The sequence below is a fragment of the Lacerta agilis genome, chromosome 8 (genome assembly GCF_009819535.1).
Source record: "Lacerta agilis isolate rLacAgi1 chromosome 8, rLacAgi1.pri, whole genome shotgun sequence".
Taxonomy (NCBI): domain Eukaryota; kingdom Metazoa; phylum Chordata; class Lepidosauria; order Squamata; family Lacertidae; genus Lacerta; species Lacerta agilis.
The window spans coordinates 55,735,088-55,856,983 of NC_046319.1; the positions used below are offsets into that span (position 1 = coordinate 55,735,088).

Sequence of the window (121,896 nt, forward strand, 5' to 3'; positions counted from 1 at the left end):
AAAAGGGCTGTACCACATAATATATCATTATGTGATAATATTAGGGTTGCCTTATGTCCGGATTTTTCTGGACATAGCAGCTCAACAACTTTTGTGTTCGGATTTTTACTTTTTGAAATATGGCAATCCTATGATAGCTCAACAATTGCTCATAGGCAGGCACCCCAATTCGAAGCACCCAGGGACAAATTCCTTGCTGTCTCTGCAAAAGTCACAGTCCTTTATATATTTCCTGACCAGAAAGAGGCAAGCTGAGACAAGAGGCTTGTACAGAGGAACAACAGGCAGCCATCTCAGAGGGTGGGGTGTATTTACCGTTTTGCAGTGCAAAAATACATTGGTGTGTGTGTGTGTGTGTGTGTGAGAGAGAGAGAGAGAGAGAGAGAGAGAGAGAGAGAGAGAGAAATGTGGTTCCAATATACATTTGGGTGTGTGTTTGGGGGATGGGGGTTGAAGGAGGCAGACGTTTGGTTTTTGTTGCTCAGCTGTGAGCAAAATCCACTTTGCACATGCTTAGAGGTTCTTTCATCAATAATAATGATGAACTAAAGATGCTGTTGGAGGGAGACAGAGTTGGATATCTGAATATGGCAGGGGGGGGGGGAGACCCTGCTCTTGCTGGCACATTCTGGTCTTTCTCCCTGCTCCTTGCATTCCTGGAGGGATGGGGAGAATTCATTTAGTTCACATTTAATGCAATTATCCCTCATTTGTGCTTCCCAAGCCAAAACACAAAGCAAAACACCACTGCCCTTCAAAATGCACACCCCTCAAACAAACAGAAAAAGTGCCAACAGCCACAGAGTCCCTATTTGTTGCTTTAATGGGGCTGTTTTATCACACATTTTTATAATGACCAGTTTAATATTAATATCTTAATGGGTATGCTCTATTGTTTTAAATATGCTGTGTTTTTAATTCTTCTGTATCTTAACAACGTTGTGCAATCAGTATTTATGTATTGTTAAACTGCTTAGAAACCATCTGGGCATTAACTGGCCTAGGAATCAATCAATGATAATTATAAGTACTGTGCAAAAGTTGTGTACAAAAATATGTAAGCGGGAAGGAATGCATGCAAAGCATGTCCACATTTTTGTGCAGAATTTTAAAAATGAAAATTGCGTTCAGATGTAGATATTGGGCAACCTGAACCTAAGCTTGGTAAAATGGCAAGCCAAGAAGAACCAAAATTGACAGATCAGTCCATTGTTACATTTCAGGCAGCGAGGCTCCAGCCTGCCCCAAAGCCACAGCCTTTCCCCAGAGCTGGGATTCCCCCCCCTCTAAGGACAGCCTGCTGGTTGCTGTGGCTCCAGGGTTAGCAGAAAGCACAGCCCACCCCTGACCATTATTTTTCAGCTCTAGCTCCCTTTTGCACCTTCAGCTTCCTGTGTTTCAGGGCTGGGTTACAGGCCTTGGGATGGGAGAGGAATTCCATTCACTGTGAATTTATGGGCAACCCTGTCTAATTCACATTCTCCGAAACATTGCAACCTTTCAAAATTCATGTTGTTTTTTTTTAATTTTGCAATGTGGTTCTCCAGCCAATTAATGTGTATGGAATTGCACGTGCAAGTGCGCATTAAAATGCATGTGAAAATAACATACCAAAAATGCATTATATAAGTGAAATTTCATTTGCAAAAATGTGTATATAAGGCCAAACTACATAGAAGGGCATGTATATTAGGCGAAATTGGCAGCAAAATGCTGCCAAATTTTCATTTAAAAAGACAATTTGCATACTGGTATGAAAATGTGGAGAACTGAACTGGAAAATTGCTAAGCAGAAGAAACCAAAATTGTCAGATTTGAACAACCCTAGACTTGCAACTTTGAAAATTGATTCCAGGGTTAAGACTCTTCCCCCAGTTAAACTCTTCTTCTTTTTCTTCTTCTTTTAAGGGCAAATGTCATAGGATGAACCCTGCTGGACCACTCTTACTGTCTGTGATATCGTGTCTCCTGTGGCTGTCCCGGGGCTTTGACCCAGCTCCCAGCGCCTGCTCTGCCTTGGCCTCCGGGGTTCTCTACGGCTCCTTCTCACTGAAGGACCTCTTCCCCACCGTTTCCACTGGCTGCTCGTGGACCCTGGAGAACCCCGACCCCACCAAGTACTCCTTGTACCTCAGGTTCAACCGGGAGGAGCAGGTCTGCACCCACTACTCGCCCATGGTGCTGCCACTGGACCATTACCTCTCCAACGACACCTGCAGCCAGCCAGAAGTGACAGCCTCACCCCGGGAGGAAGAGGAGGAAGACGGAGGGGAGGTCAGGTTGGAGCTGTGCCAGGGAGGGGGCCCCTTCACCTTTTTCCACTTTGACAAGAACTTTGTGCAACTGTGCCTGGCGGAGGAGCCTGAAGCGGCCACCCGGCTCCTGCCCCCCGAGGCTGTGGAGTTCCGCTTCGTGGAAGTCCTCCTGATCAACAACAACAATTCCAGCCAGTTCACCTGCAGCATCTTGTGCCGTTGGCTCGAAGAGTGCCTTCGCCTGGGCGCCAGCCAATCCTGTGGCCTCTCACAAACCGGCTGCACCTGCCAGACCCCCCAGACCCTCCCGGCTCCTCCCCAATCCAACCAGACGCTCTCCAATGCTCTGACACCACCTGCGACAAGCACCAGCCGCAGCAGTGATTGCTGCGTGACCGAATTGCATTCTGGGAATGCGAATGATGTATACTCTCCGGAGATTAAATACGGTGAGTGTGGATGCATGGTACGGGGTTCAGGCATTGTGGAAACGGGTCCTGTGGTAAACGTCACAGAAAGGGTCACTTGTGGAAGTCTCTGCCCTTTTGTATGTTCAGATGCTTCAAATAATTTTGAATCGCTCACTGGTTCTACTAATGACTGGTGTCAGGGATGAGCTGAAATGGGATTGGGACATATTTTGCAAAATAATTTACCCCTTGCAAAGGGTTTGGTGATAATGCTATTTCTTTAAAAACATTTCCTTAAAAATTATTTGAGCAAGATATAACAATATTTGACCAGTCAACCATGCAAGTCTTTTTTTAATTATTATTATACCATGCCATGTGATGCATTATGTGGACAATGAAGTATAGAGAGTATGGAAGGGCTGGTAGGCATGCACAGCACATTTTGTTAGGTTGCACATCCAGGGAATATTTTTTAAATTTTATTTCAAGAAAGGACAAGACAAAAAATGGTAAAGGTAAAAAGGCAAAAGGCTAACAAAACAACCACAACACAAGCAGTCAAAAAGCCAAAACAAGAGATTTTTCTTCCAGAGAAAAAGACCAGTGCCAAGCTGACCAGAGGCAGGGCAGATCTGGAGGGCCAGGCGCAGGGTAGTATCTCCTCTTCCTCCTTGCTTGTGCACCACAAAAGCAGCTCCGCATCCCCACTGATCTCTCTCCACAAAAGGTGATGAGTGGACCTCAGATGAAGACAGCCATGAGACAGATGCAGGCAGAAGAAAAACACTGGAATGGATCTGCAGCTTTTGCCTGTGTCCATCTCTGGAAGTGATGGTGGGGTGATTGGCTCCAGAAGCAGCAGCCTCTCCTCTTCCCTTACTGCTGTTGCCACTGGAGCCAATCACCCCACCACCTCTTCCAGAAATGGACACAGGCAGAAGCTGCAGATCCACTCCAGCCTTTTTATTCTGCCCGCATCTCTCTGGCTGCTTCCCTCCCCCTCCTGCCTTTTGCCTACCTCTCTCACTAGCCACCTCTTCCCTGGTCTGTACCCTCTTCTCCTTGCCACAATCCACAGGTTTTTTTGTTTTTGTTTTTAAAAAGGATGTGCCAGTGCACACCCAGCAAACCCTAAACATTTGACCTGTTCCTTGTGCAAAGATCCTGTATTTCTGTGCTGTGTGAATGGGAGAAGGGCAAGCAGGGAGCTCCTGTGCCAAAGAAGCAAATACTGCTTGAATCCCTCTTCTGAAGGAGCTGAAGGGTGTTTTCTTGACACCTCCATGAGGGTTGGAGGCTGGATCTGTAGGTACCTCTGGCCCCACGCACCACTAGCATGTGCCCCCCCCCCAGGATGTTTCTCACAATGGTGTGTGGCCCTCAGGCTGAAGAAACTTCCCCACCCCTGCTTCAGTGCCATTAGTTAACCATGTCCTGTGTCAGAAAGAAGTATCTCATTTGTGTGTGTTACGGATGTGTTTTGTGGCCCTGAATTAATATGTTATGGGAGAAGGAGGGCAACACCTCTCACTAGCGCTCATATCTTCCGAGCTGGAAGGTGCCGCTTCTTAAGCGGGTTTTTTGCCCCAGCTGAGCCGCTCCTGCTTCCCCCCCCGACCTTCCACTCCCTGAGCTGGCGAGGAGGCAGAAGTGTGTGAGGAGGCCCTGTTGTCACTCTGCCTTGGCAGAGACATAGAAAACAATTTACAGGGAAAATGACCCCTTTTCCCGTGGCAAATTACCCTTGACTATGATGGCCCAGGTGCCTGTTATTCCAAGCCGGAATATAAAGGAGCTGCAATTCAGCCCGAGCAGACTATTAACCAGGCTGAATGAGGCCATTTGCTTGTTAGATGGTAGCGCAAGCTGAAAGTGGAATGAAACCTTTTCTCTCTGGTCCAGCGGACGACCGCCTGTGAAGTGAATCCTTTGGGAAAAGGTTGTTCCTCCAGCTCCACTCCCCACCCCGCCTGATCTGGAGCCCTCTCTTTGCGCACTGGCCTAAGTGTGCCAGCCCCCTTAAGGTGGGGGTCTCTCAAGTGACTTCCCTTCATTTCTGGGAGGGAAATTGATCTTTGCAGATTCTAACACAAACCAATATGATCCTTATCTCCCGGACTAAACTGACAATCAGAACTTAGCTGCCCACTGGTTTTTACCTCTTCCTATATGCTTCAACACAGTCCCTGACTCATAAAACACACCAAAATACATATTGAAATGTCTGTTTTGAGAGAGATGGGGGCATTATTTGTTTTAAACTGCTTCTAATTACTGTATTTTTAAATTGTTGTGACATGCCCTGGGACCTTTTAGTGAAGAATCCCATGAAGAGATAACTGACAGTCATTTCTGCCTCGAAGAAAGTGGCTCCTCCTCCTCTTCTTCATTGACATGCCTTCCTTTACATGGTGGTGTATCTAGTACAGAGCGCCATCCCCAGGGAAGCTTGCCGGACCCCATAAGCACCTACCTTTTATCCATACTCTTTGATTGCGTAAACTGGTGGCTGCCTGTGACTTGTTGCAGCTGCGTGGCTGTGGTTTTGCCACTTCCCTTAGTTTTCAACACGCTTTTGACTGATAGTTCTTAGCTGATTTGAATTTTCGTGGGGGGAAAAAAACAATTATTATTTGAGGCCTTCATGTTGTGCTGTTGAGTGTTCAAAGCACATCACATCACATGAACCCGGGGATGTTTACAACAGAGTTGGGCTGAATGTGGCCTATGTAGGAGTCCCCTCCCCTCTGACCTGACCTCACTCACCTGACCTGCCACCAAATTCATTCCAGTTACTCGCACTCTCCTCTGCCTCCTGAAAAGCTGTTTGGTAGGCTGCAGTGAACACAAGTAACATGTTTCTGTGGTGGGGGAGACATACTTTGCTCATCTCAGCCGCTGAACCCCAAAGCTCAACTTGGAGTTCTGCCTTCTCTGCTGAGCTGCTGGGGCCGAGTGTCAGCAAGGAGAAATCTTCTGGGTGGGTGGGGTGGAGTGTGGGGAGAGTAATCTCCCATCCTTGTGCTGCGGCAAGCATGTGGATAAATTTGCAATCGCCAGAGCCGCTATTGCTTTCGAAGGGCAGTAGCTTGAACTCTCCGTTACCTTCCTCAAATTATGTTTGACATTCAATTAAAACCCCGAGGCACCTGGACGTAAAACGTTAGTGTAGCTGGAAAGTCGCGGGGGTAATGTGTTTTTTTATTCATTATTTTATTTGCAGAGTCATCAGACACTGGGCCAGAGGGAATTGGACTTGTCCTCGACTGCAGTTATGGGGCGGTGGCGGTGGCAGGGGGTGGGGAAGAGAGGTGGCTGAAAAAGAGCCAGGCTGGGGCTGGGCATCGTGTAAGAGCTGAGTTTCAAGGAAGGTGTCTCGGCTAAAGATGGGGAAAGATTCAATTCTGCACAGATTCAAAGGCAAACCTGCCTTGTAATCTCTTTCTGAAAAAAATGCACAGCCTGAAACTCAGCCATCTTTCAGAACTCACAGGTCTCTTGATTTTGCAGTGTAGTTCTCTGTCCAAATAATGTGCGCACAGATTCATATACTAGGGTAAAGTGTGCATAAAACACACATATTCATGAAAAATACTAGGAAAATTTCTTTGCAATAAGGTATGTATTAGGGAAAAAATATGGATGAATATTCATGAATACAACAATAAAAATAATGATAATGATAATAATAATAATAATAATAATAATAATAATAATAATAATCACAAACAGATATGGAAAAGTAAGAAAATCAGGCAGAGGGCCTTCTCAGTAGTGGAGTTCATCCTGTGGAACACCCCCCCCCCATCAAATGTCAAGGAGATGAGTGACTGTATAACCTTTAGAAGACATCTGAAGGCAGCCTTGTATAGGAAATTGTGTTAATGTTTAATGTTTTGTTATGTTTTTATACATTCTGGAAGACACCCAGAGTGGCTAGGAAAACCCAGTCAGATGGGTAGGGTACAAATAATAAATTATTATTAGTATTAACATTAGTTTTAGTAGTATTATTAACTAATATTGACAGATTGGCCTGTCCATACTATCAGTCTTGCAGAAATTTGAGATTATGCAAAACTGGACTAGTATTGAGTAGGTTCAAGGAAAGTGGAAGGGAGGAGAAAGAATCCTGAATGGAGCCCCAGACTGTAGGTCTCATTGTCTCATGTTTTGCTAGGGAAACACCTATCAGACTTGGAGTGCCTCACTTCTTTCACTGGTAGCTTCCGAGTAGATGAGGGGTGTTTGTGGGTGTCCTTTCTTCATTCTACAAATCATCTCACAGCTGATCTGCATTCTGCAGCCTTCCTGGGTGCAACACTCTCTGAAAACACCATGATGTCCTTGCCTTTTCCAACATGAAATGTGGAGACCATAATGTCAACTTGCCTGTTGTACTGATATTTTAAGCATTCAGTTTTTCAGCTCTAACAGACTTGCAGAAAACCTGATTCATCATGTATCTGATGCAGTGGACTGTAATTTGTGGAAGTTTGTTTCACCGTAATAAAATGGTTATTCTTTAAGGTTCCATTTTGCAGAAAACCTATTGACTCTTCAGCCCAGTTTGGATATAACTTTAAGCCAAATCATGGCCAAATGTGAACATGCAAGGATGCAGGTGCTCACAGTAAATATTGTGGCAGCTTTATTCTTTCTTTTTTCCTGCTTCTACTGCACCATCCAGAGCTAAACCATGGTTTGGCTTAGCATTATGTCCATACTCAGGCTTATGGTTTGTCTCAAGCCCTACAAACTATGAGCTGTAGCCAGGGCTTGTCCTTGGCTTAATGCTTGTGGTTCATGAGTTCAGAGGTAATGGAGAGCCAAAGCATGACTTATTTATGAGTAATGTGACAGCAGTAGGGATGGAGGAGAAATTTGACTTGGTTTTCATTTAAAGACAAACTTGCCTAATTGGCACTTTCCAAAAAGATATGAGAACAGGGGGGGGGGGAAACAGCTATCCTTCAGAATTCACACTTCTCTGAATTTTGCAGTGCAATTCTCAAGCCAAATATTGTGCACAGAAATACTTATACGATGGTGAAGTGTGCGATGTAAATATAAGTATTGGTCAAAACCACACACAAAACTGCATCATAATAGGAAAAATGCTTTGCAAAGATTTGTATATTAGGCAAAATTGTGACAGCTCCCCAAAGTAGTTCACCCTGAAACAACAATAACAGGAAAAGCTTTAACTACCCTTCTCCCCCACCCTCTGTCAAATCTCCCCAATTCTGTCAGTTGCATAAATTGGTCCTGATTGTGCCCTCTAGACAGTTCCCTCCAGGACTCATGAGTGCATCTGAGCATGTGGGTGAAATATACAGCATGAGAATGTGCTCAGAATAGTGGTTCTTTGGGAACCTGGGGATGATTGACCGAGGATGGAAAACTCCACTCCGTCACTCTGTTCTGGATGCTATCAGAGTCAGCACTGTGGGCATGCTGGACTCACACCATGGCCGGAGCTGGCACCTCTCGCATCTTTAATTCTGCAGTTCTGGGCTTTGATGGTTCCCAGCTGTCTTTTCTGCGGGCTGTGTGTGTCTATCTCGCTGGCATCTCTTCTGGCCCATTTGTCACTGTGGCTCACAGATGTCATGCAATTTCTCCGCTGCCCGGGTGCAGCTCGCTGGCACGCAGAGCTCCTTTCTTACTATGCGAAAGAATCTTCCAAAAAACCCTGCAGGGCCAATATGCCTTCTGTGGCACTAAAACATGAGCCTGTGCAGGCACCCCCTCCCCTCATGCCATGCTGGCTGGCTGGCTGCCTCTTTGGGAAACAAATCAATTCACAGGCCCCTGGTCCCATCCCCGTCCCCCATTCAGGCATGTGCCACACCGGCCTTGGAGACAACTCTGCTGAGGAGGTTAGAATGAAAATCGTAGGAAACCATCGGGTCACCATGGCAACTGGTATGCCAGAGGGAATTGCCTTATGCAAGGATGATTAGGGAGAGGAGAGAAATATGCATGATCTTCAGCTTGGTTTTATGGGGCGGAGGGGAATCAATAGCTCACAGAAAGAGGAACAGTACTGGTAGATTGGGGTTTGTGATGGGTAGTTTGTTCTTTGGAAGGCAGGTACACCACAAAGTAACACTTTGATGTTCTGGGTTCGAGTCTATTCAGCCAATCAGAAGCGGAACTCCAGGCTTCACATAGTTGCCAGGTTCTATCGAGGACAGGCAAGAGGGGATCAGGCCTTTGGTGTTGTGCTGATGCCCATTTGGAGTGGTATGGTGGAAGGCAAGGAGGCCATTGTAGGTGGAGCCAGAGTGCATGATGGGCAGAGCCAGAGCCAATGACAGGTGGAGCCAGCTAATTCTAGTTCAGTCCTCATCCTCTTTGCCTGATGTATTCTTTGAGGTAAACAGTAAGACTAAGCTCTCAGTCACTGCCACTCTCTGGATTGGTTGTAAGTTAGAAGACAGGTAGGTGGGGGCTGACAGGTTATGGGGCAGTGCCCTATTCACCCTAATGGACCAGCCTTCCATAGGGTAGCAGTATCCAAGCAATGGAATGCTGTCCCACTGGAGGTTTGGTCAAGGCTCCCTATGCTTCAGTATTTCTATTGGATCATCAAGGCTAAAGATAGGGGAGAAATCTGATTCAGTTCATATATGAAGCCAGTTTTATCAAATCTGCACTCTCCAGGATAATGTGAGAACCAAAACACAGCTATCCTTTGAAATTTGCACATATATGAATTTTGCAGTGCAGTTCTCCAACCAACCAATGTTTACAAAAGTTAGGTAAATGTGTGCCTAAAAATGAAAGTCTTGGTAAAAATAACATACCAAAATGCATTATACTAGGATAGATTGTGTGCACAAATGTGTACATGAGTCAAAACGGAATGCAAAAACGTGTTTATTAGGGGAAATTTTGCACACCAAAATGCTGGTGAATTTTCATGAGGATTAAAAGCAAAATCTGCAGATTGCTGTAGAAATGTGGGAAACTAGATCTAAAACAAGAAAAAATAGAAGCTGAGAGAACCAAGATCGACAGATTCCACCTCCAATCAAGATCTGCACCATTTTGCTGGGCTTTCGGTGAGGGTGTTGCTTTTGAGGCTTGTGGTTACCTGTACATTCTTGGGTATTTTACTAGTATGTTTTCGCTGTGAATGTTTTTGGTTTTTTCATAGTAATTTAAATGCTGGTTGTAATTTTATCTGTTAACAGCTTTGGGGGGGCTTGGGGCAGAGAGGTGGCCTATATACATATTAAATAATCAAACAAAGCAATAAAGGTCACATAAGCAGCAAGGTAAAGGAGTCACACAATCCACTCCCCATTAGATATTGGTGCAGATTCCTGTAGCTTGGTTGCATCGTGCCTAGAGTATAAATGCTGCATGGATTACATGATCCCATTGCCTTGGTCTGAAAGGGTTGTGTCACCTGGAACAGTGTGGGGTCACGTGACTTCCCGTTGCAATCTGATTGGAGGACAAGCTGGGGTTAGTGTGGCCCTGTCATTGGTACATTATCTCTGCTTGTTCCACCCCTTGGCTATGCTCTGTCCCCACTGTGGGAGGCAGTATGCCTCTAAATACCATTTGGAGGGTGTGGCTGATTTGCTTGTGGGCTTCCCATCAGGGCACCTGGTTTGCCATTTCAAGAACAGGATGTTAGACTAAATCAGCCTTTGGAGGCTCTTCTTATGTTCTATTGCTAATAATTGTGTGGTGTGTGTGTGTGTGTGTGTGTGTGTGTAGGACATCATTACAATGCCGATGTTTTAGACCATGGACCCTGTTTCCTAGGACTATGGTGGCAGTAAAGAAACAGGTTTCATTTTAAGGAAGAATAAATTTCTTCCTCTGAAACTGGTAGGGGATTGTTTTCCCCCCTGGTGGAATTTTCATTTCATTTTTTAAAATGGTGCTCGCATGGAGTGGAATGAATGCTTTCAGTGATGAAGGTGGCAGGGCACGGATTATAGAGTGTGCAGGGAAAGTTAGTAAATTTGGACCCATTTTATGGAGCCAATAAGTGTCAAGTGCAGCAGAGGAAGCAGCAGCAGGAAAAGCAAGAAAGGCCTCCAAACAGAGAGGCTGGTGGGCTTTTGGCTTCGGGGGTGGTGGTACCCCTGTGTGCTGAGAGAATAATGCCCAGGTTTTGATAGCTTGGGAGGGAATGGAAGAGAGAATTGCTGATAAATCGCACCAGTGACCAAGTCCTAAAGGAGGAGATGACGGACTCCCAATTACGCTGCTAAAAGCCTTGCAGACATGTCGCCCTTCCAGATGACCTGTTTGTTCAGCATTCATCCTGATTTGCTTGCACATAGCTTATGTGGTGGTTAGACCATGTCCGGCCTTTATTGAGCATTCATTCTGGTTTGTTTATGACAATGAGCATCCATTCTGATTTACTTGCACAGTGATTGCCCTTCTTTGGGTTACTGATTCGTCCATTCTGCATTTTTCAATGCCTTTCTTCGTCACTTGCCGAACTTCAGTTGTTTGTTTTTATGTCAATTTTTTGTGTGCTAAGGCAACAGAATGCTTTAACGCACTTCAACGGCATGAACCTAAAGTTGCAGTGTGCTCTTGGATCCCTCTCACAGAATAGTGAGGGCCTGGAGGCAGCCATAGTTGTAACAGGCTAGTAAGATGGCCATTATTCTGTCAGGGGGTGAGTCTGGAGAGGATGCCGGTATGTTGCAAGGCACCATGGGAGGGGATATTCACTTTTGTGTGCAGGTGTCTGTGGCTGCCATTCATGTCTATGGGAAGATATAGGGGAGGTTGCAGCCATCTTTCTTCACTTCCACAAAAGCTAATGAGGGGTATTCTGAGAGGAGCAATGGCAAGTTCTGAAAATTGCTAAAATGCTCCCCTCCTCTGCTGCCTGCCAATATGACCACATCAGGTAAACACAGGAAGCTGCCTGATACAGACTGGCATCAGCTATCCAGGGTTTCAGGCTGTGGACATTCTTGGCCCTCCCTGGAGATGCCAGAGTCTGAACCTGCAAAGCAGATGCTCTACCACTGAGCTACGCCCCTTCCCCTTAATCAGACCATTGGTCCAGCTAGCACAGTATTGTCTACACTAATTGGCTGTGAACCTCAAGAACATCAGGCAGGGGTCTCTCCCAGTCACATTTTGCATGCAAATAATGTGCTTGGCCAGGGGTCGTGGGTGGCGCTGTGGGTTAAACTACAGAGCCTAGGGCTTGCTGATCAGAAGGTCGGCGGTTTGAATCCCTGCGACGGGGTGAGCTCCCATTGCTTGGTCCCAGCTCCTGCCAACCTAGCAGTTCGAAAGCATGCCCAAAAGTGCAAGTAGGTACCGCTCCGGTGGGAAGGTAAACGGCGTTTCTGTGTGCTGCTGTGGTTTCACCAGAAGTGGCTTAGTCATGCTGGCCACATGACCCGGAAAAACTGTCTGCAGACAAACGTTGGCTCCCTCGGCCAGTAAAGCAAGATGAGTGCCACAACCCCAGAGTCCTTTGTGACTGGACTTAACTGTCAGGGGTCCTTTACCTTTACCTTTTTAAAGCTTCTTTTATTCAGGCTGCAGATGTGCCTCAAATGACCTCCGTTCATCAAGTATCTTGCGTTGCATTCCCTGTGCAGCTTCTTTAAGCCCAGGTAGGCGCAAGGAGGCGCATGCCATTGGTGGGCCTGATCCCTGGGAGCATTTCCACAGGGGCCACCTGAACTCCAGTAGGAGCTGTGGCAGTGGCTCCTCTCTCCCCACGCTCCCTGTTTTCTGTCCAGGGAGATTATTGGTGGTATTAAGGCCAATTAGCATGTTTGCTTTTCATTCATGGCCATTTGTTTTCCTGTGGCATGAAGCATCTGCTGGGCCAATAACGGGACTGTCTGTGGGGCGGGGGAAGCAGCCTCCATCCAGCCCTCTCACCCTCCCTCCTGCCTGGACATGAGCACAGGCCCTGGGTCTGTGGCTGCCCTCCCCACTGCGACCAGATGGGAGGCTATCACCAGGAGTGGCAAATAGCCCTGCTTTGTGTAATTGACAGATTGTTATCAGCAATACTTGACTTGTGCCTAATAATAATAAAAATGAGAAGGGGTGAGAAGAAGGGAGGTGGAAACCTGGCACCGCTTCCGATGGCTAAGCAGGGGGGAGCTTGGAAAGCCTCTTGTCACATCTGAAGGGCAAGGGAGTTAATTAGGGCTGGTGCGGCAGCCTGCGGGTGCAGCTTGCTGGTGTTGCTATGTGCGGAAGCCCTCTTGATGCCTCCTGCTCTTTCCTGCAAAGAAAAGCCTCTTGACTTTTCAGGTAGGACAGGAGGGGGGGGGTGACAAGCAGGAAACCCAAGAGATGGCATTTCGTCAGAGCAGAATGGGGACGCTACAGTGCGACCGCAGCTTACGAGGGTGTTCGGTTCCAAGACTACCATGTAGACATGAAAACATGTATACCCCAACAATTCCTATGGAACTGCCCCCACATGAATGGTCCTAGCCTTCCAGAGCTGGCAGGCTGAGTGGGCCCTTTGTTCTCTTATAAAGGAAATGGCACCCACCTGTGAGGTATCGGAACTGAGTTCCAGTGAGTTCCAGCTGAAAAAAGCCCCAATTGTAACCATATATAACCCTTTCTTTGTCCCCATCCCTCTGCTAGGGGAGGTTTCCAGGGTCCTGCACCTCTGATAAGCTGCCTTGGTGGTTTTGGGAAGAGGTCTCAGGTTGCAGTAGAAGCCCAGCCTGCTGTTTCTTTTTAAATCACTGCACATTCTCTCACACCGGCATTGCCTGGTCCGATTTTAAATAAGCCCTCTCCTGCGGTCCTTTGCTGCTTCCCTTGGGAGTCTCACTCTACTGCCTAATAGAATTTTCACCCTCCCCGATAACCCCCTTTCTGCTCTATTCCTGGCTCCTTTCGCCTTCATTGCTGCCCATTTTTTCTTCTGTCGATCACAGATGACACAATCTGGCCCCCATTACTGCAGCAGATGAGCATCATCACGTTGCCCTTCCTGTATTTATTGTTACTGGAAACCCCAAGAACGCCAGGGCAGTGTAATTCTATTACAGTCTATCTAAAAGGGAACAGCTAATGAGGACCCAAATGCACCAACAGAGCACTTAAAAAGCATATACAAGGTCCTCTTCTCAGTTCTACTACTGAGAGATGGCAGAATTGCCTTTGCTTAGCAGAGGCAGGACTAAGGCTGGGCAGTGAAAGTTGGATCCCCTCTTTGACCAAAGAGCTTTGACTCTGGGGAACATTGAATGTGATTTATTCCTTGTTGTGCAATAGCAAATGCCTTGGGGTTGTATTTGAAAATAATTGAGCTACTTTGTAAATGAGTTTGCAGTTCTGGGTCTTGGTGAAAATAATGCCCCCAATTTTTTGACTTCATTTTCAGGCCATTAAACTGCGGTGGGGGGCATTGTGGCTGTTACTGAGGGCAGGGTGCATGATCAGTGCTGGATGTAGGGCAGTGCAGGTGATTCCCCCACACAGGGTGCCGAGCTGAGGGGGTGCCCCAAGATCTACCTGTGGGTGAGGCACCCTCGTGGTCAGAGCTGGCGCATCGTCGTTCGCTGCTTTCTCCTGCCACTCTCCCAGAGTCACTGCTGAAGTCAGGAGACTCACTTTCCTGGACCAGGTGCAGTGGCTAAGCAGATGCCCATGGGAAGCTCAGCGCAAAAGCCCCCTGCCCTCTTGTGATTCCCAGCAACTGGCCATCAGAGGCATACTGCCTTCAGCACTCCAGAGGCAGGACACAACATAGTGACAGCCACCCACTTGGATGGCTTTCAGACAAATTCAGGGCAGTTAAGGCTATCAGTGGATGATAAGACTATGGGTGGCTGGTTGGCATGATGGCTATGCTCATGGTCAGAGGCAGTAATGCTTATGAATACCAGCTGCTGGAAACTGCCAGAGAGGAGAGTGCTCTTGTGCTCATGTCCTCCTTGCAGGCTTCGCATGAGCGGCTGGCCGGCCATTGGGAGAGCAGCTCTGACCCAACAGGCTCTTTTAACATTCTTATGTAGCAAGCACCACTAAACCCAGTGGGACTTGCTTCTCAGATGGTACCAGGATAGCCCTTTGATTATTTAATTTCTATACCACTTAATGTATTAAAAATACGTATCTCCAAGCGGTGTACACAAAAGAAGCAGCAGCAGACAGCTAAAACAAAATGTTGCAAAGATACGCAGTCACACATTAAAATGTTACATTAATCCGAAGTTACTAATAAGTATCAATCAATATCCATTCATTTTCCTTCTGATGCACCCTCTTTAAATCTTGCAACCGCCTACCCCACCTCGTTCAGAGCAATGCGGACCTCCAGCCTGCTTCAAACCCTCTCCGCAGCAGGGAGCAGCCGGAGAAAGCCTGCCAGCGCCTGGCTTTTCTCTTCCCTGCACGGGAGAGTTTATGGAGTCATTAAAGAAGGCAGCTGGTCCAGTTTACAGCTGAGAGTCCTGCTCGGTTTACCCTGAGGGTAAGACTTTGCGGCAAGGTAATCACATGGGGATCCTACGTGGGGAGGGGCATCAGGACCCCCTCCAGAGACCCTGTGTGCTCTGTGGAATAAACCCTCAAAATGGTGAAGAAAGGGTAAAATTCTGTAAGATTGGTTTGAGCTGAGCTGCCCTCCCGACCGCATCTCCCCAAACTCTTTTTCTTGAACAGGGAAAATCCTCGGCTGCTTTTATCTCTGTATATATAAATGTGTTAGTGGCATTTCTCCTAAAAGTATTCAAAGCTATTTACAATCAAATAATAAAAAACACAGAGTAATAAAACCCAATTTAAAATGCCGATAAAAATAAAAAAACCTGCAGTATAAAAAGGAAAACGTCACATGACACAAGCCAGGGAGAAGCAACCTGCCAGAGTTAGCTAGAGAAGACTCCATGTGGCCCTCTGCTCCTCTCCACCTGGCCCTTGGAACTCTCTCCAGGCCACACCCTTTGCTGGCCCTGCATCTCACTGTCCTTGAGGATTTTTGCCTGGCAGAGGGGCATCTTTGAATTCTGATAATGTCTCTAGCTTGCCTGGATGGAGGAAAGAGAGGGATGTGAGACAGTGCCTGGAAACTAGCCTACAGTGCCTTTCAATGGTCTTTTTTGCATTATTATTATTATTATTATTATTATTATTATTATTATTATTTACATTTATATGCTTTGACTTTTTAAAAAACAACAGCCAAGTAGTGTATAGCTTTTATGAAATAAATAATAAATAAATTGTATGTGCCCCAACCACCCTTGAGAAGTTTGCCTGGGAAGGAATGTGACTGTACCCCTGACCTAAAGCCTGAAGGTAAAGAGGCCCACCTGTGTTGTCCATACTAGGTTAGGAGGTTGGGCTCTGGGTACATATACCAGACCTGGCCATCGCAGGGCCTGATGCCTCATCCTCCTGCGCTGGCACACCCAGGGCGAAACAGCTTAACAAGCATGGCTTCTGATTCAACCCCCTTGAGAGCACAAATTCTCTTGATTGATTTTTGCTTCTCGTTTTGTATTCGAGAAAGACCCCTTCTCCAGACTAGGGCTGCATATACACCATACATTTAAAGCACATCCCCCCCAACCCCCCCAAAAGAATCCCGGGCACTCTAGTTTGTTAAGGGTGCTGAGAATTATAGTTCTGTGATGGGTAAACCACATTTCCCAGGATTTGGGAGGGAGGTACAGGAGATGTCCTTTAAATATATGGTGTGTAAGCTGCCTGGGTGGCTTTTTAAAAAAACCTTTGATGGGGAAAGTAGGATAAGGGGGAAAGAATCAAACAGCCCCTTCTTCTTCCCCCTCTCTTCCCCTTCCTGACTCGCAGCTGACAATGCATCTTTGTCAGGCTTTTATACGTTCCTGTTAATTTCACGCAAAGTGCCCTTGATGGATCTCTTGTTATTTTTCGTGAGCTGAGCCATAAATTTGTGACATCTCACTGTAGCAATCTGTTAAGTGCATCTTGAGGGTGGCGGGGAGGAGGAAGGGCTTCTCTGTGGGTCTGCATGTGCCTGTTACATACATGGAGAGAGAGAGAGAGAGAGAGAGAGAGAGAGAGAGAGAGAGAGAGATGCTGGTTCCCAGAGGTGGTAGAGTTGGAGTGGAAACTGACCAGGAGACTCTGCCTAAACCTGGTGTTTCTATGTTGTGCCAATTACTTCTTCTGGTGAGGCCAAGAGAAATGTAGTTTAAGTGACACCTCCCCCCCCACCCTCACACACTTCATTTACTCTGGCTCCCTTCTGCGTCCAAATTTATTATAGGTCATGGTTAGGACTTCAGTCCAAGCTCCCTCCCTCAGAGCACTCTTTGCAGTAATGGGTTGCCATGTCCCAAATAGGAGTCATCTTGTCAAATTGTAACCTATCCTGGAATTTGCTGCTGAAGGGTGGAAAATAAACGTTATCGCCATCATCTGACTGGCCACATTGATGACAGGATCCTGGACTAGATGTGTCTCTGCTCTGATCCAGCAGCCAGGCCCTTGTTATGCCCTAATCTTCTCCCTCCCCGGCACTTGAACCATTATTGTAATTGTGCTATGAGTGACGGGAATTCTGGGAAATCTCCTTCCATGCCACGGAGGAATCAGGATTGTGGCTGGAGAATGAGGGGTGGAATCCAACCTTGTGCTGCCATGTCATCTGCCATGTGACAGGGTCTGAACTGGGCTCAGAATAAAACTATTTTCTTTGACATGATTAGTTTGCCATGCCCAGTTCCAACCTGACCCCTCACTTCCCTCTGCTTCTCTCTCTTGGTTTTCCTTTGGAAGGATGAACTACCTTTGAGAATTCTGAGTGCTCCCCTCCCCCCACCCCCACCCCCACAAGCAGGCAGGGGAAACTGGAAGATAGAAATTGCCCACTCAAAGTGGGGGCCGCCCTGTTGTGGTGGTGGACAAACTTAAGAACATAGGAAGTTGCCTTATACCGAGTCAGATCCTTGGTCCATCTAGCTCAGTATTGTCCACACTGACTGGCAGTGATGCTCAAGGGTTTCAGCCCCGGGACATTCCCAGCCCCTGTATTGGGAGGTTTTTTAAATGCTTTTATGTTTTTAGATATGCTGTAAGCCACCCAGAGTAGCTGGGGGAACCCAGCCAGATGGACGGGGTATGTATAAATAAATAAATAAATAAATACCTGGAGATGCCATTGGGGATTGAAGTGAATGCTCTGCCACTGAGCTGTGCCTCAAACATCCGTCCCCTCATCTCAGTTTCATTCACACACACTGAATTCTTGTGGAATGTTTTGCGGAGGAAACAGCTGGGGTCTTTTTAAATTTTGCCCTGAGAGAGTTCAAAGAGGAGAAAACAAATTCTGCTTGAGAAGAGGGTACTCACAGTGATGAACCAGATGCCACCAAGGGGAGGCCTGCAAGCAGAACTGTTGTTCAGAGGCATGCATTCTGCTTGATGGAGGGCAAGAAGGGTTGCACACTCTAACACTTCGTAGAATGCATAGATGTATGTTCCACTTATCTCTCATGCATGCACATGCACACGCACATGCACACGCACACCCTGACTGCTCATTGTGTCCTTTGTTCGTATGCATGGGGTAACATTCCCTGCCTGACTGTCTCTGTGATCCTCATCTCCACACAGCTGCCCTGTACATAAATAACCTCTGCTGGTTTCTTTGTCTCTAGAGGGAGACTTGAAAACAACGGAGACCCACCAAGTCCACAATGGGGATGAGGAGCTCCATAGATAGTGTGCAAAAGGAAGGAAGCAGCCAAAGGGCAGAGTCCTTGGTGCAGCAACAAAGACACCATTTCAGGAGAACATCAGAAGCGGCCCAATACTGAACTAGGCTCATCTGAACCATGGGTGGGCAAACATTTGCCCTCAAGAGCCCTTGGTGGTGGTGGGTGGGCTGGGGGGGGCACTGATATTCATCCACATACACACCCACTCATTGTCACACTCCTGATAACTTACCAAACAGCTGTGGAAGTGACGTCTGGGGGGGAATTTCCAGAAGGCGGTGGTTTGTCCGGGATCTTCGGCAAGTAAACTGGAAAAAATGTTTTTGGGGTGTCCTGGTTTTTACTTTTTGAAATATGCCAACCCTGCTTGAGCCATCCACCATTCTTGCCCTGTGCATACACACTTGCTGTCCCTCACCTCCAGGGCTGCATCTAGACACATCAAAGAAGAGTTTCAGTTAAACATGTTGCAAACTTTGTATGAGAAATCAGGTTAGCAAAAACAGAACTCCACAGTGCCATCTGGTGTCACAGTGTTAGAATGCATAAACAATGCATATAAAGCGGGGGTGGGGGGGCTTCTTTGCCAGTATCTAAGTCCTAGATCATGTGTACTCTGCATTTTAAGATTAAAATAAAATGTTGTGCAGGCGATGCAAGATCCCTGCCAAGAAAATTTGGATTCTATGATTTGTCTGAATTATGCAGTTAGGGCAAACTGGCACATTTTCGCTTTCACTGTGCATAAATTTGTTCTACATTTTCTTGCTGTTTCACCAAATCAGTAATTGTGTGGCTCGTGGGCAACCAGCTCTGCTCCAGCAATTGTTGCCAGGCCTGCCCTTCTCCAGTCTTGTCTCTTTTCGGAACCCACGCAGCTTCCTTAGGTTGACTGTGGAATTTGTGTGAAGTACTCCTTTTCATTTTGTGATTCAGGATTAGTTTCCCCTGCATGCCCCTTGAAGTGCGCTTATTTCAGGAGAAAGTGTGGCTTATGAAACACTCAGATAAATAACACTTTGTCTCTCCTCATCTTACTGCATATTAGTTTCACAGGATACCTTCTTTCTTCTTTCCATCATTTTATAAAACTCTGTTTTGTCAACCTACCCCAGCCCAACCTACCCCGCCCCCATTAGCATACATGAGTACTGACTTTACATACTTATACCTGGAATTTCCTCAGAGTATCTCTCTCACACTACCTTCAAGCCCCTTCTCAAAGCCCACCTTTCCCACAATGCCTCTGGCTCAGTTCGTCAGCATCATCCTATGGGAAAACTAACCAGATGTAACTGAAGCCCTAATATATAGAGTGGTATTCAACTAAGCTTTACCCAGAGTATTGGAATGTATGGGCCTGACTCTGAGTTAAACCTAGTTGAAGACCACCCATTTCCTTCCCCAGTTTTACTGACCCTTCCATCTTTTCAGTGGCCCTTCCAGGTTCAAATGGATTGCAACTCCTTGAGGCAAGAGCCTGTCTTTTACTTGGTAAAATATTGTGCACATTGATAGCATGTGATGGTGGTGATGATGATGATGATATTTTGCAGAGTACAGAGAACCCTTCAGAGCATGCAGATACTTCCTCCCCACTTTCTCCACTCACCAGCTCTGATAGCTCTTTCATGTTTTCCTCCTTCTTTCAGGTGATGGGGTGGAAGCAGATCAGAAGGTGAAGACACAGTGGCCACGGTCAGCAGATGAACCAGGGGTGTACATGGCACAAACAGGTAATGAATGACCTTGATGGGAAAAGCATGGGGAAATGACAAAAGTCATCAGGGCATTCTCAGGGAATCCTTCCTTGCAGCCAGGTTCAGTCTTTAGTCTTCTCCTCGGTATGTGCCAGGGAGTATGATTGGGTCTATGTGCATTGTGCATATTTGCAAACTGGAGAAGTTGCCACAACCTAAGTCTATTGGCACTGTCTCAGACCAGAATTTAATGGTAGTTTTGCTATCAGCTTTTCACCTCAAACACATTTTGAATGACATTTGGGGCATCCTCCTGAGGGGAAACATACCAGGAATTTAGAGGGAATACAGCATAGTTTTGATGAGACTTGCAGTGTTTCTGAGGATGGGAGGTGTCTGAGAGGTGAGGGGGCATTGGGGAGGTTCCACATATTCTCTCAATTTTCACCAGAATTCTCCTAAACTGAAATTTGAAGCAAATTGTTGAGGTTCTTCATCAGAATGAGCAGCACAAAAAAATTAAAAGGAAAGGATTTTAAAGTGTGAACTCCCCTCAATTTAACTTGGAATTGGATCAGCTTCTCTAGGGGACATTTGGACTCTTATTACCCCGCCACCTTGCCCTGATTTCCTAAAATAAATTGTGGTGCTAGTTGTGCTATTTTGCATTGGAGTTTCATCTTCCAATATAATTGGTGCTCCTCTTCCAAGTCTAATGGCCAGACAGAGCTCAACCAAGTCCCCATAAGAGGATTTTGAAGTAAGAACCTCCAGAGACTCGAGGGACAGATGTACAATCACTGACCAAGAATTAAGAAGCTCCCCCACCTGACCAGCCTATAGCTTTTGCAAAGGCCTTTTATGTTTTCAACTAAACAAGCTTAGGGATGGGGAATTTGTGATCCTGCAGATGTTGTTTTAGTCTTCTTTCTTTGGTGATCACTCATAGCCGAGTAAGATTGTCTTTCATAAACACAGTTTTAACAATGGGTCCGTAAGTGACTGTGGAGGCCAATTCTGGATCCACACATCTTTTGTACAGTGGGGACATAGGTTTCTGGGTGGGAGCTAATCATGGTGAGGGTTTGCCAAACGTGTCTTCCTCTTAGCACGTTTCGAGTGCCTTCAAAGCCCATGGCACCTTTGGTAAAGGCTGTTCTCCAACTGGAGCACTTGCAGGCCAGTGTTTCCCAGTTTTCTGTGTTTATATTACTTTTTTATACATTTGCCTTGAGAGTGTCTTTAAACCTCTTTTGTTGATGACCAGCATTGCGCTTTTCATTTTAAAGTTCGGAATAAAGTAGTTGCTTTGGAAGACAATTATCAGCCATCTGCACAACATGACCAGTCCACCGAAGTTGGAGAATCATTGCTTCAAAGCAATGTTGTTCTAGTACGGCTCCCATCATCCCTATCCATTGGCCATCGTGGTTGGGCCCAATGGGAATTGGAACCCATAAACCCCCAGCTGATGCTGAGACCTCTGGTGAACCGGGTTCTCTTCCCCGCTCCTCCACATGCAGCTGCTGGGTGACCTTGGGCTAGTCACACTTCTTTGAAGTCTCTCAGCCCCACTCACCTCACAGTGTGTTTGTTGTGGGGGAGGAAGGGAATGGAGAATGTTAGCTGCTTTGAGACTCCTTTGGGTAGTGATAAAGCGGAATATCAAATCCAAACTTTCAGACACCTCCGTGTTGTGAATTGCAAATTGCAACATTAGCATCACAAGCATAGTCAGTTTCTCAACCAGTCTAGCAACATCACTGATTTTGTATATTGATTAGACTTGTGAAATCATCGCTAATTTTAAGGAGACAACCAACTTTTTAAGATAGCCTCTGCATTTTAGCAGAAATATCCTAATTTCTGAGGGCTTTTGACTGAGACGTTGCTCAATGGAGGTGCCTCCCTGCTAGGGATGAACAGAAAGTCTGGCCTTTCCACCGTTCAGTTCAATATCTTTGACTGATTTACTTTTGTTTCTTTTTTAAAACTCTTCTGAAAGCAGGGAGCCTCAACTTTTGGGTCCTGGGGACACATTTGAAAATCATAAAATACTGCCAAGGGGCCCCCTAATATACCATTTCACAAAGGGAAACTAGTGGTGCTTACACTCCCCACCACCACCACCACAACAACAGGCAAAACAAATAAAACACAGACAAATAAGCAGAAAATCCTTCCAAAAAGCAAAAACAAAACAAAAACAAAATCTCAGTGGCAGGTGGCCTTGGTGGGCCCCCAGGGGGTCATGCCTAAAGGCACTATGGTGCCCACATGAGAGACCCCAATTTTAAAGCGTATAATTCCTGCTGTCAATTCTGTGTGGAGAGATGCCATCAATCTTCCTGCTCCACCTCACACCAGAATGCCCCTAAAGTGATTCTCCATGGTGATAATGCCTTCATTTTTGGAGTTGGGTGTTCTGACAGCTTTAGGCTGGCCCCCATGGATAAAGCTCCACTGCCAATAAGAGATGGTGGCAAGAATACTTAAATATATACTGTATAGTATATATGTAAAATAAGTTGGGTTGATAGAAATAAGAGACCACAGCTGCTCGCTGCCATGGAATGTCCTACCATGAAACATTTCAGCAAATCCTCTCCCTCCCAGTTTGCAAAGCATCCTGAAATAATTTTAGATGAAGGATGGTATAGGAACAGAAGGAGAGCCCTTCTGGAGACATCTATTCCAGCATCCTGTTCTGACAGTGGCCAGCCAGATCCTCCAAAGGGAAACTGGCAAGCAGGATTCAAGCACAAGAGCATTCTTGGCGTTAGGACACAGTCTGTGTTTTCTGGGGCTGGGCAGTTGCAGTCTTGAACGTCTAGAAGGCACCAGGTTCACAACAGCCTTGCATTGCTCAAAGGCAACCAATTTTGGGGTGAAGATGCCTGCCAGGTGTTACAACTGGTAGCTCGTCTAAGCTGGGACCAGCTATATCATCAGCTTCTCCTCCAGCTCCAATAGTCACATGCATTTTAATTAAGATGCAACCTCCAATGACTGAAAAACCTGCATCTCATCTTCAATCCCCACCAATCCCCCGAGCCCCATCATTTTCACGGTGACAGCGAATTGAGATGATGTGCGCTTATCCCTTCTTCCTATTTCCACCACCACCATCCTCCCTGGTGCAACTGAGTTTAATTTGCTCCATTTATGCGTTCTCTTAGCACCTTCCTTGGAGACCCATAAAGAAAACAAATGTATTAATTGTTTAGCTCCTGCGTATTTATTTAGCAAATTCGTCTGGGTAATGTGAACGCCATTCACTTCCCCTCTCCTCTCCCTTTCTCCTTGCCTTTGATTTATAGTCTCTGGGCCATTGTGTGCACTGCCTGCAAAGACAATTGGAGCTACAATCCAGGAGAATTTAGAGGGATCTGCTGAGCCAGTTGTGCAAATATAGATAGTGGCAAGTCTGTTGACCTTGATAAATAAGCTTGTTTGGTGCAATGGCTACTGAATGGGTCACCAATGTGGTGCCTGTAGCTTACATGACACCCATGAAATCTCACTCTGGAGCCTGTGAAGCTTCTGAGCCTCCCCACTCACTGTCCCCTTAGTCATGAACGGAGTCAGGGTGCAGCTCATCAGACCCTGGAGATTTGAATTCATTTAAAGTAGCTAGGCATTCCCTTTCCACCACTTTCCCTGTCTTGGGCTGCAGCTCCCTTCTTTGCATCATTTATTCTGTTATTCCCAGGTTAAGCACTGCTTTCCTTTTGCGTGGAAACAGAAGGTGAATAGGTGTTGAGCAGTTTCACCTTCTCTGTCACCCAGTAGCATTCCTCCAGCTTCTCTGCACAGAGGACCTCCTACTTGTTAGTTCTTCCTCTTGTTTCAAACATAGCCAAAGAAATATTTTTTTGTTATTACAAAAATTATTATAAAAATCCAGTTGTGCCCATGGGCTGATAAAGGGTTGACTTATGGACTAGCTACATGCTTTTTAAAATAAAATAAAAAATGCCAGTCATTCTCAATATCCTGCTGAAACCATTGGTTCCTGGCTTGCAAAGAAGGCCCTATATCAAGATAAACACAGTGTGGTGACAGGCAACCATACTCCCCAGGCTGACATCTCCTGATGTCCTTGGAAATACATTGGATTTCACCAACTGTGGCTTGGGCCTCTTATTTCCTAGCAAAGTCTTATTTTGTCTGTTCCAGGCATTCTGGTAACAGAAGGCATCCACCCCCCTCTCTCACACAATAATATCCATTTTACCCTCATACTTGAAGGTCAGTGTTCTGCAGGAATGACTTCTCACATGGACGCCCCTTTCGGCTAATATTTGCGTTCTCTTTCTTTCTCTCTCTTGCTCTTTGGAAAAATGTAACCCACCTCCCTCCTTCCTCCTCCATCTGTTCCTCCGTAATTTAAATGGATGTCCTCTACGGCAAACCCGTCCAATAACTTCAGATAGATCATCAAGTCTAATAAAGAGCCAGATTGTTGTAAATGTCACAGCCTAGCCTGCTCAGGGCAGAAGGAAAGAGAGGCAGGCTGGTTGAACCAGGTCTGTGCCTCAGCCACCAGCCTTGACTGGGGATCATCAAGGAGTGGACCACCTCATACTTCAGCAAATGACAGGTCCACATATTTTCTCCACAGGCCAACCATGGCTTTTTGAAGGGCATCTGCATGTTTGAACAAGTGGGGAGCCCTCAAGGGCAGAGGGCAAATAATGCCAGCTGTTTTTCAGATGCACCAATGCCCACACAATGTCTTACAGAAAAGATTTGCAAGAGTTCAACAGTAGAAACATCAGTTTTTAGCCCAGGGTGTAAAAGCCCACAGAGAAATCTCTTTGGCCTTACAGAAACTTTGGGCTTTGCTCAAAAGTTTTGCTCAACAGGACACTTTAGAAAGCTTTTAATCTTAGGAGCACACAGGTGGTAGCTTAGGAATGTGCAGAATTCTTCTCTAAAATTCCATTAGAGGTCCTTAAAGTTTGTTTGTTTCTTCCTTGCTGGTGATGTAGTGATGAAGACACTTTTCTCACCATTCTTTAGATGTTTTCACTGAAGGTGATGCCTCCAGAATCACTCTGAATTTTGTTTTAGGTAAACACAAAAGGAGAAGAAAGGGATGCAGCTTGGTGGTATAAGGAGCTTCTGCTTTGCATGCAGAAGGTCTAGGTTCAATTCCTGGCATCTCCCAGTAAGACTGGGTATGTTCTCCTGGCTGAAAACCTGGAGAGCTGTAGCCTAGGTGAACCTGTGGTCTTGCAAGGTTGGATGGCTATCTGTTGGATTATTTAGCAGTGATTCCTGCATTGCAGGGGAATGGACTAGATGACCCTTGGGGTTCCTTCCATCTCTATCATTCTATGAAGGGAAATTCCTATGTTCCTATGAAAATTCAGTAGTAGCTGCAGTGGGGAAAGAAGGCTCATCTTAACTGTCAGGTATTAGAGTGTTCTTGCCATGCATCCAGGAGCTGTCCAAAAGAACAGTGCTGAAACCTACTTTTCCTACATGAGAGGGTAACCCAAAACTCTGAAAGGTGAATATATACATATATGGTGTACCACTTTGAGCTCCCTAGAATAAGGTTGGATTAAAATATAATTTGTTGTTGTTCAGTCGCTCAGTCGTGTCCGACTCTTCATGACCCCATGGACCAGAGCACGCCAGGCACGCCTATCCTTCACTGCCTGGCGCAGTTTGGCCAAACTCATGTTAGTAGTAGTTATAAAATATAATAGAATAATATAATTGTAGAGTTGGGAGTGACCCCAAGGGTCATCTAGTCCAACCCCCTGTAATGCAAGATTCTCAACATGGAATCATCGAATGGTCGAGTTGGAAGGGACCCCATGGAATAATAATAATAATAATAATAATAATAATAATAATAATAATGGTGGTGGTGGTGGTGTGTGTGTGTCTTTGGATCAGTGAATGGATGTGTGGTCATCTCTCTGGAAGTTACACAGCTGCAAGATGGTAGAAATATTGTTGTGCCACAGATAAAAGGTATTTGTTGGAGAAGCAATTGGTGGATTTTTTGAAATCCTCTGTTGAGAGGCTTTGGGTGGGTTCTAAGCTGATGGGGTTAGGTACAAGCACCTCTTGGACACCCAGAACTACATCACCTTAATTCCTCTCTAAGTTATACAATTCTAAAGAAGCCTCTTCTTACAAGCATGCCGCAGTGCATTAAGGGAGCCTGACCCTGCATGGGTTGCCTTTAAGTTCCCACTGGCCAAATATGATGTATGGTAAAAATCTCTGCCAAAAAAGGCAAAAGGTCAAAGGGTATACTGTCAAAGATGGCTTTGGGGATACTTTAGTTTACTTTGGGTTCCCTGCTGCCTAACTGAACCATAGAGCTGATTCACACAGTCATTTCTCACTCAATTACTCACTTGATGGCTGATTTCTGCAGAACAAAGTGGTAGAATTCTTTATTGTAGTACCCCTTACTTATATCTCTGTATGATCCCCCTCCCATGAAAAAAGGAACCTTCTTTTGTATATTGTCATGAGTTCAAAAGTGCCAGACCCCTCTAAATTCCTGGATCCAGTAAGTGTTAGAATTTAATCAAGGCTTGGGGTATTAAGCTGGGTGCCAAACACCTAACCCCTGGACCCAGCGTGTGTTAAGAGCTAATTAACTTAGCTTAGTTAGCTAAATTAACTTAGTTTCCTGTTACAGGTGGGTAGCCGTGTTGGTCTGCCATAGTCAAAACAAAATCAAAAATTCTTTCCAGTAGCACCTTAGAGACCAACTGAGTTTGTTCCTGGCATGAGCTTTCGTGTGCATGCACACTTCTTCAGATACACTGAAACAGAAGTCACCAGATCCTTATACCCCTCCCCACTCCCCCACTATATTTAAGGATCTGGTGACTTCTGTTTCAGTGTATCTGAAGAAGTGTGCATGCACACGAAAGCTCATACCAGGAACAAACTCAGTTGGTCTCTAAGGTGCTACTGGAAAGAATTTTTTATTTTCTTTTAGTTTCCTGTGTTCAGGTGATCACCAGGGGAATGATGATGATGATGATGATTAATTGATGGGCCTTTAAGAGAACAAAGAAAAGAAGATGGGCCATTAAGAAAGAAAAGGAGAGAGGACAGATAGTGAAATGGAGAAAAGCCAGAGTTTAGAGTTGGAAGTGTGTGTGACTGTCCCAGGTGCAAATAGTTGCAGGCTGGAAATGGAGAGAGAGAGAGAGAGTGAGTGAGTGTGTATGAGAGAGAGCCATGGCTGAATTCTGCTGGAAATTGAGAGAGGATACTTTTTGAGTGTGGAGTGAAACCCTCCATCATAGGCTCAGATTGTATATACTGTATGTGTAAATTAACCATAAAGGCACCACAGTCTCCACAGTACCTCATTTCCAAAATGGAACTTGAACCCTGGGCAAGCTCCTGGGACCTCTGAAATCTTGCACTACTTGAAGATTGGGATGGCATGCAAAAATAAACAGATGAAGGAGATGGTTTCTGGATGCAACCTCTCCCTAGTGTGCACGTTTTCTCCCTGCAGCAAGGAGCTTTTTGTTTGTGGAACATCAAAACCCACCCACACCCTGATGTGAGGCCTGAAAAGATGCAGCCCAGAATTCTACCACCTCATTATGTTTAATTTGTAAAGCAAATATGAGCATTTGAGGTGATTCATAGGGTAAAGAAATTCTATCTGTGGTGATTGGTGATTAGCCTGTTCTGTCTCAATTCAGGTTATTGTTTGATGTTTGATACACTGTGGGAAACAGCTAAATGTCTAACTACTCCAGCTGCCGCCCACCCCCAGCAGATTGCAGGTTAGGGATGAGTGAGGAATTTGATCTTTGCAGATTCAGAAACAAATCCACACCTTTTAAACTAACATGCATATTGGAACTTAGGTCTGTAGTCAACTGATTTTTATTCAGAGTAGACCCACTGAAATAAATGAAACCTAAGTTAATAAGGGCCATTAATGTGCCAGCTTTCTTATGCAATTCTCAGTTTTGAAAGTGTACTTTGTAGGGAAGAGCACTGGATTTTAATGAATCCTGAACCAGAAGTATGGTGTTCAGACCAAGGCAAGTAATAGTACCCAGTGCTTTCTTTCTTTTTTAAAAAAATGTTTAGGGATAGATACTCACATTTAGACTCAAGAAAACCACCATTTTATAGTTAAAATTGGGAAAAATAAATACAGTAAATGGACAAAAGTGCAAAGATTCACAAAATGTTTAGGGGTATGCAACCCCCCCCCCCCCGAAAAAAGCACTGATAGTACCTCTTCAACCTTGGTGAGACCACACCTGGGTTGTGTGCCCAGTGTTGGACACCACAATTTAAGAAGAATATTGACAAGCTGGAATGTGTGCAGGGGAGGGCAAACAAGATGATGAATATTCTGGAAACCAAGCATTACGAGGAATAGCTGAGGGAGCTGGATATGTTTATCCTAGAGAAAAGAAGACTGAGAAGTGATATGATAGTGACCTTCAGATATCTGAAGGGTTGTCATGCGGAAGATGGAGCAAGTTTGTTTTCTGCTGCTCCAGAGGGGAGGATCCAAACCAATGGATTCAGATTACAAGATAGGAAGTTCTGACTAAAATTAGGAAGAACTTCCTGCTGGTAAGAGCTGTTCAAAAGTGGAACAAACTCCCTTAGAAGTTGTTGGAGTCTCCTTCTTGGAGGTTTTTAAGCAGAGGTTGGATGGCCACGTGCCAGGGATTCTTTACTTGCAATTTCTGCATTGCAGGGGGTTGGACCAGATGACCCTTGGGGACCCTTCCAACTCTACAATTCTAGGATTATGTGAAATTGGGCTTATTTCGGAGTTATCCAAGGCTGAGCTCCCTTCAAATCCCTCTGAATCAAAACTGGGGGGGGGGGGGGCAAAGCTTTGTGAGCAATTAGAAAATTTAGTACCAAACAAAGCTGTGGATAACGTGATCTGCAAAAATTGCAATGTTTCTCCCCAATTTTCCCATACAATATATGGAAATTGCCAGGGTGGGGAGAGGGTGAGGCAGTATGTGTGTGTGTGTTTGTGACTGACACATCTTACTTCTAATCAGAAGGGATTATTTCTTCGTTTGTTGGTTGCTTTGTGCATTGTTTCCCACACAAAAAAATATTGAAGTGATTTAACGGCAACAATAAATACAGAGTGCAATGCAATACAAATATAGCAATTTTTAAAAACAAGTTCATCCACACACAAAAAGGATTTGCCAAGGCCCTCTGGCCAGAGTGCTTTGCGGGAGGGATGTTGATCTTGTCTGTTCTATGTGCTTTGCTAGTTTTCTCTCTTCTGAGTTGGCTGTTTCAGTTAGGATAGACATTTTGCCTGTGGCAGCCTCCTCCAAACACTGTGCTTGCTTGCTTGCTTGCTTGCTGCTCTGTGCACTACTTCAGCTCTGAACCTGACACATACATGGCTGCTTGGCCATAGCTGAGTGGTAGAGCATCTGCCTTGCATGGCAAAACTCATAGGTTCAATCCCCGGTACCTCTGGGTAGGGCAAGAAGAGACCCTCTGAAACCTAGAGAGCTATTGCTGCCAATCAGTACTGGCCTGGATGCACCCGGGATTCTTCAGCTGTCATTCCTACGAGGGCAAGTAGCTGGACTAGATGACCCTGTGGGTTCCTTCCAGCTCTACAGTTCTCTGATTCTGTTATCAGGCACTGAATTGGTCTCTGAACCACATCTTGTGGTCAGCGCACACCCCAGAAGTCTGACAGAGAATGGGAATGGACATCTTGAGAGAAAATATATTTTGTAAGATTTGAACACACATTTGCACAAAATGTTTGATGCTCTTAAAAAAAAAAACATGCACACACATACACAGATTAATGTGGAAACAGTACAGAATGGAATGATGGTCAAACACCAGCAGAAGTTATGCCCACCAGAAATAGCCTGATTTGTCCAGCCCTAGGTGCGCGGGCATAGCATCAGAGCTACTTCCAGGTCTTCCGTCTGTTCTGGAGGTGGCTGAACCAGTTTTTCTCTGTGTCTGTATGCTTGTGTGCGTGTTTCCCTCTTTCCCACAGGAGACCCTGCAGCAGAGGAGTGGTCCCAGTGGAGCGTCTGTTCACTGACCTGCGGCCAAGGCACCCAGGTGCGGACTCGCTCCTGCGTCTCATCGCCTTACGGGACACTATGTAGCGGGTTGTTGCGGGAGACCCGGATATGCAATAATACCGCCACCTGCCCAGGTAGACGGGGCAAATGGGGAGGGGGCTTGCTGCTGTTTCCCCTTCCTTCCACCCCTTTGTTACGTCTTCCTTCGTTGTGTCAGGTTGCTTTCGTGAGAGATGCCTGTCTGTCACCGCGCTTTGTTTTGTATTCCCAGAATGTTCATTCCAACTGGCATTATTAACATTCATATGCTAATGTGGCTACACTCTTAGAAGCAGGAATAAACATCCTCGGAAATATTTGGTTCTGTTCTGTTTTCGATTTAGCTTTGCCTCTGTCGCTTCCAATTCAGTCCCAAGGAAGATTTAGTAACCCATTCGGCACCCCACCCCACCCCCCCACCTCACCCCACCCCCAAGGACAGGTTCAATTCTGGTTCACAAGGATGAGACACTTAATAGGTCTAATTAGTTATAAAGGCGATTCAGCCATAACCCATAAGTACTGTGAAGTATTAATGAAATAAAAATGACTAAAACAGCTTGCCGTAAATTTGCCACACATTTTTTAATGTGCCCTGTTTAATTAAAGAGTATTTTATCCATCGTGCAACAAGGCATCTCTCCTGCCTGATCAATGCCCCAGTGCGTTAAAAGGACATAATGCAAAATTGTGTAAAAACTGAGTCTGTTCTCCTTCGAGCCAGTGAGTGTATCAGGAATCCTTTACTGCAGAGCAGCCCAACTTTTCTTACCAAGTGAGCCACAAGAGTACTTTGAACCTGCAGGGCTTGTCATGCAGGGTGGGGGTGGGGGGAGTGAGGCCAAAATCTGACACACACACACACCAGGGTCCTAGAGCTCTCCCACCTCCTTCCCAAAGCTGGGAAAGCACCAACTAAGCCAGGCTTCCTCAGACTTGGTCCTCCAGATGTTTTTGGCCTACAACTCCCTAGCTAGCAGGACCAGTGGTTAGGGATGATGGGAATTGTAGTCTCAAAACATCTGGAGGGCCGAGTTTGAGGAAGCAAGAACTAAGCTTTGGCAAGGAGCCTGGATGACTCTATGACCCTGTCAGAGCCCTCACACCTCCTTCCCAAAGCCCAGCACCTCACTAACTCAGCTGGGTGGGGGGCTCAAAGGGCCGTGCATTGAACCACCTTACTTTAAATGGACCCTTATTTTGAGAGCTGGGTGATTTGCGTCTCCCAAACAGATTCAGCAGGGGTAGCCAACCACAGTGGCCTGCAGATGCTCTTGGACTCCAGCTCCCATCAGCCCCAGCAAGCATGGCCAATGGTCAAGGATGATGGGAATTGTGGTCCAAAACAAGAGCACAGTGTTGGCTTTCCCTGATACTGTATACAGAATTTTACTTCCAGCACAATCCTGTGCGTGTTTACTCAGAAGGATGTTCATCAGGGCTTACTCCCAGTCAGCATACATAAGATCTCAAAAAAATATACAAAACCGTGTAAATCACTGAAGGAATTGCATAAATATGAAAACTAAACTGACAATATCATAATGCAAAGGGCGTTTATAAATATTCCATCAAAGGCAAACCTATATATGCTCTGAATCATCAAAGTGCTAATACAAAGTGCAATTACAAAGTGCAAAAATACAAAGTCCCATAAATGTTCAATGTAATGATGAAGATGGTATAGCAATGTCTATCAGACACGAAAGTCCATCCTCACAATGTTGGGGAAGGTTATTCAGAATCCCTCCAACATGTGGGTGTGTTCTCCCGACGGGTGGCTAGCTTCAAACTTCCCGTTTCACCGACGGTTTCTTCAAGGTCTGGACTGAGTTGTATTGGAAAGATGGGAGTATGAGGCACTGTGAATAGCTGAGTTATGTTTTCTTTCTTTGTTCTGATGTGATGAAAAGTCCAGACCTTGAAGAAACCGTCGGTGAAACGGGAAGTTTGAAGCTAGCCACCCGTCGAGAGAACAAACCCACATGTTGGAGGGATTCTGAATAACCTTCCCCAACATTGTGAGGATGGACTTTCGTGTCTGATAGACATTGCTATACCATCTTCATCATTACATTGAACATTTATGGCACTTTGTATTTTTGCACTTTGTAATTGCACTTTGTATTAGCACTTTGATGATTCAGAGCATATATAGGTTTGCCTTTGATGGAATATTTATAAACGCCCTTTGCATTATGATATTGTCAGTTTAGTTTTCATATTTATGCAATTCCTTCAGTGATTTACACGGTTTTATATATTTTTTTGAGGTACAGATACCGTGACTGTCTGTTGTTGTTTCTACTCAGCATACATAAGATGGCTGCCTTAAAAGCAGGGAGGACGATACTGAATTGGGGCAGTGGTACTGAAGATGGGCTGCTTAACCCTCTCCCCTCTTTCTCAATCTCTCTTCTCCCCCCCCCCCCATCTTTACCCTGCTGAGGGAAAATGCAAGGTAGGCAGCAGCTGGAGGTGAGTTTGAGATTGTGCGATTGTCAGGAGAAAGGGTGAAACATCTGACCCCGGCACTGCTGCTCCTTTCCCCCAGCCTGCTTTTGTTTCAACCAGCAATAAATAGAGCCATAAATAAATGAATAAATATAAAATCACGGGTTTCCCTTCATAATGGGTGGTTTGGCATCGAAGTGAGCTGCTGAGGAGAACCAAGCCAAAGCACACTTGAAAGTGTGGGGGCCAAGGCTGTTGCTGCTATTGCCGCTGTTGTGATCCAAAAAGAAGAGGAAGCCCCCTTGGCCATCTTGTAGACAAGGATCACCACCCCCAACTGAAAATTCTTAGAAGCTGCCTTTCGTCACCCTGTGCACCCCTGAAACATTAACAAAACTGCAGTCCTACACATGCCTACTCAGAAGCAATTCCCATGGAGTTCAATGTGGGTCATTCTCGGGAATATAGGAGCAGCCCCACTGCTGGGAGCCATCCTGCCTCTAGGCTGGGAGAGAGCCAAAGGGATATCAGAGATATCAAAAGCCTTGCCAGGCACAGGAAGGAGGTAGGGTGGGAGTCTTTTCTTGCATTTTGTTTTCCCTTCCAATGCCCCCCCCCCGGGCTGGTGGAGATTTTACAATTTCCCTCTGCTTGCTTCCACTGGGAGGATAAATGCTTATTCCAGCTGCATGGCTGGTATATCCCCACCTCCCTCATTTTGGTGGGCATGCCAGGGGACTAGGAAGGTTTCAATTCTTCAGATCCAAATTCTTCCCTTGATAAGCTCCTGGTGCATCCACTTTTGCCTCTAACAGACAGCCAAAGAAACTGAATAGTAGAAGATTTGGAACAGTTAAAAGAAAGTGTTTCTTCATGCAGCGCATAGTTGAACTATGGAACTTGCTCCTCCAGGAGGCAGTGATGGCCACCAATTTGGGTGGCTATAAAAGAGGATTGTACAGATTCCTGGGGGAGAAGTCTATCAATGGCTACTAGACATGATACCCCACCTTCCATGGAGGGAGGCAGAAGGGTTTCTGAATACCAGTTGCTCAAAACTGCAGGAGGGGAGAATGTTCTTGTGCTCAGGTCCTGCTTATGGGTTTCCCACAAGTATCTGGCAGTGTTAGAAACTCCCATTGTTCTAGGCACATTTTGTGACAGGGAATTTCATTAGTGCAAGCAGTTTCTGAGCTCTGGGCGCAGCACTGCACCCAAAATTCCAGATTAAAACTGCAGAGTGGAAGGAAAAGAGGACTTTTTTCCTGCCTTCCCACTTCCAGCTACTCTCTGAAGACTGGAGAAGAGACCCTCTTAAGAATATTAGGGGGGTGAGCAGGGGAAGGACTAGACCATGCGAAAAGTGAACATTACATTTTAGCTGCAGTTCATTCATTTTCAGCTTTGTTATTCTTGTTATAAAAAAAATGCACCTAGACATTCTGTTGTTGTGCCCATAACCTAGGTTTATGGTGGCATTTAGCTCTTAGCTTTCATATCTCAGTTTCTAACACTGGTATCTGGTTGTCTGCTGTGAGAGCAGGATGCTGGATTAGATGGACCATTGTCCTGATCCAGAAGATTCTTCTTATGTTACTTTGCCTCATTGTCTTTTAAAGCCATCAAAGTCAGTGGCCATCTCTAGCATGACATGCTGCAGTTGCAAGTTTCAGAACTCTGGTGCTACATACATACTTAATTGACATGCTCATTTTTTAAAATACGAATATTTACTTTAGGCATGCTTCTGAAAGTGTCCTTGGGCTTCCTTCTTCTTTTTCAAGTCACGCTGGCTTTTGCATGCCTTGGAAAACTGTGGTGGTTTTAGTATCTTTGATTTAAAGGAGGTTGAAGGGTTGAAATGCATTAATTAGCATTCAGAGGCTATGACAGCTAATCAATGATGGATCGCTATCTGCTTGAAAAATCTAACGCCAGCATGAAAACACTGAACAAAGCTGAATTGGGAGAGCTCAGGAGGTCATTGTAGAAATATTTATATATCTATATAAAAGTTGTTTTTCCCCCCTCCACATCATTCTGTTTCATCTCAACTCATCAAAGGCTAGATATCCCTGAATTTCTCGTTGGCCTGTTGGAGGTGAAAGATAATTCCTCATCTTGTTTTTAGGTTTCACTTGATGAATCTTTCAATGGATAAACAACCCAGAAAGTGTATTTAGATTCTGGAGCAAATTACACAGAACAGCAAAAGGCATCCAATAGGCATATTAGAAAAGAAAGAAAAAGAAGGGGGGGGTGGAGCAAGGAACAACTTACACAGGAATGGCTGTTGGATCAGCTGGAAATTAGAAAGTAGTCCAGAAGCTGCTGTGTTTCCTCAGGCATGAAATTAACCAAATCCAAGAAAAAAGTGGGATGTATGAACAAAAAGATCAGAAGAACAAACTACAGTATGTTTTTGGTTTAAAAAAAAATTAAAGTCACTATGGAAATCCATCAGCACATTTCTCCTAACACATTTGGTATGCAATTTTGCCTAACACACATTTTTGAAAATGCATTTTTGCATGTTGTTTTCACTAATATATGCATTTTATGCACACTTTCCATAATACATACATTTTGGGTTCGGAAACAGCATTGCAAAACTTAGAGAAGTGCAAATTTCAAAAGGTAGCTGTGTTTTGGTTTGCATATTGTTATGGGAAGTGTGAATTAGACGGGCTTATAATTAAAATGTGAAGCAAGCCCAATTATCACTCCCTACTTGTAAAAGCCCATTACACTGGCTTCTGCACGTCACAAAAGGTCTCAGGTTTCCCCAAAGTATGCTGGTATAACCAAACAATGTCCTCTCTCCCTTTGAAAATATTAAAAGCCAGTAATTATTAATATCTGTCTTGAGCGCTAATCAGCACAACTCCTGGGTCCCTTGTAAGGCAGAGAGATCAGAATTAAAAAGAAAACCTGCTAGTTCTTACATTAGCAAAGCTGAATATTAATTTTTGGAAAATGCAGCAGACTTCAAAGACAGTTTCCCCAGGTTTTTGCAAAGAGAAAATGAAGTACCATACTCCATTCCTAATTTCAATCATTAAAACACCTGCAAGTCTGGATGTAAGATATTGTGAATGGATTTACCGTAATGATAAATGAAGCATTGATTAAGTTTGACCAGGAAGCTGTTCAGGTGTTCTCCAAAGAGTTCTCAGCTTGGGAGGAAGCCTACAGACTTCATCTCGTGTTACTGGATGATGGAAATCAGTTTTCATTGTATCAGCATCCACTGTCAATGCAAAACCCAAATTATCTTGGGAAATTTCTCCTTCTTTCATATTATTTGTAATGGCTGCTGTGATCTCACATCCAAGAGACATTAGTTTTGTAGCAACTGAGGGCAGTTTAACCTGTACACTTACTTTCCTCAATTTTGAAAGCTTGTGGAAAGAGGCAGAAATGGGACTGGAAAAATAGGTCAAAATGACCACAAATTTTGGCTGGGTATGCATTCAAAGCACATTTCCACCCTCCAATAATTCTGGGCAGTTTGTTAAGGGTCGCGGATAATTGTAACTCTGTGAGGGATAAACTGCAGTGCTTACAATTCTTAGTGGAGGACTGTGCTTTGAATGAGCTTTAAAATTACACCATAGCCCAAAGCTCACTTGATCCCACCAGGAACAGTTGCTGGAATGATCTTTTAGAGAGTGGTGAGTAAGAGTCAACATGATAGAAGTTTATAAAATTATGCATGGCATGGAGAAAGTGGGTAGAGGAGGGGGGGAACCTTTTCTCATAACATGAAAATTATGGACATCCAATGAAGCTGAGTGTTCAAAGATTCAGTAGAGATAAAAGAAAGTACTTCTTCATGCAGTGCATAGTTAAACTACGGAACTCACTCCCATAGGAGGTAGTGATGGTTACCAATCTGGATGGCTTTAAAAGAGGGTTAGACAAATTCATGGACGAGAGGACTATCAAAAGCTACTTGCCATATTAGGAGGCAGCAATGCTTCTGAATACCAGTTGCTGGAACCAAAGGAAGGAAGAGTGCTCAGATCCTGCTTGCTGGTCTCCCCCAGGCATCTGGTTGGCCACTGTGTTGACATTCTTATGTTCTTAAAACGTCAGGTGGGCAATTGTAGTATGTTGTTGCTCCAGAGGAATTTCTGCATCCAAGCATGAAGTATTGTTCATGTAGAGTGTGCATGCATGAGCCTTCCATTTTAGGGCACTGATGCTGAGCTGTTCTTTCTTGGCCAGCCCCCGCCAGTGGCACAGTGGGTCAATGCATCTGGCTGTTGATCAGAAGCTTGGTAGTTCAAACCCACCCAGGGATGACTGTGGGCAAGATTCCTTCATTGCAGTGGGTTGCACTAGATGACTTTAGGATCCTTTCCAATTCAATCATTCTATGATTCTATTATTCTAACCACACGTTGGTATTATGTAACAGGGGTGGGGTGGGAAACCGGTTCCTTTGCCCTGGAAGGTATTTCTTCTTTCCCACATGAGAATCATTACACATTTGAGAGGCTTGTCACCAGCAAATGTGGATGTGTCATTTTTTATTTTTTATTTTGAAAAGCAAATCCAGATTGTGATTGCCAATTGCCAATGTTGTCATTTTCAGTTTATTGATAGACCACATTACCCCAAAGTACAACTCTGTTCAATGTGGTTCGCAGAAAAAAAACTAAATCTAAATACAGTAATACAGTCACAATACATGATTAGACTTATAACTGCTAAAATAATCATGTTGTACACCACCCCAATCTCCAAGTGGTGCAAGATTCCAGAGGTTCCAGGCGCTTACCAAGGGTTCAGTTTCCTTTAAATGAGGGACAACAGAGACTGTGTTGCCTTTATGATGGTTTATTTACAAACATATACAACCTGAGCCTATGATGGAGGGGCTCAACACCCCAGAAGGTTTTGCTCCTCCAATCATCACAGCCTTGGATCCAAGTAGAAATCCAGAATGGCTTTCTTTCTCATGGTTCTGCCTACAGAGAGCCAGTGTGGTGTAGTGGTTAAGAGTGGTAGACTCATAATCTGGTGAACCGGGTTCGTGTCTCCGCTCCTCCACATGCAGCTGCTGGGTGACCTTGGGCTAGTCACACTTCTTTGAAGTCTCACAGCCTCACTCACCTCACAGAGTGTTTGTTGTGGGGGACTAAGGGAAAGGAGAATGTTAGCCGCTTTGAGACTCCTTCAGGTAGTGATAAAGTGGTATATGAAATCCAAACTCTTCTTCTTCTTCTTCTTCTTCTTCTTCTTCTTCTTCTTCTTCTTCTTCTTCTTCTTCCTGCTTCTAGCCCAGCTCACATGCTCGGCTCTACCTTTTGTCTTTCTCACTTCTAGCCAGGTGAGGGAGGGGGCACATCAGGAGTGGGCTGACCCATTTGCCTCCTGCGACCCATACTTAGGACCATTACCAAGAAGCTGGCCTGGCTATTTCAAGAATTGAATCTGCCATTAGATTTTAACCATTGCTGGATTCAAGAATTAGATGGGACACGGGCATACAACCTAACTCCCCCCCCCAAAAAAAACCTTGCAGCAATAGTAATCAACAATTAACCATTCATTTAACATATATTAACATTTAAGCAAGCGTACATCTTACTAATAGGTTAAGCCAGAATATCCATAAAGCAATCACCTTATGAAGAGTGTGGGGCAAGGCAGTTGAAACCCTCCATCCCCTGGTGGCAGCCAACTGCAGGCATTATGCTGTCCATTCAGGAGCAAGAGCAGCAGTGCATATATGAATCAATGTCACTCATTGCATATGCAGTTAGGAACATAGGAAGCTGCCTTAAGTCACACTGGCCCTTGTAGCTCAGTATTATTTGCACCAGCCTTCCCCAGCATTGTGTCCTCTAAATGTCCCCTACAACCTCCACCATCCCTGACTATTGCCATGCTGGCTGGGGCTGATAAGTGTGGTAGTGCAAAACATCTGGAGGGCACCAACTTGGGAAAAGCTATTCTACACTGACTGGCAATGGCTCTCTAGGGTTTTGTGCAGGAGTCTTTCCCAGGCCTACCCAGAGATGCCATCAAGGATTGAACTTGACTCCTTCTGCATGCAAAGGATGTGCTTTAGTACTGAGCTTATTTTCATTGTGCATCACACTCCCCATTCATTCATAAGTATCCACTGGAGCATAAATGAATGCAGACAGGAGTATCTGTTGTGGATTGCATGTGCAACTGCCTTAATTCCACATCATGCTTGTCTCCATTCAAAAGCACAGGCTGTAGTATACATTTATGCAAATCTGGATAATTGTTGCACATTGCATGCACAGTTGGCTTAATTGTACAACAATCTAGCCTGTGTAGAGAGGTTCATTTTCTGGTACATTTCTTGTTGTCATGCTTCACCCAATTATGCTCAAAAAAGATTTAATTTTGCCAGCTTTTTTTTTTAAGCCAAATTATATTTTTGTCAATCTTGCAGTGTTATCCCTGAAAGGTAGAACACTTCAGATTGCAGTTTCTTTTAAAGCAGATAAATTCCAGCTGCATTTTAAAAAACTGAACACTTTTAGCCAGCTCTCTGCAAAGCTTAAATCAAGAAGAGGTTGTGCTCGTGATGTATGCCGACCATTTTTAGAACAGAGTTTGACTGCCTGTCTGTTCCTCTTTCCACCCAGGCTGGACTAGACAGCAGAACGGAGGGTGTAATAAAGCTCTGATGTCTGTTTATGTAGCTGTGTACTTTCATAACAGGGAAGGAGGGGAAGCAAAATGTATTCTATTTTTCAGTAAAGGGGATTCTGCTGCTCTCTTGAAATGACGGAGCACTGATTTGAGTTTGGGGGAATGCGACAGAAGATAAAAACTGTCTTTGTGGGCAGGTGGAAAGTCCAGATAATTCAGCATTCTGCCTTCTGACACTAGGCAACTAAATGCCTTGGGGAAGATGTTTCCTAGCACACAATAGAGACAAGGTATCTCTTACTTATTTATCAGAATTATTATTACATGCTCTTCACCAGAAGGTCCCGGGGTGGGTCATAGCAATGAAAAATACAAGATTTAAAAAAGTTTGAAACAAAATTCAATCACAGCTAGTGTGGATCACTGTATATCTCAAGCAGGCCTGCCAGATTGGACCCAGGACTGTGGGTGCCTAGGGTCATGCAAGCCATGGGCGTACATGCATGCCCAATGTCAGCAAGCCCACCAGCGTGTGCTCCTGATATCAGCATGTCCCCACAGCATGCTGACGTCACATGCAGACTTCAGTGGTTGTGCTGACATCGGACGTGCTGACATTGGATGCATACGGGCCCGGCGCAAAAAATTGTGGGTACCTGACCCCTTCATGGGGAATGTTGGGGGGCTGAAGCACTCAGGGGCCCCGTACCTGGCACATAAGACCTCAAATTTCAAAAACCAGGGTAAAGAGGTTTGTCTTCCGTACGTGACAGAAGCTGCACAATGAAGCAATGAAGGTGTCAAGCACATCTCTGTGGGGAGGGGAATTCCACAACTTAGGAGCTACCACAGAGAATGATGTCACCTTGGCCACATCTCCCATCTGGATAGACTTGCTAGAGAAAACTCAGTAGACAGACTAGCAAATATGGACTCTGATCAACTGGACCTTGTCAACTAGGGCTGACTAGCATTTAAACTTCATACAGTTTGGACATTCCATGGAAACATTTGAGATCAGAAGCATTTCCTGAAATGGATAGAGATCTAGGGAGAGGACTGAAAGAAAGTCTCACACAGGAACACTGGAGCAGCTTTGAACTCTATTTGCCCAAGCCGATAAATTAGCTTGATCTGGCAGCTTTTATAAGGTCAGGCAATGTCACATGGTCCACTCTGGCTGAATGTTGTTGAGAGGCTTCCTTGACTGGTGGTGTACGTTGCCTTTTTGCAATCCTTCCTTTGGCCAGAGTTGGGTTGTTTCCCTAGGGATAAGATAACTTCCTTATACCCAGTCATACCATTGGTTTATGCAACCAATTATTGGCATTCTAAGGTTTCAGTCAGGGGTCTTTCCCAGCCCAATGTGGAGATATTGGGAATTGAACTTGGGGTCCCTGGTTGAATCCGCTCCTGAATTCCCTCAGGCAACATTTTGGGTATTGACTGTAATGGGTTCAAAAAAGCAAAAACAAAACAAAACACCAGCATTGAATGGGATTTGTCAGATCATCTAATTCACCAGCCCTTTCTTGCAATAATGTATAAGCAGAAAAATCTTCATAATGTTAAGCCTTGTAAGTAGAAAGTTACTCATAGTGATGTGCCTATACCTCTGCACTCCCCCGTCTCAGACCAGTTGCTTTGCGTTCTATCCTCAGAAGATAGGGTGAAGCACTACTCCTTTTCTCTGTTTCATTCTTCCTCCACTGACCCTGTGCAAACCTTCTTTGTACCCCCAATACACCTTTCCTGCTCTGCTACTCCCAAGCACACGCCTTTCTCCTCCCTGGCTGAGATGGAGGCCCAGCCATGATTGCTGTGTGCTGTGTTGCAGTTCACGGCCTATGGGAGGATTGGTCCCCCTGGAGTCTGTGCTCGATGACTTGCGGGCAAGAGTCGAGGACCAGAATGCGGCAATGCGTTGCTCCACAGCACGGCGGAAAGGCCTGCAAGGGGCCTGAGGTGCAGAATAAATCCTGCAATATCACTCTTTGCCCTGGTTAGTAACTAGCTGATTGGATTCCCCCCCTCCCTTCCTTCACCCCTGCCTAGGTTTTCCTACTTTCCCAAAAGATAAGTCTTTTGTCTCCAGTCTGTACTAATAGACCAGAGGTCACAAACCTTTGGCTCATTAGACATTGCTGAACTACAGCTTCCATCACCCCTGACCATTCACCATAATGGCTAGGGATTATGGGAGTTGGAGTTCTACAACCTCAGGTGAGCTTCAAGTCCTCTGCCCCTTGACTAGACAGAGTCACACAATCATTTCTAAGCATGATAAAATGGTCTTCTGATGTCAGAAGGGGGTTGAAAGTTGTTTTTTAGCCTTTCAGGGCCTGGGTAATTTGTGATTTTTTTCAACATGAAGTGGGGAGTGTGAGAAGGAAAATCAGCTTGTGGTAGCCTTTTCCTCAGAAATGGTCTTTGGGGCTAAAATTCCTCCCGGGTGAGAGGGAAACTGCATTGCTGAATGCTGCAACCACACAGAAACACACACACACATACTGACCTTACCCTAAACTACGGTTAGCACTAACCACAGTTTGAAGGTGGCTTTTTTTCTTAAACCATAGTGAAAACCATGCCTTCTGCTAGTTGGGAAACAAAACTGAAAGCTTCCAATGTGAAGACTGGAAGCTTTTACTTCTGTTTCCAACTAACTGCGGTTACTCATTAGAAACCGTAGCTTAGCATTAAGTCTAAAAGTAACCACTTTGTTCCCACAGAAAAGTAGTGTAAGTCCTTTCTCCTGAAGAACTGTCTTTCTCCTTGAAGGAAGTAGGTTTCTTTCCACTGCCCACCCCCCACAACAGAGTAGTCAAACGTTTGAAGCTCTCACATGGTATAATCCAGGAAACGTTTCGCCACATACTGATGTTCACACGCAGACCCTGAATTAGACTTGGCCACAGGAAAAGGTCTCATTCCTGGGGGAGTAAACCAAGGAGGGGCCGTGCCTTTGAACAGAGTGCCACTTGAGTGAAAAAGATAGGTCAAGGAGAGGGGATAAAATAGACCTTGTTCTTTCCACCCTCTAGCTGGAGCCAGTGCAGTAGGGCTCTCTCTTCTGATGTATGGAATTGACTTAGATTTGCCATCCTTCCCCCAATCTCTGTCCAGCACATACACACACACTTTATGAAATCTTAGGACTATTAGTGGTAGGCAGTGTCAGGAAGTAGGATGTCTAAGTGAATTAAAGACCCTCCTGGCTATAATGCTTCCTCCTGCTGCTTTTACCAGGTAGTGGAAATAAAAGAATAAAGAGTTAGCTCCCCAGGGAAGCTCAGGCTTTCACTCGATGCCTGCAGCTTCCATCACTAGCACAGAACACAAACAAACTCCCCCCCCCCCAGATGGCTCAAAGACCTTTGCACTCAGAAATTGGACTTCACTACTGCTTTGAAGCAACAACAACAAAATATTTGAAATAAAAATGCAAAAGTGTCCTAAAACCCATTAAGATATAAAGTGACAAATAATTAGTCAACAGTTTAAGAGCATTTGGAGTACAAATAACACACACTAATTAATTTTTTTAAAAAATAAAACTACCTTAGCCTGCTCACCAGCCTGGATTCATCCACCCTCCAAGGCAAAATCTGGTTTGTATGCCTTCAATCTAAAAGCATGGTTCACCCTTTTTTAATGTATTTATTATGTTATATTGGGCAAACCATTGTTTTCTTTAGCCTAACTGTGGTTTGTTTGAATGCCTGGACACAGTGCAGCAAACTGGCTAACCGTGGTTTGTTGTTGGCTTACAAATTGTTTTAACTATTGGTGTTTTAACTATTGCTTGGCAGTCTTTCCTAACCCAACTGCCATGGTTTGTTCACCCCACACTCTCATCAGGCTACAAAAGCACAAGGCAAAAACAACTGGAAAACAACCCAAGTTCAGAGGAAACAAACCATGCCTTCATTTTTCATCTGTGAGGTGATCTGTGGTTTGTTGAAAAACTATGGTTAAAACAAACCGTGGCTTTGCATTGATGGCAGGGGGTCTTCGTATTTTTAAATGTGAATGCCCCATGGAATTAGATCTAGCTGTGCATTCCAGTACTGATTGTTCTGAAATTTAGCTTGCTGGGTATTTTAGCATTGCAAAAGAAGGCGTTTTGCCATAATGCGTTCTAAGCAGAACCAAGCAGTGTCAGATCGCAGCCTGTCTGTAGTTTTGCTAAGGAGGCCATGACTCTCACTGGTTGCCATAAATCTCTTCTGAGAAACCAAGAGGGCTGCTTCCTGCATGCTTTTGCCCCCCCACCTCCACGCTGCTCCTGTCCTTCAGGTGCTGTGTGCTTTTCAGAGCAAGACTGTAGGCCAGGCTTGTACAACAGGGAACCCCTCTGGCTAGACATGGCTCACCATCCAATTTTTGTGAGCTGCCAGGTGCCTGGGGCCACAAAAATGGGAAGGAGAAGAGTGCCTGGTGTCATGTGGCCCTGTTGGCAACAAAGTCTTCCTTGTTTGATTGGTTCATTGGGCAAAGAGGCCTTCTTAATGACTGATTTTGTACATGACCTTTGTCAACCTTCTGTGCTGAGTGAGGATTCTTGCAATTATATCCATGTGTCAGACACTGCAGGGTCTCTGGCTGTTGGCAGGACCAGAACTTGGAAGCAGTGAATAATTTTCAGGAACATAGGAAGCTGTCTTATTCAGCGTCAGACCTGTGGTCCATCTAGCTAAGTACTGTCTGCACTGACTAGCAACAGCTCTCCAGGGTTTCAGACAGGGACCTTTCCCAACCCTCCTTGGAGATTCCAAGGATCGGACCTAGGACCTTCATGCAGAACAAATGCTTTGCCACTGAGCTGTGGCTCCTAGACAGTGCTTTATACCACTGGCCCATCTAGCTCAGCATTGCCTACACTTACTGGCAGCAGCTCTCCAAGGTTTCAGATGGAACGTTCCCATTCCTAGCCCTATCTGGAGATGACAGGGATTGAACCTGAGACCTTCTGCGTACAAACCATGTGTTCTAGCATGCTGCACTATGGCCCTTGCCCAAAGCTGCACTTGGCTAGCTGATTAGAGGCCAAGGAGTGAGGAGTCCAAAACTGGAGAGGTGGTCTGCAGTGGAAAGGGCAAGGCAAAGGAGGCGGGAAGGAAAGCACTTTAGCAAGGGCAGTAACACACCCAGTGGCTCATCCAGCACCAGACTGAGAAGTCAAAGCTGAACAGAGGTGTCACTGCCCCCTGCCTCTGCCATATCTCTGTCTTGGCTGATGCTTGGCATTGGCTGGAGCCTTAAGATGGCCAATGAGGTCACCATCTCATCAGAGGCACCTTTGACACTTTGTATTGAGCCTCCAAGTCACGCTGAACAACAGACAGGCGGGGGCGGGGGAAGCAGAGCCAGCAAGTATGGAGAAGGGGGGTGGGGCACTGAGGGTTTCTGTCTTATCATGGTTTACCAGAAATGAGTAGCCTGCTGCTGACTGCCCAGTTGTTCCCACCTTGTTCCTCCCCTGGATAAACAAACCAGGGTGAAGCCTTCCCTTCCCTTTCTGCCTGAACCAAGGACTGTGGTTTGTTGCTTCCTAACAACTCATGCTCTGTAAGGGCTCAACAAACCATGGCTTAAAGCTGGTTAGGGATCATGGCTTGTTAGGGAACAAGAAACCACAATCCCTGGTGACTGGTTGTTTAATTTTATATACTGTCTTTCTGCTCAGGTACTTAAGGTGATTTTATTTTAAACTTGCAAAAACAAATAGATAGTTTTGAACCCAAAAGTGACCCTGTGGTCGTGACCAACTGAAACAGGTCCTGGTTTTATTTTCTCTACTTGCCTCCCTTGCTCTCTTCTTCCTTCCCACAAGGCCAATTGTCCTATGCACGGGGGGGGGGGGGAGACAGTCAGACTGGAACAGACTCTGAAGTTGTCTTTGCCTGCCTCCCTCAAAGGATGGTTAGGATGCAATGGGAAGCCAAGCTCAGTTGTGAATCTCCCACTTGCGCCAAGGGAGGAGCAAAGCAGGAATGCACCCTGACTTATTATTACAAGCAAATGTGGCCCATGTATATGTCAAGCCTTCGAGTCTAGAGACACAAGCACCATATTTTTGTCTATTTTTATCATTTGGCCTTTTGACTCCCCATTTGTTTCTTCCCTGCCCTGCATGTGGTGCGGGACTGAGCTTACTGACTGGGGCCATCTCAGTGGTGTTGCTGAGCTGTGGCTTATAGGAAGAGACTTCTAGCAAACGGGCTTCCACCGGGTGTAGTGATGATGGTCATCAGCTTGGACGGCTTTCATGTATCGCATATTTATTTCATTTGCAGATTTATAAACAGCTTCACAACTGAAAGCTACCAAAGGGATGCGCAAGAAGATAACACGCAAAAGATTACAGGCTCAGTAAAGTTAAAGCAATAACATTTACAGAAATTTCAAAAGTAGGATTAGACTAGACAAATCCAAAGAAACACCAGCATCAAAAAGCATCTCTCCGCTTTCCAACCATCCTGCCATCAGCTCATGCTGGGGAGAGTTTAGTCATGCTAAACCTTCAGAGCAGGATAACACAAACTCATGGAGGACGAGGCTATCAGTGACTATTAGTCACAGGGTCTCTGTTCTACCTCCACTGTTAGAGGCAACAAGCCTCCGAATAGCAGTTTCTGGGGACCACAAGTCCACCTTGCAGGCTTTCCAGAGGCATCTAGTTGATCCCTGTGGGATGCTGGGCGAGATGGGCCTTTTTATTGATCCATCAGGGCTCTTCTTATGCTCTTAGCTGATAGGTGGCTCCTTGGGCCCAGACACCTCAAGGCCGTGTCCACCGATCCCACCATCTGCTTATGCTTCCATTCCCCAGCTGTTGCTCCCTCTTTACTCTTGTTCCAGAAGCCCTTCCACCATGGTAGACTGGGTGGGTGGGGTTTGTTAGCTGGTTTATTTGCCCAAATCCTAGTGATCCCATCCAGAGGGTACCTGCATGGTGGGTAGGCTGGCCAGTTATCAATTGGAGTTGGCCCTGTGAGCTGCCATGGCATGGAGGTTCTTACACTAATACTGAAGGTTCAGCTAGAAGAGAGTTTAATGTATGGGGCAAATGTGGGTTGGAAGATCCTGCCTTAGAGGAGGTGGATGAGAAGCTGACAAGGACTGGTTGGGTGCCAAAAAAGAGACAGAGGGACATCTTCATGGGGCATTTCCTTGTGCAACCTCATCATGCACTAATTGAGCTTTTCCCTGTGCTTTTCTCTAATAGTGGAAGGCCAGTGGCTGGACTGGGGATCCTGGAGCCGCTGCTCGGTGTCGTGTTCCAACGGGACTCAGCAGCGCACCCGCAAATGCAGCGTCTCAGCTCATGGCTGGGCAGAGTGCCGAGGGGCTCATGCCGACGCCAGGGAATGTTACAACCCGGAATGCCCAGGTAGGGAACCCACGAATCTCCATACGCAGGTGGCAAGCAGACAGGGGAAGGTTACAGTTGTAGCTCCAGAGGGACTGCAGAGCCAGTTGCCACATCTAAGTGAGAATCCCCAGCATGCTAGTGATGGACGTGGCTAGCTTGGGTGTGGCCGTGGCTTGTGGGCGCAGCTTGGGTCTTTTGCAGCCAGTTCCCAGGAGAGTAGGCAGGTCAAGCTACCACAGGTAACTCTTCCAAAGACTTCTGGATAGTCGTTTCCCTGGGAAGCCACAGGGTGAGAAGCATGGAGGCCTCTGGTGCTTGTATGTCACCTAAGAGTGTGTGCACTAAGACCTTGGCGTCCCCTCCAGGTAGGAACAGGAATCTGAGTGTGCAAAGTCAGCACCTGCAATTGGTAAGTCCCTAGAGTGGCTGAGCCTCCTTTGTCTGGTCAGTAAATCCCCTGCCTGCTGCACCATAAGCTATAGCTGCTTTAGCCTCAAACATTTTCATTACAATTCACCACCCTACGTACAGTTTCTCCTGACAGAGTTAGTGGTTTCATCAGAGCAGCAAATAAGGAACAATTATCTCTAAATAACTCAAGCCCAAGCCTCCAGCTCTGATCATCACGGACCTCCAGGGACCACAGTCTGAAGCACAAATTGTCCGAGTCTCATTTCAGGTTCGGCTGCCCATAGTCGGGGAAAAGGGGAATATTATTTATTTATTTAAAGGAAAACCACCCTGTGATCACTGTGTGCGCGTCAACTTAGCTCTCAGGTTGGCTTTCCATTAAATGAAAATCTTTAAAACAACCACGAAGCAATTTATAAAACAAAATAACAGCAATATAGTTAAAACAACCAGGTTAAAACAGCAGGGGGCAGGGGAACCACAGCCAATCCAGCAAAACCGATATAACATTTACATGCTGTGCCAGGGGTGAAGATAACAAGATTTCCAGGAAGGCATCAGAGGTGGCATAGATGAGCTTTGCTTGGGGAAACACCCCACAACTGGAAAGGCCTCTCCTTAGTTACCAGCTTCCTCATTTCAGAAGTCAGGGACACCTGGTGAAAGGCCTCTGATGATGGCCAAGGACAAACTGGAACAGAAAAGAGGGTGGTTCTTGGTCTGGGCCCTTCCATTCAGCAAGAGGTGCAGCTCTCTGGCTTTAAAGTCCTGGCTTGCTACTGTGATGCAGACCTTGGGATTGCTCCCACCCAGCTCCTCGTCTGACTTCCACAAGCTCAAGCTTGGCAAGGCAGGCCTTTGACGTCAGCCCCGTGCTCTGCCAATCTGTCTGGAGCGACAGCTGCTCTCCATAAAGCCGCTGCTCCTAATACGGCGGGTTCTGAGACGCCAGTCATCCAGCGGCAGTGACAGATGGCCTCCGGCTTCTGCCTCCTCTCCCCCCTCTGGCATCAATTTTCATTTGCCAGTTTTTATTGAGGAGTGACAGCCAGTGATGGAGACCTGAAATCAACAAGTGGCTGCCTTCAGGACTGGTTGTAGGGTCATGGGAATCTCTGAAGCCAGCCTATGCAAAGTTGGTGCCCTCCAGATGTTTTGCAGTACAACTGCCATCAGCTGCAACTAGTGATGGAGGAGAAATTCTATAAAACTCACATTTAAAGGTGAATCTATCAAACTCACTCTTTCCAAAACAATATGAGAACCAAAACACCATCCTCCATCAAATTCACACCTTTCTGAATTTTGCGATGCAGTTCGCCAGGGGGAAGTGTGCCTAAAAATAAATATATTAGTGAAAATAACATACAAAAATACATTATATTATTATAAATCACTTGCAAAAATGTGTACATTAGTCAAAACTGAATACCACATGCAATTATTGGGAGAAATTCGTAAAAAAAACCTGAAGAATTTCCATGAGGATTTAAAACAAAATTTGCAAACTGCTGCTGAAATGAGGAGATTTCAATTTAAGATAAGAAAAATGAGAAACTGAGTCAACCAATATTGACTGATCCTTCCATCCCTAGCCCTAGCCAACAGGACTGGGGCTTCTTCTTCTTCTTTTTGCAGGTGACCAAAGCAATTTCTGTTCTTATTCATTGGTTTTTAAATTTGCAAACCTGCTTCAGACTCTGGGATGTTCACAGTTTGCAATAGTTCACATAGTAAATATGACAGAAGCAAGACTTGAACTCTGATCTCCCTGATCTAATTCTGGCTTGCTATCTATGAGATCGATCCTGTGGCCGATCTACTGCAATTTTCATTGCAGTTCAAGAAATGGGTTGGCTAGCGCACACTGCTGGTTGTTGTGACAATAAAATGGTGGCTGGACGGAAGTATTTACACTGCCTTGACCTCCTTGGGGGAAAGGTGGGCTTTGAAATGAATAAGTGCGAGAAGCTCTCTGCATAATGGTTCTGATATGCCTTTGAATTTCACCATTGCCTTTCCTGCTCATACTGGCTCAGCCTTTAAGCAAAAAAAGGTTTCACTGGACAAAAAGCCTCTTGACCTTTAAATACTGCATAAGAGCATCTTGGATGGACAGGCAGAGCAAAAAGAGGAAAGCAGTATCGTGGGTGCTACTATCTATACGTTGCTTCTTTGTGACCTTGAGCCCTAGCTGTATCTATTGGGGACGGTTTCTCATGCTGACCTGTAAAGATTGCCCCAAATTGGATCTCATTATGCAGAAAGACAGGAACCCAGTTGAGATGGGTGGTTTGGTTGGCTCATGGAGGATTTGCCAGTGAGCTGGCTCTGGGAGCAAAACTTTTGCCCAGCCCAGATAGGCTCAAGCATAGTTTTAAATATAGAGAATCAGGGACTGACAGTGAGTTCCAATGGTAAAAGCCTTATTCTGACCGCTGCAGGCATGAGTGTGGGGTGGGCTTGCCAAGTTCAAGTGTTCTTCCATTTAAAAAAAATTGAAACAAAACTCATTGAACATACAGAACATGATGTTCTATCAGGCTGTGTGCTAGGAGTTTGTTTCTCCATTGGGGGGCACACCTGAATCCTGAAATGCCTAGGAAAAGGGTAATAGCACTTACAGAGGAGATGGGATTTAAAGGCGGAAGCAAAGACAAGCTGGTGAGGTGTAGAGGAGGCTGGAGCAATTGTTTCCCAACTGTGCCAGAAGAAAGCTGCTAGTGTGTCCCTGATAAATACATCTGCGGGGCTCATCAGCGTCCCCCCCCCCGGTACCTCCTATGCTACCTGCATAAAGGTCTCAGTAAATACCCTCTCAAAAATTCACAAAGCACCAGAGACCGTTTGCTCTTCCTGCTCAGTTCCTGTTTGTACTGGCTCAGCCTCTCCTGCATTGATCATGTCCACATTGCACTCGATGTCCACCCTTCCATTCTAAGCAGAGGTGCAAAGAGCTTCTCTCTGAGAGCAAACATAGATGCAAGAGCCTCTCCTTCCATTAATGGGGTGGCCACAGAGGGGCATGTTTTCATACCACCCTGTGATCTTCTCCAGGGTTTATTCAAAGCTCCTTCCCCACTGCACAAGCAGGCAGAACACTTCCCACTCACAAACTTCCTGTAACTGAAAGAAATAACATGTAAGAGGGAAGGAAACATAAGAATCTACAGAGAAAGAGACAAGAAGAATAAATAACAGAGAACGAAGGAAGAACAGGAAATTTGGGGAAATGAAAAAGATAATGAGGGAGCAAGAAAACAGAGGTGCCATGAAAAGAATCCCCTCCTCCAGTTATTTTGAGGAAGATATGATCTCCCTTCCTTAACCTGTATTGATTCCCTTTCCCCACAAAGCAAAACTGAAGCTGTGCCCTCACCAGAAATGACTAGAATTTGCCTCCTATTACAAAATGGCTGTTTCCCCTGTAAAATATGATGGAGATTATGTACTGAGGGTTAATGGAGCACCTTCACAAAATGGCTGCTCAAAGTCTGAAAAGTTGTTACCTCTAACCCATGTATTATTTACGACACTTTCTGGAATAAGGCCCAGGACACAAACCTATTAATATCAATGTATCTGCCTGTACTTGAGTCTGTCTGGGGCTTCAGTTTGCCTCGTGCTTTTTGCCCTACCTATTCCATCCTGTAAAGCCTTGCAGTCTGTGGGGCTTGGCAGAGGAAGGGAGAGAGGCCTTCTTGTGTCAGTCTGGGAGTCTCTAAGGTGTTGCCTTCCAGTAAACTGAACTTTCCAGAAGTCTTTAATATTAGAGATGAGTCATCTTCAAGGATTAGTTCTCCATGGCAGGTGAAGAACGAAATACTGTCAAACAGGAACAAAGCTCCAGGAATCTTAGGAACTGTTGTGTGACCCATAGGACACGGCCTGTCCTCTGTTGCATCTACTGTTACGATCAAGAATAGAAAACGGAGGGGTTGGAGAAAGAAGAACAAGGAGCCTCCACAAAGTGCTGAAAGGAGATTCTTTAGCTCTGATTCCTGTATTGAAGGAGGGTGGACTAAATGACCCTTTGAGTCTCTTCCAACCCTACAAGTCTGATTATGTGAGACTGGCAGGACCTGCCAAGCTCCTTGTTGAAATATACAGAACTAGCTGTGCTACCAGGTTTAAGTCCTGCTGAAATGCTGAGCAGCAAGGAGTCACGTCAAAGCCTGAGGATAACTGCAGCAGATGGAGACAGTTTTGGGATCACAGTTTTCTGAACACTGAATTGCACCACTTTCCCCTAGAAAATAGTTTCCTGCTGGCTAAGACAAACACATAGTTTGTGTCTGTAGGGGTGTTTAGATAGAGACAAAGGAGGGAAATTGGTTATACTGCTTTCTTTTAGCCCATGCCTTCAATTCAGCCACCCCAGATGCTAATATTTTTGTAAATGCTTTCAATATAAAACTTCATTTTGCCAAGACTGTTGTGGCAGCACTTTGTACAAGAATGAAGAAATACCCAACTAAGGCTGTTGATGCAAAACCAGCTCCCATGCAGCACTTGCTGGTGGCACCCAACAATTCACCACCATTATCCACTACAGTGGCTGGGCATCATCACCCAGGGGCAGGGCGAGCATCCTGGGGGTGGGCACCACCTACGGTGAGTGTTCCAGGGGGCACCATCCATGGTGAACGCCGCCCGTGGCAAGCGTCCCAGGAGGGCAGGGCGGTGATGTCACCCCCCTCAGGGATGACACCCAGGGTGGGCTGCACTCACTGCACCCCCTTCCTCCGCCAGTGCTACCAACACAAATTTTTTAGCTATATTTAAGGGTGTGGTTTTTTCCCCCAGAGCAAAACTACTCACATCCTCCAGTCCCAGACAATTTGGCCACCTTGAATCAAAATAAAATTTAACATAGAATCATACTCAGCATAATGTGAAAGGGAGCCCAATGTCACAATTGTGTGATCTTTTCTTTTGTGTTTGTTTTGTGGTAATATATAATGATTTTATATCTATTGTTAAAGTAAAGTTTATATCTATTGTTTAAGTAAAGTTCAATATGGGTCAATAAATGTGTTTGACTAGTCAAGTAATTGGTCCCATAATACACGATTGAGACAAGGTTATGAAGATTTGAAAGGAACCAGCTTACATCTTCATTTTCTGTTTCTTTTTATCTTTTCTCATCTGCCTTTTTTAGAAACTACCTAGCTCCTTGTTAAATCCCATATACCCAACTGTGCAAAAGCTTATTTCACCCTGCACCCTTTTTTGACATTGCACAAAATGTGTCTAGCTACTCATTAGAAAAAAAAAAAAAAACTTTGGTCCTGTCTCCATTTCTGCTCTTTGGACACGGCAGTCATTTTGTGTAATGCCACGCTCCATGAGAGCTATTGTGTGATACTTCAATATGATACTTTAAATGCCCTCACCTGCTCAAAAAGGTTGGCAACCCCTGCAATAATGAGAAAATGCTCCTCAGTGCCCAAAGTATTTACCCATAAATGAATCTGCCCATTGTGTCTCTGAAGGGTTTCCTGTGCCAGCCTAGCTTTCTTCCAATCTGCCTCTGCCATACGTGAGCAAACTACTGCACCTCTATATTAGGTGATATTGGATCATTCCTGATGCAGAGAGGCAATAGAATTACCCACCTGTGGAAGAGGCCTCCCACTGTTTCTCTGAGTGAGTCACTGGAAGAAGGCAAGGCCAGAGCAATCAGTCTCCAGTGGAGGCAGGAGATTCTGGGCCATTCAGTCAAGAGGCAATGATCTCTCAGAGAATGCATGCCTAGAAACAAGGACTCACAGAGAAACTAAGGTGTGGCTCCACTCCTCCAAGGATGGGCAATTCTTGCACAGCCTTTTTGGTGGTAGATGATAGTGTGCTTCCAGTATTAATTCAAGGAAAGCATGCCTCTGCTATCAACAGTAATTTGGGAAATTGGAGGCTTTTGTGCTGGCTTTGAATGTGGGAAACCTGGATCCAGATCCGGCCAGCTGGCTGCTTGTTGGTTTGAGGTGGGTTTTGGTTCTTGATGTGGTGTTGTCTCTTACTGCATTTGGTAAAAAGGTAAAGGTAAAGGGACCCCTGACCATCAGGTCCAGTCGTGTCCGACTCTGGGGTTGCGGCGCTCATCTCGCTCTATAGGCCGAGGGAGCCGGCGTTTGTCCGTAGACAGCTTCCGGGTCATGTGGCCAGCATGACAAAGCTGCTTCTGGCGAACCAGGGCAGTGCACGGAAACACCGTTTACCTTCCCGCTGGAGCGGTCCCTATTTATCTACTTGCACTTTGACATGCTTTCGAACTGCTAGGTGGGCAGGAGCTGGGACCGAGCAACGGGAGCTCACCCCGTGGCAGGGATTCGAACTGCCGACCTTCTGATCAGCAAGCCCTAGGCTCAGTGGTTTAACCCACAGCGCCACCTGGGTCCCACTGCATTTGGTAGCAAGGCACATTAAACCCTGCTACTCAAGCTGTTTGAAATCTGCAGGATTCAGAACCTTGAAAGAAACTCACCTCCTGAGGAATGAAAATGAATCCCATTTGTTAAAGGGCACCCTTGCGGTCATGGCCTGGTTGGGAAGGGGAGAGGGGGCATTTTAGCTTAAATGAGATATGAATTATTGATAAATGCATTTAATCATCTGTGGAATATTTGATTAAAGTAATTATCAGCCGGCACAGTTGCATCCCAATGATAAAGAAGGACTTCTTCTATCTCCTTGCCATTCTGTCAAATCCTCCAGCTAATATGACTCTAAACTGGGAGGGTGTGTGAGAGAGTGAGCGTGAGAGATAGTTTAGAAAGGTCTACTAATTCTTCCTTTCTGCTCCCCTGAACTGAAGCTGATAGCAAGTGGGGCCCATGGAACCACTGGAGTTTGTGCTCCAAGACGTGCGATACGGGCTGGCAGAGACGCTTCCGCATGTGCCAGGGGACGGGCGTGCAAGGCTACCCATGCGAGGGCAGTGGGGAGGAAGTCAAGACATGCAACGAGAAGAAATGCCCAGGTAACTGGCCTTGCCAACTGGCTGAGTCCTTCCCAGGCAGCGCTCCACCAGACATCCCAGTTTGTTCTGGAAAGTGACAAGAGGTCCTTGCCTTTCCTCTAACAAAAGGATTCATTCATTCATTCATTCATTCTAAAAGGACTCAGTCTCATTGTGTCATGTGAGCAGCCTATCCTTCCATTGGTCCTTCACCGTTTCTGCCTACCCACCACCCCTAACAGGGTGTGCTGCCCATCTGCATTTTTGTGTATTTGCATATCACCTCTCCATTTGGTTTGTGTTGCCCATCTCTCAGTTCCCTTCCCCCAGTCCCTCCCCACAGCTCTATATTAGGGTTGCTGGAGAGATGAATTAACCTCTAGTGAGCCACCTAGGACTGTGTGGGCCTAGGCTGCTAAGGAAGAGAAGGTAATAAAGAGACAAGGCAATCATGTTTTGTGATTGACAGACATCATGAAGGCCCTAGATTTGCAGGATCTGGTATGAATTCTAGGATCATGGTTTTTGGCTTCTATGGTCAATAGAGCAAGTCCCAGAAGGCCCAGGGTTCAAGTATGCTCTCCATTCCTGGTTCTGACAGTCTGGTAGTTTTTTCCTTAAGTCCAGCGACTCTATTATCCAAAAAGTCTATAAAATGCATGCATGCATGCATTCCTTAAAAGAAAAAAATTGTGGCTTTGCTCACTTGAGACATACATACATGCATACATACATGCATACATACACCTGCTATGCTGACTCATACATCAGTCTGTTCACATTTCATCAAGTATGGATTCAGCTGAGTTCCCATTGAAAGGCAAACCTACCTAATACCGCTTTCTGAAACAATATGCAAACTGAAACACAACCACCATTTGGAAATAACAGGTCTTCGAATTTTGAAATGTAGCTCACCACCCAAGTTATGTATACAAAAATGCATATATTGGGGTGAAACATGCATAGAAATGCATATATAAGTAAAGAAACATTATGTTAGGCATAATTGCATGGAAAAATGTGTATATGGGGAGAAATTAACACTAAGATGCTGATTTAAAAGGAGGTTATCTAACTCCTGGTTGTTTAACAATAGCAGCAAAGCTCCCCTCCCACCCTAAATTAGGTTGCTACAAAGAACAAAACTAGGAGTGGGGTTCTATGAGAAATAAAACTGTAAACTCAGTTCTGCTGCTGAAAATGCTGTTCCTGAATTCACAGTCTGTCTCACACTCCTAAGCTGATGCCCTCTTTCCAGTGGCTACTAGTCATGATGACTCCAAATACACATCATGGGAGAACAATAGCAGGAGAGGTTTCATGCAAGGCACTCATTTCCTTCTTGTGGACTTCCCAGAGTAAGGTGTGCCATTTTAGGGGGTGAAGCTTAATTTTTTGCAAATTTCTTCAGTGAGGGGATCATTAAATAAAATACGTTTTTGGGTGTGAGGAATCTGCTATTATTTTTTGTGATTAAACAACATTTAAGTCTATGTTTGATTAAGAAACACATAAACTGCTTTTGGAAAACCAAAGAATTTTAATTTTGCCTTCTGAAAATGTCATGTGATAATAATAATGCTAATAACAACAACTGCAAGTAATTGGCAATCATTTTTAATGGTTTCTGTTGTACACACATTTAGGCCTACTTACCAAGCAAAACTAAATTATATTAATTTAACCAAAATATCTTTTGAATTCCCAAGTCATTTTACAGCTTTTTAACACCCCTCATTTTTGCAATTTGAAAGTTGGAAAATCCAACTTCCCCAGGGGGCATCTGGTTGCTAGACTAGATAGGCCTTTGGTCTGATCCAACAACATCAAGGTTCTTCTTGTGTTCCTCCCACAGCCTACCATGAAATGTGCAAAGACGAGTATGTGATGTTGATGACTTGGAAGAAAGCTGCTGCTGGTGAGATTGTCTACAACAAATGTCCATCCAATGCTACAGGTAGGCAGCTGCATGAGTGGGGATCCATATTTTTAAGCAGAATGAAGCCTTGCAGGTGACAGACAGCAAGATGAAAGGAGGTGACCTGCAGGTCTACCTGCCGACATGAGTTTCCTGCTGAGAACTGAAGGCACTGCCACTTCATAAGGGATGTCTGCACTAGCTAAGCAGATTTCAGCTACATGGTTCTGCTCTGGTTTGTGCTGCAAGATGATTGGCTTCTTCAGTCCCAAAAGTAGAACTGTCCCAAGGTAGTTGCTAACCCTCCTGTGATATTCTTTACTGAATCCTTCAGCAACCTGGTGCTCTCCAGATGTTTCGGACCACGACTCTCATAAGCCCCAGCTACTGGATGGGGCTGATGGGAGTTGTAGTACAATAACATTCAGAGGGCACCAAGTTGGCAAGGCTATCTTGGTACAAGTGTCTATGAATAACTCTTGTCAGCTCCTCAGTTCTTGGGCATTGCCCTGCATTTCATTCCTCACCCATGTTTATCTTAATATTAAAGAAATCAGATTGCACACACGTTTACCTCCTCATTAAAATCAAAACCTCTTTCCAGCTTCCTTTGCAAAATTTTCACAGAGCCGTGTATTTTGCAAGCCTCCAATTAAAATGTTTTTCTGAATATTCCCTCTGCTCCCCTTGCAGATTTGTGGGCACTTGCAAATTTAACAGCGTTGAAAAGAGGCACAGATCTGGCTGCATGCAATTTCTACAATATTGGGGTTTCTTAATAGAAATAAACACTACTACTTGAAAGAATAGCTCAGTTGCTAAGGGAGAAAGAAGCCCACACTTAAATACAATGCAGTGTGCAAGGCTTGTCCTCAGTGCTGCACACGGGGAAGCCAGGAGCATCACATTCTATAAAATAATTAGATGGTGCTGGAGACCTGACCTCTCTGGGTCTGGAGTCCATGTCTGTGCCATGGTCTGCTGAGAATGTCTATTAAAGGTACAATATTTTAAATGTTTTTTTTTTATTCTAACCCCATAATAAGCACGTTTACAAACATAGTTGGAAAGAGAGGGGGGTTGGGTGGGGAGAGGGGTTTATAGATAACAGTCTTCAAGATGAATGGTGAGGAGCAGGACACCAGGACAGGGCCATGGGATGTAAGGAGTTGCAAAATGTTCACCCAAATAAACTAGCTTTCTGGAGAAAACCTAAGCTTCAGCTGGGGAGCAGCAGAGCAGAGTGATAGCTGCATCCAAGGCCTGTTGCTCATGCAAAGGTTAAAGGCAGTGGGGTGTTTTTCTCCTTTTTTAGGTGTGCCAGCTCCAGGCTGGCATAGCTGAGAAGCTCAAGAACCAGACCCTTGCATCTTACCACAGGGCTATACAACTATTCAAATTGATCAGGGCTGCAGAGCCTGGTAACATCAAAAGGTCCCTTCCTGGCACCTGAAGAACAATGTGGGCGCCAGGGGAGTTCCATGAGTGGGATGCTGGTGGGAGTTCTGTCTTTAACATCAAAATTAGATGAAGCTCTTCAGGTGGTAAATCTGCATTTTGGGGTGATAGTGGGCTGGATGAGGACCATAAACTGGTCTAATCCTTGCAAGATGGAGGTGCTATGGATTGGTGGTTCTTGAGTCCAAGGACTGGCTGAACAACTCCTTCTGGATGCGGTTGCACTCCTTCTGAAAGGCCAAGTTTGTACTCTGAGTGCATTCCTTGAGTCTACCTTGTTGCTAGAGGCTCAGTTGGCTGCAGTGTTGTGTGGCTGTTTCCAACGCCATCTAGTTGTCCAGCTGTGGCTGCTCCTAAACCAGGGGTCAGCAAACTTTTTCAGCAGGGGGCCAGTCCACTGTCTTCAGACATTGGGGGGGGGGTGCGGACTATATTTTTTGGGGGGGAGAACGAATTCCTATGCCCCACAAATAACCCAGAGATGCATTTTAAATAAAAGCACATATTCTACTCATGTAAAAACATGCTGATTCCTGGACCGTCGACGGGCCGGGTTTAGAAGGCAATTGGGCCAGATCTGGCCCCCGGGCCTCAGTTTGCCTACCCATGTCCTAAACTCTGATGGCTTGGCCATAATAATCCATCCAGGGGCGGGGTTCCATAATGGAGGGGGTGACAAATTATCAAGGAACATTTTGGGGGGGGGGATTGGGATTTTTTTTTAAATGCCTGCTCCGAAGGTCTTATCTTACTATACTAGGGATTATATAGCTACATATGAAATTTAATATCTTGACCCTCCTCCACCAAAATAGCTGTTCACTTGGCTGTTTTCCTGTGTCATGAAGGCTGAAATTTTAGTTCAGAGAACACTTACTGTTCCCAACCCTAACCCTGTGGAAAGCCATCTAATTAGACTTTAATTTGATTTTGAGATGATTTTAGGAGGTAATTTAATTATTGTTTGATTTTATACCAATGTTATGTATCTGATGTTAGCCACCCTGAGCCCAACTTTGGCCGGGGAGGGTGGGATATAAATAAAAGTTGTTTTTTATTATTATTATTATTATTATTATTATTATTATTATTATTTGTTTTTATTCCTTTGTAAGAAAATGCCTGGGGGGTGACAATTTTTTTTGTTGCCCCCAGGTACCAATTTACCTTGCTACGCCCCTGAAGCCATCCCCTAATAATCTCCAGGCTTGATTACTGTAATGTGCTCTATGTGGGGCTGCTCTTAAAGATGCCCCAGAGATTGCATGAGATCACGTACCAATATTGACAAATCTGCACTGCTTGTTTCTGTAACTGCCAAGCTCAGTTCAAAGTTTAATTGTTTTGGGAGCACACACCCCTGTTCATGGGTTGAGGGCTGTTGGGGCAGCCTCTGTGGCTAAAGTCAGAATCATAGGGCCTTCTCAATGGAGAGTCCTCCAATAGTGGAACATACTTCCTGAGGAGATTTAGGCTAGGGTTGCCATATTTCAAACAGTGAAAATCCGGACAGAAAAATTGTTGAGCTCTTTGTTGTTGCTGCTGCTGAGCTTCTTGGGCAAAATTGAAGTCTGTTTTGAAGCTATTTTTATGGGGAAATGGCAAAAATGGCACTGCCAACATGGGTTACCATACATCTGGATTTTCCCAGACATTTCCGCCCAGACACTGCTGCTGACTGCAATATTCCAGATATATCTGTATGGCAACCCTAATTTAGGTTGTCACTGAACTGATGAGCTTTCAGTATTAGGCAAAAACATTTCTTTTTTGTGTGTTTAATTCTTTTGCCAGAGCTGATGAAGTTCAGTTTGTTTTAAGATAGTTATTCTGACAAAGGTAGGAAGAGGTAGATTGTTGTTTAGTTTGATTTTGATGTACCTGGATGTGATGAGATGGGATCCCAAAAAGTACATGCATCAAATATGCCTTACTGGGCAGATAGTGAGCCTAAAATGACCACCAGACACCCTTCTCCTCCAAAGTTCAGCCCATTTCCTGTTGCAAACACCCCCTTGTTTGAGGGTTCTTTCTGGGGACTGGCCTGGAGGTGGCTGGGCATTTGGGGCACCTTCAGCCACAAGTGCTACCTGTTGGTTTACCTTCTTTCCTAGGGTCTGCCAGCCGCCGGTGCTTGCTCAACTCCCAAGGTGTGGCTTTCTGGGGCACGCCCAGCTTCGCACGCTGCATCTCCCACGAATACCGATACTTACATCTCTCAGTAGGTGCAGACTCTGGCTGGCAAACAGACCTTCTCTCTTCCCTTTTTATCCCTTTTGGCTACAGTCTCAGCCCTTTCCCTATCTTGTCTTTTTATATATATATAAAGGGGGGAGGGGGTTGATGTAGGGGTTGGAGAGGTGTTGCTGAGCACGGAAAGGGAGGGGTGCACAAACTGCACAGAAAATGCAGTAGGCAAAACCAGTTAAGGTGAATGCACTGATACCAATCAAATCAGTGATGACCGATGCTGGCATTTTCAGCGATGAGGTTGTTGGTAGGCAAGTATATGTTTATGGGTTTGCATTCTCCCCTGGCAAAGGTAGTGCAAAATGTGTTGGGGAAGAATTTAATTAAGTAATTATCACAGGAACATGCAATCCTATGTGTGCCTGCTCAGAAACAAGCCCTTAGTCCCAGGATCTACCTTATACTGATGTAGTCTGTTGACACATTTATCTTCATATTATCTGTACCAGCTTTCACCAGCTTTGTGCCCTCAAGATATTTTGAGGTACAGAGCCCAGCAGCCCCAGCCAGCCAGCTGGCCATGCTTGCTGGGACTGATGGAAGTTATAAAGTCCAAAACACCTGGAGGGCACCGGGTGGGTAGAAGCTGATCTGCATTGGCGGACCCGTTACATGGAATGCTTTTTCACTGGCGTTCCTGGGGATTGAAACAGGAGCCTTGGGGATTGAAACAGGTGTGCTGCTCTTCCACTGAGTTACAATGGGCCTTGGCTAGAGAATCCTCCACTCAGGGTCTCTCAATGTAAGCCTAATGATCCTACTCCATCCCCAGCCTTATCTTTCTCCACCTCTCTCTCTCTCTCTCTCTCTCTCTCTCTCTCTCTTCCCACACTCCCCCATCTGATTAAAGCTCCGAGAGCATTTGGCCAAGGGGCAGCGCATGCTGGCAGGTGAGGGAATGTCTCAGGTGGTCCGTGGCCTGCTGGAGCTTGTAGCCCGGAAGACGTACTACAGCGGAGACCTGCTCTTCTCGGTGGAGATCCTGCGCAATGTCACAGACACTTACAAGAGAGCCACCTACATCCCTTCCTCAGATGATGTTCAGGTACCATTCCGGCCAGGAAAGACGCAGGTTCAAGGCACATGTGTTGCAGGGCCATTGTAACAGAAGAGGCTTGTTTGCCTCACAATATGACAGAGAGTGGACGGATCAGCCAATTTCCTGTTAGTGTCAGTTTTCCATGTGTTCAGTCATGAGTCCATCCTGTCTCTTTTTCTATGATTTCTTTTAAAACACACAAAAATGCCCATTTAAATATTTTCTCCAAAAATGCATTTTTGTCTGCATTCCCCCCCAAAAAATAGGCAAATTTTGAGCCAAAATTTTCATCACAAAATTTTTGCAGTCCAAAAGAGTAACTGTGTTATAATTTGCATATTAGACTAGGAAATGCAAATTAGGTCAAGTCACTGAAAATTCAGTGACCCACTGAAATGCAGACCAGGCAAAATAGTCCAGCATCCCTAATAGGTAGCAACAAGAAGCCATGAATCCAGATGTCTTTCAAACAAAACCAAATTCTTCCACTTGGAAGGCAATATTCTGTGACTTGCATAATTTTTTGCAGATCAAACAGGTTGGCAGAAATCTGCTTATTTTGCATTAAGTGACTTGTGGCAGTTATGTTCCTCCTCTTACCACTGGAAACTCTGTTTAGCTATTCCCTGTGCCTTGAGATTTTGCCAGGTGCTGCCTGCACAGTTTCACACTCATCCCTGCGCACTTCGGCTTCTTCCCTCTCCCCTGCCAAAAGCTAGATTTTGAAGAGAATTGCCTAATGTAATTTACCAACTGCAAAATGTTGAGGTTATGGATGTTCCTGCTGAGCTGAATCATTTAATACACACATGGTGATATCAGCTAATATTTCATATGAACATTTTAGCAGAAAGGAAAACAAAAGAAAAACAGTGTTCATGAGTAGCAGTATTTCTCAAGAGGGCTCCTGCCTACCCACAAGATCAATTTTGAATACAGCATCCTTCGCCAACCTGATACTCTCCAAATGTTTTTGACTACATCTTTGATTAACTCCAGCCAGCAATGTGCTGGAGCTAATTGGAGCTGTAGTCCAAAGCATCTGCAGGGTGCCAGGTTGGTGAAGGTTGACAACTGGAGCCTTCCCAACGCCTGCACTTCAACCTCTCCTCTCCTCCCACAGCGGTTTTTCCAAGTCGTCAGTTACATGGTGGATGCGGAAAACAGGGAGAAGTGGGAAGATGCACAGCAGGTGAGCTGACATGCCTTGTGTGCGGGGCTAGGCTGTGGGGACCCCCAGCCTGTGTTAACACCTCCTTCTGCCTCACAGGTCATGCCCGGCTCTGTGCTCCTGATGAAGGTGGTGGAGGATTTCATCCACCTGGTCGGAGATGCACTCAAGGCCTTCCAGAGTTCGCTCATCGTCACGGACAACTTGGGTGAGTGGCTGGAAGAGAATGGAGGGATGGCTTCCTTGCTTGGTTGTTGGGAAGGGAACAGGGCAGGGTGGTTGTACACCAAGTCCACAGTCCTGGAGGTTGTGTCTGCTCCAATCCAGGGTCCCTGAGGTCACTTGCTAGGCCTTTGTGAGTATGGTGGTGAGAAAGCAGCAACTTCCATCCAGGGCTGCATTCGTTGCAATCAGCTCTGCCTCCATTCCACTACAGTTCAGCTACTACTACAGCCCACATCTTGTCTCACTATCTGCTATGGCCATAACTAATGTAATTGATTACATCATTAATTTACAGGCATTTCAATGAAAGGGGAACGTCAAAAGCACTACAGAAACAATGTAATTATTTAGGTAATGTTCACAGACTTAAAAAAAAAAAACAATAGGGAATACCACTTGCATTCACTTGCAGTCAGGGAGGCTCTGAGTCCACTGACCACACTGTCCCAATTAGCATACTAGGCTTGGTCCCTCCACCACTGAGGCTCTAGAGCAGGGGTCAGCAAACTTTTACAGCCATGGGCCGGTCCACTGTCCCTCAGACCTTGTGGGGGGCCCTACTATATTTTGAAAAAAAATATATGAACGAATCCCTATGCCCCACAAATAACCCAGAGATGCATTTTAAATAAAAGCACACATTCTACTCATGTAAAAACACGCTGATTCCCAGACCTTCCACGGGCCGGATTGAGAAGGCGATTAGGCCGCATCTGGCCCCCGGGCCTTTGTTTGGGGACTCCTGCTCTAGAGGTCTGGAGTGTTAGCAAAGGGGCAAAATGAATCCCCCCCCCCCCGCCGCCACAATACCCAGTAGTGACACCCTCCCCTCCCCACTTTCTTTCCCCCACCCTTGGCAGTAATCAGCATCCAGAGAGAGCCGGTTTCTGCTGTCTCCAGTGACATCAACTTCCCCATGAAAGGGCGGCGTGGAATGAAAGACTGGGCTCGCCACTCTGAGGATAAGATCTTCATCCCCAAGGAAGTGCTCAGCCTCTCCTCATCTGGTATGTGGTCTGTGTCCGTGTGTGTTGGGGAAGGACTATGGCTCAGTGGTAATGCATCTAGGTCCCAGGTTCAGCACCTGGTATCTCCAGGTAGGGCTGAGAGAGAGACTCCTGTCTAAAACACTGGAGAGTTGTGTAAAGGCCTAGCAGCCAGTGTAGACAATACTGAGCTTGATGGAACAATGTTCTGACTCGGTATAAGGCAACTTCCTATGTTCCCACGCCCCTGTATTGTTCTGTGACTCTGGAATTTGGGAGCCTCTTAGATCTCTCGTTCTATCTCTGGATTTTAAACATTCTTTGAAGAGAGAGCTAAGAGAGCCTGGATTCTTCCCGAAGAGAAAGGGGCAAAGCTTACACACGTGGCACACAAAAAGCCTCAGATGAAATGCATGACCTCTCCAGGAGGAACAAAATAAAATAAAAAATTCCTTCCAGTAGCACCTTAGAGACCAACTGGAAGTGTGCATGCACACGAAAGCTCATACCAAGAACAAACTTTGTTGGTCTCTAAGGTGCTACTGGAAGGAATTTTTTATTTTGTTTTGTTTTGACTATGGCAGACCAACACGGCTACCTACCTGTAACTCTCCAGGAGGGGCAGGAAAAGACTCCAGGATTATACCCCAAAGAGCCACTACCTGTCAGTGTAAATAATACTGACCTTGTTGTAACAATGGAATGGATGTAGCTCACTGTTAGAGCATGTGATTTGCATGCAAAATATTCCAGGGTAAAACTGGGAATGTTCCCTGCCTGAAACCCTGCAAAGCTGCCAATCATTGTGGAGACTACAGAGCCAGATGAAACAATGGCCTGACTTGGAATGGGGTGGAGTGTGAGCAGCCATTTAAGCACTCCCCTTCCCATACATCTGTATGAGGAGAATCAGAATCTCAGGAGAGCTGGGGTGTAACAGCCTGCAGACCTTGTCATATTCCCAGTAACCTCACTGGGAGCATAACTGAACCATAGCATAAAATGTGTGCGCCAAACCAAATTAACTTGCCCAGAGCTAGCTCATTCCAGTTCAAGCCCAAATGAGCTTCCCCCATCAACTAATATGAGCTGGTCTAGAACCATCTCTAACCAATACTGTTCTTTCCTCCCTCCCCAATATATCTCTGCAGAAACAGATGAATCGTCTTATTTTGTCATTGGTGCCATCTTGTATCGCACATTGGGATTAATCCTGCCTCCTCCTAGGTGAGTGGCTGTGGAGGTGGCATGTGGAAGGGGTATGTACATGACATCACACACTCAAATGCCAAAAGGATTGTTTGCAAACAACCTGTTTCTCTTCCACCCACAGAAGTCCCCTGGCTGTCATGTCCAAAGTTCTCACGGTGACGGTGAAGCCCCCAACCAAGGCCATGGAGCCCTTGATCATGGTGGAGTTGTCCCATATCATCAATGTAAGTGGTATAAGGTTCTCCTGCAGTAGTGCCCATACCCATTACTGCCCACCCTTCACTAGGAGGTCCAAGGGAAAATCACATCAATGTGAAATACAACATTAAAAACACTTTAAAACAAATTTAAGTCACAGGTAGAGTGTGTCCTAAAATACACATCTTTCAAGAGATAGCATGAAGAGGTGTATCTTCAGCATACAACAAAAACTGGATAATGAAGGTGACTTGTGTTCCCCTCAAACATAGTTGGTACAAAATACCCACAATCACAGAATTTCAAGTAGAAAACCGCCTTGGGTTTCAAGGGAAAGTGAATTCCCCTAATGAAAACAATATATGTCTGGCAAGGTAAGGGGAGACATGTTTCCCTCCCCCCCCCATTTGTCTTTGGGGGGTTGGTGGTCAGGGAGAAAAACAACAATTGTGGAACAAAAAGAATTATTAATAAACAGAGAAATGAGCACAAAAAGAAACAGCAACTCAGTCTGGTATTTATTCCCTGTGCAATCTGAAAATATTTTTTCCCAAGGGAAAATCCTCTTTAATAAGACCTCTCTGAAAAAGAAAAATAATATTGCATGGCTCAATGTATTTTTGCTCAGCATGGAAGCTTCTTCTTCTTCTTTTTAAAAAGTATTTATTAAGGAGTAAAAATTCTCCTTTGAATCAGATGATGAAGATCTTTCATTATTAAGGATGTTTCTATCTCTCCCTTCAAGGGCAGCTGACAATAAGAGCTTGCGATTGCAAATGTGAACTTCTGAAATGCATTGCACATCTGGGCAGAGCTTTGCCCTTTTGAGGACAAAAGCAAACCCCTCATAAGTAGCCACTGAAACCAGAAAATTATGTTCGTTGTATTCACAATACCCAGTTTAGCCATGCTGGCACCTGACACCCAACTGATCACTCTCCTTCTTTGCATTGTCTTCAGGGCACCTTACATCCACAGTGTGTGACCTGGGAGTACACCAAAGTGTGAGTACACTTTATTCTGCTACAGTGTGGGTTTGTGTAAGAGCACACATGCAGATGGTGGGCACACCCATATGACTGAGAGAGAGGAAGGGTGACTGATTTGGGTAGCATGGAAGTCTCTAGTGCATGGGAATGAAGCTTGTGTGAAGCAAGATGCATCTACACGTGTCATCCCTTGCAAACAGTCATTTTTAACCCACTGTTAATGTTATCTTATTTCTTCCATTCCCATCCCCACTCTCCTGGACACTAGATTGTCCCCCTGTGGCAAGAAAGAATACTAACTGGCAGGAGAACATTGCAATAACACTCACCCCTGGCTAGGCACTACATTGCTACTCAAATCCAGGGGAATAGGCGACTGGCTAATTGCACCTCTGAGTTGCAGATTTTTTGTTAGGGTATCCCTATGAGCTGGATCCTACTGAATTGAGGTAAGATCTGCAGCTGACACTTTCCACTGTAGCTTTTCTGTAACCATGTACTCAAGGTTTGACATCTTTAAAAGCCACCTTAGATGTGTTGGGTCAGAGTCGTTCTTTGCCTATGTTATGTGTTGGATGGATTACAGTAGTTGGACCTTGGAGAAAGAAGGACAGATGTATGGGGAGCCTGTTTGGATTGAGGGGGTGGGAGTGAGAATATTGTTATGAACTCGAGACTGCAACAAGCAAGACCTTTTGTCTCTGTCTTTCTCCTCTCTTACTTAATACATTCAGGATGGGATCTTTGTACATCATTGAGACCTGGTTGGCTGCGGCATCTGTGTCTGCTCAGATATGTTTTCTGTGTATTTGTAATATTATCACTTTAAGATGGAGGGCCATCAATATTGTCTCTGCCCATGGATGTGGAATGACAGCAATCTGTAAAAGTATTTTAGCTCTTCAAAATTACCCAGTGGCTTGCTGTCTTGCCTACGAAGGAAGGTGTGCTCCTAGAATTTGAGACCTGGAATAGTTTAGAGATTCTGCCGGCATTCTACCCACCATGCTGCCTAATAGACTCCCTAGCTGAGTCCATCAGCTTGAAGGTTATGTTGAGATTGGCCAGACTCAATTTTCTGCTCATATGTGGTTTTCACAGGGTGACCTTCATTTAGGCTTTCTGGTTTAGGGGGGGAAAGGCAAGTATAGAGGGACTTAATAGAGGTGTATAAAATTATGCACAGTGAGGAGAAAGTAGATAGAGAGATCCTCTCCCTCTCTCATGATACAAGAATTTAGGAGGAGCCAGTGCAGCTGAATGTTGGAAGATCCACAATGGACCAAAAAAAGAACATCAGGAGTTTGCTTCTACGAGAGTTAGTGATGGCTAAGGCTGCACAAGCAGCACCCCCCCCCCTAATTCAGTTCAGACCCTGATTTGTGGCCCTGATTTGGTTTGAACTGAGTCAAACCCCAAATCCAGAAATGCAAACCTTCAGTCCTCCCATTAACTTGCACTGGGAAACCAAAATGGCCATGACATGTCTGGTCCCCCCCCCCACATAGGTGCATGAGTCATGGTATTCCCTCAAGAGGGGGTTAATCCTTACAAATTTCGGACAGTAAGATCCAGGTGTTCTGTGCTGGCCACTTTAAAATTTGCTTTGTTCAAAAAAATGAAATGGAAAAAATAAATAAAAGTAAAATGGCCACAACTTGTTTATTCTTGTTGTTTCTTCACATGAGTTCATAAAAGCTGGAGGCATGGTAGCCCTTCTGCAAGGGGTCCACTCTACTAGTAGGTCCAGGATCAGTACAAAGCCCTTCAGAATGATTAGACCTACTTGGGACCCATCTGAAACTACCTCAACTCATTTCAGACCAGGCCCAATTCAGGATTAATTCAACCTTGTTGTTCAACAACTTCGGGTCTTCCTCCCCTCAAAAAGCCAATGGGTAGATCACTGCCAGTTTTTTTCTAGTGGGAGTAGATTGCAGTCTCTTGGGAGTTGGACATGCCTGGTATATCTTAATAAATTAATAAAGCAGGTTTTTGTTTCACAGCTGACTTGTGGATATTTGGATAGCTTGGGCACAGGGGGACCACCTAGTTAGCTATTCTTACATTGCAGCACCTCTCTCCCTCTCTCAGTTATGAAAACCTACTTTAAGAACTTTTCAGTGTGAAGAAGATTTTCCTTTTTCCAGCACTGTTTTTCTGCAGTTGTACTTGATTACATTTATATCCTCCCTTTCCTCCAATGAGCTCAAGGTAGTGTATTTAGTACTGCCCCTCCTCATTTTATCATCACTATGATCCTGTGAAGAGGGTTAGACTAAGAAACTGTGACTGACCCAAGGTCATCTGGTGTGCTTCATGGCTGAGGATGGATTTGAACCCTGGTCTTCCAGGTCCTGGTCCAGCACTCCAGCCACTATCCCACACTGGCTCTGAAGGATGCAGCTATTCCATATTCTTTCTCCAAAGACACAATGCCCAGATACTGGTTTTTGATAAAGCTTCTCTCCCCCAAGATTGCAGAATGTAGGTCTTAAGCAAAGCAGCAGGGACTGTGAGAGCCCCATCCCTCTCCTTTCTTTCTCTCAATGCTACCTGGAGCCGGCAAGGAGGGCTATCCAGTCCTTCAGTGCTGAAATGTCCCTCATTTGCAGCACAGTATTGTAGTTGCACATTTCATTATCATACATCAAAAAGGAACCTGACAATATCTCTTCTCGCTTCCTTGCCTGTGCCAAGAGTGACAGGCTCCCTTAACGAGGCCAACTGCCCCTCCCCTCTGCACTCCCCACTGTGGGTTAACTTTGTTAATAACAGCTATTGATTAGCGGGCGCTTAGAGATGGATGCCTCCTGCTTGCCAGATGTAATTCATTATCAGCTGGCCGGGAGGGAGGACAGTGGCAGAGGATAAAATAGGACAGATTCCCCTCGTTGTAACAGGAGTAGCTGCAGTGCTCATCTCTTGGTTTGCACTTAAGCCTCCAGCTGGGATTCAGAACTACAGAGTGGCACACCCACAAGCTGGTGTGGTAGTTGAAGCTGTTATTCTAGACAGCTAATTCGCCCAGCAGTGACCACGAGTGCAGTCACCCATACTCTTGCATTCACATGTGCACCTACACAGCAACTCAGATGAGGTGGGGGGTTCTCACCCTCTTCCCACTCGTGAAATGCTAAATCTGATGTCTGCGAAGGGAGAACTTGCCCTTCCAAATGGGGCACTGAGCTAGGCAGGAACTAAATGCTATGTCTGCTTCATTTAAAAAAAAAAAAAGTATTTACCACTTCTGTATAGAAAATTGGGGCGACAGAAACATTTGGGTGGGCGGGAGGTAGGATTGAGACTGCCCCTGGGCCAGATGTTAGACGTCCCTGTTGCTGATGGAATTTGGAGGAGACCTTGGAATTGTAGGCTGAGGCAAATGTAATTCTCGGAGACGTTCACGAATAACCAGTAGCAAGAGCTACGTGTGGGGCAGCTAGTGCAGGCAAGGCATTTACGTAGAATTGTGTGCCCATTCCTACCCACTGAGAATTTACGCTCATTTTGCTGCTGATGCCTCCTCCTCTGTTTTCTTGTCCTGTGGCTCCTTATGACTCCTAACCAAGTTATTCCCCTAATCTCCATCAAGGACTGGTTAATAGGAACATGGGGAACAGCTTTCTGCCAAGTCAAAATGTTATTCCACATAGCTCATTACTGCTTTTACTAACTGGGAGTGGCTCTCCAGGGTTTTCCGAATGAATTTTCCCCAGCCCTACCTGGAAGTAACAGGGATTTAACCTAGGATCCTTTGCATGCAAAACAAGCATTTGTCCATTGAGTCACTTCCCCCCCCCATTTGTTTTATAACTTTAATTCCTGGCTTTAGCTGTAAAGAGAAACTGCATGGGACAGTAAATAAGGAGATAGCTTCTCCCTAGTGATGGGGAAAGCTCCCCAGCTCTGCTTGACTTGGCTTGGAAATGAACACAGCTATCCCAATAGTAATTGGGGGAAATAACACAGTTCATTTCTGAGCCAGTGCAAATTGGCTAGCTCTCCCACCCGCTCTGACTCTGTACATCCCACCTAATCACATCCCCAAAACTCCCTCCTCACTCTTCCATTATGAAGTACAGGTCTAGGGTAGCATTCCCACTGCAAAATAAGAAGAGGGAGATTTTGCCCTCTCCCCTCCCACCCCTCCAGCACTCTTACATAGCAATTTTTGCTGCCTACTCAGCAGAAAATCCAGTGGAATTTACTACCAGGTAAATAGATACAGCATTGAAGGCTTTGTGAATCCTAGTTTTCCAATGGGCAACTGGATGTTGGTGGTGGTAAGATGGAAATCCTCATTTGGATCATATTTTAATCTGAGTAAGAGGAAAAAATGGGGACTCACGAGAAGAACCTCTTCTTTCTGCAGGACTAGTACTTTTCAAACTGACATAACCAGCTCAAGAGAAGAGGAGTTGGGGTGAGATGTAACCATGTTGTTACATCTCACCTGCCGCCTCCATAGATGAATTGTGGAACCTAGTCAATGAGCAGCTGTGTAACACAAAAAATAGGGCTTACAGCTTTTATTAAGGAGATTTGTTTTCTTATTTGAGCTCTTTTACTCACCATTCTGACCCTTACCTTGCTTACTGGCAACAATGGAAAAGGACAAACAATGTTGTACCCCTGTATCACTTATTTTTTAATATTTCAGATGGATTATATCCAACTAAGCCATACTCAGAGTAGACCCATTGAAATAAGTAGGCTTAAGTTTGTCATGAGTTCATTGAGTTCAATTGAGTATGATTTAGTTGGAAGCAATCATGTCCTGTATCTATTTGCATAATGGCCTCATGCTTTTCTTAGAGTAGGTCAGATAAATTTAGGTGAGGCTCCTCATTGTCTGCTATCCATGCACTAATAAGGTTTGGGTCCAAGTTATTCACTGGGCTTTGTGTTTCTTTCTTCTTCTGGCCAAAAGAGCTCCAATATTTGTTTCTCCTGTGGATTTGAGCCTTCTTAATTTCTCTAAGCGATACTCTGTCAGTTTGATTGCAAGTTTCAAAGAAATCCATTAGACATTCTTCTGACACCAAAGTCATCTTCCATAAATGATGGATTTGTTCCTGCAGCAGATAACCCTTTAAAAACTCTTTGATCTCTACCTATGATGCTTGCAATGCAAAGTGACTAAGATTTCTCCTTCCTTTGAAGTGGGGTCTCCCTTCACATCAAAGAACTTAGGTGAGAAGAGAGATTTCCACACCTCATGAGGTTAGTTCATGAACAGTGAATGGACATTCAACATGAAGAGTTAATTTGGTGATAACTCCTGCGGACTTGTTAATCACTGGAACTCATATCCAGCTGAAGCAGATGCCTGCATGTGTTGCTTCGTTTGCATGCTTTAATGTGAATTTGAACTGCAAGAAAGTAGGGTTTAATATGTTGGGTGATGCATAGATGTTTACATGCATTAAACATCTTTGTAGGAAATTAGTTATTATATACCAAGCTGTGAGACCCCATTGGGTAGAAGTCACATGACTCTATAAGACAGTCATCTCCTCTTGGCATTTTGTTTCGTTTCCATACAAGTGTTAGTATTTGTGTTTCAACTGATATAGCGAACCACTTCCCTGCAACCCAAGGGATGCCTAGGAAACAAGAGACTTGGGGCTTATCCACACTTCCTCTTGTCCTACTGCTTTCCACCAAGGAAAACTGCTCTTTAGTGCTCAATTGGAGCAAATGGCAATTGGGGTTTTTCAGGAGTGCTATTTGTTCTGATATATCACTAAGGAGCGGGGCAGGGGGGAAACCACTCTGACCTGTGCCTAGAAAGTGTGGGTCAAGCAGAACACTGCTCAGATCCATGCTTTCTAGGCACAGCATAAGTGTGAAGTGCTTTGTGAAAAACTTATAGTAGCTTGATCTGTAGGAAGACTTGAGAATCCAGCCTTCTTCCAGTGGTGTGGTCTGAAGGCACATGAAGAGACCACCTTGTTGAAGCTATCTGCTTCTGGCCAGCACTTGAATGGGTGACCACCGGGGAAACAGTGGAAGAAAAGTGGAGTAGCAAAAAATCTCTCTCTCTCTCTCTCTCTCTCTCTCTCTCTCTCTCACACACACACACACACACACACACTCAGTATCCTGCAGTGTAAGTTAGCTTTTATAATTCAGTGTTACCGTCTCATTTTTGCTTGTGAGCCTCTGTGCTTTGTTTCCTAATAAATAGCATTTGATAAATTACTCCAGTAAAACCTTGGGAATTCAAGTGTTCTGTTCCCATTCTTCGGAGGCTTGTCCATCTATCTGCCAGTGCTGCTGTATTGCTTAGCTATAGAATAATTATGGAGCTTGAATGTCCCTTAAAGATACAATGGGTGTGCTAGGACATCTCTAGGGTTGCCTGCCTGATTACACAAAAGCTCTATCTAGTCCAGCATCCTACTTTTAACTATGGCCAATCAGCTGCTTCTGAAAGCCTCCAAGCAGGGTTCGAAGGCAATAGCCCACTCCCACTCTTGAGTGCCACTCCTGCCTCCTGATCCTCTAACCTTCTCACTCAACCTGAGTAGCTGCTGGCTGAACATTTTGGCTGAGTGATGGGTGCAAGTGTTGCAATAGCATCTTCTCCTACTCCCTACTGCTTCCCTGCTGCTTCCAAACCCCTCACCTCTTTTTTCCGTACTCGTTTTCCTAGTCTAATACAGATGACAAGCCTTCTAGGTATGGGCTACAGCCCATTGGCTATGTCCTGCCTCCACTGTGCCTCTGAATACCAGTTGTTGAGAATTTCAAGTGGGAAGAGCACTACTGCAATCACTCTTATGTGGGCTTCCCACATAAGGCATGTGGTTCACCACTGTGAGAGTAGAATGCTGGCCTTGGCCTGATCTAGGAGCAAGACTCTTCCTATGTTCTTATGGGCTGCATCCTTTCTAGATCCTACACAGTGCACCAGTTGTACCGAACAGAATCTTGATAGTAGCAGCTCCTTGTTTTACTTCCAGGGTTGTGAGTCATTCAGCCTAAACACATTGACTTGACTGCCAAGCAACCCCTCCATACCTGGTTAAATGTAGATTATAGGCACATACCTGTATATTGCAGAGGAATTTGAGACATTATTCCAGGGTCCACCCTTGATTTATGTGGTGGGCCTGTTGGGTCTTACAGTTTATTCACATGAACTAGAATAGTATGGCCCAACAATATGTACCAATAATTCTCTTGCATACCTGCAAGCTGTTTTTTGGAGAAGCTTGGCCAACATGGCTCATCTTCTCATTGAGAAACTCTAATAAAAGTCCAAAGAGTCCCACAGCTTGAAACCATGTGCAGCTACATTCTGTGATTTATCTCCTGCCTTCATCTTAACACAAACTGAAGTTCTATAGTTTGGCAATCATACAAAATGCGCCGTGTCTGATTTTCAACCCCTTCTTCTCCTCTTGACCTGGCTCCATCTTCCGGCCCATCCAGAATATCTCCTGGCTGATACTTTAGGCTTATTGATGGATACAGCATGGATACAGCATCTTCCTACTGTAGGGTTACCAGACGTCCCCAGTTTCCGGTGACAGTCCCCAGATTTGCAAATCTGTCCCCAGACAAATTCCGTCCCCAGAATGTCCCCAGATTTGCAAATCTGTCCCCAGGAAACGTGGCGGCAGCAGCCTCAGCAGCCCGGAGTCAGCCTTGTAGTGCAGGTGGCTCTGGCTGGCTTCAGGAGCTGCTCGCTGCTGTGGCACCCGCCATTTTTCCTTACCAGAAGTCCCCATATGATGTGTCTTGTGCACAACACATCAGCTCCTGAAGCCAGCCGGAGCCAACTGCGCTACAAGGTTGGCTCGGGGCTGCTGACTGCCACTGCCACTGCCACCGCCACTGCCAAAGGGGAACCGGGGACATCCAGTGGTACAAATCTCCTGCCCCCCTTTGTTTTGACTGATCGGGGGAGGCTCGGGAGTTGCAAGTGGGCGGCCGTTGCCCAGTTTTTTAAAAACTCTGCGCATTTATGTTTCACAGGGTGTGAAAGAAGGGCTTTGCACCTTTATACAATATGCATGTGTGCTTGGGCCCAGGATCTTTTGCCTCACCATCCCCACTACTGACTCCCTGTGTCCTTGGATTCATTGAAAAAAATCTGGTAACTGTGCCTGACCCTTAAAAATAAAAAGGCCTCTTCTCAGTTCTTCTTAACCATTTAGAAATGTGTGACCAGAGAGAGGAGTTTTCTGTGCCAGCAGATGCTAAATGTGCTGGTGAAGCAGAAGCTCTTCCGATGTCTCTGCACATCTGAGATCAGAAAGAGCAGTTGCCACTATCTCTGCCGTACATCATAGCCATGTATTTATTTATTACAATTAATTACATCCTGCCTCTCAGGATGCAAATCCTTTCAGCGCAGTTTACAAGTAAACTAAATTGCATTTCTGCTGCAGTGCTTCTTCCAGCTCAGAGAAAGAACGCTTCCCTTTTAGCCGAATAAAGAAATTGGAGGTCCCAGCCTCAGCATTCTGTGGTTATTGAGGATGCTGAAACCTCCATAGAATTCACAATCTACTCAGCCAGCAATATCCACTGCTTCCCCACCAGGTGTGGAGTAGGTAAACAAGATCAAAGTATTTGCAAGGTGAATGAAAGGAGTTTTCCACTGAACACGTTAAGTTCTTTTATACTGATTCAGACCACTGCTGCTTCTAGTTTGGGAGAGAGAATGTAGCTTAGGGGTAGAGCACATGCATTGCATGCCAGATTCAACCACTGGCATCTCCAGTTGGAAGAGGTGGGAGGTGATGTGAAAGAGTCTTCTCTGCCTAGGATCCTGGAGAGCTACTTCCAGCCACAACAGGCAATACTGGACAAATAGCCTGTTCTGGAATGATGCCACTTCCCATGTTCTTAGCTTTATACTATCTGCTCCGGCTGGCAGCAGTTCTCCAAGGCCTCAGGTAGAAGGAGGCTATTCTCTGCCCTAGTACCTGAGAGCCCTTTTTGGCTAGAGGTGCTGAGTGCTGAACATGGTGGGGCTTCCATACATGCAATACATGCTTGCCCCAAGGCAGTTTACTGCCCCAGTCAGCTGGAGTGACATCAGGGCCACAGAGACTATCCTTTTTTAGGCGGGTGCACTGACTGGGGCTGGGGGGGGGGGGCTGCATCTTAAAACCTCTGCGGGGCACCACCTTGGCAAAGGCTGCTGCAGTATGTGAAGCTTGGTGTTTGAAATGGAAACATGAATAGGAGATGGCAATGTCAGAGAGATTTGAGCCAACGGTGTACCAAACTAAATGTCAGTCATTTTTGAGAGGCTATTTTTGGGCACCTAATAATGCCAAGGGCTGGGGAAAGTCCCAGGCCAGATGTGGCCTGCAGCCTCACCCCACATAGCCCACGTGCCCCCCTAGGCCTGCTCTGGGCTATTTGTGTGCTGTGGGTCTGCTCTTTGCTCCTGGGCTTCAGTCTCGAGCCTTGCTCGTGCGCACAAGGGAGAGGTGGGAGACAAAGCATGCACAGGGCAAAACAGAGCTGAATCTCCAGAGGGAGGAGGAAGAGGCTGAAGCTATGGTGGCCTGGATGGTTCATGCAGAGCCTGCATATTAGAGTGTCTGAGAATTCTGGGTGTGCAGGAGGGTTTGTCCTCGAGCATCCTGTCCAACCAACATCCTGTCTCCCAGGTGTGAGCCAATAGTGGGTGTAATTGTCAGAGGCAGGTACACCATTCCCTGAGCATCCTTGCATCACCCAAATTCTTGCTCAGAGGAAGCACTTCCATGAAAGAGACAGGATGGCATAAGTGAAGAGGGTTAAGGAAAGCAACTGAAAATTATTCCATTCTGATTTTAGTGTGCTATATGCACACATATCTGTAGAGCCTACCAGTTTGCTCTGAAACAGTTGGGTGCCTGAATACTTCCCTTTCCAGTTGTTTTGAAACTACATAGAGAGCTGTGTGGTGGTGGGGCACTTTTACATACCAGGAAAAAATGAGGATGAATGTAACAAAAAGGAGGAACCTCTACTGTGATGGAAGAATGGGGCACCTTCAGGAGGCATCAGGGGACATACAGGCCACAGGTTGACCACATCTGCTGGAAGTCAATGGTCCTTCGTGGGGGAGGGGAGGTTTTGCCCCAGTCTGTTTTCCCTCTCCCTCCCTCCTTCTCCCCCTCCCTTTCAGCCCACCATCGCCCCATAATTGCCCTGATCTACTTCTAGTCACAGGCAGCAATTAGTGTCCGTAGGTGCAGCCCAGATAAATACTGCAATATGGATGGGATTAAGGACACATCCAGATGTGCGGCTGAAGCATCAGCTATGCACACTGGAGGCTTTTGTGTGATAGATCAAGTGTCTGTTTCATTAAACAATTTTGCACTGTTTTAGGGGGGGGAAAACCTCTAGCACATAAACATACCTTTAAAAAAAAGCTATACTTGACTATCTTCACTACTGTCTCATGATGCAGACTGAGGAATGTACTGCTAGCTGTCGGGTTTGAGACAGCGACCAGTCATGATCAGCTGTATCCATTGTGGCCCCTCTCAATTCTTGGATGGTACCCTTGCCCCCCCTTTTTTTACTATCATGCTCACACAAAGGGTTGGCAGACAAAGTTTAATGTCCAGTGCATTTCAGACCTGAGATCATTCATCTGGGAGTTTCAAATACAGAAATCCATTCTCTTCTAATACCCTCCTTTCCCCCTTCTTTTGTACATTTGCTTCCTGCTTCTCCCTCCGTTCCTCAATTTGCTTGAGGTTTCCATCTTTGTGCTGCATTATCATGCAAACATGAAAACACCAGAGCAGCCTGTATCAACCCTTGGCTGTTTGCTGAGCAGGCCAGAAAACTAACTGTCTCTAAACCCTGGAGAACCCCTGCCTGACACACACACACACACACACACACACACACACACACCCCTTAGTCCAGAATCCATGCCCATCTCAGTCTCTCCCTCTCCCAAATCCCTGTCGGCATCAACCTTCAAATTAAATCAATGCTTACTGCAATAGCAACAAACAACCACGTCCCCCAATCTTCCCCACCAGGGAAATGAGTCTGTAGCAACATAGGGCTATGCCGGGAGCGGATTGGCAGGGGTGGGGTGGGGGACACTGGGCTGAGATCTCTGCCGGAGGATGGGGAGGGAGTGGAGATGTTTCACCCCAACAACTGGGTCAGGAGATAAAGCAAGCCGCTCAGACAGAACCCTGGTGCCTGACTTGCGCACGCACACACACAGAGAGAGAGAGCCTGCTTCACCCAGTGCATCACTAGGGCCGTGCCATGCAAAGGGTTAATGCAGGCAATGCGCTGAAGGGATGTGGGCTGTGTGAGTGTTTGATCATTTGAAATCTCTCCTTCTCTCTCCTTTCTCCTTCGCATTCCATCAATCAGGGAGGTTGGCGCTGGGAACTGGGAGACCGAAAGCTGCCAGACGGTGGAAACTCTCTCGGCTCACACCAAGTGCCATTGCAGCCAGCTCTCCACCTTTGCTGTGATCGCCCAACTGCCCAAAGACCTGGTAAGTTTTGACCGAATGAAGGGAGAGCAGGCTTGGCTCTCGGCCAGCGCCACATTCCTGCCTCCCACCAACCCTGGAGGTGGCCCAACCCTGAGACAGGAGGGCCTGATAGCCAAATTAAAGGTGGCAGGGTAAGGAGCCAGGCAAGAGTAATGGCAACTCTGGCCCACAGGACACAAGCTCATCATTCAACTTTGCATGTGTGCTAAGGGAAGAGGTTGTGAGTTTGCAAGAGGTACTGTGTGCTTTATGGAGGTCTGCTGTTGTTAAGGTTCGAGAAATTTTCAACAAGCCTACTATTGATCTCGACCCAAAGGGAATGTGCAAGGTTGCATCCCTGCAGGGTGGTTAGGCTTAGTTGCATGTGCACACCCACAACTTTGTTGAACACTTACCCAGATTTCCTGTGCATGTTCTTGTCTACCACCTCTCTCTCCCTTTACCTTTGTCCCTGAGAGCTCTTTGCAAAGTCTGATAGTATGGGCTGTGTGAGCTGGAATGTCCCCTGGTTCGAATCTTACCTCTACCCACTGTAAATTCACCAGGTAGCTGTCAGCCTCAGTTTCCAATCTGCAATTTGGGGGGTAAGAATTCTGACCTGCCTTAAAGTGTTGCCGTAAGGATTACTGAGGTAAGGTTTAAAAGTGTGGAAAGTTCCCTGGTTTAAATGTTCCCTGGTTCAAATCTTCACCAGCGTGAATTCATGAGGTAGCTATGCACAACCTCAATCTTGCAATCCGCAATTTGGGAATAATGAAATGTGGTTTATTATGTCTTACACTGAGTTGCCTTAAAATGTTGTTGAAAGGATTTTTGAGGTATTATTATATGGAACATTTTTCAGACATCAGAGTGCTGGTATAAATACCAAGTTTTTATTAGTGGTGTTATTGTGTGTTGTTAGTGTTACCATTATTGTTAAAATAGCAGATGTACTCATTTCTCCTAGGAATATAGATGGATCAGTCTGTCTCAGCTTTTTATGTTTTCATTCATAACTCTATTGCAAACTGTTTCCTCAATAGTCTGTGTTAAAAATCCATACAATAATTTCCACATTAGATACATATTTAAACGCAATTCCTCTCCAAGAATCCATTTTTAAACACCATCCCTCAAAAGTACACATTTAAAATTGAGTTTTTGATATATACTTTTTAAACGAGAGCTGTATTGGGACATTTGGGATGTTCAAAAACCAGTGGATAATCAATATCTCATCCAAACTCTAGTCTAGAGATATGGATCATATCAGATTTTATCAGAACAGACCAAGATCATATCCCTGAAGCATCCCTAAATTCTCCCTGGGTGCCTTTTCTTTCATGTGCTTGTGCATACATACCCAGAAACTTCACAGGTGTCTTACTCTGACAACACTTCATTTTCTTTTCCTTTTGCAAATAAGCAGTCCCCTCTGTGATGCTACCACCCCCTACCTTTTGACAACGTTCTGAGGGCATGTTTGAGCCAAAGTTAGAAAAAACAGTACTGAAGGGGTGGAGAGGAAGGGAATGCCTTGCTTTCACGGGGCAGGCTGTGAAAGCAAGGCCTGTGGCTCATGCCTGAGGGGAAGACACAGTCTCCCAGCTAGGCCTAAACCCAGAGGTGGGCTGAAATTTCTCAGAAAAGAAACCGAATATTATTGAAGAAAGGCAACAAGCTGGACTTCTACCGAGTCCCAGTCATTCTCTCATAGCCCATTGCTTCCTCTGGTCATCAGTGTGAGCTAACAATACAGTTTTGCTCAATGTTAAAAGAAGTGAACTTTCACAGAAGACCATTTTCTGATTATTCTTTCTTCCGCCTCGTCAATTAGTGGCTAATAAGTCCAATAAATAATCATCAATAATAATAATTTTTTGTTCCCTCAACCAAAAATATTTGGTAAAATCACACCCACACTATTTTTGCCATCCATAAATAGGGTGGAGAATTTTGGGAGGCTGTTTTCTGCTGGCCTTACAATAACTATTTGCAGCCTGAGCTAAACCTATATGGTTTCCATGGCAGCCATTAGGCCCCTGCCCGTGATGGGCTTGCATTAAGGGACAGTGATACACACACACATCTGCACACACATAACCACGTTCAGTATGCAAAAGAACAGAGATAGCTCAGCCGCAAGCTGCAGTTGGGGAGGGTGGGGTGGTAGTTTGCGAATGTATATCAACAAGCTCCCCTCCCCAGTTTTTCTTTGTAACATCTGCCATCCCTTCCCACTGCCATTGTACCCCCACTCAGAGTCTTGTATCCCTTTTCTCGTTGATCTTAGGAGATGTAAAATGATATTTAAGTTGGTGAGAAGTAAAGGTAGCCATTTGGACCCATAAGAAAAATCACAGCGTCCATAATAGAGGATTTCCTTTATAGGAACCAAAATGTGGCAAGGTTTAACAAGGTTTAACAAAATGTGACAAGGTTTCAAGTTCTCCAGAACTCTTCATCAGGCTAAATCACCCTTTGCCAATCTGATTCCTTTCCTATGTTTTGGGCTACAACCCACTGATGGAATTTGTATCATAAAACATAGGAAGGAACCAGGTTGGCAAAGACTAGACCAAGGGCTAATCAGACAAGTGCTATGAGATAAAAGTGGTTTGGCTGATGGGGAAAATGCAAGAGTCTGTGTCCAGTCAAAGTCTTGAGAGGGAATGGGCAGGAGGTGGCAGACATTCAAACAAACCTCTGTTTGGTGCTATTATGCAGGCTTCAGATTTATTTAATTGGTCGGTTCATATTTGAAAAGATAAAAAAGTGATAATCAAATAATTACTGTCAATTGTGATGCTGGTGTTATTGTTTGCCATCCTGGGACTTCTGAGTGAAAGGATGGATTATAAATACCTAAAATAAATTCATTCTATATCACAGGCATTTTTAACCCACTGTTCATCAGTTGATCCATCCCAGGGCAGGTTGCCATAGTTTTTAATACAACAAAAGCAATCTAGTAAATAAAAGCAGGGACAAGAATAAGAATTAAATTCTTTTGCAGTATAAAAGAAACAACTGCAGCAAATGTCCAGGCAAACAGATATGGTTTAACATGGCACCGAAGAAATGCCAAGGCTGCTACTTCGGGGGGGGGGGGAGCATTCCATCATCAGGATGCCTGCCACCACTGAGAAGGAGGACATTTGACAAAGTGCTTCAGCACATGTGCAAAGTGCAGGTTACCCTTTCCCTGAATAGTGAGCGGTGAGCTTCCCACACACATTTGCAATTTACGGGGAAACGCTTCAAGGGCGTAGGTCTTTTTATGTCTAGAAAGACTTGAATCGCCAACTCTTCCCTATGGCAGTGACTGTTCTCTCCCACTCCTCACCTCCCCCACCACCCAACATCTGCTCCCTTTGTCTCCTCTCTGTGCCTACCTCCTCCGCTCTCCTCTTCAGCAGCCCCCTTCACCCTTCCCATTGTTTCCACCCTCCTACTTTCTCTCTGAACTCTTCCCACTTCCAGACGCCTTTAAGTAGATAATGCCATAGATAATGTGGATCTATTCTCTGCAGTGTTTCTCACCCCCCCCCCACGCTCGCTCGCTGCTAGAGTGGTTTAAATTTATAAGAGTTATTAGCAAGCCTTCAAAGCATTAATATGCTTAGCGATGGGGAGGAGGAATAGAGAGCCCGTGCCAGAAGCAAATGGGCAACCATCTTGGGGGCGTACTTGGGAATCCTCCTCTGCCACACTGGCGACGCCACTGAAGGCAGGGGAGAGAGAGGAGCTTTGCTTGCATCGTTTGGTCACAGGCCTCTTTCATGCTCCCCTACCCAGGCGGGGTCATTGGTATTCCGGAAGCATGCCCTATTGGCAAGGAGATGGAGAGCCACCCTTGAGGAATGCAGAAAAGCGGCAATGGATTCTCTCCCCTTCCCTCCCTCATCCAAGACCTCAAGCCATGTGCCACAGGAAGCAAAACAGAAGAGGGTGGCAGGGAGAGATCCAAATTGGGTTATTCAGAGATGCAGACCTTCTTGCTTGTCAGAGAAGGGGCTGTACTTTGGAGAAGGGAGCAGGCTTTAGCCACATGTCTGCTCAAGCTGTTCCATTTCTCCCCCATCTCAACAGGGACCAAAGACCAAGCACAAACTGGTTTTGTAAGAATTCTTCTCTTGTGCTACTCCCCCCAGTGGTGTAGCGAGGGCAGGGCGTTGGGGACAGTGCACCCCGAGTTCCAGCCTGGGGAGGGTGACACTCTGCGCCGCCAACCCCCCCCCCCGCAAGTGCGACTCCCAAGTCACTGCCCGGCAGCCCTTCCGCGCAAGCAGCTGCCGCACAGAAGGGGTGCCGGGCGGCGGCTTGGGAGTCTGGGCAGACTGCGCATGTCTGCAGCAGCCTGCACAGACTGTGCATGTGCAGACTTGCGCAGTCCGCCTGGGCTGCACTCCGTAGCGCATGCGTCATGACGTCATGACGCATATGCTACGGAGCAAGGCCGCGTCACCCGGGGGTGCCGCTTGGCTTGCCGCCCCCAATAACTTCCTAAATTATTGGTACAGGAACTCAAGAGTAGCTTGTGAGAGCCATGAGGTCAGAGCTGCAGCAACCAGCTCAGACTTCCTTACATGCTGAGCTTCTCTTGGGAAGCTGGTCCTTAGTGGAGGAACTGCATATTGAAAGGAAAACATTTAAGGGTGCTTCCAGGTTGTTGCTATTTTCAGGTGTGATTAAATCACAAAATGGCAAATTCAGATTTAGGCAATTAGAGTTGAGCTGGAGCACTTGTGTCACAAACTCACTTTCTTAAAAGATTAGACTTTTGCAATAAGGAAAGTGATAGGGAAATGCACTGGAAAGAGTGGGTAACATTTACCTGGCACAGTGGGATATCCAACCCCATATAACAAATGGTTAAGTCCATAGACTAAGCTGTCCTGCCAGATTTAGCTCACCTTGTGTGAGGGGTGGGGACTCTCTCACTCTCACTGTCTCCATTTTCTGCTTCTACTCTTGCAGGCCATGGACTCCGGCAGCTCCCCCTCTGTCCCACTTATGATTGGTTGTGCTGTTTCTTGTATGGCTTTGTTGACCCTCCTGGTGATCTACGCTGCCTTTTGGAGGTAGGTTGGCTCAGCTATTCATGGCTAGAAGTAGACTCGAGAACTGCTCTTTGAGCTAGCTCTGGTTAACCAAAATCCTGGTAGAGATGTGGCAGAGTCCTCCGAATGGAGTGGTGGGGGTGGGTGGGTGGGAATGGCATACTGAATTTGAGCTGAAATAAGATCTTGCACACATTAGAAATTTGGGGGATTGATAAGTGTGACTTTGATAAGTGTGCTTTCCGCTTTTAAGATTTGATTCAGAGGGTTGTTTTAAGGCAAGAGACATTTTATTGCTTCATTTGAAAGCAACATTCTATCGTCAAGATAATTACTTTATTACTCCACCTCCCAATTTTTTTTCAAAACTCCTAAATTCAGCAACACGTATAAAAGAGGATACTGTAAAAAAAGAGAAAGAAAACTGCTTCCCATTAGGGGGGAAAATGACCTTTTGGTGGGCTTGAAATTAAATATTCAAGCCACAGGTTAGCAAAAAGGGTGGCATTTTTCTTTCCTCTCCTTTGGTACATGCATATGGATGGATTTGTCAATCAGTTCCACATTAGTGATTGTGAAGATAAGTGGGGAGACAGCAATTATTGCCAGGTAAATGGCAGTTTGGGAAGTATCCTTTAAGCATTTTGCTAACACCACAGGTGTTACTACATTTACCTCTTTTATGGTAATTACATATGTGATGTCATGCACATGATGTCAGCCCCCCCCCCCCATGTTGGGTGCAATTTGGCCCCTGTGCTCCAAGTATCTCTCAAAGCTGCTCATCCCCATCACCTTCTTTCTTGCAGGTTTATCAAGTCGGAACGCTCCATCATTCTCCTGAACTTCTGTGTCTCCATTTTGGCCTCCAACGTGTTGATCCTGGTGGGGCAGTCCCAGATGCTCAGTAAGGTGAAAAAAGTTACTCCTTTGCAAGACATCTACAGATCATACTGCTTCGTTTCAGCCTTCGAGAGCGTGGCTCCATGCTGCTTCTAACATAGATTTCTATCTCTCCACCTTCCACTTTTTAAAACGCATCTTCTCTATAAAGCTAAAGGGAAACTTTCAAAATTTGGGCCAGATATTCATAATCTGAATGAAAAGGCCACCTTTTCGAAATGAGTGATATCTTGAGTTTACAATTTGACTAAGATGGAGATTTGAATGGAACACTAGGGAAATGATGTATCTTAAACTTAAGCAATCTTGAACCTCTCTTTGATTTCAGTGGGGAGGTTTAAGCCAATGGGCTCTCCCACCACTTTCTTGGCACCATTTGCAGACTGCAAAAGTGACAGGAGCAGCAGCTCATTAACCTTTGAGGACAAAACAAAGGCTGTGACGGTGTCTACCAAGCAATGCTGTATCATGATTTAACATGGTCCTGATAACGGTTACCATATTTTTCGCTCCATAAGATGTACTTTTTCCTCCTGAAAAGTAAAGGGAAATATCTGTGCGTCTTATGGAGCGAATGGTGGTCCCTGGAGCTGAATTGCCCAGGGGCCAAAAGAGGATCATGCTGTTTATTTTACAAAGAGAAAGGGGGGTGTTGAAAGGACCCCGCTCAGCAGCTGATCAGCAAGAGATTGGGAGAGAGATAAGAGTCCCGGCTCCCTTTCAGACACGCCCTCTTGCGCAGGCCTCCATTGTTGAATGTGCTGCAGAGGGAGGTTGTTTGTTTCCCCAGCGACATGTGACTGGCTGATTAGATTATCTGTCTGGAAACTGTAGAAAAGGCTCCCTTTCCTTTAGAAGCTACAGAAATGTGAGTTGAACCCCATAAAAATGGGGCTTTTCCTCTTTGCTTTTCCCCCTTTGCAAAATGAGCTTTGCTTTTCCCCCTTTGCAAAAAAAGCTGCAAAACTTTTAGCTGATCCTCAAAAAAACAGGGCTTTCCCCTTTGCAAAAAAGCTGCAAAACCTTTAGCTGATCCTAAAAAAAACACAGGGATTTTAGAGGAGGAAAACCAGGAAAAATATTTTTTTTCTTGTTTCCTCCTCTAAAAACGAGGTGCGCCCTATGGTCCGGTGCGCCCTATGGAGCGAAAAATACGGTATATGGGAAAATAGTAAGCACTGCTGGCATTTGCTGCTGCCGCTGTGAAATAGCAGCAGTGGCGACAACAGGGGTGCAAAGGTGGCACTGGTTTCAGTGCCCCCACAAGCTACCAACATTAGGCTGAAATACCCCATTGGAGAAATTTCAGACCAGCTTTAATTTAAAGATGAGTTTAAGTATCCCCACTAAGATCAGTGGGATTTAAAAGTTTAAAGTCGGCAAGACTGGGTGCTAAATAATATTAATAGTATCATGTAAGCACCTAAAAAGTACTTTATCAACCTAGCCAGGGTGCATGAAATAATACAATGTTAAATATTAACCCAGCGGATGGAGTATTTTATACCTTGTTTTTAAATATTTAAACACAGTCGAGCTCATAAAGAATATCTATTTAATTTTGACTTCTAAATTCATATTGAGGGGGATCCCTCTCTACAGGTTTTCACATAATGTGTGCCTCCCCCCCCCCACCTTCTCTCTCAAGGTTATGCTTCTGATTGTGTGTCTTCCTTTCGTTTGCCTCTGGAACCTGATATTTGAAGGTGTAGAGTCTATCTGTGCCTTAAGGCACAGATTCCCAGAGGCAAGCTGAATGCAGATGGGAACAGAACTCTGGCCTAGAGAAGCTCCCACCCCACCCAGAACTCTTTATATGTTCCACCTCAAAAGAGTTTGAGGAGCTTTCCCAGTAACTTCTCTCCCCCCCCCACTTCGTTGCCCCCAACTCTCTCTAGCTACATCATTGTCACTGAGAGGGAAGGAAGGAGGCAGCAGCTGTTTGGGAGATGAGTCATACTGAGTGACAGAGCCTGCCCTAGTGCTTGTCTGCATGAAGGAAATTGCAATATTTGGTTATCTGCAGCTTGCACATCCAAGAAGAAAAGGGGGTGATGCTACATAGCCAAGTAAAGAAGCACCGTGTGCTGCAAAATGTTTCTTATTCAAGAGAGACGGAAGCAGTGCTTGGGCACAGAATTCAATGCCTGAGAATGTCTGTTTCTAGTTGGTTTGTGCAAAACTTGGCTTGAAAGACTGTGGCCTTCAGTTGCAGGTGGGGGGGAGCAGTTTTTACAGGGGAGGAGAGGAGTCCAGGATAAGATGCCCTCAGTGAGCTCCCTTAAAATGTAAGGGGTGAGGACTGTACCATTCTCACCGCCCACCCTTCCCTTAGTGCCAACTAAAGGCATCTCACTCTTGCGGCCCCTGCTCCTCTCCACCACTGTAATCTCAGAGGAGCTGCCCCAGCCTGCCTTGGACCCCAATCTCTGGTGGGCGGAGCAGCCACCACTAGTGATGGAGGAGAAATTTCACTTTGCATTTTACCGAGGAACTGCCTGATTTCACACTTCTCCAAATGTTGCGACGCACTTCACAGAATGCACACCGGTGCATATGCTAGGGGGAAATGTGTGTGGATCCATATGACAGTGAAAACAACATACAGCAGTTGATTAATTTAGCGGAGTTTGCTTGCAAAAATGTTTGTACTAGTCAGAACTTTATACACAAAAGTGTTATGGTGTACACACTCATTTATTGTGTCCAACTGTAATCCCTGGTGACATGGGTTTTGCAGATTTCAGGGCACTCCAAAACCTGCAGCAACTCTTTAACCAGTGGGAAAAGGAGGGAAAGAATGTGCCCATCTAAAACAGCAGTTGTTCTTTCATGCCATATTTGACTCTCTGGGGGAAAACAACTCTGTCAGGCTCTGGTTCCATTTGGTGTGATACAGTCTGGGGAGCAGCATATCTTCATACATTCTCCCCTCCACACCTATCCTTTCTCCAGTGCAAACCCTCCAGAACTGACATGTGAATTTCAGCCTAGGGAGATCAAAGGTGGCTGCAGCCTCCCTCTCAGCCCCCAGGCGGCCCATCCATTGCTGCGCAAGGGACCTCCTGCATAATAGATCACTACCCTGCAGCATTTCCTCTTGATGTAGTAGAGACAACGAGGAGCTCGGAAAGCATGTTGCAGGCATGAGTAGTACAAGGAGGGGCATGTGTATGCCAGAGGAGCTGCTGGCACTTTTGGGCCTTGCTAGACGAAACCCTTGTTAATGAAATGGCGGGGGGAGTTGCTGCTTCTGGACTGTGGCTGGAGACAGGCAATTAGGAGTTGCTTGGTTTTCAAAAGAGAGAATCGTATTGCAATTGAGCAACTATTGCCGGCATGAATTGCAAAACGAACAAACAAAACTATTGCAAAGTAAGTTGAAATGTATCAATTTTCAGCACTGCAGACTATCAGATTGTAAAGTTTCCCAATTGTTTAGATTTTTTTTTAAAAAAATCTCCTTGGTAATCAACAATGCTCTTTGGGGAATGAAAAGTATCTTGTAAATTTCTCACTGCTTAGCATGTGTAAATAATAATAATAATAATAATAATAATAATAATAATAATAATAATAATAATATTTATACCCCACCCATCTGGCTGGGTTTCCCCAGCCACTCTACCCTGTGAGTCAGTGGTAGGAAACCTCTGGCACACTGGTCTAGTTAGGTTTCCATTCCAAAAAGAAAAAGATACTAGATATGATTGTAATGGGGCACAGGAGGATAGCCTTCCTTCCTTCCTTCCTTCCTTCCTTCCTTCCTTCCTTCCTTCCTTCCTTTCTTTCTTTCTTTCTTTCTTTCTTTCTTTCTTTCTTTCTTTCTTTCTTTCTTGTGTTTAGACCCTCCTTACAATTTGAAGTTTCTGAGAGAGAAATTAAAGTATATTTAAAATGCCATAAGATCAACAAGAGCTACTAGAGGGGAACAAATGTGTGTGCAAATGCCAACACCACCTTCAGGTGTCCCATCTGCCACTCTGCTTCTAAATCTTTGGGCCATGCTAGGTCCAAAAACAGGGGAGCAGCCAAGCCCTTAATGCACAGTTGGTGGGCTGTGTTCAGCTTCATGGGCCACAGGCAGGCTCTCGATGTCTACCTTACCCACATCAGTTGTCCTAATTCCTGTCTCGCTCCTTAATCGCCATAGGGGTGATGGAGAAGTTTGATTCAGTTCACATTTAAAGGTGAACGTACCCAATTCCAAAACAAAATGCAAGCCAAAGTACAGCCATCCCTCAAGATTCACGTATCTGTAGTGCAGTTCTCCAAACAAGTAATGCATACAGAAATTCACAAACATGGGGTGAAGTGACATATTTGTCCATCCCTAAATCTTCATGAGAAGCTGAAACATCTAAGGCTAATCACATATTATACAAATATGCAGGTTTCCTAAATTAACCAGCAGAGAAACAAATACATATAAAACGTACCTAATGGGTTGTATGTGCTTGTGTGTTTATCATAAAATATATACACTGCTTGATGATTGTTGTTGTGTTTTCTTTTTTAAAAAAACCAACAACCCTCAAAGTAGTTTACAAAAAGATAAAACAATAAAATCATGGAAAAACTCATGATTTAGAAGTTACAATACGAAACACAGTAAAATTACCTAAACTTTCTAAGCTTGACTAAAGAAGAATGTTTTCAGCAGGCCCCAAAAAGAGTACAGTGAAGGCACCTGCTTGATCTCAGTATATATGGATATACTTAGGACATTATGCTGCAGGAATATATTAGAGTGTGGAACTTGACTCTTATTATTTGTGTTTATATGCACAGTCAGGCTCTTAAGAAAACAACGCATGGGAGATGTGCACAAAAGCAGGCACTCGGTGCAAGGGGGTGGTTTCGAGCTGCCAAATTCCATGTTTAAATCCACTTAAAATGGATTTCTTCTCTGTCCCTAGTCCCACATTGTGCAGGCCTGGTTTAGGCTAAATGCAGAGCCCGTTAGCTGATGTTGCTGATGGACCATCCCTTTGCTGTTTGTTGCAACGTTGGGAATCTCCCGTGTTTCATGGCCCAAATTTTGCTTGTGCATTGCAATGCTGGTGTTTCATGTCCCTTCTCCGTGCTTAACTCCTTCTCCAGCATGTGGACCAGAGCCAGGCATGCCCTATTAGCACTTGTCTCTTTGTTATAATGCCAGTAAACCTAATGCAGCCATTGACTGATTGGCTGGTAGGGACAACAGCCACTTCTGCCAGTTTTTATCCAGCATCAGGGAAGGAAGGGTTGTGTCGCTTGGCTTAGGCTTTGAAATCCAGCCCCACAATGATACAGTGCTGGGCTTGCAGTGTCTTTCAAGTACAGGGCTCATTTTATTTTGAATAAATTTCCATATGCAAATGAACCCAGGGGTGGGGGCAGAGGCGGAGCTAGCTGCTTTGGCACCCGGAGTGACACACATGCATGGGGGGGGGGTGTGGAGTGAGCCACCCATGGTAGGCTGCTTCCTGGGCGGGGGGGGGGGTAGCCACGTCGCTTTGCTAACAGCCATCCTCCCTTCCCTCTTCCTTTTGACAGCTCGGGGGAGGCTCCCCCCCAGGAAGCAGCCAGGGAGCGGGGGGGGGGGCAATGGTGCACCACCCACCAGCGACTCCCAAGCCTCCCCCGAGCTGTCAAAATGAAGGGGAAAGGGAGAAAGGCTGCCGGCAAGCACAATTCCGCCCCTTCCCCCAACAGCTCGGGGTAAGCTTGGCAGGCGGCACCCCAAATGTCACCCCCCTCAGTGATGACACCTGGGGAAACTGAGGAGAAACTGAAATCAACAGATTTTCCCATCCCTACTGGGGCCCTGTGATCAGCATTGTGTTTCAGGAGCTGTATGCACATGTGGGTGCATTCATGCGCCAGATGCCTTCACAATTTAGGATAAGCTCATTGCAGCAAGGCCAGAGGCTTAAAGGCCTCCTTCACAGTATGACTTTTTCAGGAGTGTCAGAAAGCACATCCCATTTTCAACACCTTCAGTTTGTTTCTGTACTGTTCTCCTTCGTGCAATTTCCCCCATCCTGCTCCTTCCCTTTGCAATCGTCGGCCTCATTTGCCCACACTGTTGTTTTATTTTATTTTTTTTATAAAGAATTTATTGGCATTTTTATAACAAAACATACACCCACACCCACACCTACAATTATACAATTATAAACAAATACAATTATAGAACAAATACGAATATTGCCAGGATTCTTCTTCTTGTTTATATACATAATTTTTTTTTTCCTATTTCCGAATCTTGACGGTTGACTTCCCCTGCCTTTTCACCTTCGGTTTCATATCCATAATCTACTTTTTTAACAACTTCCCTCTAAAGATTAAACTCAGTTAAAAAGAAAACAATCATCTTAATCATCTTAGTCTATATTGACTAATAATACACCATAATCATAACAAATTATTCTTATCAAATCTATACTAACTTCTTCTGTCCTTTATCCTGCTGCTAATACTATAAAATTTCAAATATCTCCTTTCTTATATAAAAAAACCAAATAAAACTAACAATCTTCACCCTCCGATTTCAGAATATCATAACAGACCATTTAAATTTTAAACTTAATACTTCACCCTACTCCCCCTCTGTCCATTATCCTTCTCCGTCTATCACCGGAACCCATCTTCCAATTGTCCTCTTTTCCCATATGTCCACAGATCCAGGCACAGTTCGCAACAAACCTTGCATTGAGCTTCAGGGTACCCATCTCATCTTCTTTCGGCTGCTCCTCTTCTTTGTACCATTCTTCTTCTTTTTGTAAATATCTTAATTCTTTGTCCCTTACCCCCGAGCTCACACCTCGGGGTCTGGATATAGCAAATCTTACCGTCCCGGGGCTGCCACCCCCAAAGAACGGATCCTTTTCCCGGAGTCGCCCTGTCATTTCTCTCCATCCTTCAAACATCCCTTTCAGCTCTTTGCCAAGGTTTCCTTCCATCGTATCAAAGATTTGAAAAGCCTCCTCTGTGGGAAGTAATTTTTTTTTCATACTCCCACTCAAGACTTTCACTTTCCGATTAAGCTGTTCCAGCTTCAAAACAATAAGCCTTTGTTCATCCGTTAGTCCAGAGTTCAAAATAAGTTCAAACACACAATCCAGCATATTGAGAGAGGGGATGGATATCAAATTTCAGTTCCTATCTCTATGTTCTTCCTTTTATAGCAGTTATTTTCCACGTCGATTCAGACTTTTCATCGCCATTTTTCCTGAAGCCAGAGCGCAAAGACCAAAACTTTAAACGGAGATATTTTCCGCAAACTTACTCCCCAAAGGGAGATTTTAACAGCCTCATTTATCAAAGTTCGAATACTTTGTAGCCAATTTTGTAGCAGCAGTCACTTAAGCTGGTTAATTTCTTTCCCCCGAAGGGAGGGAGGCAGGCTTCCTTTCCACTTCCCCCCGGATCGTCCGAAAAGCATAAAATCTAATCCAATCGAATACTCACGACCACCGGGTTTCTTTAATTCCAAAAATCACAGGTAGAACTTTGACGCTCGTCACGGGGGTGACCGCCGCATTTACATCCCGGTTGGGGCATGTCCCCTATAGCCCGGCTCCGTTGTCCCTTCACCCCCACTCCCCCTTTACAGGGGGAGCGAGGGAAGGGTTCGGAGCACTAATGGGCACAGCCGGGGAGCCCAGGGTGCGGGACGCTCTTCCCGCACCCCACCGGAGCCCCGCTTTGCGGTAGCGGGGCTCCAACCCCCGGGACGGACTGGGTCGCCTCGCAGCCAAGGCAACCCACGACCGCTCCGCGATGGCGTCGCCGCCGGAAGTGCCCACACTGTTGTTTTAATCCAGTTGATTGTCAAGGTGACCCGTGTGATTTGGGTCGTTGACATCACAGCAATGTATCAGTGATGACAATGTTATGGAAAAGCAGAGTCACACAATATGCTACTGGCTAAGAGTGAGACAGGAAATCCCTTTGCTTGGTCGTGGATTTCTGGGCCAGACTTCCCAGTTTGCCATATCAACTTGGATTTTTAGTAGAACTTCACACTCTGTTTACCAGAGCCAGGTCCAAAAAAACATATCATTAGAAAGAAAGAGCAGGGTGTCTCTGAGGCACATCTGAGCCCATGAATTTGTTTTCAGTGCCAGAACTGAATTGAGCTCACAGTCCTTTCACACACAAAACGTCCACTCCTGAGGTTAGCTTTCTTAATTTCAGCAGCCTAATTTAGGTCATTTTCTTGTTGTTAAACAGTTGCACGTCACAAACCCTATCTGATCTATTGCAAGTTACACAGAAATCTGCCAGTATGGGAGGAAATTCCCCTTGAGGGTTCAAGTACAGAGGATCATACCAAATTCCTGAACAGTCAGCGTGCAATAATGCATCACAGCATCCCAATCTGCCTTCCACTCACCCCTGCTTTTGATTCCTGAAATATGCAAATACTAAAAAGCATTATTAGTTAGATTTGGAAAGTGAATCTCCAAGGAAAGGTGTTCAATTGCAAGGGGTGTGCATGCATGCCATTTGTTCTTGAATACAACCCAACTCATTTATGTAGGACGCCCCTGCATTCTGATGACTCACATTCACTCCCTTCTCTTTCTTCTCTTCCCCAATCTCCAGGGCGTGTGCACCATGACTGCTGCATTCCTCCACTTCTTCTTCCTCTCTTCCTTTTGCTGGGTGCTGACAGAGGCCTGGCAATCCTACTTGGCTGTGATTGGCAGGATCCGGACACGCCTAGTTCGTAAACGCTTCCTCTGCCTCGGATGGGGTAAGAGGGCATCTTCTCTTCGGGAGCCAGAGTGTTGTCTCTCTGAATGCAGGGGGGGGGGGAGGTCAGGGAGGCATCATGCAGGGAAAGGGGGAATTGCCTTATAGGTCTGGTTCACGCAGGAACATTCATTGCTTGCAGGAATATCCAACATTCTCAGTCCACTAGTGCAGGAGTTTAAAGGTTGCTCAACAAAGAAATCCAACACAAGAGTTGTGCTAGCAGAAGCTGGTTGTGCAACAGCTATTTCTTCTGGTGCAACCTGTTGCATAACAATCTTGGGTAAAGTACTTGTGTTTTATCTTGTGCAGCAACATTCTGCTAGTGCAACAAATATACTGCTTGGTGACTTTCACACTACATTGGACCTTGAGCACATTAAGGATTGTAAGCCTGTAATTTTGTATAATAAAACAGGACGATAAAAGGGCCACCTATTTGTGGGAATTAACTTTTTTTGCCTGAGAGGCATGCTTTTACCCAGTTTAGTTTCCAAACTGAATATTTGCCTGTTAGGTTTTCTGATTGGCCAGAAAAGGACTGTTTTTGTGTATGTTGAACAGGTGAAGTGGAATATGGTGCACTATATCTTACATTGTTCTTTATATAATTCATTGGAGGGGAGGTTAAGTTTAATCTCCCCATTCAGTCCTGCTTACAAGCCCAACCAGCTGATTTTAAAAATAAGATGGCTGCTAGCTGATCCGTTAACTATAGGGTCACTTTATTTTCACTAGCTGTAGAGGCCTTTCTGAACTGGATCAGTGCTAAATGTTAAGGGAAGAGTTTTTAATAAATGAATGTTTTAAATCTTGTTTATTGTATTGTCAGGGTTCATCCCTGTCTTATTGGTTTGATGATTATCTTTCTTTACACATGTGTGTTTTATTGCCGTGGCCATTGGCTATAAACAATAATAAAGCTTCAAGGTGAACCTGTGCATCAGATACAAATCTTACTGACTGCAGCAATAGCATCCAAGAAGTGGCTTGAAGGTGCAGAATCCTGGTTAAGTTGGAGGGGGCCTTCTAGGCCACTTAGACCAGCCTTTGCTAGCCTAGTGCTCTCCAGGTATTTTGGACTATAGCTTCCATCAGCCCTGTGCTAGCCGAGGCGAATGGGAATTGTAGTCAAAGCATCTGAAGGGCTTTTGATTAGGGAAGGCTGATCAACTCCTGCTCTGTGCAAGGAATCCAGAACTAGAACACCCATAAAAGAGAGCCCTTCACCCCTCTGGGCAATTGGCTCCATTGTCAAATTGCTCTTACTGTTAACAAAGTTTATTTTCCTAATGTTGAACCGAAATGTACCCTCCTGTCACTTCAGTACATTAGATCTAGTCCTGCCTTGTAGGGCAGCAGGCAGCAAGTCTTTCTCATCTTCTGTGTGAAACCCCTCTCAGTTGTATAAAGGATACTGCTGCCATGTGCTCTTTCAGTCTTCTCTTCTGCAGGCGGAGCTTCCTCCAGCCAGTGGCGTAGGAAGGGCAGGGCGTAGGGGGCGCTCCGCCCCGGGTTCCAGGGGAGGGGGGTTGACACTTCGCAACCCCTCCCGCCACTCCCCGCCGCCCGGCACCCTGTCCATGCTGCTCCACAGACGGCCGGGGCAGCCCCACAAGCCGCCGCTCGCCCAGTGGCTCCCCCGGTCGCTGTGGGAGCAGCAGCGCCAGGTGGGCTGCACTGTGCATGCCTGGAAATTCCGGGCATGCACAGTGCATCTGAGTTGGCGCTGCTGCTCCCACGGTGACTGAGCGAACCGCCGAGCAAGCAGCAGCTCGTGGGGCTGCCCCGTCCATAAAGCAGCATGGACAGGGCACACCACAAGCCACCGCTCGCCCAATCATTGCAGGAGCAGCAGTGCCGGGGCGATGGACTGCGCATGTGCAGCATTTCCGCACATGCGCAGCCCGTCCTGACGTGCGTCGTGATGTCGCGACACACGCGTTGTGACGCCACAACACCCTGCCCCCAGGGGTGTGCCTCCGCGCGCTGCCCCGGGCGGTGCGGATACTTCCTCCGCTACTGCCTCCAGCCTTTCCACACTGCCAGCTTCTAACAGCAAAATGGAATTCTTACAGCACCTGCTGTCATCACCTGCACAATGCTTTGGTGATGGAGGCAATCAGCAAGGTGCAGAGTAGTCAAAGGATGGGCATGCATATTGCAAGCCAGTCTTTGATCTCAGCATAACACAGTTTGCACCCAATTGCTTTTGGAAGGAGGAGTTTCACAAACTGGAAGTGTGAGGAGAATGAAAGCTTCACCTAACCTGCAACGAAACCAAAACTCGGCATGACATCAAGGGGGCTTCCAGACCAGTTTATTGAGCATCCTTACTTTTTGCAGGGGGATGCACTGACTATTTAATGAGTGTTCATTCTGATTCGTTCATGGGTAGGTTAGATGTTGCTGTGTGAAAGTAAATGTTATTACCCAACACTTTCCGGTGCATTTCCCTGTCACTTTCCTTATCGCTATCTCATATCTTTTGGGGAAGCAGTTTTGTAGCACAAGAGCCCCCAGTCAGCTTTAATAGTGTCACCTAAATTCGCTGGTAGGTGACTAACTCCCACCTGCAAACAGCAACAGTCAGGAAGCACCCCAGATGTCCAGAATTGGGAATGTTCAGAAAATAACTCCTGCAGGTTGGAAAACTTAGACCAGCTTATGAGGTGAGCCATTGCAAGGTGAGCCGAACCCCTCTCTGCAGATTGGCTTGGCTCATTTTGTAACCAGCAGTTCAGTCTGTAGTTAGCTCACCTCTATGCCAACTTTGCTTGCTATTCATTTCACTCCTCCCCTTTCCCAAACTTAACCTTGTGGGTAGGGAGGGAAGGGTAAGACTAGGCCACACAATCAAATAATTCTTGGTAGAAAGTCAAACGTTCCTCCATGTGCTCTTTGAGACAAAAGGTGGGCCAGTTCTAGATAAAGATAGGGGAATTCCACCTGTAACTAACCAGTACAATTCAAAATCTCTGTGTGACAACTTTCCCCTTTAACCACTTTGTTACAGAGGTTTGTATGAATCAAGTGCCAGGAACGGGGCAAGTACTTGTGGGCAGGGGAACTCAAAATGCAAAAGCAGCAAGAACAAAGACACTGCTTGTGTGGTGGTGGGGAGGGGAGGGAAACCTGATTCATGCAAACCCACACACCTTTTTGGGTCTGTCCTCCGAATAAGTCATTAAAGCCCTCCCTTGCCAGTTCCCCATTGCTTTGGAAGAAAAGAAAAATAACCCTTACTATTGCAAAATAGGGGAGTAACTGATGCTGGAAGCATGCCGAGGTCACTATCAAGCCAGGGTGAGCATGCTCAGAGACATAATTTACTTGTGGGATCAAGGGACCTGCAGTTTACTCAGCTCAGCCCAATTGGTCCCAGCAGAAAATGGTGGGTCTGAGCATGGTCAGAACTGTCAGTTCAAGGTCAGGAGCTTAGCAGGCCTGCATGCTTCGCTGGTTGTAAGCAGAACTCTCTCCTGCTGCCCGTTACCTCTCCCCCTCCATTCCAAGGATGCATTAAAAATATATCATGCTGGGTTTTGTGAGCATTCTTTGCAAGTGCTCTCAACCCCCCGGGGATTTTGGGACTATGCCAAAGGACTGCTCATCGAAACCAAGATGGTTTGTGAGATGGTCAGATGTAGGAATGGATGGGGATTTTATTCAGGCTGCATTTTAAAGTGAATCAACCTAGTTCAACAGTCCAAGTTCAGAACTGCTGAACAGCATGCAGAACACAGCTATCAGTCAGAATCCCATAGCCCTCTGAATTTTGCAATGCAGTTAATGATGCAAATGCTGGGGGGGGGAATGTGTGTGTTTTAAGGGGGGGGGGTCTTTTTCTCATCCCGTGGACCCAGTTCACCCATCCCTGGTAGCTGGTTCTCCACAAAGTGCTTCAGATGCAGAATTCTTTTGTGGTTGTACCTGCATTTTTGTCTCTGTATTTCCCATCTAGGGTTGCCAGCCTTGGTAGTTGCTGTCTCCGTCGGCTTTACTCGGACCAAAGGATACGGAACATCCAGCTAGTAGGTTCCATAGGTTCCAAAACTTTCTGGTCTTATCTTCCTAAAATAAAATGGGCAGGGGGGGAGGAGAACTGAAACATCTACGGCATGGGTAGGCAAACTAAGGCCCGGGGGCCGGATCCAGCCCAATCGCCTTCTAACTCCACCCACAGACAGTCCAGGAATCAGCATGTTTTTACATGGGTAGAATGTGTGCCTTTATTTAAAATGCATCTCTGGGTTATTTGTGGGGCATAGGAATTCGTTCCCCCCCCAAAAAAAAATATAGTCCAGCCCCCCACAAGGTCTGAGGGACAGTGGACCAGCCCCCTGCTGAAAAAGTTTACTGGCCCCTGATCTAAGGAGAACCTAAGAATCCCCAACACATCTGAGATTGGAGCATCTTTCCAATAATGCAGATCTCCAGGAAAATAATGCTTGGAAAAAATGCATATGCTAGGGTAATGTTTGCATTTAAATGCATGTATACATTAAAACTTCATGCAAAATGCTGTGTATTAGGGGAAATTGCTTTGAAAAAAATGTGCAAATTATACAAAGTTGCTTAATGTTAGTAGTAGTAGTACTACTACTACTAGTAGTAGTAGTAGTATTCTGCCCATCTGAGTGGGTTGCCTCAGCCACTCTGGGTGGCTTCCAACAAAAATGTGTTTATGTAAGGAGAAATTCACACTAAGATGCTGATGAATTTTCATGAGGTTTTTAAAATATATATATAAAGTATCAAACTAATATGAAACATGGAGAACGGAACTTAAAATTGGAAAAGTGAGAAACCGAGAAAGCAAAATTGACTGTATCTCCTTCCCCTGTTTAAAAAAAACAGGAATCCGGGAGCCTTAAACTCTGAGATATTTCTTGACCCTTCCTCCTCTTTCTTGGCTTCTCTCCCCAGCTGCTGGCTGTCCCTTGAAGGAGGGCTGCTCTACGCCTTTGTTGGCCCTGCTGCTGTGATTGTTCTGGTAGGTGCTCAAATGCTGCCCAGTGGTGCTGGTGGCCGTTGCCTTGTTCTGCGGATCATTTACTATGCTGCCATTTCATCGCTTTCCATGCCAGTGAGCAAAAGGCCTTTAGGAGACACGTCGTTTCCTTCCTTTTAGGTTGAGCACTTTAAGAAATTTTGTTGATATGCCCTTTGCTTTCGTTGTTGTTGGGGCTGTTTTTGCATTTTATGGAATTGCAAGTCGCTTTGAGGCCTCTTTTTTCATTTAACAGCTGTCTGCTGCAATGTGAATTTTAAGGGGCCTAGAAATTAGATAGTCCTGTGGACGCTGCTGACTGTGGATCTCTCTCCCTCTCCACTGCCAGGTCAACATGCTGATCGGAATCATCGTCTTCAACAAGCTCATGTCTCGGGATGGCATCTCAGATAAGTCCAAAAAGCAGCGAGCTGGGTAAGGCCGTCCCCCCACACAAACACACACTGCACACACCAGTTCCAGACACTCTTTTTTGTGACAAAATGCTGAAGCCGGCGTACCTGCCAGGAGAACAAGGTGCCATATATGTGGCGGGGCAATGGTGTAGGAAGGAAGGGTGCTTGTCTCCTGCTGAGCAAAATATTAAGGTTTTTTTGGGGGGAGCCCACCCCACTACCCTTCCATAGGGAGAAATCCCAGCAATCTGATTCTTATAGCAGATTCTTAAAATAATTAACATGGATATTTGGCTACCAGCCATGTTGGCTATATACAGAAGGGGCTTTCTCCCAGTAAGCAACAGTGACCCACCTGCTGGGAAGCTAGCATAGTGGCTCCAATCCCATCTGGTGAGCTGCTTTTGGCTGTGTACTACCTCCAGTATTGGAGGTGGTATCCCTCTGAATATCACTCACTGGGGAGCTTGAGCGGGGAGACTGCTGTTGCCCTCAGTCCTGCTTGCGGGCTTCCCACTGTGAGTATAGAATGCTGGACTAAATGGGCCTTTGTTCTGATGTGGAAGGGCTTTTATGTTTTCTAAGCAGGGACCTCCAAGTTCACCAAGTTCAGCTGAAAATTTGGTGGCAACTTACAGACACACAACCCCCCCCCCCATGCAGTCTGCTTTGCTCCCATGCAGTCTGCTTTGCTAGTCGTATTGGAAAGTGTTTTAACGTCCCTTGATATCACAGACACATGCATACACATACTGCCCCTTCTGAATCCAATGTGACCTTAGCTTTTTTGGGTGCAATATAGCCTTCCCCAAACTGACACCCTCCAGATGTATTGGACTACAACTCCCATCAGTCCCATCCAGCACAGTCATGCTAGCTGGAGCTGATGGGTGTTTTGGTCCAATGCATCTATAGGATGCCATTTTGGGGAAAGCTTTCATAATGCATCAGAAATGAACTTTTACCATCTCAGAAAGACAAGGTATAACTCTGAGTTCCCAAGGTAGGTTTGCATGCTGCCTGCGTGGTTGCTTCACTTAGTTACCAGTTTTTTTTGTTACTTTAGGGAAAAGAGCATCAACTCCTCCAAGCCCTATTTCACACAAGCGCTTGCGAACAGAGTGCCACATGGTGTGAAGCCTCCAGGTGCCTGTAGCAGCTAGCTGTTCCAACAGCTGCTACAACTGCCTGCTGAGAGCCCGCTTGTTCTCCGATGCAGCTTCAAACCCAAGAAGAAGCTAGGCTCTGTGGGAGGGAGGGTGAGCAAGCTGGAACACAGCAGCAATGCTGGGAGGTAGGGTTGCGAGGGGGCTCTCCACAGGCAGCTGCAATAGCTGCTGGAAACACTGGCTGGCTCAGCTGAGAACAGTGGGTTTAGGTTGAGAAAGTGAGCCCTGAAAAAATGCACTGCTAAACTCACCCCATGGCGGCTTTGCTCAGAGTTAATGATGGCAATAAAACATCTACTCCACTTTCCCTTCCTCTTTTGAGTCCTAGAGAGATTAAAATAATGAATGGGAGTATGCATGTATGTGAGTCTGTGTGCATGCATGCATGCATAAATGTGTGTATATAAAATTACTTTTAGAAATGGGGGAGATTTGAAAGAACACTGCCCCCCCTCAACTTGAATGAGACGGGCCACTTTAAATTGTTCAAGGCCCCTCTTTGAATAGAATCTGACTGAGTGGAATTGACTAATATCCCAGCACTGTATTTCCCTGTCAGCCCCTTACCATGGAGAAGGGAGGAGGGTAACATGCATTGGAGGGCTCCCTTGAGCAGAAACCCTCCCAGGGAATGGTATTTCCTGCTCAGGATCAACAGCCCCACAATCCCCAGTGGGAAAAGGCACACTGTGCGTTGACTGCATGTTGATGGGAGCTCATTATCTGCTTGTCCTTCTCCAGAATAAGGCCTTGTCTTCCTCTTCAAGGAAATGGGGAGCAGCCCCTAAATGGGATTTTTGAGCAAATCAATCCTTTGAAAAGCTTATTAAGTAATGAACACTCAAAAATCCAAATTTATTTTGGGGACGAGACATTGGGGCAAGCAGCATCCCTGTCATTAACAGGGCTCAGCTGTGCAAGCCAATCTTAGAGGGTTGGGTGCCCAAATTGCCCAGGTCTACACTGAGAGTCAGAGCTCTGCTCTCCCTCAAAGTGCCATTTTTGCCATGTGCAGATATAAGTGGCCCACTGCGTAAAGTGTTCCTGCCCTGATTGTACAGCCTCTCTCTCTCTTACACACACACACACACACACACACACACACACACACAGGCAAAAAGCTCAAACCCTCATTTTAAGAACACCTCATTCAAAGCTTCTGGGGCAGCAGAGCTCCAGTTGATGGTGGAGTGGCAGGGAGGAGGGCTTAGCCTCTGCCTGTTGCTTGGAATGTCAGGAGACATTGCTGAGTGTGTATGGCACAGCTTGAGTTAGAAGAGGGACAATGCCAAGTCCCACCCTCTCTCCCAAAAAGGCAGCCTTTCCCCTCCTCTTCAGTACCTGCCAAAGGGGCTAAATCCTGCCCTTGAATTTCTGCCTGCCTTGCTTCATGCTGGCCATTAACAAGCCGTGCTTCCTGCAACTAACCCAGCTCTCTCTTTCTTTCTCTCTCTCTTCTCTTTCCCCCTCCTCAATTGCTTTCTCCCCATTCCTCCTCCTGTCGGTCTTGTTGCCTTGTTGCCTCCTTTTCCTTCTGGCTACTTTTCCTTCTTGCTGTGCCTCTTCCCTTCCACACCTTGATGGGCTGGTGGGTGCAACATAATGCATGTTGGTCGGTGTGGAACTGGGACCACCCTCAGCTTCAAGGATCCCCCGTGCGGCAGCCTGCTCTTGAAATGTACCAAGTGCGGTGTGGTCTCCAGCACAGCCCTGCTCACCGCCACTGCCAACAGCGCCATGTTAGTCTCTCTCTATGTCCTCCTCGCAGACTTGCTCTGCTGGCTGCCTTCTCTCTCTCTCTCTCTCTCTCTCTCTCTCTCTCTCTCTCTCTCTCGCTGCTTTGTTGACAGTGCATGTTGATGGGTGCTAAATTTTTCTTTCACTCGGCTGGGCTCTGTAATTTTACAGTTAGAAATGTCACCTGCTCTCACGGGAACTGCTAACGTTTACTTAAGGTGCAATTCCTTAGCTAGCAATTACTTTTGATCCTGTGGAGCCTCTTTAAAGTGCCGGTTGATGGATACCATGGAGCAGTGATGGGGAACCTCCAGCCTCTGGATCTCATTAGGTCCACCAGGCCTCCCCATTCTGCCCACAAGGCTGTTTCAGCCAAGTCACACCCACCTGCTCCTATGTGACGCCAGGTAAGGGGCAGGTAAAGATGTGGCTCATGTCAAAAGTAGGGCTTGCACAGGTACCTACAAAGAAAGCCCTGTGCCTTTGCAAGCAACAACGATCAGCTGCTTGTTGGTAGTGCTTTGGAAGTGCTGCACCGTCACAAGTAATGCTGTGATTAGGCCAAGGGGAATGGATCTGCTGTCAGATGGCAGGGAGGGGGGTGACCCCATCCACCTGTTTAACTTGGCCCCTCCATGGGTGGGGGAGGTAAGGACCTGCAGCTCATGGGCCAGATCCAATTCCCCACCCCCACCACATACTATTGTCTACTCTGGCTGGCAACCAATTCCCAGGGTCTCTGTTTTCTGAATTCCTGTGATCCTCAATCTTTGAGATGTCCTAGATTGAACTTTGGACCTTTGCATGCAGAGCACATATGCTTTTCCACCACCGAAACCTCTTTTTTCTTTGCCAAACCAGGGCTTCTTGGTTTCAGGCTGGAAGCTGCCATTTCAGTGGGGTGGAACTTCATCCCCCAAAGCACCGAGGCTCTACAAATGCCCTGTGCCCTGTGTGGAGGTGCCATAGTCCCTTCACGTGGCTGTTTTCACCTCTGTGCTGCCTTTCCTAGGATGCTTCAACTACCTCCTCCTTCCTGAATCTGTCACCTAGATCAGCGTCCCCCAGCCTAGTGTCCTCCTGATGTTTTGGATCATAACTCTCATCAGCCAGCACATCTGATGGGAGTTGTAGGCCAAAACATCTGGTGGTCACCAGGCTGCAGACCTAGATCATGCAGCAAATGAGATGTCATTATGCTGATGATACAGAATTTAGCTCCATGATGTCATGGAGGACATTCGTAAGAAAGGGCAGTTTAAAGAACAGAGGAAACACTTCATTTGCCAGTAGTGCTGAAAAATCAACATCATTTTTTTTCTGCACTGCCAAAACTATTTATAAGAAGCAGCCAGTAGGTCTGGCCTTCACCCAAATGGCAATGGCAGTCGAGAGGGATGCTTGTGCAGTTGAATTTATCACCTCAGAGTCTTCTCTCCAGTGAACTTTCAAAACTCATTTTGTTTTTTTTAAAGACACTTTCAAAAACTATTTTTTTAAAAAAGAAATATCTAATTAATTGAAGAAATGTTCGTTTTCTGTCCTTTTAGCGTGCCCACAAGGCGATCCCAGACGCTGCATTATGTTTGGGCCAAGCTCTTCAATAGAACAGCTGCAGTAGTAAAGCCATAGGATGTCACTCTGCTCCTTTCTGCTCTCTCCACCAGGAAGGACTGTGAGCCACCTGCTCTTCCTCAGTACCTGCAAGGCCCTGAGGCTAAACTACTCCCCCACCCCACACACCCCCACACACACACACTGTCTCTGCTGCCATCAGTTGCTCTTCTGCTCCCAGGTCTGTTGCCAGCGGCATCTGGGCTTGCTCCAGGGAGATGAGCAGGGAAGCGAAGTGACTGTGGCTTAAGGGTTTTTTAATTTTTAAAGGCAGCAAAAAACAAAAACAAAAACCCACAGCTTGCTGAAGGAGCACTTTTTGAAAAATCCCCTTATGTGTGAATTGCTTCAGATAGAAATTGTTTTGGCAGCAGGGCAGAAACCTTGTACTGGCTTGTCCAACCTACCCGGGGAGGGGGGAGAGTTGGGCAGCATGGAGTTCCTCCATCTCCTCTTGCAAATTGATTACTCTTATAAGCCTCTAGAATTAGGCCTGTTTGGCACCCACCAGGGATGGGGCAGAAATCCATTCTGTTTGCATTTTAATGTGAACCTGCCACATTTGCACTGCCTGAAACGGTATGCAAACTGAAACGCAGGTCCGCTTCAGAATTTGCTCTTCTCTGAATGAAAGAGAAAGGGGGAGTGGGGAGGACAGAAAAGCAAATGTATTAGGAAACTGGTGGCCCTCCAGATGTTGTTGGACTCCAACTCCCATCAGCCCCAGCCAGTATGGCCAGTGGTCATGGATGATGGGAGTTCAGAGCCCACCAACATCTGGAAGACCACCAGTTTCCCATATTCAGGTGGGATTTGGTTGCAAAAAAATGCATATTCTAGACATAGGTTGCATAGGGAACATGTCAAGATGCACACATATATTCACATGGACTTTCTTAAAATTTAAAAAACCAACCTATGTGGAAATGGGACAAACTAAATGTAGTAAAAATGAGAAGCTGAGCACCCAGAGCACTCTCATACTCCAGCACAGCTCCCATTCATCTTAATGAGCCTTGCTTATTTATCTATTTAAAGCATTTATGCCCCACCCACTATAGCCAGAGAGGCTCCCAGAGTGGTAGGCAAAAATCAGTTCTAAGGGGGTCCCAGCCCTTCAGCTCACAGACTGAAAAGACATCATGTCACATGAAAAAGGGGAAACATGGAAGGAGGAGGAAATAGCTCAAGCAGAAGTTCTTCAAGGCACAGCCGATGTCGGTGACTGATTCTGTCCATCGCAATCAGCACCATTTCCGTTCCTCTACAGTTTGGCTTCCACTAAAATCTACATTGTGTTTCTCACTATCAGCATTAGCCAAAACTGACATAATTAAATCTGATGCATTTCAATGGAAGGGAAATGTCACAAACAGTGCAGAAAAGAATGTAACTTTTTTACGTAACATTTGCGGGCTAAAGAAAGAACAATAGCCACTTCCACTTGTATTCGCTTGCATGGTTTCTGTTTCAGACCCTGCACAAAACATGTGAATTATGGAGGTTTCTGTCCCCATTTCCATTTACGACTGGATTCTCTGGCATCCTTACTTATAGTTCTGTCTGTCCTGCCCTTGAAAAGGCTTGTGCAGGAGCCAAAATCAGGACCCTCGACAAATTGGGGAGCGAGGGACTATGCAAATGACAAAATGCACTGGTGGAAACAAACCTTCAGGTGATGTTTGGCAAACTGGCAATAGGTGCCACTTGGTTCCACCCGCTTCCCCTTCACAGTGTCTCCTCCCGATTATATTGCCAGGAACATTCTCCCTGTTTCCTTGCATTTCCTATAATGAGCCTTTAACAGCCGAGCGAAGCACAAGAGGAGACGTTAGAATTAAAAGATAGTTAGGTCTAATTAATCACATGCATGAGCTGCGGCTGCCTCCCTTTTCTCATCTCTTTCTCTTTCTTTCTCTCTCTCTCTCTTTCTCTCTCTGCATGACAGAGAGAAAATGAAGGGAATCCATCACATCTGGGAAAAGTTTCCATTTTGATCTGGAAAGGCAAAGAGGGCAATGTGCATGGAGTTAAACAGCAGCTCTAAAATGGATTTTATTTTTACTTTTCTCCTCACCCCACCCAAATGTGACCAGATGTGCAATTTGGGGAGGAGGTCCTATGTATCTGCTAGAGCTGTTTTGATACGGGCAGTTCTCATCTTAGAAAAAGAAAAGTGCAGTCGCATTGCAAGGCAACTCCTTCTTAACAATTAGGATACCTCTAGAGAGAATGTGGTACAGCCAGTGCTATTTTTTTCTGGGGCGACACAGGGTGACGCATACCCCCTAAACATTTTGTGAATCTTTGTACTTTTGTCCATTTACTGTACTTCATTTACCCAATTTGAACTATAAAATGGTGATTTTCTTGAGTCAAAATGAGAGTACCCCTAAACATTTTTAAGAGGGGGAAAAACACTGGGTACCACACTCGTTGGATTGTGGGGTGGGGCACGGTGAGGGCAAAGGGTGCAGTTATTCCTTAACCTCCTGGCCTACCCAGTTCCCAGTCCCTTTCTGGGCCTCTGTGAAGCCTACATCCTATTGAAAAAGATGCGTATGGATCTCTCACCAGCTTGTCTAGTTTGACCCACAATCTTACCCATGGTGTCACCGAAGAAATAAACCTCAGGAGGGTGCCCAGTCAGTGTAGACAGAGCTGGGAGCTAATGCATAGGCCTCACAGAAATTCAAATCCCAGGTCAGCTGCCTCTTTTGCCCCAGTTCTTGGATACTGGGACCCTGCTATTGCCAAGGCTGCAATTGCATTTATATATTGCTTACTATAGGGGTGGCTAACAATTTGTGGCCTGAGGGCCACATTTACCTTTGGCCCACCCTCCAGGGGCCACATGCCAGAAGTCGGTGTGGACACCCCTAACTCTTACAGGGTGCACACAGCTCCTGTTTCTCATCTAATCCAGGAAGATCAGCTGAGGACATGAGTTACTGCATCCTCCCTTGTCATCAAATGGTCACTCTGATGACCAGGGAGGGAGGTGGTTTGTGTCCCCATCAGGGCACTGGTATGCATGGAGGAGCCGATTTCCCCCCAGATCTGATTTTTGTTGTTGCCACCCCCACAATTGGTAGGTGCTGCAGAGGGTAGGCAGAAAAAATGGCAGGCAGTGTGGCAGATCAGGCCCCTTGCACTGGGGTTTAGCAACCCCTGGCATACTTGCAAGGCTGAGGTGGTTAAAAATGAAGGAAAGGAAAATAACTGAGCTGCTAGATGTAGTCCTCATCATTAAAGGCCACCGGAATCCACTAGACATGGGAGGATGTGTCTAATGGCCATACTCCAACATAGAGCCTTAAGGGACAAGTGGGCAATGCCTCTGACCAGGTGCAGAGTGTGTTCCTTCACTGAAGGAAGCAGGGAGCCCATACATTTTCCATGGTGTCTGCACAGCGCCTGAACATCTCTCTAGAAATATAAGCACAACTGAACAGATCTTTATGTTCCTGGAACCCTCCACCCTCTGCCATGTTGCTTAATGTATGCTCATCTGCCAGCACTAAACTGCTTCCTGCCATCACCTTCTGCCCCCTCCCAAACTCCTTTGGTCACCTACCAATCGTATGCAAAGGGGCTCTTGTCGGGTGGCATGGGTGACCCGACCTGTGTGCATTCCCCTTCTCCTTTGTGATTGGCTCCTGCACCTCTCTCTCACACCTTCTCCCCTCCCGCCCCCCCCTCCCAGGGCATCGCTATGGAGCTCCTGCGTGGTCCTTCCCCTGCTGGCGCTCACCTGGATGTCGGCTGTGCTCGCCATGACCGACCGACGCTCCATCCTCTTCCAGGTCCTCTTTGCAGTCTTCAACTCAGTCCAGGGCTTCGTCATCATCACGGTCCACTGCTTTCTGCGCAGAGAGGTGGGCGACATGCACTGCCAATGTGCTGGGATTTTCATTGGGTGTCCTCCTGCTGTGCTTTCTCTTTCCTGAGTCATTATTTTAACAGACAAACACAAAACACATGAAGGAGAGATCACAGAATCATAGAATTGTAAGGGACCTTTAGATGCAGTACCAAGATACAGGAATGTGCTGGTATAGGGATCGAACCTGCAACCTTGGCATTATCAGCACCATGCTCTAACCAACTGATGGGTCCCTCCTCTCCAAGAGCTGTTGTTGTGTAGTGGTTGGAGCATTGGGCTAGGACACGGCATACCAGGGGAAGGCATATCAGGGTTTTGAATCTCATTGGGTGACCAGGGCCAGTCATCATCTCTCTGCCTAATGTACCTCACAGGGTTCTTGTGATGATAAAATGAGGGTGTGGGGAGCCATGCACACCACCTTGAAAGAAAAAAGTGGGATGTAATAATACATTTCTCCAATTTGTAGTTAGCCTCGTAAAATTAGGCTGGTTTAACAGGCATCTTAAAAAAAAAAAACCTCAAGCCTTTTTCCTTCTCTGTCAATAAGTTCATATACAGAAAATCTTTTTGACATCCCCTCCAAATAAAAACCACTTAAGTCTGCCCCTGCTGGTGCTCCCATTTTTTCCTGGGGATGGAACATTTCAGCTCAGCTGTAACCCTTTAAGAGCAGCAGGTTTTTCCAGTTTTCATTTAGATAATAAGTCGACCCCTCCTGTCTAGTGTTTGGGAATCACTGTTCTCCACTGAGGTGAACAACCTCTTGCAGACCATAGGCCACATTCCCTCAGGGGCAGCCTTCCAGAGGCCACATACCAATGGTAGATTTGGCCAGAAGTAAAAAGTGGGAGAAATAGCAACAACATAGCCTACATGCAAGCCATGCACAGTCCAGAAGTTTACACCTGCACACCTGGCGGGCAAACAGAGCCATAGAGGGGTGTGGCCGGTGTGTGTGTGTGTCCAAGGACCTGATGGAGAGGCCTGGAGGGCCACATTTGGACCCTGGGCCTGAGGTTCCCCACCCCTGGCCTACACAGAGGGGGCAGTCTTTTTGATGGGACACAGGGAAGGAGAATCCCCCCCAACGTATTTATTACACACACACACACACACACACTGTTCAAAGCTTTGAGGTTTTCTCCTACTATCAATCAGTATATAATTTTTATGAAGCAAAAAATAAATAAATGGCCTTTGCCATCCCAAGCCACTTTCATTTGCTCGGGTTCTAAATCAGTCAGTCCAATTAATGGCTGTGTGGGGCACGGGTGGAGATTTGGCTACATTTCCCTCAGCCTACATGGAGACAACCTTCTTCGTATTTCATCCATGTGCACTCTGAAGGCCAGAGTCTTTTTCCCTACCCTTGACTTTTTACACTCCCCCATTTATCTTTGCCCGATGGGTGGTGAGCCACTGCTCCATAAACATAAAGCACAGGCCCCACAGAGGTGGCCCATGCAACGCCCCCCGCTGCTTCCAGCTGCTTTCCACATCCCTCACTCTCCTGTCAGTAGCGAGGAGCTTATAATGGCCACATCCTTGCCACAGGTTTGGTCTCTCAGCGGCATTAAGGCTGGCACCGGGGTGCTAAGAAGCTGGTCTGAAACGGCTGGTGTGTTTTAGGCACGGAAGCTGAGCGAGTCACAATTTATGCAGACTAATAAACAAAAGCATTGGGGGGGGGGTGAAGGGAGGCTTGATGCTAGCTCACAAATACTCCCAAGGTAACAGTGTATAGGCAGCAGTAGGATATTCGTTGCCTCACGATCGGAAGCAGAAACTGATGCAAAGCCCTCCCCGAGCACATGCCTCCCACAGCTCATGCACCTCCTCCGCTCACTTCTGCATCTCTCCCCTCCTGCAGTCACTGGCATGCAGCTCCCGAAAGGTTGCCTACGAGGGAATGTGGCCCTCGGGGTTGGAAAAGGTTTCCCACCCCTGGTCTAGACAACAGGCGGAGATGGAACTTGATCCTCTCTACCGCCAGTGTTGACTCTGGTTGGTGGGGGAAGTGGCAACAGGACAGGAGCCAGAGTGAGGGAGAAGGTCTGAGGCCTCCAGAGACTTGAGACCACATTGCCTGTCTGTACCTCTCCCAGGTACAAGATGTGGTGAAGTGCCAGATCGGAGTGTGCAAGAGTGACGAGAATGAGAACTCCCCCAACTCCTGCAAGAATGGGCAAGTCCAGATCATGGTGAGTGAGTGTGGGGCCCATGTTGTAGGGTGGGGAACGGAGAACCGGTTGCATGTGCACAAAGGGTGTTGCACTCCCCTCCCCACCCTTTGCATCCCCTTCTAGGCCTTCAGAAGCTTGTTTTGGCTGAGTCCTCCATAATGGGATATTCACAGGGCTGGTGCTGACATGATCTAGAAACTTTCTGGGCACACACAGTAAGGAATAGTCTGTGCTTATATAGTGCTTCCCATAAGTGTTTTCACGTATGCTGTCAATGATTCTTACAAGTGCTATGTGGCCTAAGCTAATGTCATTTTTATTACAGAGGGGGGACTGGGGCTGATTTATTACAAAGGGGGACTGGGGCTGATGGGTGTCCTAGTCCAAAACATCAGGAGGGCACCAGGTTAGGGAAGACTGATCTAGGGAGGTTATGTTTACTGAGACTTAAATCACTGGCTTGCATAGCTCAAGCCCTTGGCCACTATATTTTAGCCTTTCAACACACCCAAGGTGGCAAAACTTGCCATTTTGGAAATGGCATTGCTGCCATTTTGGATTAGGCATGTCCATCTTTGAGATCGTTACTATATCAATCAGTTGTCACATTTTAACACCACCATGTTGCGTATGAACAGGAAAATACAGCACAATCATTTGAGCTTGGGTGGGTGGATGGGTTTTATGTGGCATCACCAAGAGAAAGTGTTTTAGTCAATCCTAGGCCTACTCAGAGTAGAGGCTTTGACTAACTTAGTCTACTGATTTCCTTGAGTGCTCTGAGTAGAACCTAGTTGGCTGCAACTCCCTAAAAACATTCAAAAAGCACGTAATATTTATGCCTCTTGAAAGACTCAAAGCTGGCTAAGGAACATGACTGAGCCACCTTTGTTGCCCACGATGCATTCATTTCTCCACTCCCACCTTCTCTCTGTCTCTTCCTCTCGCTTCCTCTCTCGTCTCTCTTTCGTTCTCTCCCTTTCTCTCCCTCTTTCTGTGTTTTTATAGACAGATTTTGAAAAGGATGTTGACCTGGCGTGTCAGACAGGTGAGTCCCTCTTCCTTTCTCTCTGGCACTTGTATGGGTCAGCCAGGGAGGCTTTGGGAAGAACTTATCATCGAATAGGGAAGGGTCCAGTTAAAGTTCTTTCTGAGGACATTGCAGAACATGGGCCTCCATAGGGAAGTGGGATCAGGAGCACAGTTTTTTGCAAGGATGTTCCTATGCTAGGCAACCAGCCCCTGAGCCACCCAGGAACAGCACATCCCACAGGCAGGAAGGAAATAGGAAGGGCTAGGTCAAGCTGGCGACAAAAGAGACTAGCTGTCAGTCCCATGAGTTTCCAGCTTAAGGCTCTGGTTAATCACCCACACCCAGTATTCACAATTGGCCACAAGGAACTCTCCTGTGCCATGTCATCTACCCAGCTCACAATTTCAATTCCATGGTCTTTGCCAACCTGGTCCCCTCCAGATATTTTCCACAGCCAGTTCCCATCAGCCCCAGCCAGCATGACCATGCTGTCATCTCCCCCAGCGTTGTACAGCTATGTTGTCTGGGGATGACGAGAACTGAAAACCAAAACATTTGGAGGGCACCAGGCTAGCAAATGCCAGCTCGCAGCTTTTGCATGCCCAGAGGTGCCCAGAGACAGTTCCACCTCATCTTCCAGGTTCTTCTGGCCTGCCATTCTTTAAGCACACCGGGATCTCCAGGTTCCTGGAAAAAAATGCTCTTGTTACCTCCATTTATGACAACAGCACCAGCTAACACCCTCCCCTGGTGTGCTTTTCAGACTGAGATGTGTTCCCGCTAAAGGGACTTTTCCGCCTTTCTTCCTTCCAACCCAGCCCCAAACCCGCAGACTGAAGCATTCCCTAAGTGCAGGTGCTCCCCTTAATTCTCCCAGAAACTGTTGCTGCATGTTCCGTTTGACTGTCCGCTTCCCTCCCAGTCCTCTTCAAAGAGGTTAACACGTGCAACCCAGCCACGATCACGAGCACCTTGTCGCGCATCTCCCTGGATGGGGACGAGGATCCGAAGCTCAACACCAGCTCCGAGGGCAGCCTGGGCTTCTCCACCCTTCCTGGGAATATCCCACCCACTTCCATCCTGGTCCAGGTGCCCAAAATGACACACAACGTGGTGAAAGGGCTCAACGAGCTCAACGACCCTCCTGCCAAGAAGGACGTCAACCTGGATCCAGCTCGGGGGGCAGTGTACCTGTGTGGTGACAGCAGCCTGCGGCAGTTGGACTACGGGTGGCTGCGGCCGCAAGAGACCACACTGGAGAGCAACTACATGGTGCTGCCGCGGCGGACAGTGAGCCTTAAGCCCTTCACCAGGGAGGAGGGCAAGCTCAACATTAAACTGGATGATGCATCGGGCCTGGCCAAGGGCCGCCACCCTATGGAAGCCGAAGCCTACCCCAGCTTTGCCTCCATGGACCACATCAATGTGAACCTGAACCAGCCGTACGGGACGGTCAAGCACCCCTACGGCCTCCAGTTCAAGCAGCACCCAACGGTACGGCAGATCTTGGCCTCAGAGCTGTCGGAGCGCAGCCGCACCATGCCACGCACTGTGCCTGGCTCTGCCATGAAGGTGGGCTCCCTGGAGGTAAGAGCGGCAGTGGGTGGGAGCAGGCCGGGAGCCTGTTTGATGACGTGTGGAGACAGTCGACATGTAGGCCAGCCTTCCCCAATGTAGCACCTACCAAGTATGTTGGACAACAACTTCCATCGGCTCTGGCCAATACAGTGCTGTGCTGTCTGTAGCTGATGGGAGCAAGGTTGGTGTAGATGGTGCCTTCTCAAAGTGGGAATGGGCATCAAGTCTGCATGCCTACAGCTGTATTTATCTGCAGGTCACCGCTTTATTGATTTATTTATCTGAAAAGATGTATATACCTCTTGATTGTAATAAAATCTCAAAGTGGTATACAAGAGTAAATTATGCACCCGCTAGAAGAGAGGGTGTGTGTGCAAAATCTATGTCTGTACAGGTAAATCTATAGAAGGATGCAGAAGTTGGTGGGTTGAGCATGAATACAGGGTGCTACAAAAGAGGGAAGTGTGCATGAATTAATGCAATGGCTGAGGAATGTTCCAAAGAATGTAGAGGCCAATCTGCAGCAAAGAATACTGAATGATATCAGTTTAGCATCATAGCTCCCCAGCTCCAAAAAAAGAATCCTGGGAACAGCAATATGATGAAAGTGCTGATACACAAGCCTAGTTCTTGCACAGCTACAGCCCCCAGGGTTCCACAGGTGAGCAATTGTGACTTTATTTTTAAGTTTGTAGCATCACTACACCTATTGAAAGTAGAGGTGCCAGCACCAAGCAGCAAGGGTTAGAATTGTGTGGGGGGAAAGTGTTCTTTCTGTAGTACAGCCTTCGCCATCCTGGTTCCCTACAGATGCTTTGGAATGTGGCTGATGGGAGTTGCAGTCCAAAAATCTGGAGGGCATCGGGTTGCCAAAGGCTACTGCAGTAGGCAGAAGTACCCATTCAGACTTTCATGATAAGCATGGAAGGTGCCTTTCCCCATCCCACTTTGGCACTCATTTCTATCCTCCAAGGGACCTTACAAATCAGTGTGGAGACCAGCTGGGTTTTGCGTCATCTCTTTTTCTCCACTCTTCACAAAATGTGGCATTTGCTCAGTGTCCTTTCCCACCCCCCACTTTGTTTGCAAAACAGATTCCCTGCAGCTGTGAAAAGGCAGATTTGGGGGGGTTTCCACCCTCAAGTCTGGCCTTTCAAAGGAGAAAAGAAGTCACTGCAGACAAAGCTGATTGTGGGAATAACCTCCCGTTAATTAAGAGCTGGCTTCAGCTCACCAGCAGTTGTTAATGAACACGCACGTGTGCGCCCCCAGTTTTTGTGCAAAGCCACAGGCAGCAGCTTTTCCGAGTTGGGAAGAGAAATGTGGCTTTCTGGGGGAGCGGAAGAGTTTCTCAGCCACCAATAAGAACCCAAGAAGAACCTGGCTGCAGCATCAGGCAAATGGCCCATCTAATCCATCTATATACTGATCTCACAGTGGTCAACCAGGTGCCTATGTGAAGCTGAAAGTAGGACCTGGGTGCATTGGCAATCCCCTAGTTGTGATTTAAACTATGTGCTGTGTGAAGAAATACTTTTGTTTTGTCTATCTACCCTGTGCCTTCCGGCATTGTGCTTTATTGGATGGGCCCAAACTCTAGAATTATGAAATAGGGAAGGCCACACCAAGCATCATTTTATACTTACCTATCGTACCTCTTCTTACTCATCTTTTTTTCCAAACCGAAAAGTCCTAAACGTTGTAACCATTGCATGGGTCAATTCCCATTTGGTTGCTACCTAAATCTCTCTAGCCAGCTGGAAACAGGAAGTGCCAGTCAAACATCCTCAGGAATTTGGGGTTGGAACCCTTGCCTCTCATTGCTTTTGTGCTGCTGCCATAATGGCTTGGGCCTTCCTTTCTCCTCTTCCTCCTAAAATACTTTGAGAGACTTCTACTCCAATCCTCCCATCCCAAGTCATGTGGATGGGCCTCCTTTCTTCTCTATGTGCTATTAGGTTTTGGGGGCCCGCCCTCCTCCCATACATGTGCTCTCCCAAACTTTTTATCTCCAAATGCTGAACAAATTAGTAAAGGCTTCTTTCCCTCCCTTCCTCCCCCCCCTTTTTTGCATCTGTTTCCTTTGTGGTATGCCTACATCCTTCCCCAGAGAAAAAGACTGCGGTACTCTGACCTGGATTTCGAGGTAAGTACCTGCCCAGTCTTCTCTTCTTCCTGATGTCGCAAAGTGACCTCCTTTGCCCCAGCGAGATTATTCTTGTGCTCTGCACAGCAGACGCCTACATGATACAGATCTCTATCAGTTTCAGTTTGTTACAGACTTAAACTGGTTTAAGAATAATTCCCTCTCCAACACTCACCCAGCAGAACCTCAGGAAGTGCACAGGTAGTTCTGAGCACAGGAGGCCTATGAATTTCTAGCTATTCATGTCAAGCAAGAGTTCCCAGGATTCTTTGGAGGAAGGTTTTGTCATTGATACTGGTCTCAAACCAATCAGGTTTGTAATTTTGATATACGGCATGCCCCTCCAGATTCTTGTTGTTGGGTATATTTTGCAAACTGTCCTTAATACAGCAATAGTTTGTTAGTGGTGGATTTATACTGGACCATCCACACGTCATTCCACTTTATTAGTTGTTCTGCAATGCTTTCCTAATGTTATTGCATTATGGTGTAGTGGTTAAGAGCAGTAGACTCATAATCTGGTGAACCGGGTTCGCGTCCCCGCTCCTCCACATGCAGCTGCTGGGTGACCTTGGGCTAGTCACACTTCTCTGAAGTCTCAGCTCCACTCACCTCACAGAGTGTTTGTTGTGGGGGAGGAAGAGAAAGGAGAATGTTAGCTGCTTTGAGACTCCTTTGGGTAGTGATAAAGCAGGATATCAAATCCAAACTCTTCTTCTTCTGCTGCTAGTCTGAAGAGGGATCTCTTGCACTATAGTGTCAGAAAAGCAGGGCAAAACAAGCAAAATGGAATGTGTGTGCCATAGTGAGTTACAGGATTTTGGCAGGAAGTTATGGGACATGCATTGATGGGAAACAAAGCAGTATCTCCATCCCAAAACTACACAAACAGTATTGAAAGCAGCACCATGTGTAACTACCCCAATACAATCATGAGCACAAGTCATCATGTGACAAGTTAGAGAAGGTTTGGGCTGGCTGGTGTGTGGATATGTAAGGAGACAAAACAGGATTGGGGAGAGAACCCCCCACCCCACCCCTTTACTTAAGGCTCTCTCTTCTCAGAAGCCCAGTCAGTTTCTAGAGAGCCTCATATGTCATGCATGAGGAAGGGAGTAGGCACCGCAATACCCTTTTTGTTTATTTCCTCTCTCAAGCCTCTTTTCCTGGTTCTGATTTAAACATAATCTGATGAAATAGGCCCCCAAGTTTTATAACGGGCAATAAAGAGCGTTAGCAGTTGATTAAAATGCCGGAGCCAGAGATGCGAGTATTTTAGCTGAGTTTATGGGGGAAGAGGTAATATCCTTCCACTTACTGCAAAAGGTTTGATAGTGGGGTGCAGCTCCAGCCAGCCTTAAAGGCTTATCATCAACTGATTTCCGCCCATAAACGTTGACCTGACAGACTCTCTGGTCGTTGATCTGAGGAAAAGAAAAACAACACTCTGGGCCATCCTGCCAGCCACTTAACATCCAGCAGGGGAGAGGCAATAGCTTTCCGGTGCATTGACACAAGGTATGATAAGGATCTTCCAGGCTGCACCCACCTCATCCTGTGAACAGAATTTGCTAGGCTTTGCAGTGCTTCAGGAACCTGCAACAGCCTGAGACCACAACAGGACACAAGGAATGAGAAAACCACAGGGAACAATGCCTCTTTCAGACCACCTAGAGCTCTCTTAAAAACTACTGCCTGCCTGCCTCCAGCCAGCCCCGGTTCTTTGTGAGTGGAAATTCAACAATGCTTTTGAATTTCCCCTTCAAAAACTAAAAGGATATATTGCAGAGTAGATGACCCTCTGGGTCCCTTCCAGCTTTACAGTTCTATGATGGAGTTTGCTTCATGCTTGTTATCTAAGTGGTTACTCCTTGTGCCACACTAATTAGGACAATATATTTATTATTAGTATATTATTGGTCATCCCAGCTCACCCAATCTGGGGAAATAAAGAGATTTTCCCTTAAAAGCACAAAATTCTTCCCGTTCAAAAATCTTCAGAACAGCCCTGCATTGTTGACCAGTACTGATCATCCTCATTATCTGCAACAAGGATGCAGGGCATTTTTCAGCCTGAGGGCCTTATTCCCTTCAGGACAACCTTCTGGGGTGAGGGGAACCTGCCAGGGTGAAAGGCAAAAAAGTGGGTGGCGCAATGGAGGTGACTCTTCTTTTTCTTTTTTAGCATTCCAGCCATGTAAATGTCAGAGCTTACACACACATACACAAAAGGCATTATCACAGTTCAGAGAATGCTGAGCTAGAAGGACCAGTGGTCTAATGCAGCATCTTCCTGCGTTGCAAGCAAAAGTGCTTGGGGAGGAGGGTGTGCAGGAGGGATGTGAACAGAGGAGGAATCTGCGGAAGTCCACATGAACGTTCTCCACTCCTGCTGCACAAGCAAGTGCTGGCTTAAGGCTCCCAAGGGAGTCCAAGGCTCAGGCTGGAATGGGCAAGGGGCTCCTCACATTTCATGTGCTTTGAACCATCAGAGTTGCTTTGGGGAGATGAGCTCCTGTGCCCACTGACTTCTCTGCTCTTTCTCTGCTCTCCCTCCATCCCCTCTTGTGACTTGTTGATTTAAAAATCTGCAGAAAGTCATGCATACAAGAAAGCGCCACTCAGAACTTTACCACGAGCTGAATCAAAAGTTCCACACACTGGACCGGTATCGGGCTCCAGCTACCAACGCAGCAAAGGTAAGAATGGGAGGAAAGCAAAGGAACACAATCATTAAGGCTCGGAGGGCATCTGGCAATAGTATTGAGCAGGGCTTAATCTGATTGGCGGGGGTTGGGTATGTGGCTCAAACTCAGCACCTGTTTTGAATGCCTCTGGAACATGTGACATAATGCTCCTGAGCATATGCAGAAGTCAGGGCAGATAAAATAATTTAATTGGTGCAACACAGATTTCACATTTGGGGTTTGTTTGGACAGGATGACCACTGATACGTTTTTAAAAGAAGGTTGCATTAAAACATGAAAGATAGAAAAGGGTCTCATGGCACCTTAAAAACTAGGAATCTTCTTATGGACCATTAAAGTCAACTTCTTGTTGAACAGAATTGAATTTCTTTGGGTCTGAATCAAGACAATGGTTTTCTCTCCCAATACTATACTCACCTGCTATATAGGAGGCATCCACAATAGGGTGTTTCTGAAGGAAGCTAAGAGGACATCGGGTTGTATCCAACTAAGTTTTACTCAGAGTTGACCTGCTGAAGTTAAAGAACTTAAGTTAGTCATGTCCAAACAGGACTAGCATTGCATCTAACCTATTTGTTTGCTTTGGCTTTTCTGCAACTAAATTATTTGCCAATTTCAGATAGTGTACATATCCCCAGCATTGTTTAGAGTTTGCTGTTGGTTTTATTTAGTTTTTATGCTCTTAACACTTGAGTGATGGATTTTGTTCTGTAAACCACTTTGGGGTCCTTGAATGGATTTTAATATATAAAACAATAAATAATTAGCCCAGCATTGCCAAATTGATTGTCACTTATCACTGCTGTTGGAAAAGGGTCGCTGTGCTTATCTTACATGTATTCTGGCTCTAACTGAACTGTCACTATCTGTACTTTTTCTGTTGGTTTTCCCCCTGACCAACCCTAACCATCCACACTGCTTACAATTCTACCCCTGTTACAACCATGTGCATAGCTAAGCTTGTGCCTGCAGCTGAGGGTGTTTAAAATGCAGATTAAATGTGGAGACAAGAAGAAAACACACTACCAAAGTGACATAGACTAGGAATTCTCCGATTCACCCATCCTCTGCTGAATTCCACACCAAGAAATACCGCATTTTGGGCCCAGGTTGAGTTGGATCACAGAGTGGGAGGGGAGGCATAGTCCGTGGGCTTAATTCTTCTTGTTGTTCTCACACAGAGAGAAAAGCGGTGGAGCGTCTCTTCAGGGAGTGGGGAGAAGAATATGCCTGGCGTAAGTTTTTGTTATCCTTTGATAATGGGAGAGAGGAAGAAAGAAGAGAGGTGCATTGTGGGAGAGGATTTGCTGGTGCTTGGCCACCTAATATACAAAGTAGGAAACAGGCCAAAGCCATCAAGAAGAGCACCTGTAGCTTCTAAAGCTATTGCTGAGTCCACAGGACACCAGAGAGCCTTGGCAAAGGCAACTGCTAGAATGTAGAGAATGCCACAGTCATGCTATGAAGGGTTTAGGACAGGATTCCAGTCTCACCTGGAGATACCAGAGATTGAACCTTTGGCAGGCATCCTTGTATGTGCTCTGCTACAGTCATTTGTGGGCCAGCCATTTTCAGCAGAAGCTGCTCTGTGTATCTTGTGCGGTTTATTTTTCACTCTGTAGCGTAACAGCACCCACACACCCACACACCCCTCGCTCTCTCTTCTTTCCCCAGCAGGAAGTCACCAGCCCAGAGAGCCGGCAGCAGAAGCAGAAGTCTTGGAGCACCTTCAAGGCCATGACGCTGAGCTCCCTGCCCTCCAAGCACCGGGAGAAACTGGAGCTGCACTCCGCTGACTGGGAGAAGCATTGCATGAGCCTGGATCTATCCGAGGGGGACTTCCAGACAGAAGTGTGAGCCTCGCGAACTCTGGGATTTATCGATCTATAAATATATATAAATATATATATATATTTTCACACTGACACTTTGGGAAAAGAAGACAAAAAGAGAAGACAGCTCCATCCCCTTCCGGTGGTTTTACTGAGGAAGGGGGCAGTTTTGGAAACAGTGGCCACCTCTTTAGTTGTTCCTCAAGAGGAGGAGGAGAGGGGGTGGGATAGCAGGAGCTGCACCCTCCCCAAGTGTCACAAAGGCACAGCCATGCACACACCCCACATAAGCACTTGCTCCACTTGGAGGTCATGAGGCGGGGAGGCATTCACACACAGAGAGAGAGACACACACACCTTCTGCCAGCCCCTCTTTTTTTCCCGTGCAGTGATTCACCGCCAGGATCCAAAAGCGCTCACACAATCACGCCAGCGGCTGTTCCGGCCTCAGGACTTGGAGGGGCAGGGGCAGGTTTCCCCCCACTTGGGGGCAAGAGAACCAACCTTAACTCTTTTCTATCTGGACCTTTCATCATGCCATGCACTGTGTGCACGGCCAGCAATCTGGGATAGACATCACCACTGCCCTGCGTCTCCCCGTTTGAGACTCGGCTCCTTGCACCGTCCTCCCTCCAGCACCAGATCTCCCTGCCTGGGCAGCGGGGGAGAAGACCTGGCTCCTTCTCTGCCCCATTCTGCCCCAGGTTGAATCTGAGTCTCCCTCCCTACCTGGAACACCCTCCCCACGTCTTCCTTCCCCATCCTCACCTGCTCTATCCCAGGCCGGGCGGGCGCTATGTTTGTTGGAAATAAAACATTCACTCTGTGAAACTTTTGCTGCTGTTTCGTTCTTGGTTTTACTGCTCTTTGACTGATGATGTAAGAACAAGCACACAATGCGCTGCCTTATACCAAGTCAGTATATGGCTTACGAAAATTCAGTAATGTACCAAAATTCAACACCTTCTAATACTTAAGAGTCTTAAATGATATTTACAATGCCAAAATAGCACACACAATTCAATATTTCAAAGCCAAGCAGTCCAATATTCTTGCAAGAAGTCCAAGCAGTGCTTTTTTCGGGGGGGGGCAGGGGACGTATACCCCTAAACATTTTGTGAATCTGAGTTTGGCCAAATTGAAGGGCAGTATTTCAATATGAGTAGGAAAATGAGAGTACCCCTAAAAAAAAATTGTAGGAAAAAAGCACTGAGTCCAAGAGAATAACTCTCTTATTTCTATATTTGTTGCTGATGTGATTCTGATGGAACTCCGGCAACAAGATAACTGAATATCAATCTCTGTTTCATAAATCTTCTTCTGGTCAGTCCAAAATGGAACTATGCAATGGCAATTGCTCAATCAAATAGATCAACTCCAGCCTTGAGAAGGCAACCTTTTCAGAGAGCAAAGCTGGCTCATGCTTGAGCCACTGTCCTTGTTTTTTTGCATTGACAGCGAAGTAGCAAAAACTGGGGGCTTACTGAACCCCCTAACAAGCCTCCATAATGGGTATTATTGGGCTGTCTTCAGCCTGGAAGGTAACACAGGTTGGGTAGGCTTGTTCTTCCTTAAAAATGTGAAGGTAATATTGTGTGCAATTTTGATCAGACCTCCTCAGTTTGTGACCTGCTAAGCCAAATGTAGCCCACCAGCTTGCTCTGGGGTCCTTCCAGATGCTTGAAAATGCAGGCTTCTGACCAGACAGAAAAACCAAAACATTAACTGAACCTTAGCTGCGTCACCATACCTGGTTAGTGGACTGCATTTTACTCAGAATCATAAAATCGTATAGTTGGAAGGGACCAAGAGGGTCATCTGTTCCAACCCCTTGCAATACAATAATATTTTGCCCAATGCGGCAATCGAACCCACAACCCTGAACTGTTCCTCATAAGGCTTGGTTTCCAGACCCTTGACCATCTCCTCTGCACACGTTCCAGCTTGTCGATATCTTTCTTAAATTGTGGTGCTTGTAACTGGGCACAGGACAGAACAGAGTGGTGCTATTACTTCCCGTGATCTGTATGCACTGTTGGTTGTGGCTCTCTGGTGTTTCAGACAGGGGACATTCCCAGCCCTATTTAGAGATGCGAGAGATCAAACTTGGGACAGATGCAAGTCTCAGGATTTTTGCACATCACAGAACCAGGATTCCTCTGGCTTCACACTACTTAGGTCATATATATCACAATGACAATGTATCTGAGTAAGGTTTTGCACACCCCTGGGCTGGCGCTGTTTATTTCTACTGGGCTCCAGAGTACCCTGAAAGGAAAATGACAAAATGACTGTGCATCTTCAGCTGTTCCGCATGTTTCCAGAGGCAGCAGGGAAGGCAAAAACTGTTTGACAATAAATACAGCCATCGGGGAGTTTGGAGAACACCTTCAGCCTGAGTCACCTTGTTAGAACAGATGGAAAGCAGCCACATTGGACTGGTTCCTTGGGAGGGCTCTGCTGCCAAGAGCAGGCTCTGCTTGGCAGCTGTTTCAGCGCAACACAAAAGGAAGAAGGGAAGAGCAGCGATTATTTATCCTTCCTTGCCCACAAAGAGGAGGAGGAGGAGGAGTCTAGAACTGCTGGCAATTTCCAACCCGGCTGCAGTTCAGAGTTTGCAGATTTGGTTGGGAAATGGTGTTTTCTGAAATGAGGGGAGGCACCAAACACATTCTGTGGCATATCCCACATGCCCCATCTGTCCACACCACCGCCCTGCCCTCCAATCAGGCCTTCAGATGGGGCTGAAGTAAAACAACTCACACGCCTCCCAATTCCAGCTGGTGAATCTAAAAGGCTCTTTCCATTATTATTTGGTGGGGGCACCCTTTGAACTAGTTTGTCTGGGTTGGGGGGGATCTTATTGGTGGTAGTGACTCCCCCCCCCTGCCATTTCTTTTTATCTACCTTCAGGTGTTTGCAATTTATCAAAAGATTTCTATCTTGGTTTTCATTTACAAAAGAAATTCTGAAGCAGTTCAGACAATAATAAAATGTAAGACTATCCAATAAAAAAATAATCAATAAAGTTAACACAATAACCAAGGCAAGTGGTTATTAACAATATTACGGATCAGGGAAAGCCTGGCTCAGGGTTCTGAATAGCAGCTCCCATCCTCCTCTCCCATTGGCCATGATGACAGGGGCTGATGGGATTTCTGAAGGGGCATGTGCTGGCTACCTGTGGCCCAAGTGAACAGGTATGTCTTTAACAACAGCAACAAAATTCTTATACCCTGCCCATCTGACTGGGCTGCCCCAGCCACTCTAGGCAGCTTTCAACAAAAATACAGAGGGAAAGAAAAATGATAACATAACATAACATAACATAACATAACATAACATAACATAACCATCAAGCCTTAAAAGCTTCCCCAAAAAGGGCTTCCTTCAGATGTCTATGAAAAGTTATATAGTTGTTTAACTTTTTGACAACTGCTGGGAAGATGTTCCACAGGGTGGGCGCCACTACTGAGAATGCCCTCTGCTTGGTTCCTTGTAATTTTGCTTCTCGTAATGGGGAAACTGCCAGAAGGCCCTCCGAGCTGGGCATCAGTGTCCAGGCTGAACAATGGGGGTGGAGGCGCTCCAGCAGGTATACAGGGATGAAGCCATTTAGGGATTTAAAGGTCAACACCAACACTTTGAACTGTGCTCAGAAACATACCGTAAGACAACGTAGATCTTTTAGGACCAGTGTTATATGGTCCCAGCAGCTGCTCCTAGTCACCAGTCTAGCTGCCACATTCTGGATTAGTTGTAGTTTCTGAGTCACCTTCAAAGGTAGCCCCATGTAGAGCGCATTGCAGTAGTTCAAGCAGAAGATAACCAGACCATGTACTACTCTGGCGAGACATGGTTGGTGTTCACCAGATCTCAATAAGGAAGCGTATTCCTCATGGCAAGTGCTACCATGGAGAAGCCCCTCCCCTGTGCCCCTACCAGATGGGTGTCTGAAGGGTATTGTATGGTCAAGAGGACCCCAACCACAGACCAGAGAACAGTCTCTCAGATAACATGGTCCTCTTAGATAACAAGACTAACACCTTAAACCTGGCTTGGCTGCAAACAAGACAGCTCATTCAGTGCAAGAGATTATGAGTTGCCCAACAGGGTGCCTGACTGTGAGATCCCAACTCCCATTCACCCCAGTCACCATTGTCCAGTGATCAGAGATTGTGGGAGTGGCAGCTCTGCAATGTCTGCTATAAAGCAGTAGGGCCACATTACTTTCTGGGGAACCTTATGGGGCCACATGCCAGTGGTAGTCAGGGCCAGAGGGGGAAATGGTTAGAGCAGGGGTCAGCATACTTTTTCAGCAGGGGGGCGGTCCACTGTCCCTCAGACCTTGTGGGGGGGCCAGACTATATTTTGAAGGAGGTGGGGAGAACAAATAAAAGGACACATTCTACTCATGTAAAAACACGCTGATTCCCAGACTGTCCACGGACCAGATTTAGAAGGCGATTGGGCCGGATCCGGCCCCCGGGCCTTAGTTTGCCTTCCCATGGGTGAAAGATGAAAATGTGACTTTTGTTTTTACACACGCCCCCTCTGTCATCCATCCAGGCAAGCAAGAAATATATTCAGAGTTCAAGGATACATTTGCAGCCAAACACCAAAATACCGGGAGGGAACGAAGCAGAGCCATTGTGAGGGGTGTGGCTGAGGAGGAGGTGTAACCCAAGCAGAGTCCCGAGGGCCAAAGAGGGAGGCCAGAAGGCCACATTTGACCCCTAGGCCTGAGGTTCCCCACCCCTGTTCTAAAGTGTATAGGGTTCCTGTGGTCAGTCAGGGTAACTGGTTGCTGAGGTATGTCCCAAGCTCCCCCTCTGTACTGCTGTGAGCCACCTGCCTGTCTGCTGGTCTGCTCTAGTTATTTGTCAGCCAAAAGCCCAGAAGCTGCATGTCAGTGTGTGTGTGAGAGAGAGGGGGGGAAGGGAGAGAGAGAGAGATGTG

General features: G+C 45.9%; 1 protein-coding gene across 1 annotated transcript; it reads left to right on the top strand.

Annotated features, from left to right (window-relative positions):
• Positions 1-1,911: 1,911 nt before the first annotated feature.
• ADGRB2 (adhesion G protein-coupled receptor B2) lies at positions 1,912-117,772 on the top strand. The gene is made up of 30 exons (XM_033157650.1): positions 1,912-2,704; positions 20,016-20,099; positions 30,091-30,255; positions 46,488-46,652; positions 53,860-54,024; positions 55,862-55,963; positions 59,497-59,603; positions 60,483-60,677; positions 61,795-61,863; positions 61,942-62,050; positions 62,928-63,074; positions 64,205-64,280; positions 64,387-64,489; positions 65,424-65,467; positions 76,820-76,946; positions 81,909-82,012; positions 82,801-82,903; positions 91,490-91,640; positions 95,604-95,673; positions 96,569-96,635; positions 96,982-97,067; positions 99,858-99,956; positions 105,275-105,446; positions 107,563-107,658; positions 108,649-108,688; positions 109,596-110,260; positions 112,362-112,397; positions 114,992-115,096; positions 116,287-116,340; positions 116,783-117,772. Exons 1-30 carry the CDS (start codon positions 1,924-1,926, stop codon positions 116,960-116,962), a joined length of 4,467 nt encoding a protein of 1,488 aa, XP_033013541.1. The 5' UTR covers positions 1,912-1,923; the 3' UTR covers positions 116,963-117,772.
• Positions 117,773-121,896: the final 4,124 nt, after the last annotated feature.

Excerpts from the sequence above, each read along its gene's own strand:
- ADGRB2 (XM_033157650.1), top strand. The coding sequence starts at position 1,924 with ATGAACCCTGCTGGACCACTCTTACTGTCTGTGATATCGTGTCTCCTG. Across the intron at positions 82,013-82,800 it reads ATCTACGCTGCCTTTTGGAG|GTTTATCAAGTCGGAACGCT; the intron begins GTAGGTTGGCTC and ends TCTTTCTTGCAG. Across the intron at positions 91,641-95,603 it reads CTTCCTCTGCCTCGGATGGG|GGTTGCCAGCCTTGGTAGTT; the intron begins GTAAGAGGGCAT and ends TTTCCCATCTAG.